This window comes from Eucalyptus grandis, chromosome 6 (assembly GCF_016545825.1).
Source record: "Eucalyptus grandis isolate ANBG69807.140 chromosome 6, ASM1654582v1, whole genome shotgun sequence".
Classification (NCBI taxonomy): Eukaryota; Viridiplantae; Streptophyta; class Magnoliopsida; order Myrtales; family Myrtaceae; genus Eucalyptus; species Eucalyptus grandis.
This window is the reverse complement of record NC_052617.1, coordinates 36,875,513-37,019,205: the sequence shown is the minus strand read 5'-3', so window position 1 is coordinate 37,019,205 and position 143,693 is coordinate 36,875,513. Positions and strand designations below refer to the sequence as shown.

General features: G+C 40.1%; 9 protein-coding genes, 2 long non-coding RNA genes and 4 pseudogenes across 16 annotated transcripts; 4 read left to right on the top strand and 11 right to left on the bottom strand.

The window, feature by feature from the left end:
* The first annotated feature begins 4,924 nt into the window (after positions 1–4,924).
* Positions 4,925–9,447, top strand: LOC104449515 (receptor homology region, transmembrane domain- and RING domain-containing protein 2). The gene is given in 5 exon segments (XM_010063695.3): positions 4,925–5,399; positions 6,368–6,598; positions 7,867–8,271; positions 8,945–9,300; positions 9,303–9,447. Coding segments are annotated over 5 exon segments (1,245 nt in total). The 5' UTR covers positions 4,925–5,257; the 3' UTR covers positions 9,414–9,447.
* Positions 9,448–12,679: 3,232 nt separating this feature from the next.
* Positions 12,680–17,963, top strand: LOC104449514 (receptor homology region, transmembrane domain- and RING domain-containing protein 2). Of its 3 annotated transcripts, none has more exons than XM_010063689.3 (4): positions 12,680–13,046; positions 13,366–13,599; positions 15,927–16,349; positions 16,995–17,963. In XM_010063689.3, exons 1-4 carry the CDS (start codon positions 12,905–12,907, stop codon positions 17,558–17,560), a joined length of 1,365 nt encoding a protein of 454 aa, XP_010061991.1. In that variant the 5' UTR covers positions 12,680–12,904; the 3' UTR covers positions 17,561–17,963. The 3 variants fall into 3 exon arrangements, with proteins under 3 accessions (XP_010061991.1, XP_010061993.1, XP_010061992.1); XM_010063690.3 differs by having other exon boundaries at positions 12,682–13,046; positions 15,945–16,349; XM_010063691.3 differs by lacking the exon at positions 13,366–13,599 and having other exon boundaries at positions 12,681–13,046; positions 15,945–16,349.
* Positions 17,964–19,216: 1,253 nt separating this feature from the next.
* Positions 19,217–29,834, bottom strand: LOC104449512 (tRNA nucleotidyltransferase cca2). Of its 3 annotated transcripts, XM_018875984.2 has the most exons (16): positions 29,606–29,834; positions 29,293–29,510; positions 27,789–27,919; positions 26,465–26,585; positions 25,693–25,745; positions 24,933–24,982; positions 24,728–24,826; positions 23,966–24,075; positions 23,651–23,778; positions 22,602–22,668; positions 21,574–21,657; positions 21,324–21,386; positions 21,081–21,225; positions 20,154–20,321; positions 19,800–19,897; positions 19,217–19,729 (listed from the first exon to the last, which is right to left on the bottom strand). In XM_018875984.2, exons 1-16 carry the CDS (start codon positions 29,607–29,609, stop codon positions 19,625–19,627), a joined length of 1,644 nt encoding a protein of 547 aa, XP_018731529.2. In that variant the 5' UTR covers positions 29,610–29,834; the 3' UTR covers positions 19,217–19,624. The 3 variants fall into 3 exon arrangements, with proteins under 3 accessions (XP_018731529.2, XP_010061989.2, XP_010061990.2); XM_010063687.3 differs by having other exon boundaries at positions 29,293–29,834; XM_010063688.3 differs by lacking the exon at positions 27,789–27,919 and having other exon boundaries at positions 26,465–26,593; positions 29,293–29,834.
* Positions 29,835–44,669: 14,835 nt separating this feature from the next.
* On the bottom strand, positions 44,670–46,886 carry LOC104451944 (putative receptor-like protein kinase At3g47110). Its single transcript, XM_039314535.1, has 2 exons — positions 45,029–46,886; positions 44,670–44,809 (listed from the first exon to the last, which is right to left on the bottom strand). The coding sequence occupies exons 1-2, from the start codon at positions 46,884–46,886 to the stop codon at positions 44,670–44,672; spliced, it is 1,998 nt and encodes a 665-aa protein (XP_039170469.1).
* A 2,261-nt stretch (positions 46,887–49,147) lies between these two features.
* On the bottom strand, positions 49,148–70,660 carry LOC104451943 (annotated as a pseudogene).
* A 49-nt stretch (positions 70,661–70,709) lies between these two features.
* On the bottom strand, positions 70,710–75,969 carry LOC120294796. Its single transcript, XR_005552111.1, has 3 exons — positions 75,118–75,969; positions 72,996–73,047; positions 70,710–70,985 (listed from the first exon to the last, which is right to left on the bottom strand). It is a non-coding gene; the product is annotated as an uncharacterized LOC120294796 (long non-coding RNA).
* A 969-nt stretch (positions 75,970–76,938) lies between these two features.
* LOC104451941 (putative receptor-like protein kinase At3g47110) lies at positions 76,939–80,089 on the bottom strand. The gene is made up of 2 exons (XM_010066489.2): positions 77,386–80,089; positions 76,939–77,285 (listed from the first exon to the last, which is right to left on the bottom strand). The coding sequence occupies exons 1-2, from the start codon at positions 80,087–80,089 to the stop codon at positions 76,939–76,941; spliced, it is 3,051 nt and encodes a 1,016-aa protein (XP_010064791.2).
* A 2,345-nt stretch (positions 80,090–82,434) lies between these two features.
* Positions 82,435–89,366, bottom strand: LOC104451940 (annotated as a pseudogene).
* Positions 89,367–93,360: 3,994 nt separating this feature from the next.
* LOC104451939 (putative receptor-like protein kinase At3g47110) lies at positions 93,361–94,150 on the bottom strand. Its single transcript, XM_010066488.1, has 2 exons — positions 93,808–94,150; positions 93,361–93,707 (listed from the first exon to the last, which is right to left on the bottom strand). Exons 1-2 carry the CDS (start codon positions 94,148–94,150, stop codon positions 93,361–93,363), a joined length of 690 nt encoding a protein of 229 aa, XP_010064790.1.
* Positions 94,151–103,205: 9,055 nt separating this feature from the next.
* On the bottom strand, positions 103,206–108,282 carry LOC104451937 (alpha-(1,4)-fucosyltransferase-like). Of its 2 annotated transcripts, XM_039315204.1 has the most exons (4): positions 108,205–108,264; positions 107,892–108,109; positions 104,077–104,250; positions 103,206–103,975 (listed from the first exon to the last, which is right to left on the bottom strand). In XM_039315204.1, exons 1-4 carry the CDS (start codon positions 108,206–108,208, stop codon positions 103,406–103,408), a joined length of 966 nt encoding a protein of 321 aa, XP_039171138.1. In that variant the 5' UTR covers positions 108,209–108,264; the 3' UTR covers positions 103,206–103,405. The 2 variants fall into 2 exon arrangements, with proteins under 2 accessions (XP_039171138.1, XP_039171137.1); XM_039315203.1 differs by having other exon boundaries at positions 107,892–108,282.
* Positions 108,283–113,245: 4,963 nt separating this feature from the next.
* Positions 113,246–114,544, top strand: LOC120294447 (uncharacterized mitochondrial protein AtMg00810-like). Its single transcript, XM_039314534.1, has one exon. It carries the CDS (start codon positions 113,246–113,248, stop codon positions 114,542–114,544), a length of 1,299 nt encoding a protein of 432 aa, XP_039170468.1.
* A 728-nt stretch (positions 114,545–115,272) lies between these two features.
* On the top strand, positions 115,273–115,900 carry LOC104449511. The gene is made up of 2 exons (XR_726570.3): positions 115,273–115,490; positions 115,586–115,900. It is a non-coding gene; the product is annotated as an uncharacterized LOC104449511 (long non-coding RNA).
* A 550-nt stretch (positions 115,901–116,450) lies between these two features.
* LOC104449510 lies at positions 116,451–119,575 on the bottom strand (annotated as a pseudogene).
* On the bottom strand, positions 119,318–125,944 carry LOC104451936 (receptor kinase-like protein Xa21). The gene is made up of 4 exons (XM_039314533.1): positions 124,492–125,944; positions 124,160–124,256; positions 123,649–124,022; positions 119,318–119,628 (listed from the first exon to the last, which is right to left on the bottom strand). Exons 1-4 carry the CDS (start codon positions 125,942–125,944, stop codon positions 119,318–119,320), a joined length of 2,235 nt encoding a protein of 744 aa, XP_039170467.1.
* Positions 125,945–133,400: 7,456 nt separating this feature from the next.
* Positions 133,401–143,693, bottom strand: part of LOC104451935 — a 10,719-nt pseudogene continuing 426 nt past the window's right edge.

The following is a 143,693-nucleotide window of genomic DNA, read 5'->3' as shown; positions in this document are numbered from 1 at the left end:
AGACAAAAGACTCGTGCTAGGCATCCACCTGTTCTTTCTTGTCTCTTCCCTTCTCTTCTTTTTCTAAAACAAAATCCAATTTTCCATCTATTAATCTGCCAAATCAATAGCTGTTCCCTTTCTTGAGAAGATCTTTCAAGACGGGTTATGCATATAACCTTAGGGTTCACAATTAACCCTTTCTCAAAGAGCAATTCACACCTATAGTGTTGAAAATCGATGGTTTGGGACCCACAAAGTGATAATATGTTAGATGAGAAGTAAACCTTTATTGTAAAATTAATTACACAGAAGCTTTGAGGATCTTACAATTGAGTCAATGTGAAATCATCGAAGACATAAATGAGGAACAATAAAGGACTCTAACGATTTATGTCATTTAGGGTGCGTTTGGGAAGACTTTTTGGGAAAAGTCTTTAGAAAAATCTGCAAAGCACTGAGTTAAATGTGTTTTCCAAAAATCAAACCGTGTTTGGTAAATTGTAATTTAAAAGTTCTGTGAAAGACTTTAAGAAAATGGTGTTTGGGGGACAAAGGACTTTTGTAAAAAAAAAAAAAATTATTAAAAGAAAAATAAAAAATAAAAAAATGAAAACCAGCAAGGGCAGCGGCATCCGGCGGCCGGCGGCGACTCCCGGCGACCTCCGGCGACCCCGGATCTGGGCCGGCGAGGTCGCGCGACGCCGTCGCGACCTCCGGCGACCCCGGATCTGGGTCGCGGGAGGCAGGTCTGGTCGCGCAGAGGTCGCGCGACCTCCGGCGACCAGATCTGGTTGCGCAGAGGTCGCGCGACCTCGCGGGGACCAGTCCGGCGACCAGATCTGGTCGTCGTGAGGTCGCTCGACCTCCGGCAACCAGATCTGGTTGCACAGAGGTCGCGCAGCGAGGTCGCGCGACCTCCGCGCGACCAGATCTGTTCGCCGGAGGTCGCGCGACCTCGCGGCGACCAGTCCGGCGACCAGATCTGGTAGCCGCGAGGTCGCTCGACCTCCGGCAACCAGATCTGGTTGCACAGAGGTCGCGCAGCGAGGTCGCACGACCTCCGCGCGACCAGATCTGTTCGCCGGAGGTCGCGCGACCTCCGGCGACCCAGAGCCGCGAGGACCTGCGACCTCCGGCTGACCTGCGACCTCCGGCGGACCCTCGCTGGAGGTCGTCCGACCCTGAGGCTCGCGGAGTCCTGGAGAAGATGAACAGTGACGTACGAGGGCACGCACCGGAAAAACAAAAAATTCGTGAGGACAAATTTGGAAAAAAAAAAAAATGAACAGTAATCTCCAGCATGCCGAGAATGCTGAAAGCCCAAGGCAGCCTCAAGGCTGCCTTGGGCTTTCAGCCTTCCCAAGTACTTGCTTTCCCATAAGGGACTTGCAAAGCTGGTTCCCAAACACTCATTTTTTGGCCTAAAGGCCTTTAGACCCCTAAAGATCCTTGGCAAAGTGGTTGCCAAACGCAGCCTTAGTCCGAGTGTTGGTACATACATCTACAAGAAGTGCCGGCAACAAAAATCTATTATAATCTGAGAATTGGAATTACAATCACTCAAAATGATTGAGTGTTTCCTATGCCTAAATTAAACCCAAACCCAAGATAATAACAAATAAACAACTCATTTTGGACATGAAAAAATGATAGCACAAATTACACACTTTGCTCGAGACCAAATAGGAGCTCTCTGTCCACGAAGCTAGATTGGACTTCTCTCCGATCGGTTGTTGCCGAACTCGTTTTGTCATTTTCGAGTTAGATCTATCCTTTCGGGTCACTTGGAGCTCATATGATCGAGGATTGGAGAGGAAAGGTGGATGAAAAGGCTTGGGATGGATTTAGGAATCTTCATGCAAGTCGTGTACAGTATGTGGTGAGAGTCGCATGGATGATAAAGAGGGGGGCTTCATGCCCATGCTGAGATGCATTGTGTTCTCCTCAAAGGGTTGTACAATCATATCGTGTGCATTTACTTTTATGGGTTGATGATACAAAACAATTGAGAGGATTTCATATTTTATTGGGCCCATGTTTTCCAATAAGCAGTGATCTTCATTTGGGTTCACAATTGACCTTTCGTCGCAGAGCAATTTATAAGAGACAAAAGACCAGTGGTAGGCATACACCTTTCTTTCTTCGTCTCTTCTCTTCTTTTTCCAAAGCAAAATCTGTCTCTCCTCTTCTTTTTCTAAAGAAAGATCCATCTTTCTCTTCTTTATGTAAAGCAAAGATCCAGTTTGCCATCTGTTAATCCGCTAAATTGATAGCTTCTCCCTTTCCCGAGCAGTTTCTTTGGGTTCACAACTGATCCTTTCTTAAAAAGAAATTCACCTATAACATTGAAAATAGATGGTGTAGGACCCCCAAAGTGAAAATATATCAGATGAGAAGTAAACCTTTGTTGTAAAATTACGAACGCGGAAGCTAATGAGAATCTTACAATTAAGTTAATGCGAAATCACCGAAGAAATAAATAAGGAACAATGAAGGGTCCCAATGAATTACGTAATTCAATTAAAGTGTCCGTTCCTTCATCCACGAAGAGTGTCGACAGCAAAAATATATTATAATCGAAGAATTGGAGTAACAATTTGCTTACCATGTTCAAGTGTTTCCTATGCCTAAATTTATCCCAAATCGAAGGTATTAACACATAAACAACTCAATTTGGATGTAAAAAACTCAGAGCTCTCTTTGAAACGGTCGAAAATCAAGGACATCATTCGTTCTTGATTTCCTTTCTTCACGGCATGGTTTTTTAGTTGCTGTGAATATAAAATTAGACAAGTACATGTTCGCCCCTTTCTTTGGTTTGGCCAATCTACAATACTTTTAAAGTCCAACTCTTGGTCTTGGTCCTTGTTGAACTTGCCTATTTATCCAACCGGGTGAGGTTTCACCATGTAAAAAGGTGTCTTGATCAATGGAAACACATATGCTTTTGGAGGTCTTCATTTCTTATATAGTTCAATTTGGAAGAGACTTTGCTTGTCGCTTGTCTAGACACAAAACCCACTCACAATAGAAAAGCATATGGCTATTATGTTCCTATTTTTCTATGCCCAGCTCCCATTATGCACGAGTCCAACAATGCAAACCAACTAGACAGATCGACTCGCTTTAATCTCCTTCAAACACAACGTGGATGAGGATCTACTTGGAGTCCTAAGCTCGTGGAATGACTCTTTCTCATCATTGTGAGTGGCAAGGTGTTGTATGTAGTGGATGGCACCCTGAAAGGGTTGTGCCCCTTGACTTGGTGTTTAATCAACTCACTGGTGAGATCCCTCTGACAATCTTCAACATCTCTGGCATTTTCTTTTTCAATGCCTATAGCAATCGATTGACGGGGAACATTCCCCCTTCTATCGGTGATGCTCTTCCTTCTCTCACTCATCTTGATTTAAGGAGCAATTTGTTTACTAGCATTATACCTCCGTCCTTATTGAATGCCACAGGCCTTCAGTACATCTACTTTAGCAATAATAGTTTTCACGGACCAATGCCCGCAAATCTTGGAAGGCTAAAGGCTCATATAGTAATGTTTATTAGTAAAAACCAGTTGCGAGATGACTTCAATTTCATTACTTCATTGACTAATTGTTCAAGGTTGGAAGCTATTGCGGTGGTTCTCCATTTTCTTGAAGGATGGTTGCCGAATTTCATTGGCAATCTTTCCAGTAGTGTTAGAGTGATTGCTATGTCACACAACCCAATGTATGGAATCATTCCTCTAGGTATTGGCAATCTCTTCAAACTATCCGTTCTTGATTTAACAAACAATTTGTTCAGTGGCTATATTCCTTCTTCTATTGGAGCACTCCATAACTTGCGACGCCGACCTGGTGGTGGCTCGATGAGGTCGCCGGCCCTTGTCGGCCATGGCCGAGGCCGGCGACCAACCAAAAGAAAGAAAGAAAGAAAATAATAATAAAACTATTGAAAAATTAAAAGAAATAAAAAAATACAAGTTTACCAAACGCATTATATTGGAATATAATTTTTTTGTTTACTAAACGTTCTTATTTTTTTCTAAATAAAAAAATTATACAAGTTTACTAAACGCATTTCTATCATTGGAATATAAATTTTTTGTAGTTACTAAGCACGTTCTTATACTCAGAAATTTTTCTCTGAAATAAAAAAATTATACAAGTTTATACTTTCTATCATTGGAATATAAATTTTTGTTTACTAAGCACGTTCTTAATAGAAAAAAAAAATAAAAAAAAAACTATTTCTATTTAAAAATTGTTCCCTAGAACAGAAATGTCACCAAACGCGCATTATGAATCATATAAAAAGTATAGAAATACAACAAGGGACTTCATTTAAATCTAGATCATATAAACACGATGATGTAATTTCGTATTGTCTCCATATATAATGATGATCATGATAAAATAGCCACTTCTTGGCTATGTGGAAGTGGATAATCATCCACTTGTCAAAGCCTATCAACACGCTCACCCTCTTATGCACAAATCAGTGGCCAAAATTATTAGATTAGTCCCGAAAAATCAGAGTTAAAGCATATACCCCTCGCGATCCCATTATTAATATTGCTACAGCATGAAAGTCCTGTAAACGCCCATTTTCGACTACCATCATTTGAACCGATGATGATCATCTTCCACTTGTAAAAGAACAATCCTCGGAATTTCAATTCACGTATATACAAATATTTGAGCATTATTAAATGGGTCGATCTCGAAATGTATTGAAGATTCGAATATGTAAATGTCAATCTTCTTTATCTAGTAGCTGCACCGTCATTTAATACGCATATTGTCCGTCATAGTCTTTCAATGTAATCCGAGATTAAATTCATCACTCTTTACTATATATATAATTTCATGAACGGATGAGGTCAAAAAGCCAAAAAGCCACCTCCTCATTAGTTACAGCTAAGCACTCTGTAAATGGTTCCGGTTTTTCAAATATTTATGTTTTTCCCCCCATTGAAATTGCATTGTTCATACCCAAAATAGAACAAGAAGATAGACATGAAATTCTTTCCTTTTCCCTCCGGTGCCATGAAATGAAGTTGGCGTTGTCTTCAATCTCGGAAAAAGTTTAATTTTTTTTCCCCGGTTTGAGAGCAGTTCGAGAGAGAAAGATTCAATATTTTTTCCCTTTTCTACCGAACTCGCATGGAAGCTGATGGGATCGCCCCACCCTCCGTCCGCCGCCTGCCTCCTCCCGGAAAATTAGGGTTTTTGCAGCTCCGGGTGTTCTCTTCTTTTGGGGTCTCGATTGATGATAACCCATGGGTATCCCGAATCGCCTCAGCGCGCTGGGCGCGCTCCTGTGGATGGCTTCGTTGGAATTTAGCTGTGCGACGTCGGCGAGCGTAGTTCTGACCGGCAACAACGTCACCCTGTCCTTCGCCGCCGTCGAGGCCAATTTCGGTGAGTTCTTCTCTTGTTTGGCGGGCTTTTGTGTTGGCTACGTCCTTGTTCTGTAGTTGGTTCTTGCGTTTGGTTGCTGAGGAAAAAGGCGAGGAATTCGTAGCAGTGTGAGGCCGTTGTGTGTTAGTTTATGAGGTGCACGATAAAATTTTTACCTTTTTTTTTTTTTTTTTTTTTTGTTTGGGAATTTTTGACTGTTTTGATTTTTCATTTCTGGAATAAAAATTCTATTTGTTTATATTTCCAGAAATAAATTTGGTTAGTAAAAATTAATTTCTCAAGAAATACTTCTTAATTTTTGGTTAGAAATCAATTTTCGTTTTCAGATTTTTTATCATGTGCACTCTTAGTCTTTTGTTTAGCACTAGACTTGATTGTATCTATTTCTTCTCGGCGACTAGACCAGCGGAAAGAGCTTTTCTTCATCCATAATATTGCAAAAAGCTAGTGAGAATAACTGAGATTATATATTTGTATATATCTATTTTGTTTTACTACTTGAGTTAGGTGAGCTTTTCGCATTTCATTTTTTTTTTCTAGATAGCTACGTTATAAATCTATAAACTTAGTCTTAAATTCAAAAAAATGGAATGAAATTTTAAAATTTATCAAGAAATTGTAATCGATTCATAAAATTTTTGAAAAGTATAATTAAGTCTGAAAATTTAAAACAAAAGTATAATCAAATCCTAAAATTTTCAAAAAGTACAATCGATGGAACAACTTGATTGAATTAATTTAACGAATTTTATGATTTATTTGTATTTTTGAAAATTTTAGGACTAAAAACTTGTTAAATTAGTTCAATCAAGTTATTTCATCGATTGTATTTTTTGAGAGTTTTAGGATTCAATTGCATTGATATGAAAATTTTGCACTTTTGTAACAAATTTTAGGATTTTCAATGCATTTTATTCTAATTTTTTGTTTCCTTTTGATTGACGATTTTTCCTTCTTGGTCATCTCAGCTCCGCCGGTTAAAGGTTCTGGGGTTTGTGGCGTGCTGTATCTTGCGGATCCAATTGATGCGTGCTCTCAATTGGTGAATGAGGTCACCCAGTTGCCAAATGCTAGCTCCCCTTTTGCCCTAATTGTTAGGGGAGGATGTGGTTTTGAAGATAAAGTTAGGACAGCTCAAAAGGCCGGATTCAAAGCAGCTATTGTTTATGACAACAAAGCTGATGGTGGCTTGGTGCCAAGTAGTGAGCTTTTCTATGCTGGTTGATTTAATTAACTTGCTACTGGATTAATAAACTCAAGTGGAAAAGCAAAAATATATAGTTGCTGGATGATTCTTAATCATTTATCACTCTGATTTTAAGATGCTTTCTAGAGACCTGTGACTGCAAGTTAGATGCTTAGGATGTCAAGCAGCTTTCACTATGGTTTTGATTTATTATTTCTTGACCGTTGAATGACTCCTCTTTCATACCTTAAATGACAAGAAACCTAGAAATTTTGCTCCTGCATAGATGTCTTTCGGAGACTTAAGGAGTGTACTTGGTCAGGTTTGATCTGGACTTACTGAGAGAAAGATGTGTTCCTGACATGGTTACTTGGTCAGTTGTATGAACTTCCTCTGGCTAGGAAGCCAGAGGTGGCTCACATATGACTCAGCCTAAACCCAATATGGATCCTAAAACGACACAACCTGTCCAGAATCTAGAATAGGAAAGGGGATTTCTCACTCTTTCATTTTGTACCTACTGGTAGCTCCTTGGGCCAACTTTTATTGGTGATGGATGGATGACTACATGATAATCTTAAGATAATTGTATCAAGTCGCTAGGGAGGTGGCATTGCACTATTTTACTATGTATCTAAAGCTGTCAGTCATTTTGTTAAGAGTAAGAAATTCGAGTACATCAGAAATGTACAAGGAAAAGAAAAGTCCAAAGATAAAGGAAAACATCAAAAGACTATGAGAAGTCAAAACAAGATGTCCAAAGCCGAATAAAAGAGTACAAGACATGCAACCAAAGATTCTAAAATCTCAAAATTTTTTTTAGGGATATTGGGTTGTGTTGGTGAATATGGCGCATGTTTCTATGCTAGCACTCCTAGCGAAGTTCACCTAGCCTAGGTGGAAACTTGTTGGATGAAAATGATTGGTTGATTTGTTGGGTTATTCAGTTTGTTATCCTTTCGATAGAGCTGATTTGGGAGATTTAGTGCTTCAATGTGAACCATGCTGGGCATCAAGAGCAACATCAGTTGACTTCTGAAGTCATATGGATAATTTATTTGGATATTAGATATGTTGTCTATTCATGACAATTAATTTGATGCCATTTACACCTTTGCCTGTGAGTGATTCTTGTAGCTCGTGTTTTATGCCCTGTGTTCTATTTTCTCCAATAGTGTGCTTTGATATCATCAAATATTCACATTCCCCTGTTTTTTCTAGTGTTGAATATGGTTCATTGTTGAGGTACATTTCTAATGTAAGTTGGCCTGCTACATGCAGTGGCTGGAAACTCTGCTGGGATAAAAATCCATTCTGTGTTTGTTTCTGAAGTTTCGGGGAAATTACTTCAAAATTATGCTGGTTCAACTAATGTGGAGCTGTGGATAATTCCAAGCTTTGAAGACTCAGCTTCGTCGATCATGGCTATTTCTTTTATTTCCCTGCTTGCCATTTCAGCAGTTCTTGCCACGTGCTTCTTTGTACGTAGGCATCGCATGAGACGAGAAAGGCTTCGAGCTCCTCGTGTTAGGGAGTTCCATGGAATGAGCAGTCGCTTGGTGAAAGCAATGCCAAGTCTCATATTTACTGCTGTTTTAGAGGATAACTGCACATCGAGGACATGTGCGATATGCCTTGAAGACTACAATGTTGGGGAGAAGCTCAGAATTTTGCCATGTCATCACAGTAGGTGTTTCCTTGCCGATACGATAGTCAGTCAAATTTTATGTCAGCTTATCACTGGGAATTATCATAGTTCTCTAGCAAGCATCATGAGCACTATCGATTTCAATCTTGACAGTAGTAAATATTTGGGCATCAGTTGCATGATTTTTGGCTGAAATTTTTTCTTGGTGTAATGCTTAGACTTTTGTAATGGATGGCTAGCTCCAGTTCTGGAACGTGCAGAAAAAGATAGTCCCTGTATCTTCCTCCAGTTTGCTGGTCATGGCAAAGGACTCTGAAAGGTGGTAACTTGGTTAATCCCAGAAAAGAGAGAATGCGAATGATGTGTCTTTTCTTTGGGCTATAGCGTAGGCTCCATTTCTAGAGTGCTTAGGAGTTCTATTGCCTATGTTTCAACAGCAATTTCTTTAATTCACACGAGTGGCATACAAGATTTCTCTCTATGATTCTCATTCTCATTTTCCTGTCTCTGCAAGGTACTGACGGAACTTAGGGAGTTTTTATTTGGTAGTATTGTTATTGTCCTTCAGATGCTGCATTGTTGCTCAATATCTTTATATCAATTTAAGCTGTCTATTTCAGGCTTATCTTTATTTAAATTGAGCTGCTATTGGGTCTATAGTGATATTTTCACTCACACGCAATCTCATAAGGTATCTTCTTCTGTGGACAGAGTTTCATGCATTATGTGTCGACTCTTGGCTTACATGGTGGAGAACTTTCTGCCCAGTTTGCAAGCATGATGCGAGAACTAGCACAGGCAAACCCCCGGCTTCTGAGAGCACGCCACTGGTTTCATCAAGCCCTGCGTCTGTGGCTTCCTCCTCTGCTTTGTCTTCTGCAAGATCATCGGTGGCCTCCTCGTCAGCCATCCAAATAGCCAGAGCATCAAATCCTCCTTCTGCTTCTCGGACTTCATCTCTCTCAAGCACTTCTTTGCAGCAGTCCCATAGGTCCTATGGACAATCTCCTCCTCTGAGCAGTAGCCGTAGTTCAGAATCTTCAGATGATCTCAGGAATGCAGCATCGTCTCCCGGTCTCGAGGATCCTACTTGGTTTCTGCCTTCTTGCTGGGTTATCCCTCTATATCACCCGTCAATTCAACATTTGGGACTGGATCTAAATTTGTAGGTATTTTTTAGATAAAATTAAGCTCAGCACGAGATTAGAACTGGATCTGAAGTTGAGGTGTGTGTGTGTGTGTGTTTTTTTTTTTTAAGACAAAAAAAAAATTTATGATATAAAATAAATCTTGGGATCGGATTGGAATTTGATCTAAAGTTGAGGTTTGCTTTTTAAATAAAAGAAGTTACAGGGCAAATGTGCATTGCTCAACAAGCTCTTTAGACGAATGGGAACTAGACCTAAGATAATGGGTCGGTGGAAAATAGATTGGAATTGGACCTAAAATTATGGGCCGTGTATTTCAATAGCAATGGAAAGCATTATCATAGCCTAGTCATCATGATCTTCTTTGAATGCTAAAAATTAGAAATTAATTAAATAATATAGTCACTTTATCAAGGGTAGGTATGATATTTCTTTGCCGACAATAACAACTGGGAAATAGTACGAGATATCTTATATATTTAGTGGGACCTAATTAAATGATTAGAATATATGTTTACTATGTGAATTATTAAATGCCAAGGACTGCTTGACAGGTATATATAGGATTTGCATAATTTGCGGATTTTTTAAGTCCAAAGGTCGACTGATTGCTTGATTTTATTAGTGAATTAGTGCAAAAAGATCGGAGGGGGTACGTAGGGTAACTACGCAAAGTCAATTAATGTGGGCAAATCCAACTTCATCTCCTTTTGAGGTTACAGCGTATGAAGTGCTTCATTAAGGCATGCACATGGTTGCCTAACCATTCTTTTCTTTTGTCAAAATCAAAAGAAAAAAGATTGTTTCTACTAAAAGGCGAGACAGTGAATATTTGAGTATTGGAACTTCCAATGCTTAACATTATTGTTTTGTTAAAAGAAGCATCTTGTAGTCAATTCTAATTCACACATAATTTAAAGCGTTTTTTTTTTCTCCAGTTGAGTGCATGATTTAATTGATTTTTACCCTTCACCATACTAGAAGTTCGTCGAGAACCACTCCTTAACTAGTCCTTGTTTATCGGCAATTACTCTCTACTCTTGTTGCGCCGAATTCGTTGCAATGAAGGTATCGATTAGCAATCATCAACCTTTGCTCAAGTACAGAGTGATATAGCCTCGTTTAAGTTATCTTTTTTTTTTTTTTTCGATGTAGTACTAATTCTAAAGGACGTCATAGCATTTTTATTGTCCTTTCGAGTCAATTAAACTTTTCCAAGTTTGTCAAGTGACGGCCTTGATAGTACATCCCAAGAAGAAAAAGCCAAAACCAATCATTCGAATTATCACCTAAATATTATACAAGTCCATGTTCATTCATCATTCTGAAATTGCTCCTCTGAGCATTCATTCTTAGAATTCTCCCTTACTTTGCCAATACTCAATACGTTAGTATAAGAGAGACTTGCTATGGATCATATATGGATAAAGACACTATAAATATTATAACTTTTGTATGACGTGGTTATAACTTTTTATTCGATTACTTAATTATCAAATTGATGAAAATTTGTTTACTTTAGGGCCTGTTTTGCGTGGTTTTTTAAATCAAAATTTGATTTGGACGCAACCTTTTAAAACAAAATTGAAGTCCAACATAGCTGACATGGCATGACAAACACACACTCTCTCAACTTCTTCAATCTTCGACCGTGGGGTGTGTCGTGTCATCCATTACTGAACTTTCCATGGTAGTTACTGAAACCCTCAAATCAAACTAACTTCGGCTTTTTTGCAACATACGACAGAACACAAATGCTCGTGCTGCTCCACCTACACTCCGACTTCTTCGCATTTTCCATCGTTTATTCTCGAAACTTATCGCACATCGGAAAAATTAGAGCCGCTGAAATTACGAGCCTTTCGAAAGAAAAAAAAGGCGGTGGTGCGGGTTGGTTTTTATGGGTCACCAGCGCCTGAAGAGGCGATGAACTTCTTCGCGGCCCTTTTGACGACGGTCACAAGCCGTTCGCGGCGGCGAGGAATCCGAAGCCCTCATAATCAAACGAGAGTGCTTCGAGTGGAGAATCCAACACATAGATTGCGGGTTAGTCTCAGTTCGTCAATTCGAAGCAAGAACAAATCGCCAACCATGTCGTTTTTGCATTATTCAGTTCTTCGGGTTTCTCCAGTAGGCCGCATAACTTGATTATGGATAAATTAATGCCACGATGTTGATGGCATTCAAATGAGTATTTTTTTTAGAGACAATTATGGTATGACACTCAAGTAAATATTATAATCATATGTGAAGGGGCCCGATTTTTAATCTGAAGCATATGATGGATACGGCGAGGTCTTGCGTTGTCTTTTCATGTGCCGATTCGTGTGGCGGTTTTGGATGGAAACCGGTGGCCAGTGGATGCAACGCAGGTGGAATCAAATACCAACAGCGATGGACGCTAAATAAAACTAAGAATAATGTCCGATGATGAACCCGCCAATGGTCGGACGCCGAGTGCACCCAATTGGTCTCGTTCTACATCATGAACGAACCACCTCCACCACCCCATTCCAAAATAATCGAATAGCGACTTCTCGCGGCGGGTGGGGGTGGGCGTGTCTCTGGATAAATATCATCCCCACTAATCCATGCTTATCGACACCCCCTCCTTAATGCACTAATTCGTGGCCAACAATTATCGGATTACATTTCCCTAAAAATAACAATAATAATAATTAGATTCGAAGCGACACCATCATCGACGGTCCCGACGTCATCGATGTTTGCCGCCGCATAAAGTTTTTGTATACACTTGTTATTGACGATTGTCTTTTGCTTGTATTTAAACGACCCTTCAAGTATCCTTTCATATCTATGAAAAAGACGTGGGTTGGATTACTCGAAACGTATCGAAAATTCGATTGCGTAAATATTAATCCTTCTTGTCTAGTAATCACAGCGTCACCTTATACTCGTGTTGTCGGTTATGATTTCCGAATTTATCACGAATTACGTTGGTTATCATTATATGCATATACATACATATGTATAATTTTCAGGGAGGCTGGGACGGATGGTACGGATTGGGGAAGAGCCAAAAAAAAAAAAAAAAAGCACCTCCTCATTAATTGCTGCTAAAGCATTCTCTAGATGGTACGAGCTTATCAAAATATTTTTACTTTATCCCCGTAAAGAAACAGCATTGTCATGCCCGAAAAAGTAAGAGATAAAATCCCCATTTCCGCATTTTTTTATTATTTAAAGAAGGCATTATTTCTTTCCCTTTCCGTGCCATGAGAAATGACGCTCCTGTCTTCAATCTCATGAATAAATTAAGAATTTATTTTCCAAATAGGAAGCAATTAGAGAGAGAGAGAGAGAGAGAGAGACAGAAATAGAATCAAAAATTAGATCTAATTATTCCCCCTTTTTTCTCTGCGAGCTCGCAATCCCATGGCAGCTGATGTGATCATCCCACTCCCCATCCGCTCCGCCTGAATCCTCTCCTGGGAAAATTAGGGTTTCTGCAAGCTCCGGATTTTCGCTCCCCTTTTGGGGGTCCTCGATTTGATGATAAGCCATGGATGCCTGGGGTCGTGCTAGTGTGCTGCGCGCGCTCCTGTGGCTCGCCTTGCTCGGGGTTGGCCGCACGGCGTCGGCGAGCGTCGTCCTGATCGGCAGCAACGTCACCCTCTCCTTCGCCGCCGTCGAGGCTGAATTCGGTGAGTTCCCGCTCTTCTCTAGTTCGGCGGGGTTTTGGTCGCCAAGGAAAGGCGAGGAATTCGTAGCGGGGTGCGGGCGTTGCGTTTGGTTTAGTCCTTTGTTTAGCGCTAGAGGACTCTCGGTTGTCTCTGTTTCTTCTCGGCGACTGTCCCGGCGGAAAGAGTCTTTTTTTCATTCGTGATATTGCAAAAAGTATGTGCTTTGTTGTGATACTAACTGTTTTACTACTTGGGTTTAGGTGAGCTTATAAATTTTTGTTTTTTGGTCCCCTTTGATTGACAATTTTGTTTTTTTTTTGGCCCTTCTTGGTCATCTTAGCTCCGCCGATTAAGGGTTCTGGGGTTTGCGGCGTGCTGTATCTTGCGGACCCGATCGATGCGTGCTCTCAATTGGTGAATGAGGCCAACCGGTTGCCGAATGCTAGCTCCCCTTTCGCCCTAATTGTTAGGGGAGGAGGATGTAGTTTCGAAGAGAAAGTTAGGAGAGCTCAAAAGGCTGGATTCAAAGCGGCTATTGTCTATGACAACGAAGCTGATGGCAACTTGGTGCCAAGTAGTGACCTTTTCTATGCTGATTGATTTTATTAGCTTGCTACTGGATTAATACACTTAAGCTGGAAAGAAAAATTATATAGTTGCTGGATAATTCTTAATCGTTTATCACTCTGCTTTTATGATGCTTTCTAGAGACCTGTGACTGCAAGTTAGATACTTAGGGATGTCAAGCAGCTTTCACTATGGTTTTGATTTTTTATTTCTTGACCGTTGAATGACTCCTCTTTCGTACTTTAAATAACAAGAACCCTAGAAATTTTGCTCCTGCATAGATGTCTTTTTTCGGAGACTCAAGTAGTTTGCTTGGTCAGGTTCAATCTCAACTTTCTGAGAGAAAGATGTGTTCCTGACGTGGTTACTTGGTCAGTTGCATGAACTTCCTCCAGCTTCCTAGCCAGAGGTAGTTCATATATGACTGAGCTTGAACCCAATATGGATCCTGAAATAACACAACCTCTTCAGAATCTGGAATAGGAAAGGGGATTTCACACCCTTTCATTTTCTGCCTACTTGTAGCTCCTTGGGCCAACTGTTATTGGTGATCGATGGATGACTAATTGTTAATTTGAAGATAATTGTGCCAAGTTGCTAGGCAGGTAGCATTGCACTATTTTACTATGTATCCCAAGCTGTCAATCATTTTATCATGTAAATGAGAAATATTATCTGTTATAATGAGATCTACATAATAGACTTTCTTTGGTTTTGTAAATTATAACTTTAATACTTGTAAAACCTTTATTACTCCTAGAAGAACATGATAAATGTGGGGCCGGGATAGAGAATAAGATAGCCTTTCCACTAGGCTAAAGTGGTAAGTGATGTACCAGGAGTTGTTTACGCAAGTATGGTTTAGGAGTAACAGACATTCCTTTTACTGAAGTAGAGATGACTCCTGGCCCAAAAAAACTTAAGATGACTTTATCTTAATCTGAGGGTTCCTGCTAGTTGATGTGGCTAGTCACATGCTTGGAGAGAAGTTGTCTTACGCTGATTTGTAGGCAGTGTTGGTGCTTAAGGCTTGTAGTTTAGTTGGAAACTAATTGGACAAAAGAGATTGGCTGAGGTGTTGTTGAGTTCTGTTTATTATACTTTCGGTACTGCTGATTTGGGAAATTTAGTGTTCCAGTGCAAACTGGAATGATGCCAGACATCTAAAGCAACTTGAGTAGGGTTGAAATCATGCGGAATTGGTTCTGGACTTGCTTAGAATGAGTGCAATAAGATTGATCCTAGCCAGAGATTCTATAAGGACTCAGTCTAAACCCAACAGGGTCCTGGGATTAAAAAAAGAAAAAGAAAAGAACTGTTGAAAATTGAGAAGAGGAAGTAGGATTTCATGCCCTTTCATTTTGTCTTCACTTGTAGAGCCATGGGTCAGCTTGATTGAGATGGAGGGATAACTAGTGATAATGGTATAATAATCATGTAAGTGAGAAATATACCTGATCACAACCATCTGAATTTGCCCAAATAGAGTTTGTTTGGTTTAGCTTGATACGCATAGATTTATATTACTCCTACAGGAAACTGATAATTGTAGATATCACAATTTTCTCCCATTAGAAAACTTAAGTTGAGACATCACTCAGGATGCGACTTCTTAACTTCCTGCTGCTTGCTAATGTTGGTGCATCGTATACTTGGAGGAAAGCTGTCTTGCACTGTTTTTTCTTTTTTTGGGTTCTTTGACGGGTGCTAGGGGATGTTATTAGAATAAGAAATATGAGTACATCAGATATGCACAAGGAAAGAAAGAAGGAAAGAAAAGGCAAAAAATAAAGGAAAACATTGAAAGATTATGAGAAGTCAAAGCAAGATGTCCAAGGCTGTATAAAAGAGTACATGACAGATGCAACCAAAGATTCTAAACCCTCAAGCAACTCTTTTAGGTTTTTAGGTTGTGTTGGTGAATATGGCGTGTTGTTTCTATGCTAGGGCACCTAGCAAAGTTCACCTAGCCTGGTTGGAAAATACTTGGATAAAAATGATTGGTTGATGTGTTGGGTTATTTGGCTTGTTATCCTTTCTATAGAGCTGATTTGGGGGATTTAGTACTTCCATGTGAACCATGCCTAGCATCAACAGCAGCGTCAGTCGAGGTCTGAAGTCATGTGGATAATTTATTTGGATATTAAAAATGTTGTTAAATCGTGACAATTAATTTGATGCCATTTGCACCTTTGCCAGAGTGATTCTTGTCTGTGTTGTATGCCTTGTGTTCTATTTTCACCAAAGTTTGCTGTGATGCTATCAAATATTCACGTTCCTTTGTTTTTTCTAGTGTTGAATATGGCTCACTATCGAGGTACATTCTAATGTAAGGTGGCCTGCTACGTGCAGTGGCTGGACATTCAGCTGGGATAAAGATCCATGCTGTGTTCGTTTCTAAAGTTTCGGGGGAATTACTTCAAAATTATGCTGGTTCAACTAATGTGGAGCTGTGGATAATCCCAAGCTTTGAAGACTCAGCTTGGTCAATCATGGCTATTTCTTTTATTTCCCTGCTTGCCATGTCAGCAGTTCTTGCCACATGCTTCTTTGTCCGTAGGCATCGCATAAGACGAGAAAGGCCTCGAGCTCCACGTGTTAGGGAGTTCCATGGAATGAGCAGTCGTTTGGTTAAAGCAATGCCAAGTCTCATATTTACTGCTGTTTTAGAGGATAACTGCACATCAAGGACATGTGCCATATGCCTTGAAGACTACAATGTTGGGGAGAAGCTCAGGATTTTGCCGTGTTGTCACAGTAAGGGTTTCCTTGCCAATACGATAGTCAATCGAGTTTTATGTCAGCTGATCATTGGGAATTATCTTAGTTCTCTAGCAAGCATCAGAAGCACTTTCAATTTCAAGTTTGACATAGTAACTCTTTGGTTGTCAGTCGTGAAAATTTTTGCTGTGTAAAGCTTAGTCATTAGTAATGGATGGCTCTGCCGGAATGTGCAGAAAAAGATATAGCCTGTCTCTTCCTCCAGTGTGCTAGTCATGGCAAAGGACCCTAAAAGGTGGTCAACTTGGTTAATCATAGCAAAGAGAGAATGTGGATGAGGTGTCTTTTCATCGGGCTATAGTGTAGGCTCCATTTCTAGTGTGGTTAGGCTAGTGTGGTTGGGAGTCCGATTGCGTATGTTTCAACAGCAATTTGTTTAAATCACACGAGTGGCATACAAAACTTTTCCTTTGTACGATTCTCATTCTCAGTTTCCCGTCTCTGCACGGTACTCATAGAACTTAGGGAGTTTCTATTTGGTAGTATTCTCATTGTCTGCAGATGGTGCATTGCTGCTCAATAACTTCATATCAATTTAAGCTGTCTTTTTCAGGCCTATCTTTGTTTAGATTGAGCTGCTATTCACTCACAATCTTATATGGTATCTTCAACTGTGGACAGAGTTTCATGCATTATGTGTCGACTCATGGCTTACATCGTGGAGAACTTTCTGCCCAGTTTGCAAGCGTGATGCAAGAACTTGCACAGGTGAACCCCCAGCATCTGAGAGTACACCATTGCTTTCATCGAGCCCTGTGTCTGTGGCTTCCTCCTCTGCTTTGTCTTCTGCTAGATCATCAGTGGCATCATCATCAGCCATCCAAATAGCCAGAGCATCACGTCCTCCATCCGCATCTCGTACTCCATCTTTCTCGAGCACTTACATGCAGCAGTCTTTTAGGTCCTATAGACAATCTCCTCCTCTGAGCATTAGCCGTAGCTCAGCTGACCTCAGGAATGCATCGTCTTACCGGTCTCAAGGATCGTACTTGGTTTCTCCCCACTCGATGGGTTATCCCTCTATATCACCTGTCAATTCAAGATACATCTCACATTACATTCCAAGCCCGAGCAATGCCTCCGCAAATTTCATCAGTTCTAGTCACCAGCATCACCCGTTACACCACAGTGAATCAGCTGCAAGTATTTCACCTTTTGTTTCTGCTCAGTCCCTTCCAGGGTGTTGATTGATATTTGGTTCATGACAGATTGCCTTTGCTGCTTGCTATCCAATCCAGTCTACAAGTCTCTAGCAATAACGCAACGGTATTGCTAAATTTTACTGGATCCAGTTAAAACATCAGGACATGTCTTGATTGGGTTTGAACCTGAATGTCACCAGCTTCCTTCCCATTGTAAATTGTACCATGAGTTTTGAGTTTTTGTTATCTGTTGGAAGTGACTGACATGGTCCACTCGTTGAATTTTGATACGAAGTGTGTGCGTGTGATGGCTGTGCAGATTTAGTTTTCTAGTCTCTTTCTGTATAGAATAACTGCTAATTTCACAGGTCTTATAACCTACTGGAGTCTTCTACTCAGAGAGATGCACTTAATATTAAATCAGCACTGAGCTTTTTTCCGCCCTGATAACCTTCTTTGCTTTGTTCATGAATCTCACTGCCTTTTTTTTGTTGTCTTTTTTTTTTTTTCCTGATTTTGTCTTGTGAAGCAATACTCACAGATCTACGAAATTACCCATCTGGTGCTTCTCTGCTTCTTTCTTCTTCCATTTTTTTTGGTTGCAATACCCGCACTGTGAAAGTCAGGAGAGTCTAATGTTTGGTACCATTCAAGGCGTGCTCAGCCCCCAGAAAACACCGACTTCTTGATGCTATTGAAGCAAGTTTAGTACTTCTAGCAGATTTGAGTATGTTAGCAAATGTTTCTATAGTGATGGCACTACTTTAAGTTGGAATCGTTTGCAATACGGTAGCTGTACTACTTCCTGTACTACATATGACAATTACCCTTCCTGTACTACATATGACAATTACCTGTGAAAATTGACGATGGTAAATGTTTAGTATATTTTTGTAAACTATCGAAGGTGCAGTAAATTCAGTATATTGTTAAATGCATCAGTTGTAGCAGTGTGAACATTTTCTAGAGATCGGCAGATGTTTGAGGACACAAAGCTATAATTGATAAATGTTAGCGTGGATTGGTTGCCGGCTTGTTTCCTGACACTGATAAATCATCTTTCCGGTCAATTGAGGTTGACTTTGGTCAATAGATCACAACCAAACCCAAACCACCCCCCTTAAAAAGTGCCAAAAACCAGCTGCAAGTGTTGACACGAGAAATGGTGGCAATTTCTCATATTGACACAATAACATTACTCAAACACGTACGAAAAGTTAGCATACTTGGAATGAGGTTTACTGTGTTGGTTCAATTTCATCTTGACCTACAAGATACTAATTACACATCATGTTTGTGATAACCCGTGACTTCCAAAATTAGTTTTATATAATCAATTAACCATCAAGTGTTGTTATGACCTATACGCGGTCAAATTAAACACGATTTATAAAATAATTCTCAATATGCCCTTATAATCGATACAAACGCAACCTGCAAACACGTATAGCCGACCTGATCATCAGCACGTAAGGCTGACATCTTGTATCATAGTAGTTCTCAGATCTCCACCATCGGTCTTCAGAAACTACGAATTAGTATGGAGCGAACCACATAAGCTGCACACTGGAGATGTGCATATGCTAGAAAATTTACTTTCCGATATTATTAAGCACAAGGGAATGGATCGTGTAAATTATTTGATCAAAGCAGAAGACCCAGATGGACGGTCGTCAGAATAACAAGAAGCTAAAAGCCATTACGCAATCATTTTGTTCTGCCATTTTCAATTTCACCACTGCTCATACAATGCAGTTATGCATGCATAATTTTTCGTGTTCCACAAAATCCATGCTCGCGCAGGAGGAGACGGTGTGCTCTTTGGTATTAACTAAAGATGATGGGTCTAACCATAACAGACGCACAATCTTTCTCCTGTAAAACCGGATATTGGTAGTCAAAATTTCAATGTAGCCAATTCCACCAACAGCCTTTGAATTTACATCCTAAACCGGCCAGTCATCAACGTAATTTCGAAACTAGTCTTCTGATGTCGTATGCTGTAAAGTTTCCACGCATTTCAGGACAAACCCTGATGAGTTCTAGACCTTGCGAAACATGTTTGAACTACAAAAAAATGCCATAGCTTGCACAGACCTTTCCCTCAATTCACTCCATTTTTATTCGCTTCGAATGAGTTTGCCTCATCCATTCAAGGCACTCATCTGCAGTTCCGGCCGGGTTTGCCAGCTGCCATGCAAGTAGCTTTTGTTGCTGAAAAAGAAATAACAAGTCAGCTTCAATTTCATAGTTCAGTAGATTGGTGCGGAAAAGTATCGCTTACCCATTCTTTAACCAATGGACCTCCATATTTGAGCTGGAGAATATTCATAATGTCCTTTCCAGTGACTAAAGGCTTCACTTCCCATATTTTTTCTAGGCCTGCATATCATGCAAATGGAGTTTATATCGGAACAATGCTCAAAACAAATCCCAAACTACACTTCCAAAAGATTCCACAGAAACTCTTTAAAGTTGAATTCATACAGAAAGTACACATGCAAACTCAAATTCACTGAGTGTCTTTTCTCATAAGTACCAATGTACAGGGAGGAGTCAGAGCATAAATCCTTGAGCAATCCACAACGCATGGATTAACTTTTGTAAGACAAAGGAAGCAAAGGACCTCTAGACATACCTAATTTGAGAATAGCATTCTCAACCGCCTGGAACACCTCTTTTCTCTTGTCTAATTCATTGTGCTTTAACATGGCATCTTCAGAGCAGCCAATAGGAGAGGGATAAGCCAGCACAGAAATCAATAATGCTACTCGCCAGAAATCCTTTACTTCTCGCAGGAGAAATCCTACATAGACGAGAAACCATATTGCATAAGTATTCCATAAAATGATGCTAAAAAATAATGCACAGATTGACAAAATATGACAAACCAAAAAGAAGGTGAACCAAGTAGATACGGTCCTCTTAAACTACTTCAACACCAAAAGTAACATGCTTGACCTTTTCTGTGGACAATCCATGTGGTTCACTCATACTAGGAGGTAACAGTCTAGTAACAATCTTGAGGTTAAAAAGGCAAAGAAAAAAGAAAAAACCGAAAAGGTAAGGAAGCCTAGGTCCAATTGGATGTCATAAGCACAATGGGTTCACAATAGATACAGCGTAACTATTGGTAGAACAGTATAAAGATATTGATATACAAAATACGATTTCAGTTTTGATGTGAATGTGATGATCTCAGCCAAGATTTTACATACAGATGAGGATTCCAATTCCCAAATACCGTTGCACTTCTCATTTCCAAGGACATATCCATGATTCCCCATTACCCTCAACTGGAACTTTCCCCCTTTCATTACAGAATTTCAAATAATACATGATGAAACACTGTGCATATCATCATTTCGATTGGTGATGCCTAGGAAATACTGTATAAGTCAATTAATAACTGCCCTGCATATCTTGTGCTTTCACTTAAAGAAATTTCAGATCAAGAATCCCCATGGCTTTAGTTCATTACTCTTGTTCTTTCATTGAGTGAAAAGATAGCAGACCAAAAAAATTTCAAAGTAACCAGAGAAAAACTGCTCTTACATATTCTTACCTGTTAATACCCGCAGCTTTGACGAAGCAGGTATATCAACAAGTTCAGTGCCCATACCATCTTCATTCAGCTTTCCATCACCATTTGATTCAAGAAAAGGAATCAAGCTAAGCAGTCTCGCCACAGCAGAGTGTACACTGACGACCTTAAAAGGAGAAAGACTTCAACTACTATTTATTCACAGCTGCAAAAAAGATAAACAGCTTATCAAGTACAAAATTCGCCGGGTGTCTATGAACTAACTGTCTCAGCATCGCTAGCCTTTCGCTTGAGAGAGTTCCGAAAAATGTAGTTGACAATTGGAATCTGCAAAAAGACATTAATAACTGTGATTGCAATAGAAAGGGAACAATATCTGAAAACTGGGATAACTTTATGTTCCCAATTTAAGACCAATCCAAAAGCTGAAGCTCTTAGGTAAAAGGAGAAGATCCATTAATCCAATTAAAAGAGATGTGCACATGCAAATTGAAGAAAGGAAAGACGAAGGTACCTTCTTTCCTTTGTTATCTTTGTATGTGATAGTTCTGAATGGGAAAAACAGAGCTGCATACAAGGACAATCTTCTTTGTTCATCCTGAAATAGGTATACATATTGAGTAATCAAAAGCATATTACTCCAAGGAAAGTTCAAGAAGAATATGCAACAATAGGTAGCATAAGCAATGACTACAGAAAGTACACGGTTTCCTTAAGCATAAGACAAGAACTTAACTATATCAACTAGACCATGAAAAAAAGAACAAATCTAGTCAACCAATCACGATGAGAATGCCCATCGCTGGAAAGAAGTAACAGAATCTAAACAAGAGAAATGTGGCCATATATAATAGCGTAATCGTATTATAATACAGGACAGAACTTATAAGATTCAAGCAGCTAGGGCATGCAGAAGGAGATCAGCATGCCTAAAATAATTCTTTGCATGTTTCTACAATTTTCTTTTCTCAAAGAAACATTGATTGCAGTAAACCCACAACATAATGCAATAGTCAATCAAGCGCAGGTTCAGAAAGAAATAAATGAGAACTACAAGGAAGCAAAATAATTGAGCAAATAATAAATTCTGAAAATTTAATTTGGTTCAGACAGGATGAATGGAGCTAATTAAAATTAGTAAACTAATCTCCTGCTAACAAATATAGCCAATTTCGAATCACCACTCCGTAAGTTGCCTATTTTTGCTAAAGTAAAAGATCATTATGATAATCAAGCAAGCAAATGCTTCAAATAGATCCTTATCAAGTCAAAACTTCTAAAGCCATATTATGACATCTTCCATCCAAAATATAATGAAAATCACACAACTCTCCTAAAGATTAAGCATAGAGTGTTTCATGAATAGCTTATTTCATCAGTCACTGGGAAACCAAAAGCAAGCGTCCCATCATGAATCTATAAGCCAAAGAGTAGTTTAAATACCATAAAGTCACTTAACTGCATATAAATTTTTGGATGAAAAACACAAAAATCAAGCATGAACCAACATGAAATAGCATAAATTCAAGGATCATCACGCACAGTAAGAGACGACGATCCAATTAGCTGCTGAAGGCTCCATGCAGCATCCATATAAGCCAAGCAAAGCCTAGAAACATACCAACAGATGCATTCTGTAAGCAACAATGCACTGACACAACAATGAGAATAAAGAAACTACAAATTTCTACAGTCAAAGACAAAAAGCAGTAGAAGCTCAGGGAAATTTGTGCAGAAATGAAATTGCTAACTCAACTTAGAAAAGGGACAGAACAACCTTAATTGAAATTATCATGGAAAGAAACATGAGAAAAGTGGAGAGACTACAATGCCTCCGAACAACTTGAAAGATATTGTCAACTAAACCAAGAAGAGTTCTAGGAGGTGAATAGCACTTTGAACGTTAGCCTTTCTTGATGCTTTTCACATGACCCTTTTGGATTTAATTCATATCGTTTTAGCTTGCTTCCTTATCTCAATGTCATCAATTTGTCTTTCCTTTTAACAGTATATTTAGTTTGCTTCAGTAGCTTGCCTTCTTCTCTTAATAATGTTTCTATACTTACATCAAAAGAGACATTATTGCACTTGAATTGTTCGTCCTATAGAAAATAACAAGGCTCTAGTCTCTAGACCCCGTTGGGTAGATTTTAGGACATAGAAGCTTTTGAAGATGCCACCATAAAAAAATAGGAATTGTGTACACTCACCAGTCTCTTGGGGCCAAAAGAAGGATGAAGATAAAACAGTCATCTTTCACATGGAAAAGCATCAGACCCTCTATAAGTTGCAGTAATATTTATTATTTTTTCTGGTCACAAAAAGTTTCCACTGTTTCTCCTTCTTCCCAAACCAGTTTTGTCAAAATTGTAACATATTCCCCAATACATTCATAAGCACAAATCTCATTTTCTTCTTCCTAATAACTAAAGACTAGATACAATTCACATAAGTGGAATAAATTAGATTGCCACAGCCAATATCCTAGGCTAATGTTGCTGAATGCTCAGTTATTATTAACAGTGCATCAAATATGTAGATATCAATCATGTCTAGCTAGATGATCATAAGAAACAATCCACAAAACCAACCTATCGCACTCTTGTGGCAATGTCAGTTCATGTTCATGAGGTAGACTGAAGACAACCCAAAATAATTGCAACTCATAGATGTAAGCGATAGCTTTAACTGGTTCATTGCCCGATACCATCAGATCAACCTGCCATACCAAAGAAAGGGAAAAACATTGATCCCATCTCATCAATGATAAGTAACAACAAACAGGAGATATAAATCATACAGAGAAGTTGAGAGAAAAGATAAATAACACATGTACAAGAAGAACTCCCACCAAAAAACATTTATTGAGATAAAGCAGCCAATAGAGGAATGTTCTAGACACATACTTCTGTTCCAATGCGCTCTCTACTGATTTTAGCTGCAAGTGCATCTTTGACATCATTGGATGCAGCAGCTCTCTTCAGCTCTTCATTCAATGTAAAACTGAACCTTGCACCTGAAATGAACACAAGACGATGAACATGGAGGCACAAAGATGACTAGACCATAGATAAAGTAGCAGAAAGCTCCTTTTTAATCTTGCAAAACTCTTGTACACAATCGAAGAAATTTAGCATCTGCATTGCATGGCAAAAGAATGAAAAAAAGAAAGCTTCTTTGTAAGATGAGCTGCAAAAAAGCAAGGTTTATGAAGCTCGTCTAAGAATAAGGCATTAAGCTCTCTCAATTCAGGGATTGTGGGGATGCAAGAGGATCCAAGAGACTTTGAAAGAAAAGAATCATAAATAAAGTACAAACGGTAGGCTCATGGTTCTAGCACACTCTATTGTAGATATGTATTTCATGCAGTCATTACTTCCTTGATTAGAACCTTTTCCCTACTTATGCAGTCACATGTTTACACACATAATACATCCATTTATACGTAAAAAAAGGATGTGAATAGAAGGAAGACTGCATTAGGTGTATGCATGTGTACTCAGACAGTGACATGCAGCAGTTAATTTCATGCAACTACTCCAAAGGCAACAAGCTATGGAATTGACAAAGGTCGCATGATAAATAGTCTCAGGCACACTGAATAAGAATATCCAGAACTAAATAAACGCAAGAAACAAAAGCTTAACAATATTTGAATAAAACAGCACCAAAGCGAACAGCACGAAGAACTCGCAGAGGATCATCCAGAAACGTTTCCTTTGGGGCTAGAGGTGTCACGATTTTTCCTGATCTAAGATCGTCAATTCCTGTACAGTGAACAAAAATTCGAAAAGTAGAAGAATTTTTAACATAGTTTAATCCCCCAAAAAGTTCTCATTGAAAAGAAAGCCAAGTAAAAAAATCTAGTCTAACCTCTCCCAGTTAAATCTTCAACTGAGCTGGTGTTGATATTGTAAAACATACTGTCAGATAAAAATTTAGGTCATCAAACAACTGGAACAATATAGAGCGTAATGGTATGAATAAGAGAAGCCATGCTGTTTGAAGTACAGAACCAGAATAAAGTAAACAAACTTCGTTTCTTAAACATATGAAGAAGCAACAACTATCTGGATGTCCAGTCATGTCTAAAACGGAAAGAGGATTATAGTCTTCAGAATCCAATTTCATTAACATACAAATTTCCCAATTTGATGAACGGCAAGTGGTGCTAAACCACTTTATAAGCTATAAAAAGGAGATATCTGAATAAAGATATGAAAGACTGCACATTCCATGACTCTTCCCAGCTGACCAGAAAACCAAAATGACCAGCCATTCCTCTTTAATTGTCATCTAGTTAATTGGCATTAAATGATAAACGGGCAGTAAATTTGGAACTACATATACTTCACCGAAGAGCAGACCATGTCCACTATCTGCTACAATCGACAACCATTTCAATCACCTCAATAACCAGAAATAAGGTTGGATAGAGTAATAGAATGTTTGTTATGTGCCAACTATAGAGTAATAGAATGATGATACGTTCAAAATGGATTTAAACAACAGGTGTTAGATTAAATACCATCTAAAACTAAGCAAAAAAATTGTTTTGCGATAAACAAAATTTGATGCAATTAACATTTTGATCCAAAAGCAATTTATCAGTTACGTAAAGCAGAAGAGACACCTGTTTATAGTTAAATCCCTTCTATAAGCATCCTCTTCTGCAGTGCCAAAATCCTGTAAGAGAAGTCAAATTGAATGACCATTCACAAAAGTAACAACAGAGAAACTAGCATGATTTTCAGGTCAAAAATAGTTGAACAAAAGCGCAATCACATTGGAAGCACCAGTTCATGGAGAGAGAGAGAGAGAGAGGATAAAGCGATAAATAAACAAAAGTTTACTCCAAGCATTGACAATCTAAGAGAAAACACTAAGCTAATGTCAACAATGACTGGCCATCGACACAACATATAAAAGGCCTTGAGCTCATTCCTTTTAGCTTTCATGATGATTCTTAGGCCCTCTTATCTTATGATGATATACTCGACACTTATATGAAACTATTGTCTGTTCAACAAGTCTCTCAAGTGAATTAGCAAAAGAAAGATAAATAATTTAGAAGAAAGTTCCTCGATCAAGACTGTTCAAGAATAGACGTATGATTGTCAGAATTCAAGTCATTTTACTGTTATTATGAGCTACGTACTAGTCATTCGTAGGCTTGCACTCCTTCAGTACAAGTATCACTGTGGAGTGAGCAAGCCCTTGCCCTATTGATAATACCTCCCTAGTTTGCTTGTCTTTCTTTCCTTAAAATCATGAAAGCACTAAAAGCTATTTTTCCTATATACTGGAAATGATACCATTTAGTTAGCCATGACTAAACAAGATAATAAGATACAAGTGGAAAGAAAATATACAAGAGATGAATTAACAGCTGTACTACTGCATACCATCTGGGTGGGAATTCGGCTATTCTCACTGTACTTTTCAGACCTTAAGTTCACAAAATCTATCCATGTATCATAGAGGCGCATCCTTGCTGTTTCCAGATGTTTTGACTGGTCTGGGTTGCTGCAAAACTAAATTTATGTAAAAATGTCTTCAGATACCCAATTAGAATGGAGACAGCATCTGCTGCAATAATATACCACAACCTAATTCAATCAGAAGATATGAGAAAATATTCAGGTAATAAGAAGTTCCAAATTCAACTATGCCAACGAAACCATATTTCATGACTAACATACAAAAACAAATTAAGAGATTATAGGAGACGAAAAATAGAATCCCTTCTACAGAGCTCCTAAGACCATAGACCTTACCAGATAATGAGACCAAAAAATAAAAATCAAGGGGCAAAAAATGTAGCAGAAAAGGGGTATTCTCGAAAGATGTCTTCATCCTGCAAACACTCCTTATTCCACTTAGAGTGAACCATTTGTTCTACACTTAACCATATTTCAAATCCCCAAGTGAAATATTTAAGAGGGCCACTTAATATCAATTTGTAAGTGTAGATTCCCTCCAAGAGTGACTTTATCTCTTGGCAGACTGCTTTACAAATTATGAGGTGATCAACTTCTAATGACAGTCTTTCTTTGGAGAATTTAGAGTTTGTAAGATGCGCACGAGATTGGCAATTGGAACTCTTCTTTGACTTATTTGATTTAATAGTTTTTGGGTTGTGCTTTGAGGTCTGTGAAAAGCAGTGCGACCGCACAGATAGAAATGGATTGTTTCCAGTGAAAATTGATGCAAGGCAAAAGGGTCTTGCACAACCTAAACCACCTGCGTGCCAACCCTAACATATCAAACACTTTCAAGAGATAGAATACACTGTCTATAAAATGTCTAGCACTTCAAATTTCATGAAGTAAAAGAAACAGTTTTATCATGAAGAATCAAGAGTCTTTTATCTTCAAAACAGCAATCTCTAAGCCTTCAAAACACTCTTCTAATCCTCTTCCTTTAAATTTTCAGCTGGCATTGCTTGATCCCAAGGTCTTAGTTATTTGACTAAGTATTGTGGACCTATTTCTCTTTAATTTATACTCTAGTGAACACAACATTTCTTTCCTTTCCAGCGATGAAGAAATCACTCTGTAAGACAGAGTGCACAATGAACAAATACCCACTGCTCACATTACAAACTTCTGGTGCAGAATAAACAATGACCAACACTCACATCAAATTCATGTCAAATCACAGAGTCATACATTAAAATATGAAAAGCTAATATTTAAAGGCAAAAGGCAAGCACAGAGCTCAATGTACCTCGGGATAACAGCCAGACCTTGTGCCTCTTCCCCTGTCGATGCCAAATATTGGGTAACCTTATCAACGAATGTACTACCCAACATGTCATCAAGAGCAATATCGATATCATAACACTCTTTCCCTAGAAGCTGTAAAGATGAGAAAACTTGAGTTTGTTCATCATCTTCTTCAAAGAATAGGTTTAACACAATAAATCCACCAATTTCACAATGTTGTTCACATTGATTCAAGTGCAATAATTGTACCCGTTCTCTACAAATCAATTCCAGCTTTAACATGATAAATGATTCTGAGCAAAAAATTTGCTATAAATGACAAGACAATAAATCATTTAAAACAGTTTGAAAGCATCTTAGGGGCTTTCCAGGAACATATGATCATTCTCTACTCAAATAATTACCCTGGCACCTCGTCGAAGGTTGGGAAAGTTCCTATTTATTGAGGGTTGTAGCAAAGGGGCATCACTGCCCAATAACAGGTTATAATGATGGTATGGGGATGCAAATTTAGTAATCAATAGCGTATATAATGTGAATGTGTGCATATACACAAGAGAGTAACTCATAAATGTGGTGCCAAGGGAATCCTGACACTTCATAGAAGTAATTCACCTGTCTAAATGTCAGTCACTAATATTTCGTGACATGTAAGGGCACCCAACTGGCTCAAGATGGCAGCGGCTGAGAGTAATAAACCACCAAAAGCAGCGAGTAATCATGGAAAATAGGCCATTATAAGACTTGTTAAAAGAGTACATCTTCTTGGTTTTGTTTTGTATTTAGGTAAATTTCACGTGGATTAGGAAAACATCTTACTTCACTGGCTAATAGTGTTGACTGCCGAGGCGATTGCCGGAAAAGCAAGCAGATGCCTATTTTTCCCCAAAACAGCCTTCAAAATTATGAAGTTCACATTACTGTTGTAACTTGTAACACTAAATCTATTAAAAAAAGACTGTCAAATCAACCATTAGCATTCTTAAACTTAAAGATTTGTTACTTGCATCGTCATAGAGTTAAACCCCAACGCCCCCCCTCCCCACAAAGTGGTTTTTGGTCATATTCCATCGGTGGAGAATCAGGTTCCTATCCCACTTGTCACTTTATCTATTTATGATTGGGGCAACAATAACGCCCAATGACTAAATAATCAAAAGAATGCAGTCTCAATCCCAGTACTTTAACAAACAATGGAACCACAGCGATAAAGACCTCGATTAGTTGATGTTCCTACTGATTAGAAACAAAACTTCATAAGTAATAACAAAAGCACGGCATTTTCTACAATTTGCACTCCAAAGAAACAAGAACCCCCAGTCAAACAAAGAAAAAACTGTGTTTTATGGGAAGGGAAAAGTAAGAACTTGAACTAATTATAACTAAACATGTAATTGGGTAAAATATCTCAGAAGAAACACAAAACAACATGCTTTTACACGATTGGTACTGCAAAAGAACTTAAAAGGCACATCGAAGCGAACAGCACTACCAAATGCACCAACCTTATCACGGACCCAGCCACCAGCCACCCGCAGCCGGGTAGAGAGATCGAAATGGCAAACGGTGGCGAGAAGCCTATCGAAGATCATCTTCTCCTTCTCTGTCAAATCGATCTTTTCCTTCACTCGCACCACCGGCGAATTCGTCGACATCGATTTGCAACTCAAGAGCCCTGCCGTTTTAGTCGGGTTTCGCGCCTTAAGAGGACTCCAAACGCTTCCTAAAGCAAGAGAATCGCAACTACGGACGATGCTTCCAAGAAGAAGACATGAACTGTTGCCGTTCAATGAGGACGCTCTCATTTTCCCCACTCACTCATGCTGGAAACGTCCTCGCTTCAGTTCACTCAGTTTTTCCCTTCCGTTGCGAGGAGAATTCGGCACTCAGCATGAATATGGCAGCTGCTTCGGAGACGAAGGCAGGAGTTAAACGGCGACGAGTGGAGGCGACGACGCGACGACAGGCTGAGCAGAAGCGCGACGGCGAGGGCGGGAGGGAGAGACAGACGCTCTCAGAGATGAAGAGAAACTGAAAAGCTCTTCTAGACGGTGGTGCGTGATAAGAAAGCGATAATAAAATTTAAGGTTAAATACCTCGAAAAATTTCAAAATACATTTATGATAAATTATCAAAAACCTTAAATTAATATATTTATCATAAATTTATCTTCCATTAATTTTCATTAAATTAAATTAATATCAACAAAAGTTGCAAACTAATAAACATATGATAAATGGAAAGTAAAATCTTAAATTGGTACAAGTGTCTATTATCACATACCATTCAAATTAACAATTTGATATGGATACTGACGGAGAATAAATTTATATATAATTTGGGGTTTTCAAAGTGAACCACCTTGAGATTTTTCATAATATTAAATTAATTAATAATCTCATTTGTAGTTCTTCAACTTATTTAAATTATACAATTGAATTCTCAGATTTTTAATGTCTATATGCATGATATGAGATTTTATATTGTCAAAATGACCACCTTACCATTGCCACAAAAAAAGAAGAAGAAAAAGCCACCACCTAAAATCAACCTTGGTGAAATTTAATAATCTTATTGACTTTACTCTTGCTTGTCCTATTAATCCACAATGTGAATTATCATTTAAAAATTAATTGGCATTGACATAATTTATTACCTTTTATAAGATAAAGCTTGTACTTTATATTTTTCTACATTTATAAATCTATAATATATATAAATTATGCATCTAAAGATAATTATTAGAGATGGATTTTAAGAGGAAAAATTAGAAATAGAAAATTGATATAAAGAAATTAATGGGATCGTAAGGAGGAGAGGGGAATAGAGATGGAGATAGATTACATACATCGAACTAGTATATGAGTTCGTCTTTGAGTTCGTCTTTGAGCCTAGTGGAAAATAGTTACAACGAAGACAAAGAATAGAACCATTAGGATCTTTCTTGTTCAAAGCAAAATTAATCCTAAGACCAAGTCTAGTTTAAGGCCGTGCATAATAAAATTTATGAAATAGAAATTAATTTCTATTCCTCAAACGAGTTTCTAAGTAAAACGCGTTTGATAACGATTCAAAGTTTTTGTTTTTGGAATAGATCGTTTGATAACATAATAAAATTTCTATTTCTAGGGCGGTGACGGTCGGCATCCGGCGATGGGCGTCCAACGACAAGGGTTCGGCAGTCGGCGTCCGATGTTCGGCAATGAGTGTTCAGCGGTCGGCGGCTGGTGTTTGGTGGCAAGTAGTTGATAACCGGCAGTAGGTGTTTGGTAGCCAACAACTAGTGATGGGTGGCCAAAGTCCGACGTCTAGTGGTGGGTTGTCGGTTGGCGATGTTCGGCGTTCGACGAGTGTCCGATGGTCAGCGGTCAACATGGCTGATGGCGAGTGGCTGATGATTGGTGGCTGGCGGCCGACGATTGGTGGCCGACGACCGTGATGGGTTGCTGAAGTCCAGCGTCCATTGGTGGGTGGCCGGTCGACAATGGGCGGTTGGTGTTCGGCGGCCAGTGGCGGGTCCAACGATCAATGGTAGGCGACGGGCGATGGGCATTTGGCATCTTGTCCGGTGTCTCATGGGCAGCGAATGGGTGATGGGCAATGACGAGTGAACTAGGGGTGAGCAGTTCCCAGTTCCGATTTGGTTCCGTCTAGAACCTGTAACCTACCCTCGGGTACAGGTTCCTCATTTTTTGGAACCTAGAACCTACCCATCAAAACCAAGAATCTGGAACCTACCCTGTCACAGGTTTCAAGGTCGGTTTTAGGTTTCAATAGGTTCTTTTTATTTTTTATTTGGTTTCATTTTCATATTTGAACCGTAACGAAGAAGGATGCCTTTAATAAGTTGAAATAAAAGGATGTTATAGACTCAACTTTAGGATACTAGATTACCTTTCATAGAAGATCTCATACCTGTCCAGCATCACATAAATCTCCAGAAAGGAAAAAATGGCCAAAGAAGAATATATTCAAGCACATCCCATCTTTTATAGTAAGTGGCGGGACCTGTATGAGAAAACTACTTGTGGGAAGAAATGGATGTTGGAGATATGCACAAATCAAGCTGAAGATTGTAATCAATCAATCCAAGATTACAGAAGATTGTGATTATTTAATTATGTCAATCTGTGATTAGATTTGATTTGATGAATATTCTTTTTCTTTAGTTAGACATTTAATGTATTATTAATAGAACATCATACAATGTAAATTACAGAAATACAAGAAAACCTTGAGTCTTCTCTCGTGCTTGGCCTATTCTTCTATTTCTGACATGGTATCAGAGCTATATTTTTCAACCTAGCTTCCGCCAAATTCTCCGAATTGCCTCTGTTCCTTTCTTACAAATCAATTTCTACAAAGAAGCAGAGGAATTCATCATGGCCAAGAATACTCAAGGAGAAATCTCAGTTGAGGAAAGTCCAAACTCACCTCAAAGCAGGAATCCAGTCTTAATCGACCCATCTGAAGATGACCACTCGACGGCTCAACATACTGCCAACCCGACACTTGCTCCAGCCAATGTTTCCGGCCCAACTCAATGGCCATCAGCCCCGTGGTTTCCCTTTCAGGGTCCGTGGGGAATTGGACCAGCTCAGTCGTGGGTTCCATATGGAACATCTGGAGAAGGGTTCTCGAGCACCGGAATAGGCTCGACGGGCACAGGACTGAGACCTGAAGGATCTTCGACGGGTCAGGGAGGGAATCCCTACCCGAATACAGGACCCGGCTACCCGAATGCGGGACACGGATATATGCCGTTCATCTTTCCAGCCAGCGGCGGTCGGCCGGAACCCGGCGACCCGTTCTACACGTCGCCGGGCGACGGACCCGAGCTACGGCTCATTTCCTTGCAGCTTACTGGACCTGAAAACTACACTACCTGGGCTCGAGATCTTCGGCGGGCACTGGTGACCAAGGAGAAAGAAGGCTTCATAGACAGCAGCGTACTCTTCCCGACCGACGAACGCTCACAGCGGCATTGGCGCAGGTGCAATCAACTCGTGCGGACGTGGATCGGCAACCTGTTTGGCTCCCGAGGTGGCCGCCGGGCTTCCACCAACCGAAGACTCGAAGGCGATTTGGGAGGCGATCCGAGATGTACGGCAAGCTTGATCGAGCCAAGCTTTTCTCGCTCACCCAAGCCGTATCCGACCTGAAACAAGGAAATCAGACCATCACAACATGTTTCAATCGGCTCTCTGCCCTCTGGAACGAACTCGAGGCTGCCGAGGAGAGACTCAAGGGACTGGACAAAACCCTAAATCAATATAGGGCTATTCAAGACGAGAAAAAATCGACTCGATTTTTACTGATTTTAAATGAAAGTTACTCACATTTCAGGTCCCAAGTGCTCGCAATGGAGCCGCCACCATCGCTCCGGCGGATCTACCAGTTGGCGGTTCAAGAAGAAAGCCAGAGGATGGCGGCGACTGGACTCGTGCGAACCGGAGAAGGAGCGGCGTTCGCGGCTCTCGGATCTGGCCTGTCGACGGCCGGGAATCTCTCACCGGCGTTCGCCGTTCCCGGATCCGGCCTCACTCCGGCTGGTGGCAGCTCCTCGTACGCCCTCTCTCCGGCGAATCGGTCCTTCGGGTTCCATGGAGAAAGTCTATATCGCACGAATGAGAGAAATAAAGAGGAAGGAAACCCTAATTTTAGGGTGGACGGCTCAGATCAGCTCTTCAGATCTGACGGTCATTATTCAGCCAATGTCCTAGCTGAATCCAACGGCTCCGGTTCCTTTAGGGGATCCTACGGTTCAAGAAATTCCGTACCAAAGGAAAATATTAGAGGAAAAGGCAAATTATATTGCAGCTATTGCAAACGACCTCATCACACGGTGGAAACCTGTTGGAAATTACACGGTAAACCCGGAGATAAAGGAAAGAAGGAATCTTCAGTTAATCAAGTCATTGGGCACAATGTCAACCAGTCAATTACACAAAATCAATATCGGAAATAATGAAGGCCCTAAAACAGCTGGAAATTTCCGAAAAAGAGCAGGCTTCTCGGGTACCTCATTTTGCCTAAGCTCTGTTTCTCATGATGCATGGATCATTGACTCAGGTGCTAGTGACCACATTATTTGTGACGAGAATTTCTTTTCTCATACTCATGCTCATATTTTCCCAGTCATTGTGAAACTTCCAAATGGGAATATTATAAATGTCACAAAAATAGGGACAGTACATCTTAGCCCTTCCATTACCCTTAAAAATGTGCTTTATATTCCTCAGTTTGAATTCAATCTTATCTCAGTGTCAAAAGCCTGTGAGGATAATTCATGTCGAATCCTCTTCAATTCTGACACGTGTCTTTTTCAGGCCCTTTCGACTGGCAAACTGATGGGCTTGGGTAGTCTTTCACAAGGGTTGTATTTTTGGATAAGTTTTCCCAAAAATATTGATTTATCATGTTTTTCTGTAAATAAAGAATCATTGTGTAACGTTGCTACCAATGATAAAGCTATCATTTCTCATCGACGTTTTGGTCACAGTGCTTTCTTTCCACATCCTAAATGTGATATATGTCCTCTCGCAAAACAATCGCGTGCCCCTTTTTCCACAAGCAAGTCCCAAACTACAGAAAATTTCTCTTTAATTCATGTAGACATTTGGGGACCCTATCATACACCACATCGTGATGGGTCTCGTTTTTTTCTCACTATTGTTGACGATCATTCTCGTGCTACATGGGTCTTCCTTATGCAGTCAAAGAGTCAAGCTCTTTCTCATTTGAGAGATTTTTTCACTCTAACCAAAAATCAATTTGGAAAAGCTGTTCAACGCATTCGAACAGATAATGGGAAAGAATTCTCTAGTCATGATTGTCAATCCTTATTTTCCTCGCATGGAATTCTACATGAAAGTACGTGCACTTATACACCTCAACAAAATGGGGTTGTTGAGCGGAAACACCGCCATCTTCTAGAAGTAGCACGTGCACTTAAATTTCAAGCTTTCATTCCCGAAGCTTTTACGGGAGATTGTGTGGTCACAAAGCAGCCTATCGATCAATCGCATGAAAACTAGGGTTCTCAATGGACGTACTCCGTTTGAGATTTTATTTGGAAAAAAGCCTGAAGTAGATCATTTGCGAGTTTTTGGCTGCTTGTGTTATGCTGCTGCTTTGGGTCCTCGTGATAAGATGAGTCCCCGAGCCGACGATGCATTTTTATGGGTTATCCAACCTTTCGGAAGGGATACCGTGTTTTGAGCCATCGACGGGTGATTTCTTCGTAAGTAGAGATGTGGTTTTCCATGAGGATGTGTTCCCTTTCCAGGATGAAGTATCTTCCAATGAATCTTCAAGCTCAAATCAGCAGAACAGAAATTTTCTCTTTGAGGAAGATTTATCACTCAGTCCACACTATATATGTGTTCCGACTTCTTCTCCCGTGATCGAAACAAATGCAGCATCTTTACCTATCTCAGAAAACTCAGCTCTGGACTCTACAGTATCGATTGAAGAGACATCTAACTCAGAAGAATCATCTCCTACACCTGATCATATTCCTCCAAGACGGTCAGGACGAACCACTCGTCCCCCAACTTGGACAAAGGATTATGTTTGTGCGTCACTCAACTCATCAGGTACTCCATATCCTATCTCATCTTATGTCTCGTTTGATTGTCTATCTGCGGAACATATGTGCTGCATTAGTCGTATCTCCGAAGAAATGGAACCGTCATCTTATGATGTGGCCGTTCGTGATCCACGCTGGCAAAAGGCGATGGAAGCTGAGTTACATGCCTTGGAAGAGAATCACACATGGGATATAGTACCAAAACCTGTTGATCGTAAGCCAATTGGCTGCAAATGGGTATACAAGATCAAATATAAGGCTGATGGTTCGGTGGAACGCTATAAGGCTCGCTTAGTGGCAAAGGGCTTTACGCAACGTGAGGGTTTTGATTACCATGAAACATTCTCTCCAGTTGCCAAAGATGTCACTGTTCGTTCCTTTCTTTCTATTGCTGCTTTCCGAGACTGGAAACTACATCAAATGGATGTCCACAATGCTTTTCTTCATGGAGATCTTGTTGAAGAAATATATATGGATCTTCCACCGGGATTACGGCGACAGGGGGTGTCTGGAGTTTGTCGTCTCCGTAAGTCCCTTTATGGACTCAAGCAAGCTTCTTGTCAGTGGTATGCAAAATTCACCTCAGCCCTTACAACCATTGGTTTCAAGCAATCCAAGCATGATTATGCCCTATTCTCTTGGACTAAAGGTACGTCTTCAATCTACCTGATGATATATGTTGATGACATACTTATTATGGGAAATGATGAATTGGGCATCAAGAGACTTAAGGAACATTTGCATTCTATCTTTCGTATTAAAGATTTGGGATCTCCCAAGTATTTCCTTGGCATTGAGATTGCTCGATCAGAGCTAGGAATTGCTCTTAGTCAACGGAAATTTGTATTAGAGATTATATCGAAGGTGCTTATCAGGATGTAAACCGGCTGTCATCCCTATCGATCAGAACATCAAGCTGACTACTGCTGACTATGATGTTGGATCATCGTCTAAGATTGACGATCCTCTGCTTAAAGATCCATCTTGCTATCAAAGGCTTGTAGGGAAACTTATATATCTCACTATGACTAGGCCGGATATATGTTATGCAGTTCAGACACTTAGTCAATTCATGCATAGTCCGAAGGAGTCTCACATGAACGCAGCCTTGAAGGTTATAAAGTATTTGAAGAAATGTCCAGGCCTTGGATTACTCCTCTCACGAGATTGCAATCTCGAAATGGCAGCTTATTGTGACACAGATTATGCCACATGTCCCATGAGTCGAAGATCGGGCCACTGGTTTTTGCATCAAGCTGGGAGAGTCGTTACTTGCATGGAAAACGAAGAAGCAATCCACTTTGTATCTCTTTCATCTGCTGAAGCCGAGTATAGAGCTATGGCTAAGACAGTTTGTGAAATAGTTTGGATACGAGGCTTGCTTTCAGATTTTGGGATACAAGTCAAAGGGCCAACAAATATATATTGCGACAATGACGCAGCACTTAAACTTGCAGCAAATCCCGTTTTTCATGAAAGAACGAAACACATTGAAGTTGACTGTCACTATACTCGAGATAAAATCCAAGAAGGGGTAATCAAGACAAATGGAATTGGAACTACGGAACAGCCTGCTGATATCTTTACCAAACCATTATGTCAAAGACAACATGCATATCTACTGAGCAAGCTCGGCGTCTTGGACATATACCAGCCGTCGGCTTGAGGGGGAGTGTTGGAGATATGCACAAATCAAGCTGAAGATTGTAATCAATCAATCCAAGATTACAGAAGATTGTGATTATTTAATTATGTCAATCTGTGATTAGATTTGATTTGATGAATATTCTTTTTCTTTAGTTAGACATTTAATGTATTATTAATAGAACATCATACAATGTAAATCTGATATACAGAAATACAAGAAAACCTTGAGTCTTCTCTCGTGCTTGGCCTATTCCTCTATTTCTGACAATGGAAAACAAAAATTGCCGAGGGACAAGGGCTTGAGAGCAGCAAAGGGAGACAGAGTGAGTGTTTCTCACCTACTTTTGCAGCAAACTCCATCCAGATGTCAAATGCAGCTTTATGAAATTTCACGCCACCCTTGACAAATCTCTTCGAATACTTTGTGAGCACCCCCACTGGTCTGTATCGTTACAAATGCTGCAAAATTTTTCCATGGAAAAAAGGATATCAAATAACATGAGTGAATTATTAGATTGAGAGTAGCAATGCAGACGATGATTAATATAAAAACAAGTTGATTAAATCATATATAAAAGACACTAATAAATTGGATAAATTGCTTGATAACCATGCAGTACATTTCACACAATTAAGTGCAATAATGGCTTACTACATGATAACTCATTCTCAGGATAAACAGCATGAAAACAGGATAAACAGCACGGAAGTGAACCTGAAGACAATATCGGCTGTGCTGGGTTGCAATGGCAAGTTATTCTTCTTCAAAAGCTTCATAACTTCCTGCATGAGGGCAGCATCTCTACAAGGCCTTCTTACCTACAATTTTGTCAACTGTAAATGAAACAAATGGAAAAATCACTTGACATGGATACAATTCGTCATTACCAATAGATGGGTCAATCCATAGACATTATGCTCCCACAAGGCCTTCTTACCTACAATTTTGTCAACGCTTAGTTTCTATCTTCACGGACTAATTGCAGCAATTTCCTGACATGAGCTACACTATGGAACTAAATTTTGAGTTGATTTATTTTTATTGAAAATTATGAAGAGCTTAATCACTAGAAAGTAGAAACAGCTCGCCTGACAACTACTGAAGCTATCAGTTCATAAAAACATGTCTGCAAAAAGTGAATGCTATTTGCTAAGCTTCAACAATGAATTCAACAACTTGAAGCGGAGGTGTCATTCAAGAAATCAAAGTCTTACAGAGCCAGCAATGTGTGAGAAGACCCATTTACAGAATAAGCGTTTGACGCATATTAAGTTGGATTAAGCGCAATAATATCCAAGTCATGAACGAGTTAACAAGTTTGTACATGTAATATTTATACAGCCTTTAGATTAAAAATTCACCAAGAAAAAGCACGGCAGTGTGGTCACTAAAATTGATCACTCAAGAGAAAATGAAAAAGACTCTTATTCCATCTTTTCTACAATCTTGATGATGCAGCCGTACATTCTAGAAGAAGAAGGTGAAGGAGAAAGACTTAAAATAGAGCCTATCAACCATCAATTACAACTCCTTCTATACTTCAAGGATCCTCATACGGGCCATTGTTTTTGGAATCTAGATTGCCGGTGTGAGAACTGCCAACCCTCCAGAAGACAAAGGACGACAGGCCTTCCAAGAGAAAGAAGTGCAGCTCATCCGAGCATGAAATTTTTCTAAGAGGAAAAGACAGAGACACAACCATTGGACCCCTTGGAGAATATAGTGGTAAGTGCCCGCATCCAGTTTTTTGCTCTGCAACTACCCATTACACATCTCCAAAACCTTCTCCGCCACCATCATCCAAGCAGAAACCCACTCCTCCAAAGACAAAGCCACCTGCTTCTAAACCAGCTTCTCCCTTCTACAAACGTATCTTTAAATGGGTAAAAGTTGACACAAGACTGTGCGTCTATCTTCACAATCCTAATGTTTCTGCCATTCAACCTTTCTCATTCTATATGACTAGTCGGGTCTATCCTCCATTTCCGCATTATCTTTATATGATGCTCTCCTATCATTTTCGGCTAGGTTCTCCATGTCATCGACAGAGAAAAGCATCAACCCATATTACAGAGACTAGCACATGTTAGATTACTCCAGCAACTTCAGAATTTCCCCAAATGAACCAAATTAGAGTACTCCCACCTCTCTTTCAACTGAAATCCAGACTAAGAACACAAAAAATTGATGCCCAATCTGGCAATTTTTTGTAGCCAGCATCGACAAATTTCATTCTTAAACTCGCATTACAAGCAAGGTAAACATCCCATAAAAGACTATTTAAAACAGAATAAGAATGACTGAACAAACAGATAAGCGGAGAAAAATAAATTTACTTTGCCATTCCAACGATTACCACAACTTCTCTACCATCTCGAAGGCTTAATTGCTCTACTCTCACTTAGAGGTGTTAAATGGGTCATTGACCCATTTATGGACCCATTTCTAGTTAAATGGGTCGTTAATGGGTCAAGCTTCATTTTCCAAACACCCATAATGAGTTTTGAAAATAAAGAGACTGAGATATATGGGTCTTAATTGGGTCTGAGAGCAGACCCATTTAAGACCCATTTATCAACCCATTAAAAATGAACCCATTTACAGAGACTCTCTCTTCTCTATTTAACTTTACAAAAACATTTTTTTTTTAATAAAAAATGAAATTATAATTTATTTTTTATTTTAATTTTTTTTCTTTCTTCTTCCTTTGGTCGCCGGCACGGTGATGGTCGGCGACCGGCCGGGCGAGCCTCGAGCCTCGCCGATCCGGCGAGCTCGAGGCTTGCCGGGTGTCGGCGAGGCGGAGGCTCGAGCTCGCTAGATCTAGTGAGGTGGAGGCCTCGCCGACGTTCGGCGAGGAGCAAGCTCGAGCTCGCCCGACGCCGTCACCGGTGAGCCTCGAGCTCGCCGAATCTAGCTAGGCGAGGCCTCGCCGACGTCTAGTGAGGCTCGAGGCTTGCCGATCCGGTGAGACTCGAGTTCACGGGCGTCGGGCGAGCTCGAGGCTCGCCTATGGTCGGCCGCCGGTCGTCGTTGTGGCTGACGGCTAGCCAAAGAAGAAGAAGAACAAAAAGAAAATAAAAAAGAAAAAAAAGAAAATTATATTTAAAAAATAAAAAAATAATTAAAATTTTAATTTTAAAAACAAAAAATAATTAAAATTTGATTTTTAAAATAATTATTTTAAAAATTATAAAAATTGTTCATTAAATTTGTGTTGTGTAAAACTATTTTAGTAATATCATTTTTTTTAAAACATATATATATATATATATATAATATATATAAGAAATACGCTTTTTTAAGTTTAGTCAAATGGGTCGGGTATGGGTTAGAAAATTTACATAAGGCATATATGGGTCATAAATGGGTTGGACCATTAATGACCCGACCTAAACCCGACCCGACTCACCCATTTAACACCTCTACTCTCACTACAGTCTTCATCATCAAAACCAGAAACAGAAAAAAAAAAAAAAAAAATTCACGATATTAGCTGAGTGCCAACTACATCGAACATTTTCCGCAAACGAAACAAAAGCAACACGTGCGGGAAGGGAGGAGAGAGAGAGAGAGAGAGAGAGAGAGAGAGAGAGAGCGCATACTGACTGGTTGAAGAAGTGAGCTCGCATCATAAGCTTGTGGTGAAAGATGACGATACAGAGATTGAATCCTCCTTTGAGATCTGCTCTCCACAACCATCTCTCCCTCGACGGCATGGAGGGAGGCAAGGGCAGGGCGAGTGCGGGCCGACTGGCGTCTAGCGGCAGGATGATCTGTGTCTAGTAGCGGCTAAGCAACGAGGCGAGCAAGGGGTGACGGCATCGAGGGAGGCAAGGGCGAGGTGATTGCAGGGGCGTTCGGCGGTGGCGTCGAGGGTTAGCGGCATTCAACAGTGGCATCAAGGATGAACAACATCGGGCGGTGTCATCGAGGGTGAGTAGCGTCGGCGACGGGCAGAGGCAGAGAATGGGAGAGGCTCAGAGAACCGTGTGAAGTGAAGTGAGGGTAATTGATTTGGGGCTTTTTTTGGAGCCCTAACCAGTTCCCAGAAAAAGGGAACTAGGAACTAGAACCGGTCCCTTTGGAATTGAAAATCGAACCAGACCCTTCGGTACGGTTCTCCGGTTCCCAATTCTACCCGGGAATCATGCTCACCCCTAGAGTGAACGATGAAAAGAGTTCTGATTTTTCTCTTTTATTCTAGAAATTGAAAAGTTAAAAATCCTAGCTTCTAATTTCTATTCCAAATCTTTTACCCAAAAAAAAATAAAAAATTTCTATTCCAAATCTATTTTTAGAATAGAAATTTATTCTAAAAATAGAAAATTGAAATTGCGTTACCAAACAGATTTCTGTTTTAAACCTATTCCGAGGACAGAGAAATAGAAATTTTATCATGCTCGCCTTAAGTGTATGGGAGCTAAACTTGCTTCAATCTTCCATACCTAGCTCAATTCTTATGCAGTTGCTTGAGTGCTTCGGCCATATCCATCCGATCCCTCGATGACTCCATTGAACATGCAACTCCAATCCTTAGGATGGAGGCAATGCAATCTCTTATCCTCTCAATGTCATTCTCTCTTTTTATGTTAAGAATGGCTGAGTCCACGATACCCATCACTCGGTTTGGTATAGCCATCTTGACAAAGTTGTGGAGATTTAATGGTCCTTGAAAGCCTCTTTTGTGGACCTCTTCTTGGTTAACATTTTCAATAAAACAATACCATAGCTGTACACATTGCCTTGTGTGGATACCATGTCCCCCACACCATACTCTAAAATAGTGTACATCAGGCAATGTACAATGAAAATAAATATTTCATCTAAAGGCCAACACAAATAAAACTTAGACAATTAATGAGAAAATTTTCTTACCAGGAGGGACATAGCCTATGGAACCCCTCACCGTCACTGAGTTGTTGTGGTTGTCAATGTCCATGGCCTTTGTTGTCGCGGCAGAGATGATTGTCGCCAACCCAAAATCCCCAACTCATCCCATCATCTCATTGTCCAGAAGGATGTTACCCGGCTTCAAATCTCCATATACAATCTTTGGGCTGCAATCCTCCTAAAGATATTTGATTGCAGAAGCTATGTCAATGACAATGTCTAACATTTGCATTAGTCCCAAATGTCCTGGCTTTCCATGTTCATGTTCATGCTCAACGTCCTCTTTGTTTCCTTGGTGTATCCAATTCTCTAAGCTCCCATTAACCATGTATTCATATAAGAGAGCTTTGAAATTGTTGCTGTGATAGTCCATGCACACGTTCAATATCTTCACGAGATTTCGGTGTCTTATGGCCCCTAATGTGACATCCGCCCTCTTTTGTCCTCTTTCTCTCTCTCTCTCTCTCTCCTCTCCCCCATGTGATTTCTCTTCCCCCTTCTGCCACCCATCCCCTTTCCTCTCTCTATCTCTCTCTCTTTCTTCTCTCTCCTCCCTCACGCTACCCCCTACAGCCCCCATTCTTTTGTCTTTTCTTCTCTCTCTTTCTCCCTCTCTCTTCCTTCCCCCCCCTCTCTCTCGGCCAAACCCCTCTTCTTCTTCTTCTCCTTCCTTCCTCTTGCTGCTTGCTCCTTCATCCACCACCACCACCAGCACCACCCCACGCCCTACTCACCATCACCATCATCCTCTCCACCTCTTGGTCGTTGAACCACCACCACTTACCACTCATCCGACGAGCCATCTCGCCGTCGAGCCCAACAAGCCGTTGTGCCGTTTGTGCCACCACTCACTTGTTGCCGCAAGCCGCCGCCTCACCCGCATCCCTCACGCCATTCATTGTGCCGTCGCTGCCATCTGCAAGTCGCCCGCTCGCTGTCGCGAGCCACCCCCAAGCCAAGCCCTCCCCTCCTTGGCCGTGGGTTTGAGGAGCCACGGCCGCCACCGTCTTCGCTATTTTGTTCGTGCCGCCATTGTGCCGTGAGACTTGTGTCTTCATTGCCGTCGTGCCGCCATTGCCACGAGCTCATCTTCGCCGGAAATCGATGAGTTAACCTCCTAATCGTGGATTAGGGTGTTAATTGCGTTTAGGGGTGGTTATTTTAATATTAATTGTGGTTAATATTAGTTAACCTTGGTTTATTCTTAATTGCGATTAAGGATTGTTTAGATTAGTTTTAATTGCAATTAGTTAAGTAATTACGATTAGATTAATTAATCGTGGTTAGATTAATTAATTGAGTTTACTTTAATTAATCATAACTAGCATAATTAATTGTGATTAGCTTAATTAATCGTGATTAGAGTAGATTAATGACGGATTAGCCATTAAGTAGAATTTTATGCTTGTTCTACTAGATGAATTTACACTTGATTCTGATTGTTTGAGCATGTAATGCCATGATGTCTGATTGCTCATATCATGTATTTTAAATGCTATTTTTCAAAGATGGTTTATTGGTAAGAAAATAGCAAGCTTTGAGATGTCGTTTTGGACGCCATATTTTACGTGATAAAAGGGGCAATGATGTTTTAAAATGAAAGTGTGCAAAGTTTGATGGGTTGATTTTAAATAGATGACCACGTGTGATTATTTTACTGGAATTTTAAATGTAAAGATTTTCCGAGATTTGTTATTTAAGCACGAACTCTTTTACATTGGGCTAATTGACGGAAAATAAAAATTGGTTTGAGTGTTGGCGTGCTTGTGTGGTCATTTAATTGAACTCGTCACCGAACAAGAGTTTGGGGACGATGCCCGATGTTTATCAGATGCCCGGCGGGGGTTTGGATGCCGAGTCACGGTTGAGGTCGAACCGATGCTCCTTTATGGAATGCTATCTAGGTAGGGGTTCTAGACGATGCCGTGCCCAATGGGGCGAGACGATATCCCGGTCATGCCATAAGACCACCAACTCGTGTGTTGGTTGTGGCATGAGGGGTCGTAATAATGAGAACACGTGCAAATGATTGTGAAGCATTGTGCTTGATTATGGGGTAAAACTGTTAGGCATGGTATGGGACGTGCCAAAATGGGTTTTACCTTATAATCGGGACCCATGTGGATGCTTGGTGGATGAGAGTTATGTGTTCTGATTATTGATTATGCTTATTGTATTGATAATGGCATATGTAACGTATTGAGGTAAGATTGTACGCCGTTGTATGTTTAGGCTACATTCAAGACGAATTTACGTCCTAATCGAGGTTTAGGAATTTGACTCGCTGAGATTTTAGCTCACCCCGTTGTTGTTAACCATTTTCAGGGCTGTAGCGTAGAGACCTGCTAAGTGTGGATATGGTGGGCATGTGACGCAACACTTTTTGGCTGGCCTTGCCATTTGTGAAGCTAGAGTTAACCCTGACCTTTTTTGACCCATTTTTGCTCATAGGTCGTGTAGGAGTTGTATTTTATTGTAGGCATGTAAATGTTAAACTCCATGGGTTAACAAGTGGATAAATAAAGGTGTGGCTTTTGGAAATCGTTTATTGTGTTTTACTATCTCTATTATTTGTTTATTGTCTAGGTGTTTATTTAAGTCGCTTCTGCATGCGTTTAGTCGAAAGATAAAAAAGAATGGGTCAGCGACGTGTCCTAGGACGTCGCAATTTAATTGACCGTCGAGGGATGTTCGCGCGCTTGGGCTTTGGGGCGTGAAACCTAAGGTTTGACATTTCAAGATAAAGCTCTTCAAAGCACCTCTATGGCCCAAGTTGAGCACTTTAACCCCAACCAACTGCCTTCCTCTGTATTTCCTTTATAAATAGTACCATATCTTCCTTTACCGATCACATTGTTCTTAGTGAATCCATCTATGGCTCTAGAAAGCTCTACATAAGAGACCCTAAGAAATCGGTATTCAAACAACAATTTAGTTGAAGAGATATTTTATTTCGACTTCTTTCTCCGATACTAAATGATAAATAGGCAAAGACACAGAATGAAGCTTGACAAGATGGTCGTCACTATGGCGATTACTATAACTATTTTGGTTAGTAATGGTTTAGAGGTACCCGATTTGCAAGAAGGAAGGTTTAGTTCTACAATACCTCCACAGAGATTCCTATTCCCAAAGACAAACACTGCACTAGCATTGAGAAATACTCCTTCCTTCGGAACTTCTCCTTCAAGCTTGTTTGAAGATAGATTTAAGTACTTTAGATTTATAAGTTGAGTAAGAAAGCTTGGGATTTCACCAGATAAGTCGTTATGGGAAACATCCAACTCTTGTAAGCCTTGTAATGTGCCTAAAGCCGAAGGTATTTCACCATGAAAGGAATTGACTGCTAAGCTGAGATGCCCCAATAACAAGCACTCGTTGATGGAGCTAGGAATTGGTCCCATCAGCTTATTATAAGACAGATCTAGTTCCAAGAGATCGGTCAAGGACCCAACTTGAGATGAAAGAGATCCACTCAACTGGTTATGTGCCAAGTTGAAGATAATCAAAATGGTAGAAAGACTAAGAACCTCCCTTGAGATTGGACCACTCAGATTATTGTTTGAAAGCTCAAGCTCGATTAGCTGCTTGCAGTTACCAAGGCTTTGCGGTATTTCCCCGTAGAAGTTGTTGAACGATAGGTAAAGGAGACTCAATAATGTCAAATTGCCGATTGACGATGGGATCTCTCCCGTTAGCATGTTAATGCTTAAGTACAAATTGCGCAAGTTATAGAGTGCTCCAATACAAGAAGGAACATGGCCGCTAAGTGAATTGTTTGACAAGCCAAGAAAAGACAAGTTGAAGAGATTGCCAATACTTGGAGGAATGGTTCCATACATTGTGTTGGATGACATAGAAATTAGTCTAACGCTGTTGGAAAGATTGCCGATGGAATCCGGGAAGAGACCATCAAGAAAATTATTGTCTACCCCAATAATTTCCAGCATTGAACAATTAGTCAATGAGGTAATAAAACTAAAGTCATCTCGCAACTGGTTAGACATAAGAAACATTCCTTCAAGAGCTTTTAGCCTTCCAAGATTTGCAGGCATCGGTCCATGAAAACCGTTATGGTCAAAGGAGATGTACTGAAGGTTGGAGGCATTCGATAAGGACAGGGGTATAACGCCAATAAACATATTTCTAGAAAAATCAAGATAACTGAGAGAAGGAAGAGTATCACCGAAATTAGGGGGAATGCTCCCTCTCAATTGATTGTCACTGGCGCAAAAATAGATAATGTTGGACATGTTGAAGATTGCTAGTGGGATCTTGCCAGTGAGTTGGTTAAATGCCAGTTGAACATTCATCAAACCACGAAGCTTGGACAATTTCCTGGGAATCTCTCCTTGTAGCCCATTACGTATGACGGAAAGAGAGAAAAGTTGAGAGAGATTTCCAATAGAATGAGGAATAGATCCTGTAAGATTGTTTTTAGCCAAAAATAAAGCTTGAAGCTTTGACAAAGAACCAAGCTCATCGGGAATTTTACCCACAAGTTGGTTATCAATGAGATTCAAAACCTCAAGGTTTGAGCACTGAGAAAGATTTGTGGGCATTTGTCCGCTGAAAGAGTTGTTACTAAGAACGAGATGGCGCAGGCGAAACAAGTGGCCAATGCTTTGCGGAATTTTGCCATGAAAGCTGTTGTTCTGTAGAACAAGACTTCTAAGGAAAGAGAGGTTTCCGACATGAGGCGATAGAAGACCGCCCAAGCCTTTTGACATCAGGTTGAGGGACGTGACCCTTTTGGGATGCCGTCCACCGCATACAATACCTGGCCACTCACAGTGATGAGAAGAGTCATTCCATGAGCTCAGAACTTCGAGCGAATCCTCATCCACACTGTCTTTGAAGTAGATTAAAGCGAGCCGATCTGTCTGGTTGGTTTGCGTCGCTGAACTCGTCCATAATGTGAGCTGGGCATGGAAAAACAGGAATATAATCGCCATATGCTTTTCCATTGTGAGTGGTTTCTGTGTTCAAAGATGCTGCAAGTGAAGTCTATTCCAGATTGAACTAAATAAGAAATGATGAGCTTGAAAAACATATGCTTTTCCATTGATCAAGACACCTTCTCACACGGCGAAACCCCACCCATTTGGAAAAATATGCAAGTTTAACCAAGACTAAGACCTAGACTAGAGGTGGACTTAATGCAGATTGGCCGAACCAAAGAAAGGGGCATACACATGCTTGTCTAATTTTATATTTGCAGCAATTGGAAAGCCAGGTGTGCCGCAAAGAAAGGAAATCAAGAACATACGAGGTCCTTGATTTTCAGCTGTTTCAAAGAGAGTTGCTATTTGGTCATAGGCAAAGCATGTAATTTATGCTGTGAGTTTTTTACATCCAAAATGAGTTGTTTATTTATTAATACCTTGGGTTTGGGTTTAATTTAGGCATGAGAAACACATGAGCATGCCGAGCGATTGTAACTCTGATTATCTAATTATAGTAAATTTTTCTGTCGGCACTCATCGTGGATATAGGTACCAACACTCATATTGAATTATGTAAATCTTTGGCCCTTATTGTTTCTCATTTATTTCTTCGGTGATTTCAAATTGAGTTAATTGTAATATCTATTAAATTATTGTCTCGAGTTTGAATTCGGATAACAATTTGTTAAATCGAATTTTGTTGAGGAAGATTTTTCAAGCGGATTATAAATCGGATGAAGAAGTCTTTCTTCTTATTGGACTTTCTTTCGGACGTGCAAAACAAGCAAGGAAATAAAAGAAGGAAGTTAACCTATCGCTACAACACAAATGAGGAAATAAAATAAAAGATAAAGTAAGGATTTCTTTCTTCTGCAAAAGCCTTGTTCACGTTAAAGACTAAAGTAGGTGGGCCCAGGTCAAATTGTTGACCTTGGGCACACACACATATAAAAAGCGGAAAAGAAGAGGAGCCGTAGAAGCCCTACGGGAGAAAAAGAAAAGGAGCCGCACGTCCTCACGTCCAGATGTTGCACAAGCCTTGAAGAGGTAGAGAACGTGAAGCTATATGTACGTGGAGAAGAGACAGATGTCCAGTTCTTGTTTTGCCGTATGTAGAGCATTTTACTTTGAGCTTGAATGTGCGGTAATTTTTTTGTCGTGAATTTATGTCAAAGTTAGTTATTTATTTATAAACATTTTGGGTTTGAAATTAAATTTATGTGTGGAAAACACTCGAGCATATGAGCGATTGCAAACTCTATTTCTCTGATTATAATGAATTATTTGTTACTGGCTCTCCCCGTGGACATAGGTACCGATACTCGGACTGAACCACGTAAATTTCTGGTGTCCTTATTATTTCTCATTTATTTCTTTGGTGATTTTGCGTTAATGTAAATTGTAAGATCCTGTCATTTCCATATATTATATTCTAACAAGATCTTCATTAGCTTCCGCATTCATTAATTCTACAATAAAGGTTTACCTCTCGTATGATATATTGTCATTTCATGGGTTCTGAACCATCGGTTTTCAACATTTTAGGTATGAATTGCTCTTTGAGAAATGGTCAGTTGTGAACCCAAAGGAACTACTCGGAAAGCGAAGAGCTATCGATTTGGTGGGTCAATAAATGGCAAATCAAATCTTGCTTTAGAAAAAAGAAGAGAAGACTCCCGAAGAGCTATCGATTTGGTGAGTCAAACAAATGGCAAATCGAATCTTGCTTTAGAAAAAAGAAGAGAAGAGGCGAAGAAAGAATGGGTGGATGCTTACCATGAATTTCTTGTCTCGTGTGAATTGCTCTTTTAGAAAGGGTCAGTCATGCACCCAAAGGAAGACCACTTCTTAGTGGAAAACATGGGCCTAGCGAAAAATGAAATCTTCTCAATCGTTTCACACCATCAACCCATAAAAGTAGGCGTACATGATATGATTGTACAACACTTTGAGGAGAAGATGATGTATCTCAGCATAGACGCGGACCCCCCTCATTACCTTTTGTGCAACTCTCATCACACTCTGCATATAGCTCGCGCAAAAACTCCTAAATTCATCCCAAGCCTTTTCTCCACCTCTCCTCTCCAATCCTCGATCATATGAGTTGCAAGCGACCCAGAAAGACAGTGTAAACTCAAAAATGACAAAACAAGTGCACCAACAACCGATCGGAGAGAAGTCCAGTCTGGTTTCGCTTCACAAAATTGGAGAGAAGTCCAAACACTTTAAGTTCACAATGACTTTGTATTCATTAACATCATGATTCTTTTAGTGGCCTGTTTACATCAATGTCTAATTTACCACCTCCTAATACATCCAACTCTTTCTTTATATACGTCAATGTCCATGGATTAAACTTATAAAAAACCGCGCATCAATCGGATGATCAGGAAACAAAACGGGTGTTAAAAAAGAATCAACTCTTCATAAAGCTCTAGCATTCCTGCCACCTTTTTTGCCAATGAACTCCCATGACCGACACGGCAAGCTGTTGAGGCTTGCCACTCATGAGTTTCCATAATTACCTAATACAACACATCTTCTCCACGCATGGTATTCGGCATACGCCACCGGATCGTTTGCTAGGGACTTCACGAAAGTTGCCAATTCCTCCATGGAGCTAAACTTGTTCCCGTCTATGATCGAACGTGGAGGGACAAAGTCCATGACGTTGGGGGCACCGAAATAGATGGGGAGCGCCCCGGAATCCAGAGCATAAAATAGCTTCTCCGTCACGTAACTTTCTGTCCAGGTGTTCTCGATTGTGAAAACAAACTTATAATGAGACATGGCGCAGTGCAAATTGTCCCACCATTTTGGAGTGACACTGGCATCGTTGGCACACTCGGGATAGAAAGAAAGTGCCTTATCGAGATCGCCGCATTATTTAAGCACTTGCCAAATGAATGGTGAGGCAGCAACTTGAGGAGCTTTTCTGCAAGTTCGTTCCTTTGAGGAAGGCAACGAGAGGAAGACCAATGAACCAGCGTCTCCTGGGGTACAAAAACAAGATTTAATGCATTTAGGGGATCATATATAGAGAGAATCGAGATGAGACTCGAGAAGGATTGACGAGATGATAGCTCACATTGTCCTTATAAAAAGACACGTGTAATTTCCACCATTGTGGAAAAGTCATCCAGCATAGGTTGATTGGACATCTTCTTTTGCATGGTCACTAATGAAGATATCTTCTCGGTCTGATCTCCTTCGTCCAGCATCCAGATCTATGTGTACACGTAGTGGCTCCCTATTGCGCCTCTGACGTTAACATCTCCAGTGAGAGAAGATGCTCTCAATTAAAGCAGCAGCATGTAAAACAAATTTCATGGAAGCCGGCCCAAATTGGGAAAATGGAAAATTCCAAAAAGGGATCCGAAGTACCTTCTTTTTCTTAAATAAGGGCTCGAAATGGACCTTATTTTAAATAAAGATATAAAGTGCCATCACTTTCTCAAATAAAATTTTGAAGTGGATGTTGTTTCAAATGAAGACCTGAAGTGGTTATGTTTGTTTCAAATAAGGGCTCGAAGTGGCTATATTCGTTTCAAGTAAGAACCTAACTTTCCAGCGATCAAGTGTATTTTCGTCATTTGTGATTTTTTTTTTTCTCTATCTCTCTCTCTCTCTCTCTCTCTTTTTCTTTGGTTGTTCTTCCTCTTCACTGGTGGCCGGTTAGCCACCAGCTATGCCCATAAAGGGCTGGGTGAGGTTCGCCTTCATTGGTGAGGGCCATCCACGTCGGCCACAAGTGAGGGACAGCCTTGCTTGGGCTTGGCAACCCTTGCCCAGGGGCAATCTGCTAGGTCGGCCCTCGTCGGCCCCCGGTAAGGCCAACCTTCACCAAAGGCGAGGCCCGGGTGAGGCCAACCCTTGTTAGATCTGGCGAGGGTGGCCTCGCCCGGGGCCGGTGAGGGCTTGCAGGCCCTTGCCTGCCCTTACCAGCGGTTGACGAGGTTGCCTAGCCCTCGTTGGTTGTGGGCAAGGCCACCCTCGCCAGATTTGGCAAGGGTTGACCTCGCGGATGGCCCTTCGGAGAGGTCTTCACACACAAGCGAGACCGTCCCTCACCTGTGGTTGGCGAAGGTGGCCCTCGCCCAACCCTCTGTGGGCATCACCGGTGGCCAGCCCACCACGGTGAAGAGGAAGAAGAAGAACCAACAAGAAAAAAAGAGAAAGGAAAAAAAAAGGAAGAAAAAAAGGAGAAAATGCCAAATGACAAAAATACTCTTGACCGGTCAGAAAATTTAGCCGGCCAGCGATCGGCAAGGTTGGGTCCTTATTTGAAACAACTAAAACCAATTGAGGCCCTTATTTGAAACAAGCAAGACTATTTTAGGGGGATAAGTACACTATTATTGCCAAAAGTTGTGTACGGCGCTCACTTTGATACCAAAAGTTTCAATCCGATCACTTAAGTACCAAATCGGAGGAAAAGTGATCACTTTGGTGCCACCGGCGAGAGATTTTGGCCAAAATGATTACATGGCTTTTATATTTGAAAAAAAAAATCGACATGGCTTGAGAAACGACGTTGTTTTCCGTCCTCCTTAAGAAAATGACGTCATTTTGCCGTCCTAAGTGAATAGCCTCACAAAAACGATGCCACACAACTCATTTTGGGATTTATTTTATTTTATTTGGAGATTGAAATTAGGGTTCTGATCCTCATCGGCCGCCGACCTAGCTCACTCGGCTGCCGTCGCTTGGCCGTCGACCTAGCTCGCTTGGCCACAGTCGCTCGGCGACGTGAGGTTCACACTTGAGTGAGATCACGGCCTTCGACTTGGCCGCCGAGTGGCCATCATCGGGGTCGGGGTCGAGGTTGAAGCCGTGGCTTCCGAGCGCGGGGGCCGTCGAGGATGGCGACTAGCCCATCAACGGTGGAGGCAGAGGCGAGGGATGTGGGCGATTGAAGGGGGAGGAGGGAAAACCATCATAATTTTTAAAACGACACCGGGGAGTGGTTGAGATTATTCGGTAGGTCAAATTGGAACCAGTTGTTGTTAATGAAAATGGCGTCCAGATCGTTGTCAAAGAGCTCCCGCGAGACCGACCCCGTCAAACTTGTTGAACTGGAGGTCCAAGAACTTGAGTGCTGGGAACTCCAAAGACGACCCTTGGGAACTTCCCAGCAAATCGGTTGTTGCTTAGATCCAACTCGAAGAGCTGCTTTAGGTTCTGGAACTTCTATGGCACGCTTCTGCAGAAGCGGTTGGAGTTGAGGTGGAAGAGTGCGAGGTCGGTGAGCAGGCTGAGCTCCTTGGGGAGGTACTTGGTGATGTCGCCGTAGTTGAGGTCGACACCAATGACGGTGCGGATGCTGGGGTCGTCGGGGGCGGGGGGAGCAGAAGACGTTGGAGTAGCCACAGATGTCGGGGTCGACCTAGTTGGCGGTGAAGTTGTTGGGGTCGGAGAGGATGGCTTGCTTCAAGGCCTAGAGGGCGACGTAGGCGTTGCGGAAGCGCGGGTTCTCGAAGGAGGCGGAGGGGTTGATGGTGACTTGCTCGCCGCGGTCGCCGAACTCGTCGAGGTGGTGGAGGAGGTGGCGGTGCTTGGCGGCGGCGGAGAGGACGGCAAGGGAAGAGAGGAGGACGAAGAGGGCGGTGGTATCTAGCAAATTTAGGGTTTTGAATTGGGGGAGAGACACCAAATGACGTCGTTTTGTTGTTTAAATGCCAACTATACTCTCCGGCGAGCCACATTAGCTTCAAAAATTAATAAAAAAGTGCCACGTCGGATTTTCAGCCAACCAGATTGGCATTGGCATCGAAATGATCATTATTCAAAAGTTTTGGCACTTAAATGATCCGATTGAAACTTTTGACACCAAAGTGAGCATTGTACACAAATTTTGGCACTGATAGTGTACTTATCCCCTATTTTAGGTCTTTATTTGAAACAAAATCCACTTCGGGTCTTTATTTGAGAGAATAAGGGTATTTCGGCTACTCTTTTGAAATTTTCTCTCGAGAAAATTATAGAAATCCATTCATGTCTAAGCATTTTAAGTTGATTGTGGGCTGTGCCAGTGAAATAATTTAAGTGGAGTGGTTACTACCAAAAAGCAAAAACGGTCAAGACAAACAGCAAAAAGAAAGGGACATGAAGAATCTATAAATGTAGAAGCATGAACCATCCATCTGACCAAGAATAGAAACAATCCGCCATAGAAATTGATGCGGTTAAACATGAGAATTTCTCCTCGTCTTTTATTGGAGGACCTAAATATGACAACAACATGGCAAGTGATAAAAAAAAAATGTCGAAGATTTAAAGAGAAAAGAGTCGAGAGCAATAGGCAAAAACGATTTGCAATAGCTAGAAACCGCCTAATCTCTGTTTCCAAGGTCACATATCGGCATTTCAATCATATATTTGTGCATGCACGTATAGATGAATGGGACCAAAAAAGAGTTTGGCAGGCACAAAGAGGAGGCTCTATAGTTTTTATGTACAAAAGCAAAGTAAAAAGAGCTAGAACAGCTGCCAAGTTACATGAAAATAGGATTTGAATGAGGATTTCCAAGAAAATTTTTAAGCTGCAATTGTGCAAAATTGGAGCTGAACCGAAAAAACAAGCTTCAAGGGATAGCTTCCACGTGCTTATTTTTCAAGCTTCATAGCGTGCCAGGCTCTAGTAAAAGAGCCTAGCCAATAGCATTCTTATTGGAAAGGGCCAAGTCGATGAAAAAATCTTGGTTCCTGAGTAGGACTCGACCAAAAAAAAGAATAAAAAAAAAACGAAGAATCAACTCAATCGGAAACCGAACCAAAGAATGGCTCACAGCAAATGCAACCTAAACAGCTTGGACCTCTATCCACAAGATTGACCCAAGGTGATTACAAGATCACATACATGGATATTTTAGCTTGACCACAGGCATGTTGCAATCTCAGACCAAGTTCATATGAAATAACTTTGACAAAAGCTGGTATCATAAATCGTTTGGTTGAGAACATTCAAGACTCTATAAGTTCAGTGGGTTGGCTCAAGGGCCTTATGCCCCTGTGCCTTACAATGCCATACAATTCAAGATCGGTCAATGATCCAACCTCTTAAAGCTTTTGGTAAAATAAGAATTTCAGACAGCTTTTCTGCGATATCTAAGATTTTGGAAACATCACCAAAAGAAAGGATGTCTAATATAACGAACAGGTTAGAAGTGGTTGGGACTGAGGACTAGGTAACTGGGCCAACATCTTTTTGCCAATGATGCAATAATTCTTCACAAGAAACCTATAGGGTTATTGCACGACCTAAGATGCAATTTTCTTCACTTCAAGATGAATATCAACCAGAAAATAATCGTGTTAATCTAGAAGATGCGACTTAATGAAGATTCTAACTGAAATTTTGGGTTCGGCACTTGGTGCACTTTCCAATAGTTCTTCGCCGGTAGACAAGACTGCACAAACCGACAAATTTTCTGCTGTTGGGACATGTTTTATATTGGGATGAAATGAATAATGGGCCTTCCTTCGGCGTTGAAGTGATAGGTTTTACCGAAAGGAAAGCATGGGAGAGAGTTTCCCTTTTATCTAAAGGAAGGGAGATTGTACTCTCACAAGCACTCTCCAGAATGTTCCACTTAGGTTCCATTCGTTTCATGAAAAATATCTTCTTGAAAAATATTTTCTAGATTTTCTAACGTTCGTTTTATAGAAAATGAATTAATTAAGGAAAATATTTTCCATAACTTCTTCCACCTCGCTTTCTTTCACCAAAATAATTTTTATTTATTTTTATATTATCCTTTTATTTTTTTTATTTAAAATCAATTTTTAATTTTTTTTTTTCTTTCTTTCATTTTCTTCTTCTTCCTTAGCCTTGGTTGGTTGCTGGTCATGGTGGTGGCTAGCAACCAGCTTGAGGTGAGCTAGAGCCTCACCATAGGCTAGTTAGGCTCGAGCTCACCAAATTCTAAAGAGGTTGAGCCTCACTAGCCTGTGGCGAGGTTGAGCTCGCTTGCCGCCGGCGAGCTCGAGCCCCGCTAGATCGAACCACCTAGGTAGGGCTCGAGCCTCGCCGGAGGTCACCAGACATCAATGAAGAAGAAAAGAAAAGGACAAGAAGAAGAAGAAAAAGAACACAAAAAAATTAAAAAAAGCAATTTAAAAATAATATAATAATAATAAAATTATTAAAAGGGGCTTATGGAAGAAAATTTTTCCTTACTGAATAGTGAAAAATATATTCTAGTTCATTTTTAGGTTTTAGCAAAACAACGGAAAATATAGTTATTTTCCTAGAAATTGGCTTTCTAGAAAACATTTTCCAGAGGCGTCACATTTCATCACATTTTCCATGGAACGAATGGATCCTATAATATACCTATCTTCCAATACAATGCCATTGTGAAATGACTAAAATCCTAAACGGAATTATGAGAAACCACACCGAAGTGCGAAGTATGTGGCCAGCAGCTTGGCGAGTTTTCCAGCTTAAATTACTTCAGCTCGCACGCTTTTCCCCCCACTCAAAAAAAGGGGCATTACCACACCTTCTAGAAATAACACTATGCTTGGAGGATTCACATTTCAGCCATCTAATACTCTCGTAATATATAGCTAACTACCCCATAAGGACATGCTCGTCCCTAGCAATGGATATTTTTCCAGACCTAGAGTTGTGGTGATGATAATCCTTCCCCAAATAGATATGGCACTTTGCTTTAATTATAATTTTGCTCTTCCTAGAGATACTAGATTCGGTTAGAAGAAAACTTGATGCCTTTGTAATATAGATTTGATCTGGAAAATAGTTACATCAAACAGATACAAGATTCCAAATTCCATCGCTCCAAAAACTTCAATGCCATCTTCTCTAATTTTGAAATTCAGATAATTTTGTGGCACGGGCCACTCGAAAGATTGCTAATACGCAGCTAAAATTTGCTCGAGATAAGTTCCCACAGACTACTGCCATGCCCTTGGGTCAAGTCTCCCTCGTCTGTGGATTTGATTATTGAGAACAATCGTTACTCTATTTGACAACGTATTTTCCAAAAAAACTGTAGATCTTGTCCGTGTGCCTTCTGAGGTTCAAACTGTAGATAGTCTTGCAGAGGCTCCTATCTTGCTTAGTTTTCTAGTTTCCAAACTCCAGTTGATTTCCTTAGAACAACCTTGAGTTTGAGGAGAGATACTATGATATTATCATAATATTAGGAGAATTCATCAGATTGACACGATAGTGTATTGTATTAGAACAATATGTGAAGGAAAGGAAGTAATCTAATGAGAAAACCATTTACCTGAGCATATAAGCAAAATTACATAGTCAATTTTAATTTCATCATATCTGACGGACTCTCGAAATAATTTAACAATATTTTGATAATGATGGGATGAGATCATCCGCGTTAGTTGTTAAATAAAACTCTCTCTTTGCGACAAAAGTCACGCAACACTCACATTATCTAATGTTGAAAAACTTAAGATTAATAGGAATTACTTAAAATTGATTAGAGAACTTTCAGAGGGCCATCCGAACGCTGGGTAGAGAGATCAAAATGGCGAACGGTGGCGAGAAGCCTATCAAAGATCATCTTCTCCTTCTCTGTCAAATCGATACTCTCCTTCACTCGCACCACCGGCGAATTCGTCTACATCGATTTGCAACTCAAGAGCCTTGCTGTTTTAATCGGGTTTCGCACCTTGAGAGGACTCCAAACGCCTCCTAAAGCAAGAGAATTGCCACTACGGACGATGCTTCTAAGAAAAAGACCGGAACTATTGCCGTTCAACAGGACCGGAACTCATGCTCGGAATGTCCTCGCTTCAATTTACTAGATATTTCCCTTCCGTTGCTAGGAGAATACGGCGCTCGCGAGGGGAGTGTAAAAAACCGAATTTCTTTTCCCTTCACAATCCAGTATCACAACTCTAATAAGCCGAAACAAAGTTTCAGTTTTTCACGAGTGCCCTGTATGACGCTAAGGATCAATTTTATATAATTAAAGACGAGAAGCCCTCGGAGCATGTCCAAGTAGAAAGAGAGAGAGAGAGAGAGAAGGCGATGAGGAGTATCTGGAGGCGTTGCTTAGCTCGGCTTGGCAGCTGTGAGGTGGCCGGGGCGACGAGTGACCTTAAAAGCATAAATGTGGCGGCTGCTTCGGAGGCAAAGGCAGGAATTAGACAGCGACGAGTGGAGGTGACACCGCGACGATAGGCTGAGCAAAAGCGCAACGGCGAGGGCGAGAGAGACAGGCTGACGCCTAGAGATGAAAACTTCCAGACGATGACGCGTGATAAGAAAGTCATAATAAATTTTGGATAAAATACGAAAAATCTCAAATTGATACCTCTATTATGACATTATTTCAAATTAATTTTTTGATTTATCGAAAATTTCAATGGGGTATACCTATAATATATTTATTTCAAATTAAATTTTTAACTACCAAAAACTCAAAACTGATACACTTGTGACAAATTTATCTTTCTTAATTTCCGTTAAATTGGATTACTATAATGAAAAATTACAAATTGGTACACATGTAATAAATGGATCTTAAAACCACAAACCAGTCAAGTCATCAAATTAAGCAATTTGATAATAAAATTTAACAAAACGAAAGGTAAATTTGTTATAAGTGTATAGTTTGAAGTTTTTTATAGGTAAAAAATCAAGTTGCATAAATTTGTCACACATACACCAATCCGGGTTTTTTTTTTTTTTTTTTTTTTTGTGTAATTGTATTACCTAAGATTTTATATTGTTAAAAAGACCATCTTCCTGTTGCAACAAAAAATACAAAAGTACAAAAAAAGCTGCCATCTAAAATCAATCTTGGCAAAATAAAATAATGCCATTGACTTTACTTTTACTGTCATGTCCTGATCCTCCGAGCACGTGCCCATCCCTTCTTGGTCGATTAATAGCGACGTCCCAGGATGCAACACCGATCCATTCATTTTAATACGCATGTAGAAACAAATAATAGTATCTAGACAACAACGAAATGAGATAGGAAAGTATGACCAATTTTTCACAAAAGACCTTTTTATAAACACACAGGTTTGTACACTGAAGCCGACAAAAAGGAATCGACTTTCATCAAAATAGAATTGTCATATGACTAACTAGTCAGACAAGAACACCGATTCTTTGAGCTTCACCTTCTAAACTTCAGACCTCGGGTCCTCCACCGCTGTCAGCTAGGGACCTAAAAATGGTTATACAATAACCAATGAAACAATGTCTCAACAAGTTAAATCCTCTAAGACCTGACTAGAAAGAAAATACGTTCTGAGGGCTGCCTAAACATAATCATGAGTCAGAGGTCTTACCTTTGCCTCCGTTCCTTCCTATAAGTCAGTATGTCTCATAAATACACAAATCACATCAACCAATCAATTCAATCAATCAAATCGAACTATCGATCAATCGACTCAGTCGATTACATGTCATCACGACTTTCTCTTGGTCGACCCAATTAATACTATCTATAAAGTCTGACCACCTTGCAGACATCTTACTCTAAGCTGAAAATAGATAGTAGCTTGCCTTATGGCTAATAAATAGTATACTGTTCTTTTTCTAAGATGACATATATGTATACTATTCCCTCTCAAGATGACATATAGAGTTATCGAGCTAATATACATATTATTCCTTCTCAAGATGATATATAGAGTCATCGAGCCGATATGAATTATATTCGTTCTCAAGACGACATATAGAGTCATTGAGCTAATATGCATATTATTCTAGTCAACCAGACGACATATAGAGTCAAGATGACATAAAAATACCCATGTGTGAGTACATGGTTGGCCTTAGCCAAAATGCCATAATTTCCTTTCCATAAATCTCACCATTTCGTATGGTCCACCAAAATATTTTTGACGTTGTAAACTGACGCTCGGTTTTAGCCAAAATACCATAATTTCCTTTTCATAAATCCCACCATTTCATATGGTCCACCAAAATATTTTTGGCGTTGTAAACTGATGCTCGGTTATTTTCCAATTAATTACTAAAATTAAATAAATTTAGGAATAAATTTCTAAAATACAAATCACACAAAATCTGCACAAATTAAAGCTCAATTGAATAAACAGATCACACCACTGCAATCAACATAAAATTCCGGTCACTAACTATCCCGATCTAATTTTCAGAAAATAAATAATTATGAAAATTAATTAAATAATGCCCATAATTACCAAAAATGCATACTTAGGCCCGTAAAGCCTAATTATATGTCGGAACGGGCTCGGAAAAATTTCAAGACTCGTTAAATAAATATTAGAGCCTATCTACTTGCTAAATACATAAAACTAACCACCTAACATGCATCGGTAATTAACTAATTCACTAAACCGTTCTAATTATCCACTAAACCAATCTTAGTCTAAACTAATTAACCCTTAAGCATCATTAACCTACTAAGTAAGGATTAATGAGTTAAACTAACTTGATTAATGAACCGCTCAGTTTAAAACAACGGGGATGCGGTGGGGCTCAACTAACTCCAAAGTGGGCCTCGTTTTTGGGGCCGGGAACACCTTCAAAATGGGCCAAAGGTGCTGCTAGAAACCCATTTCTTCAGCTTCTATTTAGGGCTAAATGGAGCGGCTTCAGTGGCTTGAATGGCGAGGTAAGAGCGACAGAGGTGGTAGGGGTACTTAGCGGCCAACGACAAGACCTCCAAGCGGCGGAACGGTGGCCTATGGTGACGGAGGCGAGCTGGATAGCTTTGGCACGGCTTGAGGTAGCAGGGATGGACAACTGGACGTTGGAGTCGCGTGGTGAGGCATGGCGGTGTGCACACGAGGAGTGGTGATGAACGACAGCGGGCGATGGTTCGGCTGGGCTGCTGGCTACTCCAACGGCTCCTCTGACTTACTGGACGTCGAACAACAATGGAGGGAGAGGGAAGAGGGTGTCGACGGTGGCTGAAGAGGGAGAGGGGACAAACTTATGCTGGTGGGACCTCCTTTGGTCTCTTCTTATCTTCATGCTCCCCCCTTGACCGGTCCTCACCCCAGCTGGCTAGCCAGCCAATTTCCAAGACCAAAAACCCCTTTCTAGAAGCTTGAGGAAGTCCAAAATATTGGGTCCAAGGGGTGCCACGAATTTGAAGACTTTAGGTTCAATTTCCATTCAATCTCTCTTTGAATCAACTCAAATTGGCTTCTATAAATTCAACCAACACCTCATCGATCAAATTGATATTTTTCCTTACCAATTGATCGCACCTGCATCCCAATTGTACGATAAAAAACGGTCATTGACATTTTCTGGATAAAAACGGCCCTAGGACGACTTTTTCCCAAAAAGTCTCGGTTTGTAGAAAAATCTTCGGAGACTAAGTCGACGTTCCTAAAATAATTTGTGACATGACAAACTTTCAATTTCTAAAATTGTATTTAAATTCATGGTTAATTTAACTCTAACGCGTTTTTAGCGTGACTTAAGCTACCGAGTAGCTTTCAGAAATTTTTAGTGTAAATGACCAGTGGTCAATTTTCTTTGAGTCACAATGAACCCACTCGACACATTGGCGACTCTCGATTGTCGTGAAAATCTCAAGGATTCAAATACAGATACATGGTACCAGAATGATAGAAAAATTAGTCTAGTGCCAGTTGACGAGATAATGGAGTCACCTACGTTTAGCCACATATCTCAATTGAACCGACCTATCTCTGATCTCTAATCGATTTTTTTAACTATGTTGTAATGACCTCTAAAGATGAGCACGATCGAATGGCTGATTCCTGGTCAAATCTTCAAGTCTATTGCATTAAAATCCCTTAATGACTTCCCTATATAGTCTAGTTATCTCATGAGTGATCAGCTCTGAGAACGGCACTATAGGCTCATCAATGAAAAGCCCAATTGATTTAATTGAAAGTAGGACTAAAAAATTCAAGATGTCACATTTACTTCTCCTATAAAGCCACAATTTGAATTATCATTCAAAAATTAATAGACATTGACATAATTTATAACCTTTTATAAGTTACATCTCTACTTTATATATTTCGACATTTATAAATCTATAAATATATATTAAAATTATGCATCTAAAGAAAATTAATAGGGATGGACTTTAAGGGGGAAAATTAGAAATAGAAAATTCATATAAAGAGAAGTGAGTTCGTAAAGGGGGGAGGGGGAGGGGGAATAGAGATGGAGATAGATTACATGCATTTAACTAGTTTATGAGTTTGGCTTTGGGCCCAGTGGAAAAGAGTTAAAACTAAGATGAATAATAGAATCATCTGAATTTTTGTTGTTTGAAAAGCAAAATTAATCATAAGATAAAGCCTAGTCCAAGTGTCTGGGAGTTGAACTTGCTTCAACCAAGGCTCCACTTGGATCTATACCTAGCTCGGATCTTATGCAATTCCTTGAGGGCTTCGGTCACATCCCGACTCTATCGAACACGCAACTCCAATCCTTAGGATGGAGGTGATGCAATCTCTCATCTTCCCAATATCATTCTCACTTTCTCCGTTAAAAATGACTGAGTCCACAATATCCATCACTCGGTCTAGCAATGCCACATTGACAAAGTTGTGGAGATTTAAATAGTCCTTAAAAGCCTTTTCCGTGGGTCTCCTCCCAGTTAACATTTCCAATAAAACGATACCATAGCTATACACATCGCCTTGTGTGGATACCATGTCCCCCATGCCATACTCTAAAATAATATTTATCAAGCAATATACAATGAAAACAAATATTTCATCTAAAGGCCAATACAAATAAAACTTAGACAATTAATGAGAAAATTTTCTTACCAGGAGGGACATAGCCTATAGAACCCTTCACCGCCACTGAGCTACTATGGTCATCAATGTCCATGGCCTCTATTGTTGCGGCAGAGCTAATCGTTGCCAAGCCAAAATCCCCAACTCATCCCATCATCTCGTTGTCCAAAAGGATGTTACTCGGCTTCAGATCTCCATGTACAATCTTTGGGCTGCAATCCTTGTGAAGATAATTGATTGCGGAAGCTATGTCAATGGCAATGTTTATCCTTTGCATTAGTCCCAAATGTCCTGGCTTTCCATGTTCATGTTCATGCTCAATGTCCTCTTCGTTTCCTTGGTGTATCCAATTCTCTAAGCTCCCATTAGCCATATATGTGTACAATAGAGCTTTGAGATCGTTGCCGTGATAGTCCCGCTTGAGCACACATTCAATATCTTCACGAGATTTCGATGTCTTATGGCCCTTAAGGTTTGACATTCCGAGATGATGCTCTTCAAAGCACCTCTATGGCCCAAGTTAAGCACTTTAACTGCCACCCAGCCACCTTCTTGTGTGGTTGCTTTATAGACGATACCATATCTCCCTTTACCGATCACATTGTTCTTAGAGAATCCGTTTGTGGCTCTAAAGAGCTTTTCATAAGAGACCATCGAAAATTTGTGTTCAAATGGCAATTCAGTTGAAGAGGTATTTTTTTTCGACTTCCTTTTTTGGTACCAAAAGATAAACAGACAAAGACACAAAATGAAATATGACAAGATAGCCGCCACTGTGGCGATTACTCTAACTTTTTTGGTCCGTAATGGTTTAGAGGTATTCGATTTGCAAGAAGAAGGTTTAGTTCTGCAATACCTCCACAAAGATTCCTATTCTCAAAGACGGACACTACACTAGCATTGAGAAATATTCCTTGCTTTGGAACTTCTCCTTCAAGCTTGTTTGAAGATAGATTCAAGTACTTTAGATTAGTAAATTGAGCAAGAAAGCTCGGGATTTCACCAGATAAGTTGTTATGGGAAATATCCAACTCTTGTAAGCCCCGTAATGTACCTAAAGCAGGAGGAATTTCACCATGAAAGGAATTGACTGCTAAGCTGAGCTGCCCCAATAGCAAGCACTTGCTGATGGAGCTAGGAATTGGTCTCGTCAGCTTATTGTAAGACAGATCCAATTCGACAAGATTGGTCAAAGACCCAACTTGAGATGGAAGAGATCCACTCAATTGATTATGTGCCAAGCTGAAGATAATTGAATTTGTAGAAAGACTAAGAACCTCTCTTGGGATTGAACCACTCAGATTATTGTTCGAAAGCTCAAGCTCGATTAGCTGCCTACAGTTACCAAGGCTCTGTGGTATTTCCCTGTAGAAGTTGTTGGATTGCAAGCAAAGGCTACTCAAGAACGTCAAATTGCTAATCGATGACGGGATCTCTCCCGTTAGCATCTTAATGATTAAGTACAAATTAATCAAGTTATGGAGTGCTCCGATAGAAGAAGGAACACAGCCACCAAGCAAATTGTTTGATAAGTCAAGATAGGACAGGTTGAAGAGATTGCCAATACTTGGAGGAATGATTCCGTACATTTTGTTGGATGACATACCAATTCGTCTAATGCTGCTGGAAAGATTGCCAATGGAATCCGGCAATGGACCTTCAAGAAAATTGTGGGCCACCCCAATAATTTTCAGCCTTGAACAATTAGTCAATGAGGTAATGAAACTAAAGTCATCTTGCAACTGGTTTGACGAAATATACATTTCTTCAAGAGCTTTTAGCCTTCCAAGATTTGTAGGCATCGGTCCATGAAAACTATTATAGTCAAACCAGATGATGTGAAGGCCGGAGGCATTTGATAAGGATGGAGGTATAATGCCAGTAAACAAATTACTATGAAAATCAAGATAACTGAGAGATTGAAGAGTATCATCGATATAAGGGGGAATGCTCCCTCTAAATTGATTGTCACCAATGATAAAATAGCCGATGCCAGACATGTTGAAGATTTCTAGAGGGATCACGCCTGTGAGTTGGTTATTCATCAATTGAACAAAACTCAAACCTTGAAGCTTGGACAATGTCTTGGGAATCTCTCCTTGCAACCCATTAAATGCGATGGAAAATTTGTAAAGTTGGGAGAGATTTCCAATAGAACGAGGAATAGATCTTGTAAGATTGTTTTCAACCAAACCTAAAGCTTGAAGCTTTGACAAAGAGCCGAGCTCATCAGGAATTTCGCCCACAAGTTGGTTATCAATGAGATTCAAAATCTCAAGGTTTGAGCACTGAGAAAGATTGGTGGGCATTTGTTTGCTGAAAGAGTTGTTACTAAGAATGAGATTGCGAAGGCGAAACAAGTGGCCAATGCTTTGCGGAATTTCGCCACGAAAGCTGTTGCTCTGTAGATCGAGGGTTCTCAGGAAATAGAGGTTTCCAACATGAGGCGATAGATGACCTCCCAAGTCTTTCAACGTCAAGTAGAGGGACACGACCCTTTCGGGATGCCATCCACCGGATACAACACCTTGCCACTCACAGTGATGAGAAGAGTCATTCCACGAGCTTAGGATTCCGAGTGGATCCTCATCCACACTGTCTCTGAAGTAGATTAAAGCGAGCCGATCTGTTTGATTGGTTTGCCTTGCTGAACTCGTCCATAATGTGAGCTGGGCATAGAAAAACAGGAACATAATGGCCATATTCTTTTCCATTGGGACTGAGTTCTATGTCCTAACAAGCTGCAAGCTAAGTCTCTTCTAGATTGAACTATATAAGAAATGAAGATCTTCAAAAGCATATGCTTTTCAATTCATTGAGACACCTTCTTACACGGCAAAGCCCCACCCAATTGGATAAATATGCAAGTTTAACCCAAACCAAGAGTTGGACTTTAAAAGTACTATAGATTGGCCGAACCAAACAAAGGGGCATCAATATACTTGTCTAATTTTATATTCACGGCAACTGGAAAGCCGTGAATGCTGCCAAGAAAGGAAATCAAGAACGAAAGATGTCCTTGATTTTCGGCTATTTCAAAGAGAGCTCCTATCTGGTCACAGGCAAAGCGTGTAATTTGTGTTTTGAGTTTTTGATATTCAAAATGAGTTGCTTATTTGTTAATACCTTGGGTTTGGGTTTAGTTTATGCATGGGAAACACCTGAGTGTGTTGAGTGCTAGGATATAAGTGTAAGTTATGTTATAGAAATTCCACATGGAAGAATTGATATGATGTTGAACAGTTAATATATCCTAATTAGCCCCTAATTCATTGACTTAAGCTTTTAAGTGAAGGTGGGTCCAATTAAATATGTTAATAGGCTTAGATTTGGGCTCCCTATTGGCAATCTCCCCAAGTGAAGGTATCGGACTTCTGTGACACTTTCTTAACAAATGGTATCGGAGCCAATGGTTGTAGTCAGACAAATGGGCTTTGTGGTGTAGTGACATGGACCTGTGAGGATGAAGTTGGGCTTGAAGGAATTCCTGAATTAAGAGGGAGCAGACCTAACATTGGAACTCACACGTGAAAGGGAGATTGTTAGGATACATATCTCACATTGGAGAATTGATGTGGTGTTAAGCAATTAATATTTTAATTGGCCCATAACTCATTAGCTTAAGCTTTTAAGTAAATGTGGGTCCAACTGGAAATCTGCTTGGATTTAGGTATTGGACTTCTGTTGTATACTCGCAACAAATAGATAAGGACTGTCCCATAATTCAGAGCATAAAATAGCTTCTTTGTCACGTAACTTTCCGTCCAAGTGTTCTCGATTGTGAGAGCAAACTTATAATGAGTCATGGCACAATGCAAACGGTCCCAACCATTTTGGAGTGACAATGGCATCATTGGCACACTCGGGATAGAAAGAAAGTGCCTTGTCGAGACCCCCGACATTATTTAAACACTTGCCAAATGAATGGTGAGGTAGCAAATTGGGGAGCTTTTTTGCGAGTTCGTTCCTTTGAGGAAGGCAACGGGCGGAAGACCAGTAAACCAGCGTCTCCTAGGTTTTGCAAAAGCAAGATTTAACACATTTAAGAGATCATAAGTTAATAGGGAGAGAATCAAGATGAGACTCCAGGGGGACCGACGAGAAGTCCCTCACATTGTGGAGAAGTGATCAAGCATAGGTTGACTGGACATCGTCCTTTGCATGGTAACTGATGAAGATATCTTCTCGGCCTGATCTCCTTCGTCCAGCCTCCAGATCCATGTATACGCGTAGTGGATCCCCATTGCGCCTCTGATATCAATTGGGAAAATTAAAGAAAGCCATCCATGTCTAAGCATTTTAAGCTGATTTTGGGCTGTGCCAGTGAGATAATTTAAGTAGAGTGATTATTACCAAAAAGTAAAAAATAAAATAAAAATCAAGACAAACAGTGACCCGAACGGGACATGAAGAATCTATAAATGTAGAAGCATGAACCATCCATCTGACCTGGAATAAAGACAATCCGCCAAAGTAATTGGTGCTGTTGAATATGGGGATTTCACGAATAACTGTTTCCCATTCCATTAACATGGCAATTTCCTCTCGCCTTTTACCGGGGGACCTAAATTTGACAACAATATGGCAAAGTGATAAAAAATGAAAAGTCGAAGATTTCAAGAGAAAAAGAGAAATAGGGGAAAACAATATGCAATAGCTTGAACCGCCTACTCTCTATTGCCGAGGTCACATACCGGCATTTCAATCCTATATTTGCACATGCGCAAATAGATTGATGGGACCAAGAAAGAGTTTAGCAGGCACAATGAGGAGGCTTTATAGTTTTTATGAACAAAAGCAAAGTAAAAAAGAGCTAGAACGGCCACTGCGTTACATGAAATAGGATATGAATGAAGATTTCCAAGAAAATTGTTAAGCCGCAATTGTGCAAAATTGGAGCTGAACCAAAAAAACAAGCTTCAAGGGACAGCTTCCTTGTGCTTATTTTTCAAGCTTCATTGCAATGTCCATGTGCTACGCTCTAGTAAAAGAGCCGAGCCAATAGCATTCTTATTAGAGAGGACGAATAAAAGGACCAAGTCGATGAAAAAAAATTTACGTTGGACTGCTATGGTTCATGAGCAAGACTCGACCCAAAAACAAAGAAGAAGAAGAAGATTGACCCAAGGTGATTTGAAGATCATGTTGGTTTTAAGAGGTCCCTTGTCCCACACTGAAAAAATGTGAGTGCACATATGGATGAGATTTGACACTGATCAACGACCATTATTTTTTATTTATTAAATTCGGATTTCTAATTATAAAAAATTAACCATAGTGTCTTGAGTTACCGTTATTTTTTATTTAAAAATCGGATATGAATGAGGATTTCGAAGAAAATTGGTAAGCTCCAATTGAGCAAAATTGAAGCTGAACCAAACAGGAACTTTCAATGGACAGATTCCGTTTGCTTATTTTTCAAGCTTCATTGCAGTGTACATGTGTCACACTTTAGTAAAAGAGCCTAGCCAGTAGCATTCTTATTGGAGAGCACCAATAAAAAAAACCAAGTCGATGAAAAAATCTTTATGTTGGATCGCTATGGTTCATGAGTAGCACTCAACCAAAGGGGGAAAAAACCACTCAATTGGAAACTGAACTAAAGAATGGCTCACACTTAAGGCAACCTAAACCACTGGACCTCTATCTACAAGATTCACCAAAGGCGATTTCAAGATCATACACGTGGATATTTTAACTTGACCACAGGCATGTTGCAGTCTCAGACCAAGTCCATATGACATTACTTTGACAAAACTAAAAGCCGGTAGTCGCAAATCCTTTGGTAAAAAATATTCAAGACTCTATAAGTTCAGTGGGGTGGCTCAGGGCCTATGCCACTGTGCCATACAATTCAAGATCATTCAATGATCCAACCTTTTAAAGCTTTTGGTAATATAAGAATTTCAGACAGCTTCTCAGTGATATCTCAGATTTTGGAAACATTACCAAAAGCAAGAATGTCTAGTGTACTCAACAAGTTAGAAGTGGTTGGGACCAAGGAGTAGGTAACTGGTTTGACATCATTTTGCCAATGATGCAATAATTCTTCACAATAAGCATATTGGGTTGTTGGTCAACTTAAGATGCAATCTTCCTCTTTCCAAGATGAATATTAACCAGCAAATAATCATGTTAATTGAGAAGATGCAACTTCATGACGATTCAAACTAGGTTCTGCACTTGGTTTACTTTCCAAAAATTCTTTGCCAGTAGACAAGACAACAAAAACTAACAAATTTTCTGTTGTTAGGACATGTTTGTATTGGACGACATGAACAATGGGCCTTCATTAGATGTTGAAGTGATGGGTTTTACCAAAAGGATAGCATGGGAGAGAGTCTTCCATTTATCTAAAAGAAGGGAGGTTGCACTTTGACAAGCGCTCTCTAGAATGTTCAATTTATAATATACTTATCTTCCAATCCAATACCATTGTCAAATGACAAAAATCCTAAATGGAATTCTGCAAAACCACACCGAAGTGCGAAGTATGTGGCCAGCAGCTTGGCGAGGCTTCCAGCTTAAATTTCTTCAGCTCGCAGACTTTTCCCCCCACTCAAAACAAAGGGGCATTACCACGCCTGCTAGAAATAACACTATGCTTGGAGGATTCACATTTTAGCACGTCTAATACTCTCGTAATATATAGCTAACTGCCCCAGAAGGACATGCTCGTCCCAGGCGATGGATATTTTTCCAGATCTAGAATTGTGGTGATGATAATTCTTCCCCAAAAAGATGCGGCGCTCTGCTTTAATTCTGATTCTACTCTTCCCAGAGCTAACGGATTTGGCGAGAAGAAAACTTGATGCCTCTGTAATTTAGAGTTGATCTGGAAAATAGTTACATTAAACAGATACACGATTATGAATTCCATCACTCCAAAAACTTCAATGCTATCTTCTCTAATTGACAAAAGAATTGAAATGCATATAATTTTGCGGCACAGGCCGCTTGAAAGATTGCTAATATGCACCTAAGATTTGCTCGAGTAAGTTCCCACAAACTACTACCATGCCTTTGGGTCAAGTCTCCCTCGTGTGTGGATTTGAATATTAACAACCGTTACTCTACTTGACAACATGTTTTCCAAGGAACTGTTGATCTCTTCCGTGTCCCTTCTGATGTTCAAACTGCAAATGATCTTACAAAGGCTCCTTTCTTGCTTGGTTTTCTAGTTTCCAAGCTCCAGTTGGTTTCCTTGGTATAACCTTGAGTTTGAGAAGAGATACTATGATATTATCATAATATTCGGAGAATTCATCGCATTGACACAATAATGTATTGCAATTCAGAGGTATTGATGAAGGAAAGGAAGTGATCTAAAGAGAAAACCATTTACCTAAGCATATATGCAAAATTACATGGTCAATTTTAATTTCATCAGATACTATGGAATCTCAAAATAATTTAATAATATTCTGATAATGATAGGATGAGATCATCTGCGTCAATTGTTAAATAAAACTCTCTTTTTGCGACAAAAGGCACGTAGTACTCACATTATCTAATGTTGAAAAACTTAAGATTAATAGGAATTACTCAAAATTTATTAGAGAACTTCCAGGGGAAAAATTAGAAACAGAAAATCCAGATAAAGAAAATAGTAAGAATGTAGAGAAAATTGGATCCGAATGTTTATTGTTCAAAGCTAAATTAATCCCAAGAATAGTCTAGTCCAAGTGTCCATGTGCCGAACTCACTTCAACCAAACCTCTACTCGACTCCATACCTAGCCCTGATCCTATACAGTTCCTTGAGTGCTTTGGCCATGTCCATCCAATTTTGGGGCGACTCAATCAAACATGCAACTCCAATCCCTAAAACAGAGGCAATGCAATCTCTCATCCTCTCAATGTCATTCTCACTTTCTCCATTAAAATGGCCTAGTCCACGATCTCCATCACTCAGTTTGGCAAAATCACGTTTACAAAGGTGTGGAGATTCAAATGGTCGAAAGCCTCTTTCGTGGGTCTCCTACCAATGAAAATTTCCAATAAAAGAATGATGTAATTGTACACATCAGAAGGGACACGGAAACCAGTAGACAAAGAAATGGAGATAGAAAACTTGTATTGAACTATCCGAATTTTTCTTATTCAAAGCAAAATTAATCCTAAGACAAAGTCTAGTCTAAGTGTCCGTAGCTGAACTTGCTTCAACCAAACCTCTACTCGGCTCCATACCTAAATAAGAAATGAAGACCTTCGAAAGCATATGCGTTTCCATTGATCAAAAGTCAACTTTTTACACAGCAAAACCTGACCCGATCAGACAAATATGCAAGTTTAACCCAAATCAAGAGTTGGACTGCAGATTGGCTGAACCAAATAAAGGGGCACACACACATACTGCAAATTGGCCAAACCAAAGAAAGGGGCGCGCACACACTTTACGTCAAAAAACATACTCGTAATCCTTCAGAGTTGTTGCAGCACAGCAAAATGGAGGATTTGACGGATGCGCAGTGACTTCCTAGAAAACCGTGCCGCAAAGAAAGGAAATCAAGGCCGAGGTCCTTGATTTTCGGCCGTTTCAAAGTGAGCTTCTACTTGACCGCAGGCGAAGCGTGTAATTTGTGCTGTGAATTTTTCTATATCCAAAATGACTCATTTATTTGTTAAAACATTGGGTTTGAGTTTCCTTTAAACATGAAAAATACTCGAGTGTGTTGAGCGATTATAATTCTAATTTTCTGATTACAGTAGATTTTTGCTACTAACTCACCTCGAGGATGAATCACATAAACCTTTGGATTCTTTATTGTTCCTCATATATTTCTTTTAGTAATTTCACAATGACCTAATTACAAAATCCTGATTAACTTCCGCGTCCGCTATTTTTACAACAAGGTTTACCTCTCACCTGATATAGTCATTTTGTGGGTCATAAACCATCGGTTTTCAACATTATACTCTTTCAGAATGGTCAGTTGAGAACACAATCCAACAAACCAAGCTACCGCACTCTTCTGGTAATGTCGATTCATGTTCATGAAGTAGACTGAAGACAACCCAAAACAATTGCAACTCAGATGTAAGCAATAGCTTTAACTGCTTCATTGCCTGATATCATCAGATCAACCTGCCATACTGAACAAGGGGGAAAACATTGATCCCATCTCATCAATGAGAAGTAACATTCAAACGAAAGATTCAAATCATATATAAACGTTAAGAGAAAAGACAAAGCCCACATATACAAGACTATCACCAAAAAACATTTATATGAGATAAAGCAGCCAAAAGAGGAATGTTATAGGCACATGCTTCTGTTTCGATGTGCTCTCTACAGATTTTAGCTGCAAGTGCATCTTTGACATCATTGAATGCAGCAGCTCTCGTCAGCTCTTCATCCAACATCCAACGTAAAATGTGAACAGTGCGCCTGAAATGAACACGAGATTATGAACATGGAGGCACAAAAATGACCAGACAATAGATAAAATAGCAGAAAGCTCCTTCTTGATCTCTCAAAACTCTTGTACAAATTAAATAAAAATGAGCATCCACATTACAAGGCAAGAGATTTTGAAAAAAGAAAGCTTCTTTGTAGGATGAGCTGCGAAAACGCAAGGTTTACAAAGCTCATCTAAGAATATAATCATTAAGCATTCCCAATTCAGGGATTGTGAGGATGCAAGAGCATCCAAGAGTCTTCGAAAGAAAAGAATCATACATAAAGTACAAAGGTAGGCTCATGGTTCTAGCTCACTCTATTGTAAGTATGTCTTTCATGCTATCATTACTTTCTTGATTAAAACCTTTTACCTACCTATGCAGTCACGCATTTACCCACATAATACATCCATTTGTACAGAAAAAGGATGCGAATAGAAGGAGGACAGCATTTGGTGCATGCATGTGTATTTAGACTGTCACGTGCAACTCTTAACACAATTTCATGCAACTAGTCCAAAGGCAACAAGCTATGGCAATGATGAGAATGGAAGGAAGACAGTATTTGGTGCATGCATGTGTATTCAAACTGTCACACGCAACTCTTAACACAATTTCATGCAACTAGTCCCAAGGCAATAAGCAATGGCATTGATGGATTGATGGAGATACAATAAAACTTCCCATGTTTACATACATAACACATCCATTTATTCTACTAACAAACGAATAGCAATGGGTCGCATTATAGATGATCTCAGGCACACTGAATAAGAATATCCAGAACTAAAGATACATAAGAAACAAAAGCTCAGCAAAAAATCCAATAAAACAGCACCAAAGCAAACAGCACAAAGAGCACGAACAGGATCATCCCAAAACATTTCCTTTGGGGCTAAAGGTGTCACAATTTTTTTTTCTGATTTAAGATCATCAATCCCTGTACAGTGAGCAAAATTCAAAAAGCAGAAGATTTTTTTTTTTTTTTTGGTAACCGAGGATCCGCCGGGCCTGCTTTTCACTTACGCTAATCGGCAACCCACGGCCCTTACAGTGCATGGTGCACCTCAGACCAAGCGTCAATACCCTGGGGGAGGCTAGCCTAGGACCCCAACACCAGGACCCCCTGCTTAAGACACTTTAGCAACAAGAGGGTTCGAACCCTGACCTCTGCAGTGGAAAGGAGAACACACACCAACTGTGCTACCCGTGGTTGGGTCAAAAAGCAGAAGAATTAATATAGTGTAATTCCCCAAAAAGTCTCACGAAAAGAAAATCAAGTCAAAAGATCTATTCTAACCTCTCTCAGTTAAATCTTCAACTAAGTTGGTGTTGATATTGTAAAACATGCTTTCGGATAAAAATTTAGGTCATCAAACAACTGGACCAATGTAGGGAGGAACGATACGAATAAGAGTAGCAAGCTGTTTGAAGTAACAGACTGAAGTAAACAAACTTCATATTTTAAACATATAAAGAAGCAACTGTTATGTGGATTTCCAGTCATGTCTAAAATAGAGAGTGGACTATAGTCTTCAGAATCCTACCTCGATTAACATACAAATTTCACAAATTAATGAAAGTCATGTGGTGCTAAACCACTTCATTAGCTGAGAGAGAGAGAGAGAGAGAGCAATATCCAAATAAAGATTTGTAAGACTATACATTCCATGACTTCTTGCCAGCTGACCGAAAATCAAAACAACCACCAATTCCTCTTTAATTGTCATCTAGTTAATTGGCATTAAATGATCAACAGGCAGTAAGTTTCGAGCTACATATGCTTCGTAGAAGAGCAGACTATGTCCACTGTTAGTAACTGGAAATAAGGTTAGATAAGGCAACAGAATAATTTGTTATGTATCAATTATAGAGTAATAGAATGATTTGATTCATTCAAAATATATTTAACTAATGGGTGTTAGATCAAATACCACCCAAAACAAAGCAATGAATTGTTTGAGAACAATTTATCAGATACATAAGGCAGAACAGATACCTGTTTATAGTTAAATCCCTTTGTAAGCATCCTCTTCTGTAGTGCCAAAATCCTATAAGAGAAGTCAAATTGGACGACCATTCACAAAAGTAACTACCAAAAAAATAGCAAGATTTTTGGGTGATAGATAGTTGAACAACAGCGCAATCACATTGGACGCACCAGTGCATGGAGAGAGAGGACAAAGCAATAAATAAACAAAAATTTGCTCCAAGCATTAACAATCTAGGAGAAAATACTGTGTTAATGTTGCAAATGAATGGCCATGGACATAAAATGTAAAAGGCTTTGAGCTCATTGCATTTAGCTCTCATGATGATTCTTAGGCCCTCTTATCTATGATGATATACTTGACACTTATAAGAAAATAATGTCCGTTCAACAAGTCTCTCAATTAGCAAAAGAAAGAAAAATAGTTTAGAAGAAAGTCCCTGGACCAAGGCTGTTCAAGAAGAGACATGTGATTATCAGAATTCAAGTCACTTTACTGTTGATTGTGAGCTACATAATTGTCATTTGTACACTTGCATTCCTTAAGTACAAGGACCACCACAGAGCATGCAAGCGGCCGCCCCATTGATACCACCTAACTAATTTGCTTGTCTTTCTTTCCCTAGAAAAGAAAGTTCACGAAAGAGCTAAAAACTATTTTTGCTATTTACTGGAAATGATACTGTCTAGTAAGCCCCACCTAAACAAGATAATAAGATACAGGTGGAAAGAAAACATATGACAGATCAATTAACAGCTGTACTACTGCATACCATCTGCGTGGGAATGTGGCTATTGTCACTGTACTTTTCACAACTTGAGTTCACAAAATCTATTCATATATCATAGAGACGCGTCCTCGCCGTTTCCAGATGTTTTGACTGGTCTGGGTTGCAGCAAAACTAAATTTATGTAAAAATGTCTTCAAATACCCAATCAGAATGGAGACAGCATCTGCCACAATAACGTACCACAACCTAATTCAATCAGAAAATATGGGCAAATGTTCATGCAATAAGAAGTTCCAAATTCAACTATGCCGACAAGACCATATTTCATGACTAATGTACAAAAACAAGTTAAGAGAGAATTGCAGGAGAAGAAAAAGAAAAGCCCTTCTACAGAGCTCATGACGACAATAGACCTACCAGATAATAAGACCCAAGAAAGAAAAATCAAGGGGCAAAAGATGGAGCAGAAAAGGGGTATTCTCAAAAGTACATACTTACCCTGCACACACTCCTTATTCCACTTAAAAGTGAACCATTTGTTCTTCACTTAATCATATTTCAAAGCCCTTGGAGAAATAAACGTAAGAGGGCTAATTAATCTCAGTATGAAAAAGATTTTGCTAGTGTCGATTCCCTCCAGAGTGGCTTTATCTCTTGGGAGGCCGCTTAGATAATCATGAGATGATGAATTTCTGATGACAGTTTTTCTTTGGAGGGATGTAGAGATCGTAAGATATGGACGGGATATGCAATTGGAACCCATCTTTAACTTATTTGATTTACTTCATAGTTTTTGGGTTGTGCTTTGAGGTCAGTGAAAAGCAGTGTGACCACAGGGATAGAAATGGATTGTTTCCAGTGAAACTTTCTAAAAGCTACAAGGGTCTGGCACAACCCAAACCACATGCATGCCACCCTAACACATAGATCACATTCAAGATATAGAATCCACTGTCTATTAAATGTCTAGCACTTCAAAATTTGTGAAGTAAAAGAAACAGTTAATCATGAAGAATCAAGAGTCTTGCATCTTCAAAACAGCAATCTCCATATCTTAAAAACACTCTTTTAATCCTCTTCCATTGCACTAAGCTAGCATTGATTGATCCCGAGGTCTTACTTATTTGACTAGGTACTGTGGACCTATTCCCTTTTATATTATACTCTAGTGAACACTCCTTTCCAGTCTTTCTTCTTTTTATCAGTGACAAGGGAATCACAATCCACGAAATGGAGTGCACAATAAACAAATAACCACTGCTCACATTATAAACTTCCGGTGCAGAATAAACAAATGACCAACACTCGCACATAAACTTCAAGTCAAATCATACATTCACACATTAAAATATGGAAAGCCAATATTTGAAGGCAAAAGGTCAGTACAAAACTCAATGCACCTTGGGATTACAGCTAGACCTCGCGCCTCTTCCCCAGTTGATGCCAAATATTGGGTAACCCTATCCACGAATGTACTACCCAACATGTCATCAAGTGCAATATCAATATCATAATACTCTTTCCCTAGAAGCTGTAAAGATGAGATAACGGGAGCTTGTTCAGCAACTTCTTCAAAGAATAGGTTTAACGCAATAAATCCACCATTGTTCACAATGTCATTCACAACGATTCAAGTATAACAATCGTATCGTTTCTCTTCAAAACTTTCCAGCTTGAATGTGATAAACGATTCTGGGTAGGGACATCGAAATGCTTTTACACGATGGGTACTGCAAAAGAACTTAAAAGGCACATCGAAGCGAACCCAGCAACCAGCCACCCGCAGCTGGGTAGGGAGATCGAAATGGCGAACGGTGGCGAGAACTTCTCAGAGATCATCTTCTCCTTCTCTGTCAAATCGATCTGTTTTTTTTCACTCGCATAACCGGCGAATTCGTCGACATCGATTTGCAACTCAAGAGCCCTGCCGTTTTAGTCAGGTCTCGCGCCTTAAGAGGACTCCAAACGCTTCCTAAAGCAAGAGAATTGCAACTACGGACGATGCTTCTAAGAAAAAGCCCTTAACTGTTGACTTTCAATAAGGACGCTCTCATTTTCCCCCCTTACTCATGCTGCGAAAGTCCTTGCTTCAATTCACTCAGTTTTTCCCTTCCGTTGTGAGGAGAATTCGGCACTCAGACACGGTTAGACAGTGACGAGCGTAGGCGACACGGAGACGACAGGCCGAGCAGAAGCGCAACGGCGAGAGCGGGAGAGATGGACAGACGCTCTCAGAGATGAAGAGAAACTGCAAAGCTGGGTTAAATACCACGAAAAATTTCGAAGTATATTTATGATAAATTATCAAAAATCTTAAATTAGTATATTTATGACAAATTTATCTTTGACTAATTTTCGTTAAATTAAAATAATATCATCAAAAGTTACAAACTGGTACATATGTTATAAATAAAAAGTAAAATCCAAAATTAATACAAATGTCTATTGTTACATGTCATTCAAATCAATAATACGATACTAATACAAATGAAAAATAAATTTAATATATGTATAATTTGGGGTTCTTAGTGATCAAAAATTGGTTTGGATTATATCATCATAAGTAAATTAATTTGAGATTTTTCGTGATATTAAATTAATTAATAATCTCATTTGTAGTTCTTCAACTTATATAAAATTGGAATTCTCAAATTTTTAACATCTATGAGATTTTATATGACTTAAGATTTTATATTGTTAAAATGACCATCTTCCCATTACCCAAAAAAAAGAAAAAAAGATGCCGCCACCTAAAATCAACCTTGGTGAAATTTAATAATCTATTGACTTTACTTTTACTTCTCCTATTAATCCTCAATATCAATTATCATTTAAAAAATTAATTGGCATTGACATTATTTATTGCCTTTTATAAGATACACCTTCACTCTATATTCTTCTACTTTTATAAATCTATGAATATATATTAGAATTATGCATCTAAAGAAAATTATTAGAGATGGACATTAAGAGGAAAAATTAGAAACAGAAAATTCATATAAAGAGAATAGTGAGTTCATAAAGAGGGGACGGGGAATAGAGATGGAGATAGATTAAATACATTAACTAGTATATGAGTTTGGCTTTAGGCCTAATGGAAAAGAGTTAAAACCAAGACGAAGAGTAGAATCCTCCGAATTTTCTTGTTCAAAAGGCAATATTAATCCTAAGACAAAGTCTAGTGCAGGCGTTTGGGAGCTAAACTTGCTTCAACCAAGCCTCTACTTGAATCCATACCTAGCCTGGGTCTCACGCAGTTCTTTGAGGGCATCCACCACATCCATCCGATCCCGCGGCAACTCCATCGAACACGCAACTCCAATCCTTAAGATGGAGGCGACACAATGTCTCAACCTCTCAATATCATTCTCACTTTCTCCATTAAAAATGGCCGAGTCCACGATCTCCATCACTCGATTTGGCAGAGCCGCCTTGACAAAGTTGTGGAGATTTAAATGGTCCTTGAAAGCCTCTTCCGTGGGTCTCCTCCTAGTTAACATTTCCAATAAAACAATACCGTAGCTGTACATATCACCTTGTGTGGATACCGTATCCCCCATGCCATACTCTAAAATAGTGTACATCAAGCAATAAACGATGAAAATAAATATCTCATCTAAAGGCCAACACAAATAAACTTAAATAAAATAATGAGAAAATTTTCTTACCAGGAGGGACATAACCTATTGAACCCCTCACCGCCACTGAGCTACTGCGGTTGTCAATGTCCATGGCCTTTGTTGTCGCGGCAAAGCAAATCGTCGCCATCCCAAAATCCCCAACTCGTCCCACCATCTCGTTGTCCAAAAGGATGTTACTCGGCTTCAGATCTCCGTGTACAATCTTTGGGCTGCAATTATTGTGAAGATATTCGATTGCATAAGCTATGTCAATGGCAATGTCTAACCTCCGCATTAATCCCAAGTGTCTTGGCTTTCCATGTCCATGTTCATGCGCAACGTCCTCTTCGTTTCGTTGGTGTATCCAATTTTCTAAGCTCCCATTACCCATGTATTCATACAATAGAGCTTTGAAATCGTTGTTGTGATAGTCCACACTTGAGCACACGTCCAATATCTTCACGAGATTTCGGTGTCTTATGGCCCCTAAGGTTCGACATTCCGAGATGAAGCTCTTCGAAGCACCTCTATGGCCCAAGTTGAGCACTTTAACCGCCACCCAGCCGCCTTCCTGTGTAGTTGCTCTATAGATGGTACCATATCTCCCTTTACCTATCACATTGATCTCAGAGAATCCATCTGAGGCTTTAAAGAGCTCCTCATAAGAGACCATCGAAAATTTGTGTTCAAATGGCAATTCAGTCGAAGATGGCAATTCAGTCGAAGATGTAATCTTTTTTGACTTCTTTCTCAGGTACCAAAAAATAAATAGGCAAAGACACAAAATGAAATATGACATGATGGCCGCCACTGTGGCGATTACTCTAACTTTTTTGGTTCGTAATGATTTAGAGGTATTCAATTTGCAAGAAGGAAGGTTTAGTTCTGCAATACCTCCACAAAGATTCCTATTCTCAAAGACGAACACTGCACTAGCATTGAGAAATACTCCTTGCTTCGGAACTTCTCCTTCAAGCTTGTTTGAAGATAGATTCAAGTACTTTAGATCCGTAAGTTGAGCGAGAAAGCTCGGGATTTCACCAAATAAGTCATTATGGGAAACATCCAACTCTTGTAAGCCTCGTAATGTTCCTAAAGCCAAAGGTATTTCACCATGAAAGGAATTGACTGCTAAGTTGAGCCGTCCCAATAGCAAGCACTTGTTAATGGAGCTAGGAATTGGTCCCGTCAGCTTATTGTAAGATAGATCTAGTTCCACGAGATTGGTCAAGGACCCAACTTGAGATGGAAGAGATCCACTCAATTGGTTATGTGCCAAGTTGAAGATAATCGAAATGGTGGAAAGACTAAGAACCTCCCTCGAGATTGGACCACTTAGATTATTGTTTGAAAGCTCAAGCTCGATTAGCTGCTTGCAATTACCAAGGTTTTGCGGTATTTCCCCGTAGAAGTTGTTGAACGATAGGTAAAGGAGACTCAATAACGTCAAATTGCCGATCGACGATGGGATCTCTCCTGTTAGCATGTTAATGCTTAAGTACAAATTGCGCAAGTTATAGAGTGCTCCAATACAAGAAGGAACATGGCCGCTAAGTGAATTGTTTGACAAGCCAAGAAAAGACAAGTTGAAGAGATTGCCAATACTTGGAGGAATGGTTCCATACATTGCGTTGGATGACATAGCAATTAGTCTAACGCTGTTGGAAAGATTGCCGATGGAATCCGGCAAGAGACCCTCGAGAAAATTATGGTCTACCCCAATAATTTCCAGCATTGAACAATTAGTCAATGAGGTAATAAAACTGAAGTCATCTCGCAACTGGTTAGACATAAGAAACATTCCTTCAAGAGCTTTTAGCCTTCCAAGATTTGCAGGCATTGGTCCATGAAAACTGTTATGGTTAAAGTAGATGTATTGAAGGTTGGAGGCATTCGATAAGGACGGAGGTATAACGCCAGTAAACAAATTTCTAGGAAAATCAAGATAACTGAGAGAAGGAAGAGTATCGCCGATATTAGGGGGAATGCTCCCTCTCAATTGGTTGTCACCGGCACTAAAATAGATAATGCTGGACATGTTGAAGATTGCTGGTGGGATCTTGCCTGTGAGTTGGTTAAATGCTAGTTGAACATTCCTTAAACCACGAAGCTTGGACAATGTCTTGGGAATCTCTCCTTGCAACCCATTACGTCCAACGGAAAGAGACAAAAGTTGGGAGAGATTTCCAATAGAATGAGGAATAGATCCTGTAAGACTATTTTTAGCCAAAAATAAATCTCGAAGCTTTGACAAAGAGCCAAGCTCATGAGGAATTTTACCCACAAGTTGGTTATCAATGAGATTCAAAACCTCAAGATTTGAGCATTGAGAAAGATTTGTGGGCATTTGTCCATCGAAAGAGTTGTTACTAAGAATGAGACGTTGCAAGCGAAACAAGTGGCCAATGCTTTGCGGAATTTTGCCACGAAAGTTGTTGTTCTGTAGAACAAGGCTTCTAAGGAAAGAGAGGTTTCCGACATGAGGCGATAGAAGACCGCCCAAGCCTTTCGACATCAGGTTGAGGGACACGACCCTTTCGGGATGCCGTCGACCGCATACAATACCTGGCCACTTACAGTGATGAGAAGAGTCATTCCATGAGCTCAAGACTCTAAGCAAATCCTTATCCACACTGTCTTTGAAGTAGATTAAAGCAAGCCGATCAGTCTGGTTAGTTTGCATTGCTGAACTCGTCCATAATATGAGCTGGGCATGGAAAAACAGGAATATAATCGCCTTATGCTTTTCCATTGGAGTGGTTTCTGTGTTCTAAGATGCTGCAAGTGAAGTCTCTTCCAGATTGAACTAAATAATAAATGATGACGTTGAAAAGCATATGCTTTTCCATTGATCAGACACCTTCTCAAACAGCGAAACCCCACCCATTTGGAAAAATATGCAAGTTTAACCAAGACCAAGACCTAGACTGAGAGTTGGACTTAAAAAGTAATGCAGATTGGCCGAACCAAAGAAAGGGGCATACACATGCTTGTCTAATTTTATATTTGCAGCAATTGGAAAGCCACATGTGCTGCAAAGAAAGGAAATCAAGAACAAGCGAGGTCCTTGATTTTCGGCCGTTTCAAAGAGACCTGTTATTTGGTCACAGGCAAAGCATGTAATTTGTGCTGTGAGTTTTTGCATTTAAAATGAGTTATTTATTTATTAATACCTTGGGTTTGGGTTTAATTTAGGCATAGGAAACATTCGACCATGCTAAGCAATTGTAACTCTGATTATCTAATTATAGTAAATTTTTGCTGTCGACACTCCTCGTGGATGTAGGTACCAACACTCGTATTGAATTACGTAAATCTTTGGCCCTTATTGTTAATAATTTATTTCTTCGATGATTTCAAATTGAGTTAATTGTAAGATCTGTTAAATTATTGTCTCGAATTTGAATTCGGATAACGATTTGTTAAATCAAATTTTGTTAAGAAAGATTTTTCAAGCGGATTACAAATGGGATGAAGAAGTCTTTCTTCTTATTGGACTTTCTTTCGAACGTGCAAAATAAGCAAGAAAACAAAAGAATGAAGTTAACCTATCACTACAAGACAAACGAGAAAATAAAATAAAAGATAAAGCAAGGATTTCTTTCTTCTCCAAAAGCCTTGTTCACATTGAAGACTAAAGTAGGTGGGCCCAAGTCAAATTGTTGACCTTGGGCTCACAAGCAAATAAAAAAGCGGAACAGAAGAGGAACCATAGAAGCCCTACGAGAGAGAAAAAGAAAAAAAGGAGCCGCACGTCCACACGTCCAGACGCCGCACAACCGTTGAAGAGGTAGAGAACGCGAAGCTATACGTATGTGGAGAAGAGACAGACGTCCAGTTCTTGTTTTGGCATATATAAAGCGTTTTACTTTGAGCTTGAATGCATGGTAATTTTGTGCCGTGATTTATTTATAAATAGTTTGAATTTGAGATTAAATTTAGGTGTGGAAAACACTCGAGCGTGTGAGCGATTATAAATTTTGATTCTCTGATTATAGTAAATTATTTGCTACTGGCTCTCTCCGTAAACGTAAGTACCGATACTCGGACCAAACCACGTAAATTTCTGGTATCCTTATTAATTCTCGTTTATTTCTCTAGTGATTTTGCATTGACGTAAATTGCAAGATCTTGTCATTTTCACGTATTATATTCTAACAAGATCTTCATTAGCTTCCGCGTTCATTAATTCTACAACAAAGGTTTACCTCTCGTATGATATATTGTCATTTCAGAGGTCCAAACCATTGGTTTTCAACATTTTAGTTATGAATTGCTCTTTGAGAAAGGGTCAGTTGTGAACCCAAAGGAACTACTCGGGAAGGCCAAGAGCTATCGATTTGATGGAACAAATGGCAAATCGAATCTTGCTTTACAAAAAAGAAGAAAAGACTCCCGAAGAGCTATCGATTTGGTGGGTCAACAAATGGCAAATCGAATCTTGCTTTAAAAAATAATAATAATAAGAGAAGAGACGAAGAAAGAATGGGTGGATGCTTACCATGAATTTCTTGTCTCGTGTGAATTGCTCTTTTAGAAAGGGTCAGTCGTGCACCCAAAGGAAGACCACTTCTTAGTGGAAAACATGGGCCTAGCGAAAAATGAAATCTTCTCAATTGTTTCACACCATCAACCCATAAAAGAAGGCATACATGCGGACCCCCCTCGTTACCTTTTGTGCAACTCTCTTCACACACTACACAGCTCGCGCAAAAAACTCCTAAATTCATCCCAAGCCTTTTCTTCCACCTCTCCTCTCCAATCCTCCATCGTATGAATTGGAAGCGACCCAGAAAGACAGTGTGAACTAAAAAATGACAAAACAAGTGCACCAACAACCGATCGGAGAGAAGTCCAGTCTGATTTCGCTTCACAAAATCGGAGAGAAGTCCAAACACTTTAAGTTCATAATGACTTTGTATTCATTAACATGATGATTTTTTTAGTGGCCTGTTTACATCAATGTCTATTTACCATCTCCTAGTATATCTAACTCTTTCTTTATATACGTCAATGTCCATGGATTAAACTTATAAAAAACCGCGCATCAATCGGATGATCAGGAAACAAAACAAGTGTTAAAAAAGAATCAACTCTTCATAAAGCTCTAGCATTCCTGCCACCTTTTTTGCTAATGAACTCCCATGACTGACACGGCAAGCTGTCGAGGCTTGCCACTCATGAGTTTTCATAATTACCTAATACACCACATCTTCTCCACGCATGGTATTCGGCATACGCGACCGGATCGTTTGCTAGGGACTTCACGAAAGTTACCGATTCCTTTATGGAGCTAAACTTGTTCCCGTCTATGATCGAACGTGGAGGGACAAAGTCCATGACGTTGAGGGCACTGAAATAGATGGAGACCGCCCCGGAATTCAGAGCATAAAATAGCTTCTCTGTCACGTAATTTTCTGTTAAGGTGTTCTCGATTGCAAGAACAAACTTATAATGAGACATGGCACAGTGCAAATTGTCCCTGAAAGAAGATTGAGATCTGCAGATGGTGAGGACTGAAGAAGGAAGAGTTTTCTTTCTATTCTCTTCAATAATGAATCTGTACAATTCTAGTTGTAAATATAATACAAGTTGTGCAAAAATAAAGGAAATAAATGATTCTACGAATCAATCTATGCCTAGATCTAATCTTAATTGATTATGTACATAATTCTAATCTTCTAATCAAATCAATAATCAAATCGGATCCTTGATTGTGTAATCCGGGATTCCGCATATCTTCCAACGCTCCCCCTCAAGCTGGTGGTTTGTATATGTCTAAAACACCTAGCTTGCTCAATAGATATGCGTGCTATCTTTGACATAGAGGCTTGGTAAAGATATCTGCTGGCTGCTCCATTGTCCCAATTCCTCTTGTCTCAATCACGCCTTCTTGTATCTTTTCTCAAGTGAAATGACAATCGACTTCAATGTGCTTGGTTCTCTCATGTACTATAGGATTCGCTGCAAGTTTTAGAGCTGCATCGTTATCACAATAAAGCCTGGTTGGTCCTTGCACTTCTATCCCGAGATCCTTAAGTAAACCTTGCATCCACACTATTTGACATGTGGTTTTAGCCATAGCTCGATACTCTGCCTCAGCTGAAGATAAAGACACAATGGGTTGCTTCTTGTTCTTCCATGAAAGGAGTGATTCCCCAAATTTAATGCAATATCCTGTGACTGATCTTCGACTTATAGGACATGTTGCATAAACTGCATCACAGTATGCCGTCATCTTCATGTCACATTTCTTTGACAGAAGTATCCCAAGTCCTGGACATTTCTTTAAATATTTCACAATCTTCAAAGCTGCATCAAAATGAGATTGTTTTGGGCTATGCATGAACTGGCTCAATGTCTGCATTGCATAAGAGATGTTCAACCTCGTCATTGTCAGATATATAAGTTTCCTAACAAGCCTTTGATATCCAGATGGATTTGAGTATGGGGTCGTCATCTTTGGATATACCTTCATCATAAGCTGCAGAGGTCAATTTAGTGTTCTGCTCGATGGGAATTGCTGCTGGTTTACATCCTGATAACCTTGCTTCTGATATAATCTCCAATATAAACTTTCATTGACTGAGGGAGATTCCTAAATCGGATCGAGCAATTTCGATTCCAAGGAAATATTTAGGTGCTCCTAAGTCTTTAATATGAAAGGTATCATGCAAGTATTCCTTGAATCTTTCTATGGCAGCCTTATCATTTCCCATAAGAAGAATATCATTGACATATATCATCAAAAAGATAGATGACATACCTCTGTTTCTTGTGAACAATGCATAGTCATGCTTTGATTGTTGGAAGCCTGCTGTTGTAAGAGCATTTGCAAATTTTGCATACCTTTGTCTGGATGCTTGCTTCAACCCATAAAGGGATTTGCGGAGACGACACACTTTATTCTCCCCCTGTCTCCATAAACCCTGAGGAACATCCATGTATATCTCTTCATCTAAATCACCATGGAGGAAGGCATTATGCACGTCCATTTGATGTAGACTCCAATCATTGATGGCTGCGACAGTAAAAAAAGAGCGGACTGTGACATCCTTGGCAATTGGGGAAAATGTCTCGTGGTAGTCAAAACCTTCTAATTGAGTAAATTCCTTGGCTACCAAGCGTGCCTTGTAACGTTCAATTGATCCATCTGCACGATATTTAATCTTGTAGACCCATTTACACCCAATTGGTTTCCGATTAGGTGGCAATGAGACAAGATCCTATGTGTGGTTGTCATTCAATGCCTTTAACTCCGTTGCCATGGCTTGCTGCCATCTAGGATCAACAGCTACTTATCATAACTAGATGGTTCCTGTTCTTCTGATAGGCGACTAATGCAACATCTATGTTCCTCTGATAGTCTATGAAAGGAAACATAAGAAGAGACAGGATATTGGATACCTGGAGAGTTGTGAGTGGCACATATATAGTCTTTGGTCCACGTCGGAGGTCGAGTGGCCCGACGAGAGCGTCTTGGATGATCTTCAGCAGAAGTGGGAATTGTTTCATTGGGGATGAGTGGCGAGACATCATGGCTGACTTCTTCCTCAGTATTATTGGCATCTTCAGCTTCTTCTTCTGTTAGGTTTGCTGATGATTCTGGATTCTCCACTGGAGATGGTATTCCCCCTGGAATAATTGCAGGAGTGTAGGATGGATTCCTTGATTGAACCAGTGGTATGTAACCATGGTCTGGAGAGAGTGCGTCGTCATATGAGAGACAATGAATATTAGAACTGATGTCGGGATTCTCATTTGGTGACCCCATGTTGGAGAAAGGAAATATGTCTTCATGGAAAGATACATCACGGCTTATGAGAAATTCCTTTGTTGATACATCAAGAACTCGATAGCCATTCTGCAGATTAAGATAACCCATGAAAATGCACTTTCGAGCACATGGGCTCAACTTGTCTCAAGAGCCCAATGTTGTAGCATAGCAAAGACAACCGAAGATCTTGAGATGTTGTAAATCTGGTTTTCTTCCATAGAGTAGCTCAAATGGTGTTCGTCCATTGAGTATCTTGGTGGGCATACGGTTGATCAAATAAGCTGTTGTGATGACGCAATTTCCCCCCAATAATCATATGGTATTGAAGCTTGAAACTTCAAGGCATGTGCGACTTCCAAAAGGTGCCGATGCTTGCGCTCAACCACTCCATTCTGTTGTGGTGTATAAGTGCATGAACTCTCATGCTGGATGCTGTGAGATGAGAAAAGTATGGAGCAATTGTGACTGAAAAATTCTGCTCCATTATCAGTTCGAATTCGCTGGATTGATTTCCCAAACTGATTTTTGGATAAGGTGATAAATGTCTTTAAATAAGAGTAAGCTTGATCCTTTGATTGCATCAAGAAAATTGATGTCACACGAGAATAATCGTCTACTATTGTGAGGAAATAATGTGATCCATCATAATTAACCTTATGATAAGGTCTCCATATATCAACATGTATCAAGGAAAATTTTTTGCTAGCACGAGAATTACTAGATGGAAAAGGAGAACGAGACTGCTTTGCTAGTGGACAAATGAGACATTTAGGACAAGGAAAGGTAGCACTGTGGCCTAATCTCATATGCATAAGAGAATTTTTGTCATTCAAGCTCAAATTACACAAGGAGGATTTATTCAATGGAAAGCTGGATAAATCAAAATTACTTAGGAGTCTTGACTAAAAAAATATTCCTTTTGAAATACTACCCCATCCCATCAATCTGCCAGTCGAAAGGGCCTGAAATAAACAGGCATCAGCATTGAATATTACTCGACATGAATTTTCTTGGCAAACTTTCGACACGGAAATGAGATTGAACTAGAATTCTGGGACATAGAGGACATTTTTAAGAATAATTTGAGGACTGAGATTAACCGTTCCTGTCACATTAATATGGCTAATATTTCCATTAGGCAATTGTACGGAAATGGGAAAATTCAGCTCCTCATTTATTCTTGAGAAAAGACTCTTGTCACATATAATATGATCACTTGCTCTTGAATCAATAATCCATGCTTTCCTTGATATAGAGTTAATCAAGCTATGTGTGATACCTAAAAAAACTGCCTCCCTTGTCAGAAACATCCAATTTCTGCAGAGCTTGCATCAGTTATTGGTACCATCCATAGGTAATGGGGTGATCAGAATTTGGGCCGGTGGATCCATTCAATTGGTATGCCGCCGAAATCCTTTTTCCTTTTTTTGTTGGTTTCCCATTAAGCTTCCAACAATTGTCAATTGAGTGATTAGAGTGCTTGCAATACTCACAAAATAATTTACCCTTTCCTTTAAAATTTTGCCCGAAATTTCTGGATGACGTGGCAAAAATCTGTCCATCGGATCCTTTTGTCGCAAGTTCATCTGGGCCGTCCGATCCTTTTAAAAGATCGATCTCCTGTGAGTCGTCGGATGTGCACGCTCGATCAGAGCCGTTCATCCCTTCTGTTTTAAAGGGTCGCGACCGTTCTCCGCAGAACCCTAGCATGCCGCGTCTCTTTTCTGCTAGGGTTTTGCTTGGTCCGTCTCTTCACTCCCCGCGGACTGTAAGAGTGATACTCTCGCCGCTCTTCACACTCTCCGGTGATGCGAATCGCTGGCTTTCCTCTTGTACTGCCAGTTGATAAATTCGCTCGATTGATGGCATGGGATCCATAGCCAAGATTTGCAAGCGAAAGGTAAGGAAGTTGTCGTTTAAAATGAGCAAAAATCGTGTTGCTTTCTCCCTTTCTTTGATGGATTTGTATTGTCGGAGTGTGGATTCGGGGCCCTCGAGTTTTTCTTCTGCTACTTCGAGGCTGTTCCATAATGACGATAGCTTGTTGAAACAAGCCGTGACCATCGAATTCCCCTGTTTTAAGTCACTGAGTTCCTGCATGAGGGTGAATATTTTTGCTTGATCCAACCTCCCGTACATCTCCTTGATGTTATCCCACATGCCTTTGGCGTCTTCTGTTGGTGGGAATCTGGCTGCGACCTCTGTGGAGAGACAATTGCCGAACCAAGTTCGGACCAGGCAGTTGCTCTTCCTCCAGAGTCGGGCTAGATGCTTGTTGAGGGGAATCGGGATGGTTCCGTCGAGAAATCCATCATTGTCCTTTGTTGCTAGGGCACGCCGGAATTCTTGCGACCACTTGGGGTAACTCTCTGGCCCAGTCAGTTGTTGATTGATTAGTCGCAGCTCTGGCCCGTCAGCTGTGGAAACGAACAAGGGGTCGTCAGGTTCTAGCTGTCCGGCGAAGGCCGCTGCTGGAAACGGCAAAAAGCCGGGCATATGATTCGGGTAGGGGTTTGTCTCTTGACCCGATTCATTCAACCCGAATGAAAAATCCGCATTAAAAAATCCCGGGTAGGGATTCGCACCCATACCTAGTTCACTCGATCCATGCATCCGCTCCATTCCGTTGGTCGGGTTTGCCCCTTCTGTGGTTGGCGGACCCCCGTCGGATTGGACGTGGCTTTGGTGGCCCACGTACCCAGGTGATGAAGAGTTTGGGCTTGGCCCAACATAAATTGAATATGGAATCCATTGGAAAGGCTGGCCCGTCATGGGCTGCCCCATAGTGAACTGAGCCTGTGTGGGCCGCCATTGCACGGGTTGAGTTGGAAATAACACCTGTTCTGTTGTTTGAGTTGTAACAGGTGAAGTCGATATCTGAGGCATGACTCCAACAACGGGAATGATCTCTTCAGCAGATTGGTTCCTGGTGATAGATGCTTCATCTTGTAGATTCGCCATGGTAAATAAAAAAAAATTCTGAGTGTGACACTATGCCTGAAAAAGCCCTTTGTAGGTCAGAACTTCAGGGTCAGAAAGTCACAAGAAGGAGAGGAATATTTAGCGGAAGCGGAAGCTAGGTTCAGAGACTCGGCTGCTCTGATACCATGAAAGAAGATGGAGATCTGCAGATGGCGAGGACTGAAGAAGGAAGAGTTCTCTTTTATTCTCTTCAATAATGAATCTCTACAATTCTAGTTGTAAATATAATACAAGTTGTGTAAAAATAAAGGAAATAAATGATTCTACGAATCAATCTATGCCTAGATCTAATCTTAATTGATTATGTACACAATTTTAATCTTCTAATCAAATCAATAATCAAATCGGATCCTTGATTGTGTAATCCGGGATTCCGCATATCTTCCAACAGTCCCACCATTTTGGAGTGCCACTGGCACCGTTGGAACACTCGGGATAGAAAGAAAGTGCCTTATCGAGACCGCCGATGACCCAGCGTCTCCTGGGGTGCAAACACAAGATTTAATGCATTTAGGGGAACATAAGTTAATAGGGAGAGAATCGAGATGAGACTCGAGAAGGATTGACGAGATGATAGCTCACATTGTCCTTACAAGAAGACACGTGGTAATTTCAACCATTGTGGAAAAGTGATCCAGCATAGGTTCACTGGATATCTTCTTTTGCATGGTAACTGATGAAGGTATCTTCTCGGTCTGATCTCCTTCGTCCAGCATCCAGATCCATGTGTACACGTAGTGGATCCCCATTGCGCCTCTGATGTTAGCATGTCCAGCGAGAGAAGATGCTCTCAATTAAAGCAGCAGCATGTAAAACAAATTTCGTGGAAGCCGGCACCAATCAGGAAAAGGGAAAATCCCAAAAGGGACCTGAAGTGTCATCTTTTTATCAAATAAGGGCTCAAAGTGAACTTTATTTCAAATAAAAACATAAAGTGACATCACTTTATCAAATAAAGATCTAAAGTGACATCACTTTATCAAATAAAGATCTAAAGTGGATGTTGTTTCAAATGAAGACCTGAAATAACTATGTCCATTTCAAATAAGGACCTAAAGTAACTATGTCTATTTTAAATAAGGACCTGACTTTCCGACAATCATAAGTATTTTCATCATTTGTCATTTTCCCCCTTTTTCTTTCTTTTTTCTTTTTTTCTTTCTGTTTTTTTTTCCTAGATCTTCTTCCTCTTCACCTGTGGCCGGCTGGCCGGCCACCGGTGATGCCCACAAAGGGCTAGGCAAAGGTCGCCCTTGCCGGTGAGGGCCATCCACGCTGGCCACAGGCGAGGGACGGCCTTGCCTGGGCTTAGCGACCCTCGCCTACAGACCATTTGCAAGGTCTACCCTCATTAGCCTTAAGGGAGGCCGACCCTTGCCAGATCTAGTGAGGGTGGCCTCGCCGGCGGCCAATGAGGGCTTGCAGGCCCTCACCCACCCTTACCAACAGGCGGCGAGGTCGCCCATCCTTTGTTTGAACTTCTGACGACAGTCTTTCTTTGAAGGGATATAGAGTTCGTAAGATATGCATGAGTTAGGCAATTGGGACCCTTCTTTGACTTATTTGATTTACTTAATAGTTTTTGGATTGGGTTTTGAGGTCCGTCAAAAGCCAATGTGACCACACATATAGAAATGGATAGTGAAACTTACTAAAAGCTACAAGGGTTTGGCACGACCTAAAACACATGCGTGCCAACCCTAACACATAGATCACATTCAAGATGTAGAACCATTGTATATAAATGTCTAGTACGTCAAATTTCATCAAGTAAAAGAAACAGTTAATCATGAAGAATCAAGAGTCTTGCATCTTCATAACAGCAATGTCCATGCCTTCAAAACACTCTTTTAATCCTCTTCCTTCGCACTTAGCTAGCATTGCCTGATCCCGAGGTCTTAGTTATTTGTCTAGGTATTGTGGACCTGTTCCTCTTTATTTTATACTCTAGTGAACACTCCTTTCCAGCTTTTCCTTTTTTCAGTGACGAAGAAGTGCACAATAAACAAATAACCACTGCTCACATTTTAAACTTCCGGTGCAGAATAAACAAATGACCGACACTCCCACATAAACTTCAAGTCAAATCGTACATTCACACATTAAAATATGGAAAGCTAATATTTGAAGGCAAAATGCAAGTACAAACTTTGAGGTTGGGACACGTGGAGTGCCATAACTTGGCACGGAAGGACACTTAAGTGCCATAACTTTAAAATGATACACTTGAGTGCCAATATCGGAGTAAATGGGATACTTAAGTGCCACTCCGGCGAAAATTCGGCCAAATGGCTGACGTGGCCATTTTCCGGCGAGTTTGGTTCAAAACGGCGTCGTTTTGCACGCTGACGTAGAGGAGAAAATGCAAAAATGACGCCGTTTCGTGTCTACGTGTAAATAATAATATAAAAATTAATTAAATTAGATTTAAAATTAATTTTATTTCAAATATTCAAAAATTTTAAAAATTAAGAAAAATTAAGAAAAATTTTAAAATTTTAAAAAATTTTAAAATTTTTTAAAAAAGGGAGGGGGACGTCGAAGGGGCGGCCGAGGGCTGAGCCCTCGCGCCGCCGCCTCCCCCTGTCACCGGGGAAGGGCCGGCGATGGAGGGGGAGGGTCGGCCGGGGTCGCCGACCCCGGCCGACCGACAAGGAGGGCTGTGAGTCCTCGCCGGATCGCAGCGAGGGCCGCGACCCTCGCCCCAGATCTGGGCGAGGGCTTGCGGGCCCTCGCCGCCGGCCAACCCTCCCCACTCCGTCTCCGACCCTTCCCGGCGGCGGTGAGGGCCCGCGAGTCCTCGCCCGGATCCGGGCGAGGGTCACAGCCCTCGCCGCGATCTGGCGAGGGCTCGCAGCCCTTGCCGTCGGTCGGCCGGGGCCGGTGACCCCGGCCGACCCTCCCCCTCCGTCGCCGGTCCTTCCCGGCGACGGCAGGAGGCGGCGGCGGCAAGGGCTCAGCCCTCAGCCGCCCCTTCGACCTCCCCCTCTTTTTTTATTTAATTTTTCTTAATTTTTAAATTTTTAAAATTTCTTGAATATTTTAAATAAAAGTAATTTTAAATCTAATTTAATTAATTTTTATATTATTATTTACACGTAGACACGAAACGACGTCGTTTTTGCATTTTCTCCGCCACGTCAGCGTGCAAAACGACGTCGTTTTGGACCAAACTCGCCGGAAAGTCGCCACGTCAGCCGTTTGACCGGATTTTCGCCGGAGTGGCACTTAAGTGTCCCATTTAACTTTAAAACTGGCACTTAAGTGTCCATCCGTGCCAAGTTATGGCACTTGAGCTGTACTTCTGCCTACAAACCTTAATGAACCTTGGGATATCAACCAGCCCTCGTGCCTCTTCCCCTGTTAATGCCAAATATTGGGTATAACCCTATCCATTGAATGTACGGCCCAACATGTCATCAAGTGCAATATCAATATCATAACACTCTTTCCCTTAAAGCTGTGAAGAAGAGATAACTTGAGTTTGTTCATCATCTTTTTCAAAGAATAGGTTTAACATAATAAATCCACCATTTTTCACAATGTCATTTACTTTGATTCAAGTACAATAATTGTATTGTTTCTCTTCAAATCATTTAGCTTGAATGCGATAAATGATTCTAAGCAAAAATTTTTGCTTAAAATGACAGACATTAAATCATTTATAACAGTTTGAAAGCATCCTGGGGCCTTTCTAGTAAAACATAATCATTCTCTACTCAAATAATCACCCCGGCACCCTGTCGAAGGTCGGGAAAGGTCCTATTTATTGAGGGTTGTGGCAAAGGGGCGTCACCACGCAATAATAGGCTATAGCGATGATATGGGGATGCAAATTTAGTAATCAGTAGCATATATAAGATGAATGTGTGCAAATGCATAAGAGAGTAACTCGTAAATGTGGTGCCAAGGCAATCCTAACTCTTCATAGAAGTAAATTCACCAGTCTAAATGGCCATCACAATTATTACGTGACACCTAGGCACCCGGCTGGCTAGAAATGGCAGAGGCTGAGAGTAATAAACCTCTTAAAATGGCAAGTACTCATGGAAAATAGGCTATTGTAGACTTTCTAATAGAGAACAGCGACGAGTGGAGGCGACACGGCGACGATGAGCTGAGCAGAAGCGCAACGGCGAGGGCGGGAGAGACAACCGACGCCCAGAGAGGAAGACTTCCAGACGATGACGCGTGATAAGAAAGCCACAATAAAATTTCGGATTAACAACACCAAAAATCTCAAATCGTTAACAGTAATACAAATGAATTTTTTGATTCATTAAATCAAAAAATTCAGTTTAGTATACCTATAATAAATTTATTTCAAGTTAATTTTTTATCTACCAAAAACTCCAAACCATATACTTGTGACGAATTTATCTTTCATTAATTTTCGTTAAATTTGATTAATATCATCAAAAATTACAAATCGGCATACATGTAATAAATGGATGCTAAAAACCCAAATTAGTCAAATCATCCAATTAAGCAATTTGACAATAAAATTTAACAAAACAAAAGGTAAATTTGTCATAAGTATACGATTTGAAGTTCTTTATAGTCAATAAATCAAGTTGGGTAAATTTATCACATATATATTAATTCGGGATTTTTCATGCCATTAATCCTAAAATTAATAATGATGTTATTGTTAGTTTTTTTAACTTATTTAAATTGTACAATTGAATTCTCAAATTTTTAACATCTAAGTGTATCACCTAAGATTTTATATTGTAAAAAAGATCATCTTCCCATTACAACAAAAATACAAAAGTACAAAAAAAAGCCGCCACCTAAAATCAACCTTGGCGAAATAAAATAATCTCATTGACTTTACTTTTACTTCTCCTATTAATCCACAATATGAATTATCATTTACAAATTAATAGGCATTGACATAATTTAATACCTTTTATAAGATACATCTGTACTTTATATTTCTCTACATCTATAAATCTATAAATATATATTAAAATAATGCATCTAAAGACAATTATTAGGGATGGACTTTAAGGGGAAAATTTGGAAACAGAAAATTCATATAAAGAGAAATGAGTTCGTAAAGAAGGGAGGGGGAATAGAGATGGAGATAGATTGCATAAATTTAACTAGCATATGAGTTTGGCTTTCGGCCAAGTGGAAAAGAGTTAAAACCAAGATCAAGAATAGTACCATCCAAATTTTTCTTATTCAAAAAGCAAAATTAATCTTAAGATAAAGATTAGTCCAAGTGTCGGGGAGTTGAACTTGCTTCAACCAAGCCTCTACTTGGATCCATACCTAGCCCGAATCTTATGCAATTCCTTGAGGGCTTCGGCCACGTCCATCCGATCTAGCGGTGACTCTATCGAACACGCAACTCCAATCCTTAAGACAGAGGCAACACAATCTCTCATCCTCTCAACATCATTCTCACTTTCTCCATTAAAAATGGCCGAGTCCACAATCTCCATTACTCGATCTGGCAAAGCCACCTTGACAAAGTTGTGGAGATTTAAATGGTCCTTGAAAGCCTCTTCTGTGGGTCTCCTCCTAATTAACATTTCCAATAAAACAATACCATAGCTATACACATCGCCTTGTGTGGATACCATGCCCCCCATGCCATACTCTAAAATAGTGTGCATCAAGCAATATACAATGAAAATAAATATTTCATCTAAAGGCCAACATAAATAAAACTTAGACAATTAATGAGAAAATTTGCTTACCTAGAGGGACATAGCCTACGGAACCCCTCACTGCCACTGAGCTGCTATGGTCGTCAATGTCCATGGCCTCTGTTGTCATGACAAAGCTAATCGTTGCTAGGCCGAAATCCCCAACTCGTCCCATCATCTCATTGTTTAGAAGGACGTTACTCGGCTTCAGATCTCCGTGTACAATCTTCAGGCTGCAATCCCTATGAAGATATTTGATTGCGGAAGCTGTGTCAATGGCAATGTCTATCCTTTGCATCAATCCCAAATGTATTGGCTTTCCATGTTCATGTTTATGATCAACGTTCTCTTCGTTTCCTTGTTGTATCAAATTCTCTAAGCTCCCATTAGCCATGTATTCGTACAATAGAGCTTTGAAATCATTGCCGTGATAGTCCACGCTTGAGCACATGTTCAACATCTTCACGAGATTTCAGTGTCTTATGGCCCCTAAGGTTCGACATTCCGAGATGATGCTCTTCAAAGCACCTCTATGGCCCAAGTTAAGCACTTTAGCCGCCACCCAGCCACCTTCTTGTGTGGTTGCTTTATAGACAATACCATATCTCCCTTTACTAATCACATTGTTTTTAGAGAATCCATCTGTGGCTCTGAAGAGGTCCTCATAAGAGACCATTGAAAAGTTGTGTTCAAATGGCAATTCAGTCGAAGAGGTATTTTTTTTTTCGAATTCTTTCTCCGGTACCAAAAGATAAATAGGCAAAGACACAGAATGAAATATGACAAGACAGCCACCACTGTTGCAATTACTCTAACCTTTTCAGTCTGTAATGGTTTGGAGGTATTCGATTTGCAAGAAGGAAGGTTTAGTTCTGCAATACCTCCACAAAGATTCTTATTCTAAAAAAAAGACACTACACTAGCATTGAGAAATATTCCTTGCTTCGGAACTTCTCCTTCAAGCTTGTTTGAAGATAGATTCAAGTACTTTAGATCAATAAGTTGAGCAAGAAAGCTCGGGATTTCACCAGATAAGTCGTTATGGGAAATATCCAACTCTTGTAAGCCCTTTAATGTACCTAAAGCTGGAGGAATTTCACCATGAAAGGAATTGACTGCTAACCTAAGCTGCTCCAATAGCAAGCACTTGCTCATGGAGCTAGGAATTGGTCCCGTGAGCTTATTGTAAGATAGATCTAGTTCGACAAGATTGGTCAAGGACCCAACTTGAGACGGAAGAGATCCACTCAACTGGTTATGCACTAAGCTAATCATAATCGATATGGTAGAAAGGCCAAGAACCTCCCATGGGATTGAACCACTTAGATTATTATTGGAAAGCTCAAGCTCGATTAGCTGCCTATAGTTACCAAGGCTCTGCGACATTTCCCCATAGAAGTTGTTCAACAGCAAGTGAAGGCGATTCAATAACGTCAAATTGCCGATCGATGACATAATCTCTCTTGTTAGCACGTTTCTACTTAAGTACAATTCATGCAAGTTATGAAGTGCTCCAATACAAGAGGGACCACGACCACCTAAAGAATTGTTTGATAAGTCAAGATAGGACAGGTTGAAGAGATTGCCAATAGCTGGAGGAATGGTTCCATACATTGTGTTGGACGACGTAGCAATTACTCTAATGCTATTGGAAAGATTGCCAATGGATCCGACAATTGACCTTCAAGAAAATTGTGGTCCACCACAAAATTTACCAGCCTTGAACAATTAGTCAATGAGGTAATGAAACTGAAGTCATCTTGCAACTAGTTAAAATCAAGTAACATTGCTTCGAGAGCTTTTAGCTTTCCAAGATTTGTGGGCATCGGTCCATGAAAACTATTATCGTCAAAGTAGATGTACCGAAGGCTGGAGGCATTCGATAAGGACAAAGGAATAATGCCAGTAAACAGATTATTATGAAAATCAAGATAACCGAGAGAAGGAAGAGTATCGCCGATACAAGGGGGAATGCTGCCTCTCAATTGATTGTCACCAGCACCAAAATAGATAATGCTAGATATGTTGAAGATTGCTGGAGGGATCTCACCGGTGAGTTGGTTAAACGCCAATTGAACAAACCTCAAACCACAAAGCTTGGACAATGTCTTGGGAATCTCTCCTTGCAACCCATTCGCCCCAACGGAAAGATCAAAAAGTTGGGAGAGATTTCCAATAGAATGAGGAATAGATCCTGTAAGACTATTTTTAGACAAATAGAAATACCGAAGCTTTGACAGAGAGCCAAGCTCATCAGGAATTTTGCCCACAAGTTGGTTATCGATGAGATTCAAAATCTCAAGGCTTGAGCACTGAGAAAGATTAGTAGGCATTGGTCCGTCAAATGAGTTGTTACTAAGAATGAGATGGCGAAGGCGAAACGAGTGGCCAATGCTTTGTGGAATTTCGCCATGAAAGCTATTGTTTAGTAGAACTAGGCGTCTCAAGAAAGAGAGGTTTCCGACATGAGGTGATAGAAGACCACCCAAGCCTTTTGATGTCAGGTTAAGGGACACGACCCTTTTAGGATGTTGTCTACCGCATACAACACCTTGCCACTCACAATGATGAGAAGAAGCATTCCACGAGCTTAGGATTCCAAGTAGATCCTCATCAACACTGTCTCTGAAGTAGATTAAAGTGAGTCGATCCGTATGGTTAGTTTCCATCACTGGGCTCGTCCATAATGGGAGATGGGCGCAGAAAAATAGGATCATAATTGCCATATGCTTTTCCATTGTGATTGGGTTATGTGTCCTAGAAGTTGCAAGCAAAGTCTCTTTCAGATTGAACTAAATAAGAAATGAAGACCTTCAAAAGCATATGTATTTCCATTGACCAAAATGAACCTTTTTATACGGCGAAACCCGACCCAATACGCAAGTTTAACCGAAACCAAGAGTTGGACTTTAAAAGTACTGCCGATTCGCCAAACCAAAGAAAGGTACATCAAAATGGAGGATTTGACAGCTGTGCAGTGACATGCGGGAAAGCCGTGCCGCGAAGAAAGGAAATCAAGAACGGATGTAGTCCTTGATTTTTGGCCATTTAAGAGAGACCTCCTATTTTTTTTTTTTTTTTTGTCGGTCCTACTCTAATCCTACTCCAACACTCACTCTCAAAGAGACCTCCTACTTGGTCGCGGGCAAAGCGTGCAATTCGTGCTGTGAATTTTTCACATCCAAAATGAATTATTTATTTGATAATACCTTGGTTTAGTTTAATTTTAGGCATAAGAAACACTTGAGCGTGTTGAGCAATTATAACTCCGTTTCTTCGATTATAGCAAATTTATGCCACTGGCTTTCCCTGTAGATGTAAATGCCGACAGTCGGATTGAATCACATAAACCTTTGGGTCTTTTCTTACTCATTTATTTTTTCAGTAATTTCACATTGATTTAATTACAAAATCCTCTTTTTACAAGAAGGTTTACTTCTCACCTGATATATTGTCACTCCGTGAGGCCAAAACCATCGGTTTTTAACATTATAGGCGTGAATTCCTCTTTGAGAAATGGTCAGTTGTGAACCCAATCAACAAACCAACCCATCGACTCTTCTGGGAATGTAGGTTCATGTTCATGAGGTAGACTGGAGACAGCCCAAAACACTTGTAACTCATAGATGTAAGCGATAGCTTTAATCGGTTCATTGCGTGAAATCATCAGATCAACCTGCCTTACCGAAGACGGAGAAAAACATTGATCCCTTCTCATCAATGAGAAGTAACGTCAAAACGGAAAATACAAATCTTATACAAATGTTGAAAGAAAAAATAAAGACCACACGCACAAGAACTTCCTCCATAAAACATTTATATGAGATAAAGCAGCCAATAAAGGAATGTTATAGACACATGCTTCTGTTCCAATGCGCTCTCGACTGATTTTAGCTGCAAGTGCATCTTTGACATCATTGGATGCGGCAGCTCTCTTCAGCTCTTCATCCAACGTAAATGTGAACCTTGCGCCTGAAATAAACACATGATTATGAACATGGAGGCACAAAGACGACCGGACAATCGATAATAAAACAGAAAGCTCCTTTTTGATCTCGCAAAACTCTAGTGCAAGTTAAAGAAAAATGAGCATCCACATCACATGGCAGAAGATTGAAAAGAAAAAAAAAGCTTCTTTGTAGGATGAGTTGCGAAAATGCAAGTTTCACAAAGCGAATCTAATGATGAAATCATTAAGCATTCCCAAATTCAGGGATTGGGAGGATGCAAGAGGATCCAAGAGTCTTTGAAAGAAAAGAATCATACATAAAGTACAAACAGTAGGCTCATGGTTCTAGCACACTCTATTGTATGTATATCTTTCATGCGATTGTTACTTTCTTGATTAAATCTTTACTTACCTATGCAGTCACATGTTTACCCTCGTAATACATCCATTTGTACAGAAAAAAGGAAGTGAATAGAAGGAGGACGGCATTTGTTTTATGCATGTGTACTAGACTGTCACATGCAACTCTTAACACGATTTCATGCAACTAGTCCAAAGGCAACAAGCTATGGCATTGACGAAGATACAATAGAACTTCCCATGTCTATATACATTATACATCCGTTTGTTCTACTAACAAACAAATAGCAATGGGTCGCATCATAAATGGTCTCGGGCACACTGAATAAGAATATCCAGAACTAAATAAACACAACAAACAGAAGCTCAACAAAATTTAAATAAAACAGCACCAAAGCGAACAGCACGAAGAACACGCAGGGGATCATCCAGAAACGTTTCCTTTGGGCCTAGAGGTGTCACAATTTTTCATGATTTAGGATCATCAATCCCTGTACAGTGATTTTTTAAAAAAAAAGTCAAAGATTTCATGAGAAAAGAGTCGAAAGCAATAGAGAAAAAAATTGCAATAGCTAGAACCGCCTACTCTCTTTGTCTAGGGTCACATATCGGCATTTCAATCATATATGCACATAAGGATGGGATCAAAAAAGAGTTTAGCAGGCACAAATATGAGGCCCGATTATTCTTATGGACCAAAGCAAAGTAATAAGAGCTAGAACGGCCACCGCATTACATGAAAATAGGATATGATTGAGTATTTCCAAGAAAATCGTTACACTCCAATTGTGCAAAATCGGTGCTGAACCGAACGAAAACAAGCTTCAAGGGACGGCTTCCATGTGCTTATTTGGCTTATTTCAAGCTTCATTGCAATGTCCATGTGTCACACCTTAGTGAAAGAGCCTAGCCATTAGCATTCTTATTGGAAAGCACCAATAATAATAATGATTAAAAAAAAAAAAAAACAAGCTGATGAAAAAGTCTTCACGCTGGACTGCTATGGTTCACGAGTAGCACTCGACAAATATATATATATATAAATCTTTATTTTGAACCCGTCCATACTAGGAGTTGGGCATAGAAAAACAGGAACATATTCACCATATGCTTTTCCAATTGTGGCTGGATTCTGTGTCCTAACAAGTGGAAAGCAAAGTCTCTTCCAAATTGCATTGAATAAGAAATGAAGACCTTTAAAAGTATATGCGTTTCCACTAATCAAAAGACACCTTACACGGCAAAACCCAACTCGATTGGATAACTTTGCAAGTTTAACCAAGACCAAGACCAAGACTAAGATTTGGACTCTAAAAGACACCTTCTTTACGCTGGATTGCTATGGTTCACAAGAAGCACTCGACCAAAAAAAAAAAGATAAATCTTTATTTTGAACTCATCCATACTGGGAGTTGGGCATAGAAAAATAGGAACATAATCACCATATGCTTTTCCAGTCATGACTGGGTTCTATGTCCTAACAAGTTGCAAGCTAAGGGCATGTTTATTTTTACTCCAAATAGTATCTGATTATATTATTTTGTTCCCTAGAACAAAAAAAAAAAAATGCATTTGGTAAATTTCCCGGGAACAAAAAAATAGTTTTTTTGTTCCCGAAAGTAAATTTGGAACAGATCAAGAAGTAGAAAAATTTGCTTCTTGTTCCCGAAAATAATTTCTAGAATCAGTTTCTATTTTTTTCTTTTCTTCTATTTTTTTTCTCTTCTCTTCCCTTTGACCAGTTGTCGGCCAGACAAGAGCTGGTGACCTCGCCAGAGCATCACCGGCCCTCGGCCCGAGCCTCGCCGTGGCTGGGCTAGGCACGACCTCGCCTTGGCTGGGTTGGGCTAGGCGAGGCCGACCTCGCTCGACTCGCCTTGACCAGGCTCGCCTTCAGCGAACTCGCCAGACCTCGCCCTAACTTGGTGAGGCTCGACAAGCTCGCTGAACTCGCCCGCCAAGTCACCGGTCACCGGCCACGGCGGTGGCCGGCGACCGGCTACAAAGAAGGAGGAGGAAGAAGAGAAAAAGAGAAAAATATATATAATAAAAGTATTTAAAAATTAAGAATTTTACCAAACGCATTTTTATATTGTAAGTAGAAATTTCGGACAGTTATTAAATGCGTTTTTTTACTCATAAATTATTCCCAGGAGCAAAATCAGAAAAAATCATTTCTGATCAAAAATTGTTCCCCGAAGCAAAATGGTTACCAAACGTGGCCTAAGTCTCTTCCAGATTGAATTGAATAAGAAATGAAGACCTTCAAAAGCATATGCATTTCCATTGATCAAAAGACACCCTCTTACACGGCGAAACCCAACCCGATTGTATAAATTTGCAAGTTTGACCAAGACCAAGACCAACAGTCGGACTCAAAAAGTACTGCAAATTGGCCAAACCAAAGAAAGGGGCATTCACATACTTGTCTAATTTTATATTCGCAACAACTGGAAAGCCCTGCCGAGAAGAAAGGAAATCAAGAGCAAATGAGGTCCTTGATTTTCGGCCGCTTCAAAGAGAGCTCCTATTTGGTCGCGATCAAAGCGTGTAATTTGTGCTTTGAGTTATTTACATCTAAAATGTGTTGTTTATTTGTTAATACCCTGGGTTTGGGTCTAATTTAGACATGCAAAACGCTCGAACAAGTTAAGTAATTGTAACTCCAATTCTCCGATTATAGTAAATTTTTGCTACTAGTTCTCCTCGTGAATGTAGCTACGGACACAGAATGAATCGAGTAAATTTTTGGGGTCCTTTATTGTTCCTCATTTATTTCTTTGTTGATTTCACATTCAATCCATGTAAATCTTTGGGGTCCTTTATTGTTCCTCATTTATTTCTTCGTTGATTTCGCATTCAATTCACGTAAATTTTTGGAGTCCTTTATTGTTCCTCATTTATTTCTTCGTTGATTTCGCATTCAAATTATTCAATCCACGTAAATCTTTGGGGTCCTTTATTATGCCTCGTATATTTCTCCGGTGATTGCGCAATGACTTAACAGCAAGATCTTGATTAGCTTCCACGTTCATTAATTTTACGACAAGGTTTACTTCTCATATGATATATAGTCACTTCATGGGTCCTAAACAATCGCTTTTCAACATTATAGGTGTGAATTGCTTTTTGAGAAAGGGTCAATTTTGAACCCAAAGGAATTGCTCAGGAAAAGAAAGAGCTATAGATATGGGGGATTACAGATGGCAAATCATAACTTGCTTTAGAAAAGAAGAGAAGAGACGAAGAAAGAACGGGCGGATGCCTACCGTTGGTCTTTTGACTCATGTCAATTGCGCTTCAAGAAATGGTCAGTTGTGAACCCGAAGGAAGACCATTGCTTAGCTTTCAATTCCCTATTACCATCAAATGAAATGTGAATTACCCATCTTGAAAGGTCTTCTGCTCAAGAAAGGGAAGAGCTATCAATTTAGTGGATTAATAGATGGCGAATCAGATCTTGCTTTAGAAAAACGAGAGAAAAGACGAAGAAATAACATGCGGATGCCTATTGCACGTCTTTTGTCGTGTGAATTGCTCTTTGAAAAAGGGTCAGTTGTGAACCCAAAGGAAGACCACTACTTAACTTTCAATTCCCTCTTACCATCACATGAAATGTGAATAACCTGTCTTGAAAGATGTTCTGCTTAAGAAAGGGAAGAGCTATCGATTTGGCTGATTAACATATGGCAAATCGAAGCTTGCTTAGCAAAAGAAGAGAAGAGACAAAAAAAAAAAAAAAAAAAAAAAGGAACAGGCAAATGCCTACCGAGTCATTTCATCTCGTTCCCAAAAAAAAGGGATGATCTCTCGTGATAATAACCATCTAAAGTGTAATAAGAATTTCACGATATTCATAAAGGAAAATGACACAAACGTCGTTAAACTTTTGGTCTAATGCACAATTTTATAATTTATTTAATATGATCCCAAAACTTTAATCTAATGTGTAATGTCATCATTGATCTTTTAATTTATTTAACGTGGTTTCTACACCACGGTCTAATGTTCAATATGGTCTTTGAATCTTTCGACATTTTCATGTAGTCTAAAAAATACATTTAAACATTTACTAATAGTTCAAGAACCACATTAAATAAATTAAAAGTTTAGAACAACATCGTATATTAAATCAAAATTCAGAGACCATATTGCACAAATTAAAAATTCATTGACAACATTACATATTTGACCAAAGTTAAGAGTCCATTTGTACTATTATCTTGTATTAATAACAATTAGATGTATGCAGATATATGCAAGTGTTGTCTACCGACAAGGCAACAACTTCTCAAGAGGATAGAGTAAAAGTCCTAAAACCCTAAAAAAGTTGTTTTTACTAGTTCTCAACAACTTTCAATGAGGTTCGATAATAATTCTTGGAGTAGCATATATTAAGCATCTAATTGTTACTGTAGATCCTACTCCAATCAATGAGAGCCACAAGAAAGATCTCGCATAAGGGCGTGTCTGAATAGGTAAGTAAACGTGTTTTAAATGTTTTTATCTCCAAACATCTAAAACTCTCACAACAAGTAATATATTATCACCTAGATTCACACACAATTTGTTTCATTTTTTTTTTAAAAGAATGGGATAATATTTTAAATTTAATGGAAATATTAAAAAAAAAAAGTATTTATTACTCTTTACTTGATCCTAAACAAATAAGGCCTAAGTCAACAAGAAAGAAATAGCAATAAGCTTCGGTAGTGTAATATAAACTACGTTCCTCTTTGAACCTTTTAATTTCTAGGTAAACTTTAAAAACTTAAGTGTACTAAAAATGCACTAAATGTTCTCAAAATAGTTATTAATATCTGTTTAGTGGAAAAATGGGCCCAGTAAAAGATGGAATTCTCTCAATTGTTTCGCACCATCAACCCATAAAAGTAGGTGTACATGATATGAATGTACAACCCATCGAAAGGACAGAATACATCTCCACATAAACGTGAACTCCCCTCATTACCGTCCGTGCAACTCTCACCGCATACGGCTAGAACCCCCCTCAGTGCGACTGTCACTACATACGGCTCAAACCCCTCTTATTACCATCCGTGCGACTCTCACCACATACGGGTCACATGAAGACTCCTAAATCCATCCTAAGCCCTTTCACAGGATTGGAGAGAAGTCCAAACACAAAGATCATGACGACTTTGTATTCATTAATATGACTTTGTTAGTGGCCTGTTTACATCAATGTCTAATCTACCGTCTCCTCATATATCCATCTCTCTTTATATATGTCGATGACCATGGACTAAACTTATAAAACACCGCACATCATTGGGATGATAAGGGAAAAAAAACGGGTGTTAAAAAAGAATCAGCTCTTCATAAAGCTCTCGCGTTCCTGCCACCTTTTTTGCTAATGAACTCACATAACCGGCACGGCAAGGTGTTGAGGCTTGCCGCACGTGTGTTTCCATAATTACCTAATACACCACATCTTCTCCATGCATGGTATTCGGCGTACGGCACCAGATCATTCGCGAGGGACTTCACGAAAGTTGCCAATTCCTCCATGGAGCTAAACTTGTTCCCGTCTATGATCGAATGCGGAGGAACAAAGTCCATGACGTTGGGGGCACCGAAATAGATGGGGACTGCCCCGGCATCCAGAGCATAAAATAGTTTCTCTGTCACGTAACTTTCCGTCCAAGTGTTCTCGATTGCGAGAACAAACTTATAATGAGACATGGCGCAGTGCAAATGGTCCCACCATTTTGGAGTGACACTGACATCGTTGGCACACTCAAGATAGAAAGAAAGTGTCTTGTCGAGACCGCCGACATTGTTTAAGCACTTGCCAAATGAATGGTGAGGCAGCAACTTGAGGAGATTTTTTGCAAGTCCGTTCCTTTGAGGAAGGCAGCGAGAGGAAGACCAATAAACCAGCGTCTCCTGGGGTGCAAAAACAAAATCTAATAAATTTAAGGGATCATAAGTTAATAAACAGAGAATCAAGATAAGACTCAAGAGAGACTAACGAGATGATCGCTCACATGGTCCTTATAAGAAGACACGTGGTAATTTCGACCATTGTGGAAAAGTGATCCAGCATAGGTTGACTGGACATCGTCTTTTGCATGGTAACTGATGAAGATATCTTCTCGGCCAGATCTCCTTCGTCCAGCCTCCAGATCCATGTATACACGTAGTGGATCTCCATTGCGCCTCTGATATTAGCATGTTCAGTGAGAGAAGATGCTCTCAATTAAAGCAGCGGCAGCGGCGGCAGCAGCAGCATGTAAAACAAATTTCACGGAAGCAGATATCAACTGGGAAAATTATAGAAATCCATTCAGTCTAAGCATATAAGCTGATTTTGGGCTGTGCCCGTGAAATAATTTAAGTAGAGTGATTATTACCAAAAAGCAAAAACGATCAAGACAAACAGCAACAAGAAAGAGACATGAGAATCTGTAAGTGTAGAAGCATGAACCACCCATCTGACTAGGAAAAAAAACCATCCGCCACAGAAATTGATGCAGTATAACATGAGGATTTCACGAATAACTGTTTCCTATTCCATAACAAATGTCTACACAGCAGGGCAATTTCTTCTCGCCTTTTATTGGGGGACCTAAATATGACAACAACATGGCAAAGTGGGGGGGAATAAAAAGGTCGAAGATTTCATGAGAAAAGAGTCGAGAACAATAGGAAAAAACAATTTGCAATAGCTAGAACCACCTAGTCTCTATTTCCAGGGTCACATATCAGCATTTAAATCGTATATTTGCACATGCACATATAGATGGATGGGACCCAAAAAGAGTTTTAGCAGGCACAAAGAGGAGGCTCGATAGTTTTTATGGACAAAAGCAAAGGAAAAAGAGCTATGAAAGGCACCGTGTTACATAAAAATAGGATAAGAATGAGGATTTCCAAGAAAATTGGTAAGCTCCAATTGTGCAAATTTGGAGCTGAACCAAACAAGAACAAGCTTCAATGGACAGCTTCCATTTGCTTATTTTTCAAGCTTCATTGCAATGTCCATGTGTCACACTTTAGTAAAAGAGCCTAGCCAGTAGCATCCTTATGGGAGAGCACCAATAAAAGAAAAACAAGTCGATGAAAAAATCTTTATGTTGGACTGCTCTAGTTCACAAGTAGCACTCGGCCAAAGGAAAAAAAAAATCAACTCAATTGGAAACTGAACCAAAGAATAGCTCACAACAAAGGCAGCCTAAACCACTAGGACCTCTATCTACAAGATTGACCAAAGGTGATTTCAAGATCACATACGTGGCTATTTTAACTTGACCACAGGCACGTTGCAATCTCAGACCAAGACCAAGTTCATATGACATTATTTTGACAAAACTAAAAGCCAGTAGTACAAATCCCTTGGTCTGAATTATTCAAGACTTTATAAGTTCAGTGGGTTGGCTCAAGGGCCTTGTGCTACTGTGCCATACAATTCAAGACCATTCAACGATCCAACCTTTTAAAGCTTTTGGTAGTACTAAACTAGTTAGAAGTGGTTGGGACCAAGGACTAGGCAACTGGTTCAGCATCATTTTGCCCATGACGCAATAATTCTTCACAAGAAGCATACAGGGTTGTTGCTCAACCTAAGATGCAATCTTCTTCACTTCAAGATGAATATTAACCAGCAAATAATCATGTTAATTGAGAAGATGCAACTTCATGATGATTCAAACTGGGTTTCGCACTTGGTTCACTTTCCAAAAATTCTTTGCCAGTAGACAAGACAAAAAAAACTAACAAATTCCCTGTTGTTAGGACATGTTTTGAATTGGATGACATGAATAATGGGCCTTCCTTAAATGCTGAAATGATAGGTTTTACCAAAAGGATAGCATGGGAGAGAGTCTTCTATTTATCTAAAGGAAGGGAGGTTGCACTTTGACAAGCGCTCTCCACAATGTTCAATTTATTATATACTTATCTTCTAATCCAATACCATTGTCAAATGACTAAAATCCCAGATGGAATTCTGCGAAATCACACCAAAGTGTGAAGTATGTGGCCAGCAGCCTGGCGAGGTTTCCAGGTTAAAATTACTTCAGCTCGTAGACTTTGTCCCCCCACTCAAAACAAAGCGGGATTACCATGCCTGCTAGAAATGACACTGTGCTTGCAGGATTCACATTTCAGCCATCTAATACTCTTGTAATACATTGCTAACTGTCCTGGAAGGACATGTTCGTGCCCAGCAATGGACATTTTTTCAGATGTAGAATGATGATAATCCTTCCCCAAAAAGATATGGCACTCTGATTTGATTCTAATTCTCCAGAACTTACAGATTTGGTTAGAACAAAACATGATGCCTTCGTAATTTAGACTTGATCTGGAATATGGATACATTAAACAAATACAAGATAATGAATCCCAATACAAATATTGGGTAACCTTATCAATGAATGTTCTACCCAACATGTCATCAAGAGCAATATCGATATCATAACATTTTCCCTAGAAGCTGTAAAGATGAGAAAACGTGAGTTTGTTCATCATCTTCTTCAAAGAATAGGTTTAACACGATAAATCCACCAATTTCACAATGTCATTCACATTGATTCAAGTGCAATAATTGTACCCATTCTCTACAAATCACTTCCAGCTTTAACATGATAAATGATTCTGAGCAAAAATTTTGCTATAAATGACAGATAATAAATCATTTATAACAGTTTGAAAGCATCTAGGGGGCTTTCCAGGAACATATGATCATTCTCTACTCAAATAATTACCCCGGCACCTCGTTGAAGCTTGGGAAAGGTCCTATTTATTGAGGGTTGTAGTAAAGGGGCATCACCGCCCAATAACAGGTCATAATGATGGTATGGGGATGCAAATTTAGTAATCAATAGCATATATAATGTGAATGTGTGCATATCAACAAGAGAGTAACTCATAAATGTGGTGCCAAGGGAATCCTGACTCTTCATAGAAGTAATTCACCTGTCTAAATGTCACTCACTAATATTACGTGACATGTAAGGGCACCCAACTGGCTCAAGATGGCAGCAGCTGAGAGTAATAAACCACCAAAAGCAGCGAGTAATCATAGAAAATAGGCTATTATAGACTTGTTGAAAGAGTACATCTTCTTGGTTTTGTTTTGTATTTAGGTAAATTTCACGTGGATTAGGAAAACATCTTACTTCACTGGCTATTAGTGTTGACTGTCGAGGCAATTGCCAGAAAAACTAGCAGATGCCTATTTTTCCCCAAAACAGCCTTCGAAATTATGAAGTTCACATTACTGTTGTAACTTGTAACACTAAATCTATTAAAAAAAAGACTATCAAATCAACCATTAGCATTCTTAAACTTAAAGATTTGTTACTTGCATCGCCATAAAGTTAAACCCCCCCCCCAAGTGGTTTTTGGTCATATTCCATCGGTGGAGAATCAATCAGGTTCCTATCCCACTCGTCCCTTTATCTATTTATGATTGGGGCAACAATAACGCCCAATGACTAAATAATCAAAAGAATGCAGTCTCAATCCCAGTACTTTAACAAACAAGGGAACCACAACGATAAAGACCTCGATTAGTTGATGTTCCTACTGATTGTAGAAACAAAACTTCATAAGTAATAACAAAAGCAAGGCATTTTCTACAATTTGCACTACAAAGAAACAAGAACCCCCAGTCAAACAAAGAAAAAACTGTGTTTTATGGGAAGGGAAAAGTAAGAACTTGAACTAATTATAACTAAACATGTAATTGGGTAAAATATCTCAGAAGAAACACAAAACAACATGCTTTTACACGATTGGTACTGCAAAAGAACTTAAAAGGCGCATCGAAGCGAACAGCACTACCAAATACACCAACCTTATCACGGACCCAGCCACCAGCCACCCGCAGCCGGGTAGAGAGATCGAAATGGCCAACGGTGGCGAGAAGCCTATCGAAGATCATCTTCTCCTTCTCTGTCAAATCGATCTTTTCCTTCACTCGCACCACCGGCGAATTCGTCGACATCGATTTGCAACTCAAGAGCCCTGCTGTTTTAGCCGGGTTTCGCGCCTTAAGAGGACTCCAAACGCTTCCTAAAGCAAGAGAATCGCAACTACGGACGATGCTTCCAAGAAAAAGACATGAACTGTTGCCGTTCAATGAGGACGCTCTCATTTTCCCCACTCACTCATGCTGGAAACGTCCTCGCTTCAGTTCACTCAGTTTTTCCCTTCCGTTGCGAGGAGAATTCGGCGCTCAGCATGAATATGGCGAGAAAATATTCAGTGGTTCATTCGCGCCACGTCATCTGCTGACGTGGCGCGCACATACCACCCAGCTTTTGACACCTGTCCTGGGGGACCCGCTGGAAAATGAAAAGACTCGCTCAGCTCGGCTCGTTTCGGCTCGGCGTGGGACCCACAATCTGGTCAGACTGAGGAGAAAATCAGGCGCCATTTTAAAAAAATTTCGGACTTGAGCGAGGTTTTCTCCTTCTTCTCTTTCTTCGCACCTCTCACTCTGCCCTCCCTCTCTCTCTCCGACGAACAGGACGCGACCTCCCAGTCGCTCTGTGCCCTCCCTCTTTCCGACCGGCGAACCACCGCCAGCAACCGACGAACCACCGCACCGGACCGGCGAGAGGACCGCGAGATCTAGCTCCCTCCCTTTGCCCTCCCTCTTTCCGACCGGCGAACCACCGCACGGGACCGGCGAGAGGACCGCGACCTCCCTCTCTCTCTACATTCCCTCTTTCCGACCGACGAACCACCGCACGGGCAAGAGGACCGCGAGCAAATAAGATGTTTTTGTAGAGATCTCCCATCGTCGCCTTCATCTTCTTCCTCCTTTTTTTTGTTTTGTTGTTTTTTTTTTTCCCTAGTGTTCTAATGGTGGATCTGGAGTTGCATATGAAGGATGACGTGATGTCTCACATCAACCTCGACGACTTCTTCAGCGACCTCCTTGAGACCGGCGACTTCATCGGCGCTTACTCCTCGACGATCGCGTCGTCGTCGTCTCCAGACTCGGGGCTCTCGTGGTTCGACGAGATCGAGAACATCCTGATGAAGGACGACGATGTCCACGTGCTTGCTGAGCCGGGGGCTGAGCGTGTTAAAGCATATAAGCCAAAGTCGAAAACAAATGCTGGAGATCAAGAGCCGAGCTTGAATGGAAACAAGGAAGATGAAGTAAAGAAGTTCAAATTAAAGTCAAAGATAGATACCGATGTACGGGAGTTAAGTTACGTGCAAACGGGAAGTAAGACAAGGCGGACTCACTGGCTTGGGAAGTGCAAGAACAAATGCTGGTGCTAATGATTCGATCAAGGATGGAAACGATAAACTCAACTCTACTTGCGAGGATAAAGAAAAGAAGAACAAAGAAAGCATGAGTTACATCAACAACACGTGCTCATTGAATAATAGATATTCAGTTTTAAGTCAAAACTGAATATTTTCCGTGTTCTGTTATTTTCCCTCCTTCTGTTTTCATTTCTGTTAAAACAGTTGTACAAGTTTTGTTTCTCGCATATAAATACGGAATGTACAAAGAACGAATACAAGAAGCACTTTATAAAAAGTTTACTCTCTCTCTCTCTCTCTCTTTTTCTGAAGAGCAAGAGAACCAAATACAGAAGCTCAAGATCATTTCCTTTTCTTTTGAGTCTTCATCTTTGTCAAGCTTGTTTCTTCATCTTCTCTGTTTCTCCTTCCTGTTCGTGTATTCTTCACATGGTATCAGAGCAGTATATCCTGGAGAAATCACCTCGATGCTGCATCGGTATGATTGAATCTACAGCAACTTGAAGTCGGGATTCAAAGCTTCATAGATCTCGTGAGTAAATGATTCTGATTCTCATCCGGATCTACATCATAAATAGGTGTACTACAACGATACTCCTAAACTAGCAAAAGTCTGAGTTTATAAACAGAACTTTTTGAAGATCTGGAAACAAAGAATGGCAGCAAGAAGCTTGAAATATCCATTCCCTATTCATGTCAATATCTCGAATTTCGTTACCATCAAGCTAACTGAGGAAAATTTCCTTCTATGGCAAGATCAGTTTCATAGATTCTTAAGGAGTCAAGACTTGTTTGGGTTTGTTAATGGAGAAGTTCTATCACCTGCTAAAACACTACAGGTCGAAGAAGGAAATCAAACAATTGAGATCCCTAATCTTGATTATAATGATTGGATCAAGACAGATCAGTTAGTGTCCTCCTGGATTAGTGGTGCTGTCTCCGAAAACATACTCAGTCTAATAATTGGCCTAAACACAGCATATGAACTATGGCAGACCTTGCTCAATCGATTTACTCAAAAATCTGTGGCAAAGGAGTTTGAGTTAAGGGGAAAATTACAAGCCTGTCAGAAACGTGATAGATCTTTATCAACATATCTCAGAGAGTTTAAGTCTGTATGTGATCAGTTGAATGCAATAGGGAAACCAGTGGATGAGCTAACAAAACTGTTCGGTATTTTGGAAGGTCTAGGGTTTGAGTATGAGAGCTTTAAAACAACAATCTATTGTTTAAAGCAACAACCTGAATATGATGAAGTAATTTCACATTTGGAAAGATTTGAAACAAGGCTACAAAACTACTCCTCGAGTCGAGTCAATCCAAATTTAGCATACTATGGCCAAAGGAAGAATGAAGCTATACACAAAGAGGAGGTTAACAGAGATTTTGTACAGCAAAATAGTAGTCTTGGAAGTACAAGAGGATATAGTCGAGGAGGAAGAAGTTTTGGAAGAGGAAGGTCATTCAATAACAGATATAGAAACTATGGTTATCCTGGAAGAAGTATGAATTACAGAAACAATACTTCGAACTATGAACAAGGCAGTCAACAGTTTAACCAGCTTAATACCTCCTCTGCTTTGGGGTCTGGTCAGGGTTTTAGACCATATAATGGCTCAACTCAAAGGTATACAGATACCAAGACCTATCCTTCCTCAAACTTCACTCTCCATAAAAATGCTCAGATGGAGAAACCAAAAGAAAACACTCGACTGGAGTGTCAAATCTGCAGAAGACCAGGTCATGATGCACTTCACTGCTGGTATCGTTTCGATAATTCATACCAAGCAGAGGAAGTTCCAACAGCCTTAGCAGCCCTACACATCGAAGATTCAAGTGGAAATGAGTGGTATCCAGACACGGGTGCAACAACTCATATTACAGCCAACTCTGGTATTCTTCATAATCCTTCTAGATACCATGGAACTGATACAGTGATGATTGGAAACGGATCATGCTTGCCTATCATTTATATTGGTGATACATTGTTGCATACTAAAGTGGATTCATTACCTCTGAATGATGTGTTAATTGTTCCTGATATAAAGAAGAATCTTCTATCTGTATCGAAACTAACGGATGATTATCCATGTTCCTTCGTTTTTGATAAAATTGGTGTATACATTAAGGACAATTACACCAACACAACTCTGCTGCTTGGAAGGAAGGTTAAAGGATTGTACCGAGTTGATTCTCACACCACGAAGCATTTCTAACTCGAGACACGAGCTCTAGGAGAAGATCTATGGCATCGCGTTTGGCACACACCAATCTGAAAACACTGCAATACCTGCAAAAACAACAACACATTTACTGTAACACTAGAATACAAAATGTATGTCGAAGTTGTCAAGTTGCAAAACATACTGCTCTACCATTTCCATTGTCTGAATCTGTAACATCTACACCTTTAGAAAAGGTGCACTGCGATATCTGGGGACCTTCACCAGTCATTTCATTTCAAAACTTCAAGTATTATGTCATCCTTGTAGATGATTTTTCTCGATTCAGCTGGATTTACCCGATGAGAGCAAAAGCAGACTTCTATGACATCTTTATTCTGTTTCAGAAACAGGTCGAAAATCAACTTGACTGCAAAATCAAGACCTTCCAATGTGATGGTGGAGGTGAATTTGTTAGTCACAAGTTTCAGAACACATTTACATAGCCATGGCATTAAACAACAAGTGTCCTATCCTCATACACCGAACGAATGGTGTTTCGAAAGAAAGCATCGCCATGTTGTTGAGTTAGGTCTAGCTATGCTCTATCATGCTGAAGTTCCTTTAAAATATTGGGTTGATGCTTTCCTAACAGCCATTTATATCATCAATATGCTTCCTACACCAAAGCTACAGATGCAATCACCATATAGTAGACTCTATCAGAAAGAACCAAGCTATGATCATCTCAGAGTCTTCGGCTGTGCTTGTTTTCCTTGTCTCAGACCCTATGCTCAACACAAGCTAGATCCACGGTCTCTTACCTGTATATTCATTGGGTATAGCGAACGTCACAAAGGATACAGATGTCTTGTTCCTACTACTGGTCGAATATACATCAGTAGGCATGTTATCTTTGATGAAAGGTTCTTTCCTTTCAATAAGACCCGTGTGACAAAGAACACATCCTATACAACACTATATCAACTATGGACAGAAGAGGTAAAGTTTATGGATCCAGTAGGCCGAAATGATATCTCTTCATCAACACAAGATTCTATACAACAACTGCATAATAATGGCATCAATCATTCTACTTCATCCTATTTGCCTCCTGAAGAACAGGACAACCTTACTTCCCTTACAACAACACAGGCTGAAGTTCCTACTCATCAGGATCATTGCTGTTCACAAGATCAGGAAATATCTAGCACTATAACTCATCCTGCAGTTGTTCACTTCAGTGGAAACAATAGCAACCATGCTCCTACTACTTCTACTTCACACGGTACACCTACATCTCACCATATGCAGACTCGGTCAAAATCTGGAATTATCAAAACTAATCCTAAATATGCTTGTCTTGCTGAATACAAAGTCCCTGCTGAACCTAGATCGGTTAAGTCGCTTTAGCTAATCAAGGATGGTACACGGCTATGAAAGAAGAGATGGATGCTTTACATCATAATCATACCTGGATTTTAATTCCTCGAACAACTGACATGAATGTGATAGGCTGCAAATGGGTGTTTAAAACCAAATTGGCATCTGATGGAAGTCTTGATAGGTTAAAAGCTCGTCTTGTAGCTAAAGGGTTTCACCAAGAAGAAGGTGTAGATTTTACTGAAACTTTCAGCCCAGTTGTCAAACATGCTACAATTCGGTTAGTTCTATCTCGTAGCCATGATGAATCAATGGCCTATTCATCAACTTGATGTCAAGAACGCATTCCTACATGGCACATTGATCAAACTTGATTTACATGGAGCAGCCCCACAGTTTCATACGATCACAAACACCTAATCATGTGTGCCTCCTCAAGAAATCTCTTTATGGTCTTCGACAAGCTCCTCGTGCATGGTTTGATAAGTTTAGTACCTTCTTACTTGAAAATGGTTTTGTCTGCAGCTCCACTGATCCCTCTCTGTTTATTCTTCGTAATGGACAAGACACTGTACTTCTCTTACTGTATGTGGATGATATTGTCTTAACTGGGAGCTCACCCTCATTACTTTCGAGTTTAATTCATTCTCTAAGCCTTCAATTTCACATGAAAGATCCAGGATATCTTCACTACTTCCTTGGCATTGAAGCTAAACGCAACTCTACTGATCTGTTTCTCTGTCAAACCAAATATGCAATCGATCTTCTTACTCGAGCTCAAATGATTGATTGTAAACCAATCTCTACTCCACTATCTCAGAGACCATATATCCTGCAATCTGATTCCATTCCCTTATCTAATCCTCTTGAATATCGAAGTCTTGTTGGTGGTCTTCAATATCTAACATTGACTCATCCTGATATTGCCTATGCTACAAACATGTTATGCCAGAAAATGCAGCAACCAACTATTGCAGACTTTAATAACTTAAAGAGGGTTCTGCGTTATGTTAAAGGAACTATCAGCTGTGGTATTTTTCTCCACTCTCGAAGTTCCAAACAACTCTATGGTTTTTCAGATGCAGACTGGGCTGGTTGCACAGAGACTAGAAGATCCACAACTGGCTTCTGTACATTTCTCGGCTCTAATCTCATTTCTTGGACAGCAAAGAAACAACCTACTGTAAGTCGATCTTCTACTGAAGCAGAATATCGTGCCCTTGCCTCTGCAACTGCTGAGCTGACATGGGTCAGCTTTGTTCTTCGTGATATTGGTCTGTCACTTTCTTCACCAACTCGTTTATTCTGTGATAATCAGTCTGCTATTGCTCTTACTGCTAATCCCATTTTACATGCCCGCACCAAACACATCGAAGTTGACTTTCATTTTGTACGAGAGAAGGTTGCTTCGGCTCTCTCAATGTGTGTTATATTCCAAGCGCTCACCAGCTTGCTGATATTTTTACAAAACCTATCTCACGGTTCGCTCATTTTGACATTCGTACCAAATTGGGAATTGGTACTTTACCCCTTCCCAATTTGCGGGGATGTTAAAGCATATAAGCCAAAGTCAAAAACAAATGCTGGAGATCAAGAGCCGAGCTTGAATGGAAACAAGGAAGATGAAGTAAAGAAGTTCAAATTAAAGTCAAAGATAGATACGATGTACGGGAGTTAAGTTCTGGTGCAAACGGGAAGTAAGACAAGGCAGACTGCTGGCTTGGGAAGTGCAATAACAAATGCTGGTGCTAATGATTCGATCAAGGATGGAAACGATAAACTCAACTCTACTTGCGAGGATAAAGAAAAGAAGAACAAAGAAAGCATGAGTTACATCAACAACACGTGCTCATTGAATAATAGATATTCAGTTTTAAGTCAAAACTGAATATTTTCCGTGTTCTGTTATTTTCCCTCCTTCTGTTTTCATTTCTGTTAAAACAGTTGTACAAGTTTTGTTTCTCGCATATAAATACGGAATGTACAAAGAACGAATACAAGAAGCACTTTATAAAACGTTTACTCTCTCTCTCTCCCTCTTTCTGAAGAGCAAGAGAACCAAATACAGAAGCTCAAGATCATTTCCTTTTCTTTTGAGTCTTCATCTTTGTCAAGCTTGTTTCTTCATCTTCTCTGTTTCTCCTTCCTGTTCGTGTATTCTTCACAGAGCGGGCCGTGCCGGAGGGACTCGAGCTTCCCGTGGACCTTCGCTTCCCCGGCCCCTCGCCGCCGGCTTCTCCCCGCCTCCTGCAAGATGCGGCAGCGCGGCCTCAGGTGCTCCGCTAGCTGGCTGATTTCCTCGGTTTCCATGGCGCGTGTTAAACCAAAAAATTCCAAAATGACGGGTAATATGAGAATTTGCTCACATCATTATCTTGCCATTAAGACTTGGTTTCTACGCAACTGCAGGAACCAAAGAAATGTGACAGAAGCTCGTTCACTTGTCAGAGGCTCTACTACTTGCATTAAAAATGGAGTATTGGCAATTGCAGCCAACACACGGACACAAAATAGAGTATTGGCAATTGCAGCCAACACACGGACACTTAGGAGACAATCACTAACAGGTGCTGGTTCAGACCAGTCTCGCCGGTCTTCTCTGGGTGGCAAGTCCACTAATTCCAGTAAGCAGAATCAGCATAATTAAATTTAATTCACAGTATATATTTCATCTCATTATGTCCATCATCTGATTATTTGTTTTTGTTTCTTCAATAAGATGTAAAAGACACAAGGAATGCCAAGACGCCTCCTCCAGTCCACCCATCATCTACGATAGCAAAGCGTTGGCTGTAGCTATAGATGGCGAAATTTAGTGTTCAATGACCAGCGAAGTGATGCTTTGACTCGAAGCTGACTGAAGTTTTGACATGATAGATGAGACACGGAGAATTGACGAGGGAAAGACTGAAGAGTTACCCGACAAACGCAATAGCAATTTTTTGGTTTAACACACTGCTTATGTACATATTGACACAAGTTCTTCAAATAATGCCCGAAATTTCTATGGCAATGTTTTCAAACTGCTCTTGCCCATTGTTCTCTGAATCTCTGACTTAAGTCATCAAAGCTATCGGCATCTTTTAACAGAAATGGAGGAAATGACAGGTGCCTCTGCTAATAAACCGGCTGCTCTTCTATTGTATAGCTAGCTAAAAATCAAAGATTATAGCACGACATTCATATAACGTGACGCCAATGTGGTACTATAGAATCAAGTGTTCTTGTTTTTAGTATAGTTGATTATAATAGCTTCACAGGCCCTGAAACCGAGATCCCTCAGTTTATCCAGCGATACCTTGCGTGGTATGGATCATACATAGTTTACTTATTCAGTTATAAACCTCGAATGTAACTGAGGGGCTAGTCAGTTAAAAAAACACACACACAACTATAGCAACAACTTCCATGTTTCATTTTCCGAAACAGGATCCCATGCCCATCTTTGAAGTTCAGCTTAATTTAGTTGAAGATGCAAACCAGCAGATGGCCATTGCCTTAGATTTACCCAAAAGTGCTACTGTCAGGAAAACAGACGTGAAGGTTAAGAGGAGCATCATTAACAAGTCATCCAGTTCACCAAATTGTTAAAAATGCCTTCTTTACAAGTTTATGATGAACCTGAAAAACTGATTCACAGATGAGTGTACTTTATTCAAGTTTCAACCATTCAGTCAATGGAAAGAAATATCGACAATTATTCAAGGAAGGTGAAGAGAAGGAAGTAGTTAGCAAAGCTTAAACAAGTCGGTTGTTTGATTGTAGCTAATTTGCCTGTTTATTTTCTTGAAGGAATAGTCATAGGCTTGAAGCAGCCGCTTGTGGAATCTCCTCATGTCCAAGCTCACATTCTGTCTGTCGAGATAGATCTCCTTAGTGTATTGCCAACCCTTTGGATTCGTAAGGACTGGATCATCTTGATCGTATTCATTATACAGTGAGCTCTCTCTAGGCGAAATCTTGTAGCCAATATACTTGAGACCAAGCTCTCTAGCAGGTTTACCAAAGCATGTCTCAGCTGGTGAATCCGTCCCTAAAGGAATGACTTGGATGAGCACAGAACCAGGCTTCAGGAAAAGGAAGTGGGTCAAAGCAGCCCCGTGTACACCAACCATAACCTCGCTCTTATTAAGCAAGCGATACATCTTCGCCAGTTCAGTCGTTACTCTGAACCCCATATCCTCTGCCATTTTAACCAAGCAGTCTTCGTTAACTAACGCCCTGGACCCACTGCACGATAATATCACTAGCTTCGGTTTCTTCACCTGGTGTTTCTGGTCGTCTTTATTAATTTTCATCGATCACCCCAAAGTTGGCACTGAAGCCGATTGATTCAGTTTCAGCTGTACCCCTTGCTCCTTGTCTGGTATTGAACCTTTTATCCGCGGCTGGTAAGCATGGTCAAGGAAGTGTCTGAAATCGAGGATGCTCTTATTCCCCTTCATCAGTGAAGGATCCACAGTAAGGTCATCATGGATTTTCAGACCAACAATGGCATCCGGGAAGCAATGGGTTCTTTTATCTCCAGCAAAGTCGATGAGCGGATAGTTCGAGAGGCGAGAAAGGATGTTCTCATACTTCATAATCAACCAATTGTACAAATTTCATCACTTATAAGAATTCCTGTGGGATCGGCTGTCCCCATTAGATAGTAAAAATCTGGAATAGGAATCCTTCCTCCTTTCAAACTCTTCTTTTCATCATTCATCAGGATGGACAGATGATTTTGTAGGTATGTTTCGTCCAGAGGAATCCCAGATAAGATCATTCTGGCCGCAGTGAAACCATCCTTCTCACCATGATTCACCAAAACTGTTCATACGGTAAAAGAACAAAAGGAAAACACAAAGGAAAATGTTTACACATCAAATGGCAATTGAAGGAAATACGCACCCAAGGGAAAAAAAACCAGCAAAGATGAATAGAGATGCATTTTTTTACTTATGCATATTTCGAATCAAGAAAAATAAAAGAAGCACATCCAAGTATAGAAAAAAAAAATTGGAGAAAAATCTCTTTTTGGACTGTTTTAAGAATAGACAATATTTCAACAGTCCAAAAGTTCAGAAGAATACTACCTCTTAGAGCTGCTCGTTTACTAGAGAATACGCTATTTGCATCTCCCAGAGCATTCTCCACCATGTCCAAAAGAAATTCATTAGGGACCCGCCATAGCTTAAAAGTGCAATCAAAATCTTTGAAAGATATGCAAGCTTTGGTTTATTACTACATCAATGAGGATCAAGGTCTAATGAGTCCTTCCAAAAAGGTAAAATTTGATGGCAGAAAAAGCTCCAAACAAAAAGCAATGGGATTTAGTAATTCACAAGAAAAACATGTCCCATGTTCAAATTAAACTGCTGAAAGAACAAGAAAGCCGCTAACTTTTCAGTCTGTTTATGTAAGGGTCTTTTAACCAGCTAACTCCAAAGGAAAATCTTAACACAATGATCAACAAATCAATAGTATAGCCAGGCAACAAACCCACAGATAACGCTGTGATCGCAGTACTAGGCGTCAGAGGTACCATAAGAACCTCAAGAGAATTAATTAAAACAATGATAGCCTGCTGGCAAAATATGAACAAGAAGAGTGCAGAGGCCTCAGATTACAAATTCTCCACGGTGATAATAGCTACTTAATTGCGAGCAGAAAGATATTCAGGTAACCATATGTACTAAGAACTAATTTCTAGCTTCTATAATCAAGTGATAGTTGACCAATGAGCCGTTTAATTTTTTTCTTTTCAGAGTACATAATAGAAAGAGAATGCGATACTCATTCCACTAAGGACAACAACCCACACCTGATCGTGCCAATTGACCAAAAAGTCATCATAAAACATCAACTAATGTGATAACAAGAGCATATTAAGGGAACATAATATATATAAATTTCTTGCACAAATTATCTCATGCCAATGGACAACACTATATGACTAAGGCAGGAAAAAGGATATCGGTAATCGCAACTTAACTGCAGGGGAGTAAGTTCACAAAGATGACATACCTTGGATCCTCGAGTGGACAAATCCTCCAGGGGTGAGGATGTTGAAAGCAACCTGCCTCTTTCTTTTAGTAAATCTCCAAAGACTAAATCCAGCTGAAATTGGATGTTGAAACAATTCATGTCCTCCAATGCCCATGATCTGCAAAAAGGGGTACAGATAAGGGGGTGTACTGACGGTAAAGTATTATCTGCAAAAAGGGCCATCGGAATCATCGTCCTCAGAATCATCAGCCACAATTTCCCAATCAGCGCTACGCACGCTCTCCGCCAAAGCAGCGTCCTCTTCGCCCTCTCCATTAACCACAATCGACGGTAGCCTATCCAGCGAAGCCTTCTTGACTTGCGGCCTCCTGCTCCCAGAACTAGTAGTCATCCACACACGAAACAAAAACAAAAATGAGAATCCCGAACACGCGCCATGGAAACCGAGGAAATCAGCCAGCTAGCGGAGCACCTGAGGCCGCGCTGCCGCATCTTGCAGGAGGCGGGGAGAAGCCGGCGGCGAGGGGCCGGGGAAGCGAAGGTCCGCGGGAAGCTCGAGTCCCTCCGGCACGGCCCGCTCAGCCCCCGGCTCAGCAAGCACGTGGACATCCTCGTCCTTCATCAGGATGTTCTCGATCTCGTCGAACCACGAGAGCCCCGAGTCCGGAGACGACGACGACGCGATCGTCGAGGAGTAAGCGCCGATGACGTCGCCGGTCTCGGGAGGTCGCCGAAGAAGCCGTCGAGGTTGATGTGAGACATCACGTCGTCCTTCATATGCAACTCCGATCCACCATTAGAACACTAGGGAAAAAAAAAACAACAACAAAACAAAAAAAAAGGAGGAAGAAGATGAAGGCGACGATGGGAGATCTCTACAAAAACATCTTATTTGCTCGCGGTCTTCTTGCCCGTGCGGTGGTTCGTCGGTCGGAAAGAGGGAATGTAGAGAGAGAGGGAGGTCGCGGTCCTCTCGCCGGTCCCTTGCGGTGGTTCGCCGGTCGGAAAGAGGGAGGGCAAAGGGAGGGAGCTAGATCTCGTGGTCCTCTCGCCGGTCCGGTGCGGTGGTTCGTCGGTTGCTGGCGGTGGTTCGCCGGTCGGAAAGAGGGAGGGCATAGAGCGACTGGGAGGTCGCGTCCTGTTCGTCGGAGAGAGAGAGGGAGGGCGAGTGAGAGGCGCGAAGAAAGAGAAGAAGGAGAAAACCTCGCTCAAGTCCGAAATTTTTTTAAAATGGCGCCTGATTTTCTCCTCGGTCGACCAGATTGGGGTCCCACGCCGAGCCGAAACGAGCCGAGCCGAGCGAGTCTTTTCATTTTCCAGCGGGTCCCCCAGGACAGGTGTCGAAAGCTGGGTGGTATGTGCGCACCACGTCAGCGGATGACGTGGCGCGAACGAACCACTGAATATTTTCTCGAATATGGCAGCTGTTTCAGAGGCGAAGGCACGAGTTAGACGGCGACGAGCGGAGGTGACGAGGCGACGGTGGGCTGAGCAGAAGCGCAACGGCGAGGGCGGGAGGGAGAGACGGACGCTCTCAGAGATGAAGAGAAACTAAAAAGTTCTTCTAGACCGTGGTGCGTGATAAGAAAGCGATAATAAAATTTAAGGATAAATACCAGGAAAAATTTCAAAATACATTTATGATAAATTATCAAAAATCTTAAATTAGTATATTTATCATAAATTTATCTTCCGTTAATTTTTATTAAATTAAATTAATATTAACAAAAGTTACAAACTGATAAATATGTGTTAAATGAAGAGTAAAATCTCAAATTGGTACAAGTGTCTATTGTTACATGTCATTTAAATAAGTAATTTGATAAAGATACTGATAGAGAATAAATTTATTCAAATATATAACTTGGGGTTTTCAAGTGAACCAAATTGAGATTTTTCATAATATTAAATTAATTAATAATCTCATTTGTAGTTCCTCAACTTATTTAAATTATACAATTGAATTCTTAGATTTTTAACATCTACGTGCATGATCTAAGATTTTATATTGTTAAAATGACCGCCTTCCCGTTACCAAAAAAAAAGCCACCACCTAAAATCAACCTTGGCGAAATTTAATAATCTTATTGACTTTACTTTTGCTTCTCTTATTAATCCACAATATGAATTATCATTTAAAAATTAATCAGCATTGGCATAATTTATTACCTTTTTTAAGATACGCCTGTACTTTATATTTCTCTACATTTATAAATCTATAAATATATATATAAACTATGCATCTAAAGACAATTGTTAGAGATGGACTTTAAGAGGAAAAACTAGAAACAGAAAATTGATATAAAGAAAATAATGAGATCGAATTGTTAGAGATGGACTTTAAGAGGAAAAACTAGAAACAGAAAATTGATATAAAGAAAATAATGAGATCGTAAGCAGGGGAAGGAGAATAGAGATGGAGATAGATTACATACATTGAACTAGTATATGAGTTCGTCTTTGAGCCTAGTGGAAAATAGTTACAACCAAGACAAAGAATAGAACCATTAGGATCTTTCTTGTTCAAAGCAAAATTAATCCTAAGACAAAGTCTAGTTTAAGGGCGTGCATGATAAAAATTCTGGAACAAAAACTAAATTCTACTCCTCGGATAAGTTTCTAAGTAAAGAAATGTGTTTGATAACGATTCAAAATTTTTGTTTTTGGAATAGAAATTCGTTTGATAAAATAATAAAATTTCTATTTCTAGTGGTGGCGACGGCCGGTGTTCGGCGACGGGCGTTCGACAACGAGGGTTCGGCGATCGGCGTCTGGTGTTCGGCGGCGAGTGTCCAACAGTCGACGGCCGGCATTTGGTGGCGAGTGGCTGATAACCGGCGGCAGGCATCCATCGTCCGACAACCAACAACCGGCGATGGGCGGCCAAAGTCCAACGTCTGGCGATGGGCGGTTGATCGGCGATGTTTGGCGTCCGACAGCAAGTGTCTAATGGTTAGCGGCTGGCATTTGGTGGTGAGTGGCCGATGATCGGCGGTTGGCGGCCGGCGATTGGTGGCCAATGACCCGCGATGGGTGGTCGAAGTTCGGCGTCTATTGGTGGGTGGCCGGTCGGCAATGGGTGGCTGGCGTTTAGCGGCTAGTGGCGGGTCCAATGACCGATGGCAAGTGATGGGCGATGGGCGTCTAGCATCCCATGGGCGGCGAATGGGCAACGGGCAATGACGAGAGTGAACGATGAAAAATGTTTTAATTTCTCACTTTTATTCTAGAAATTGAAAAGTTAAAAATTTTAACTTCTAATTTCCACTCCAAATCTATTTCTGATATAGAAATCCGTTCTAAAAATAGAAAATTGAAATTGCGTTACCATGGATTTTTGTTCCAAACTTGTTTCGGGGGATAGAGAAATAAAAAAATAGAGAAATAAAAATTTTATCATGCGCGTCCTAAGTGTATGGGAGCTAAACTTGCTTCAACCTAGCCTATACTTGGATTCATACCTAGCTCGAATCTTATGTAGTTCCTTGAGTGCTTCGGCCATATCCATCCGATCCTGCGATGACTCCATTGAACATGCAACTCTAATCCTTAGGACGAAGGCGATGCAATCTCTTATCCTCTCAATGTCATTCTCTCTTTCTATGTTAAAAATGGCCAAGTCCACGATCTCCATCACTCAGTTTGGTAGAGCCATCCTGACAAAGTTGTGGAGATTTAAATGGTCCTTGATCCCGGTTAGCATTTCCAATAAAACAATACCATAGCTGTACACGTCACCTTGTGTGGATACCATTGTTGGAGAAATCTTTCCAGAATATTTTGAAGCTGACAAAACGTTTCTATCAGTCTAGTCTGGATAAATACAGACCTTTTGTTTAGAGTCTGAAGACTTTCAGATCACCGACTCGGACTCAAGACTCAAGACTCAAGACTATTCTCATTGACAGTTTTTTTTCTAATCCAATGACGAAGGCAATCCAGAGTTGAAGTATTTGGTTGAGGATTTAGTCCTATCCTCTGGAGAAGATCTCTTGGCTAGATAAAAATAATGGATTCTTTTATTCGTAATCAAGATTGTTTGAAGATCCGATGGTCGACGAAATATTCTTGGAAGGTTCTATTCTTGGAAACCAAGATCCTGATTGTATGGGCGAACAGGATTGATGGGCTATCGTCAAGTTCCTTTAATAGCTCGAATGATCTTCTTGATTGATTCCGTCCAATGGGTAGATTGGAGGAATTCCTTTGGTAAGTGCCAACGGGTATGATGGCATAAAGGAGTACAAAATGAAGACATTCTAGTTGCTTTAGTGCATGGCAGATAGAGAAATTCCAGAGTCTGAAGCACCTTGATTATTAGTCAATACATTTTGAGCGAAATTGTATACACAAAGAGTGTCTATACTTAATGATATCTTGAGCGAGTGTGGTAGATCATCTACACCGAGAAATCAAGGGAGAACATTGCTGTAACATCTCTTTGATCATAGTGGAATCTAGCCAATAGGCTGTCAGTGCAGAAGAGTGGACGTAGGCTTGAAATAAGCCGAACCACTATAAACCGCGTGTTCAATTTTCTCTTCTCTCAGTCTTACTTTGACTATTGTTTGTCTCAAATCTATCAACTGTCTGTCATTGTGCAATTATCGAGAAAAATCATTTATATACCTATTCACCCCCCCTCTAGGCACGTATACTAGCTATATCAACCATGTCCCCCATGCCATACTCTAAAATAGTGTACATCAAGCAATATGCAATGAAAATAAATATTTCATCTAAAGGCCAACACAAATAAAACTTAGACAATTAATGAGAAAATTTTCTTACCGGGAGGGACATAGCCTACGAAACCCCTCACTGCCATTGATCTGCTACGGTCGTCAATGTCCATGACCTCTGTTGTCGCAGCGGAGATGATTGTCGTCAACCCAAAATCCCCAACTCGTCCCATCATCTCATTGTCCAGAAGGACGTTACTTGGCTTCAGATCTCCATGTACAATCTTTGGGCTGCAATCCTCATGAAGATATTTGATTGCGGAAGCTATGTCAATGGCAATGTCTAACCTTTGCATTAGTCCCAAATGTCCTGGCTTTCCATGTTCATGTTCATGCTCAACGTCTTCTTCGTTTCCCTTGTGTATCCAATTCTCTAAGCTCCCATTAACCATGTATTCGTATAAGAGAACTTTGAAATCGTTGCTGTGATAGTCCATGCTTAAGCACACGGTCAATATCTTCACGAGATTTTAGTGTCTTATGGCCCTTAAGGTTTGACATTCTGAGATAAAGCTCTTCAAAGCACCTCTATGGCCCAAGTTGAGCACTTTAACCACTACCAGCTGTGTTCCTCTGTATTTCCTTTATAGACAGTACCATATCTTCCTTTACCGATCACATTGTTCTCAGAGAATCCATCTATGGCTCTAGAGAGCTCTGCATAAGAGACCTCAAGAAATTGGTATTCAAACGGCAATTTAGTTGAAGAGATATTTTCTTTCTGACTTCTTTCTCTGATACTAAATGATAAACAGGCAAATACACAGAATGAAGCTTGACAAGATGGTCATCACTATGGCGATTACTATAACTATTTTAGTTAGTAATGGTTTGGTTAGTAATGGTTTAGAGGTATTGGATTTGCAAGAAGGAAGGTTTAGTTCTGCAATACCTCCACAAAGATTCCTATTCTCAAAGACGGACACTGCACTAGCATTGAGAAATACTCCTTGCTTCGGAACTTTTCCTTCAAGCTTGTTTGAAGATAGATTCAAGTACTTTAGATTCGTAAGTTGAGTGAGAAAGCTCGGGATTTCCCCAGATAAGTCATTATGGGAAACATCCAACTCTTGTAAGCCTCGTAATGTGCCTAAAGCCGGAGGTATTTCACCATGAAAGGAATTGACTGCTAAGTTGAGCCGCCCCAACAGCAAGCACTTGTTGATGGAGCTAGGAATTGGTCCCGTCAACTTATTGTAAGACAGATCTAGTTCCACGAGATTGGTCAAGGACCCAACTTGGGATGGAAGAGATCCACTCAATTGGTTATGTGCCAAGTTGAAGATAATCGAAATGGTGGAAAGACTAAGAACCTCCCTCGGGATTGGACCACTCAGATTATTGTTTGAAAGCTCAAGCTCGATTAGCTGCCTGCAGTTACCAAGGCTTTGCGGTATTTCCCCGTAGAAGTTGTTGAATGGTAGGTAAAGGAGACTCAATAACGTCAAATTGCCGATCGACGATGGGATCTCTCCTGTTAGCATGTTAATGCTTAAGTACAAATTGCGCAAGTTATAGAGTGCTCCAATACAAGAAGGAACATGGCCGCTAAGTGAATTGTTTGACAAGCCAAGAAAAGACAAGTTGAAGAGATTGCCAATACTTGGAGGAATGGTTCCATACATTGCGTTGGATGACATAGCAATTAGTCTAACGCTGTTGGAAAGATTGCCGATGGAATCCGGCAAGAGACCCTCAAGAAAATTATGGTCTACCCCAATAATTTCCAGCATTGAACAATTAGTCAATGAGGTAATAAAACTGAAGTCATCTCGCAACTGGTTAGACATAAGAAACATTCCTTCAAGAGCTTTTAGCCTTCCAAGATTTGCAGGCATTGGTCCATGAAAACTGTTATGGTTAAAGTAGATGTACTGAAGGTTGGAGGCATTCGATAAGGACGGAGGTATAATGCCAGTAAACAAATTTCTAGGAAAATCAAGATAACTAAGAGAAGGAAGAGTATCGCCGATATTAGGGGGAATGCTCCCTCTCAATTGATTGTCACCAGCGCTAAAATAGATAATGCTGGACATGTTGAAGATTGCTGGTGGGATCTTGCCAGTGAGTTGGTTAAATGCTAGTTGAACATTCCTCAAACCACGAAGCTTGGACAATGTCTTGGGAATCTCTCCTTGCAACCCATTACGTCCAACGGAAAGAGACAAAAGTTGGGAGAGATTTCCAATAGAATGAGGAATAGATCCTGTAAGACTATTTTTAGCCAAAAATAAATCTCGAAGCTTTGACAAAGAGCCAAGCTCATGAGATATTTTTCCCACAAGTTGGTTATCAATGAGATTCAAAACCTCAAGGTTTGAGCACTGAGAAAGATTTGTGGGCATTTGTCCATCGAAAGAGTTGTTACTAAGAATGAGACGTTGCAAGCGAAACAAGTGGCCAATGCTTTGCAGAATTTTGCCACGAAAGTTGTTGTTCTGTAGAACAAGGCTTCTAAGGAAAGAGAGGTTTCCGACATGAGGCGATAGAAGACCGCCCAAGCCTTTCGACATCAGGTTGAGGGACACGACCCTTTCGGGATGCCGTCAACCGCATACAATATCTGGCCACTTACAGTGATGAGAAGAGTCATTCCATGAGCTCAAGACTCTAAGCAAATCCTTATCCACACTGTCTTTGAAGTAGATTAAAGCAAGCCGATCAGTCTGGTTAGTTTGCATTGCTGAACTCATCCATAATATGAGCTGGGCATGGAAAAACAGGAATATAATCACCTTATGCTTTTCCATTGTGAGTGGTTTCTGTGTTCTAAGATGCTGCAAGTGAAGTTTCTTCCAGATTGAACTAAATAAGAGATGATGACTTTGAAAAGCATATGCTTTTCCGTTGATCAAGACACCTTCTCACACGGCGAAACCCCACCCATTTGGAAAAAATATGCAAGTTTAACCAAGACTAAGACCTAGACTGAGAGTTGGACTTTAAAAGTAATACAGACTGGCCGAACCAAAGAAAGGGGCATACACATGCTTGTCTAATTTTATATGTGCAGCAATTGGAAAGCCATGTGTGCTGCAAAGAAAGGAAATCAAGCACAAACGAGGTCCTTGATTTTCGGCCGTTTCAAAGAGAGCTGCTATTTGGTCATGGGCAAAGCATGTAATTTGTGCTATGAGTTTTTTACATCCAAAATGAGTTGTTTATTTATTAATATATTGGGTTTGGATTTAATTTATGCATGGGAAACACTCGACCATGCTGAGCGATTGTAACTCTGATTATCTAATTATAGTAAATTTTTGTTGTCGACACTCCTCATGAATATAGGTATCAACACTCGTATTGAATTATGTAAATCTTTGGCCCTTATTGTTCCTCGTTTATTTTTTCGGTGATCTCAAATTGAGTTAATTGTAAGATCTTCATTTGCTTCCGCGTTCATTAATTCTACAACAAAGATTTACCTCTCGTATGATATATTGTCATTTCATGGGTCCTGAACCATCGGTTTCAACATTTTAGGTATGAATTGCTCTTTGAGAAAGGGTTAGTTGTGAACCCAAAGGAACTACTCGGGAAAGCGAAGAGCTATCGATTTGGTGGATCAACAGATGGCAAATCAAATCTTGCTTTAGAAAAAAAGAAGAGGGGACGGATCTAACTTTAGAAATAGAAGAGAAGAGACAAAGAAAGAATGGGTGGATGCTTACCATGAATTTCGTGCCTTGTGTGAATTGCTCTTTTAGACAGGGTCAGTCGTGCACCCAAAGGAAGACCACTTCTTCGTGGAAAACATGGGCCTAGCGAAAAATGAAATCTTCTCACTTGTTTCGCACCATCAACCCATAAAAGTAGGCATACATGATATGATTGTACAATCCTTTGAGGAGAAGACTGTTGGAATATAATATGCGGAAACGATAAGATCTTGCAATTTACGTCAACGCAAAATCGCCAAAGAAATAAACGAGAAATAATAAGGATACTAGAAATTTACGTTGTTTGGTTCGAATATCGGTACCTACGTCCACGAGGAGGGCCGGCAACAAATAATTCACTATAATTGGAGAATCAAAGTTTACAATCTTTTACACGCTCGAGTATTTCCCACATCTAGATTTAACTCCAAACCCAAAGTGTTTATAAGTAACAATTCACTTGGATATAAACTCACGGTACAAAATTACCGCGCGTTTCAAGTCGTACACCAAAAAGAAAATAAAAACTCTTGTGTCTTTTTTTCTTTCTTTTGTGCAACTCCTCTCTCGGCAGACGTGTGGCTTCTCGCGGCTTCTTCTATATAGGGCTTAGGCGGCTTCGTAGAGTTTCGTTTTACCTTTCATATGCATATGCCCAAAAGTCAAAGTCTTGACTTTTGGGCCCACCTCCTTCTGATTCACGTGTAGAAGCTTCCTCCAATTTCCATCGGTGAAACAAGGAAATCCAGGCGTGAAAGTTGTGTGTGCGCACGCCCAAAAGTCAAGAACTTGGGCCCCACCTGCATAACAACTTTCGGCCAGCTTCCGCAGGTAAGGAAAAAATTCGTATCTTCATTTTCTCTTTTTGTAATCCTTCGTGGAGACCGATGAAATTTCTTCTATTTGAAAAATCCTTATCAATAAAATACGGTTTAACAAATCGTTATCCGAATTCAAATTCGAGACATTAATTTAACAATTCTCTACCTTGACTCGATGTTTGAAACCAAGTTATAATGCTCATTATCCATGCTACTCTCACAACGCTCCGATTGACGCTCACTCTCCACAGACGCCAATAGAGCACAAGCAAAGCTTGAGTTTCACCAAAGGAACAAACTTAATCATCATGTCTGCCGGGTTATCTACTGAAACAATCTTTTTTACAATAATATTACTCTTAACTAAGACATCTCAGATGAAGTGATATCTAATGTTAATATACTTCATTTGCTTGTGATAAACTGGATTATACGCCAAATATATCGCACCTTGATTATCACAGTGTATATAGTGTATATTCACACTTTTCTATTCTAAATCAAAGTCTAAGAGTAAACTTTATAACCATATCACCTCCTTCGCTACAAAAGTTAGTGCCATGTACTCTGCCTCAATCGAAAACAATGCAATGTGATCTTGTAAGGACGCTTTCCAACTAATTGCACCACCCGCTAGCGTAAATACATACCATGCTAAACATTTGCAATCATCCAAGTCACCGGCGTGATCCGAATCCACAAAATCAGTGGTCTTACTACCATTGTTGTCCCTCCGGTACATTATACCCACATCCGTTGTCCCCTTCAAATATCTGAGGATTCATTTCACAGCTTCCTAATAAGCTTTACCAAGATGCTTCATATAGCGACTAACCACGCTTACAGCTTGTGAAATATCAGCCCTAGTGCACACCATAGCATACATAATACTACTCATGACATTAGAATAAGGATGCTTCTCCTCCTTCTTAGTCTGTAGTGATAATTTATTTGAAAGTTTAAAGTGCTTCGCTAAAGGTGTACTTACAGATTTTGCTGACTGCATATTAAAACGTGTCACGATCTTCTCAATATATTTCTTTTGAGATAGATGTAAAACTCTTATAGTCTTGTCATGCGAAACCTCCATACCCAATATTTTCTTTGCAGCACCTAAATCTTTCATCTCAAATTCAACATTTAATTGCCTTTTCAACACATCAATATCAGATATATTCTTAACTTCTATCAGCATATCATCAACATATAAGAGTAGATAAATCAAAGAACCATTCTCCAATCTCCTATAATAAACATAGCTATCTATATGACTTTTTGAATAGTTTTGACTAGCCATGAAAGCATCAAAACATTTATATCATTGCCTAGGAGACTGTTTCAACCCATACAAAGATTTCTTTAACAAGCAAACATGATATTTCTTACGCGGAATAGTAAATCCCTCTGGTTGCCTCATGTAAATCTACTCCTCCAACTCACCATAAAGAAACGTAGTTTTCACATCTAGTTACTTTAACTCGAGATCCTGCGAAACAACTAAGGCAAGTAAAACATAAATATAAGTATGTATTACCACAGGAAAGAACACCTCATTATAGTCAATGCCCTCACGTTGTGTATATCCCTTCACCACAAGTCTCGCCTTATACCTCGCTTCCTCGACATCGGGAATGCCCTCTTTCCGTTTAAAGAACCATTTACTTCCGACAATCTTTTGGCTCTTGGGTACTTTGACCAACTCCTATGTCTGATTTTGATGAAGTGATTCCTTCTCTTCGCTCATAGCCCCTAACCACTGCGACGACTCCGAACTAGCCATCGTTTCAGAGTAAAATGAAAGCTCATCTATCTCCACCTCATCACCTATAATCAATGCATAAGCAATATTTGTATAACCAATTTTCCTTCTGTGTTTATCTACGGCTATAGTGTGCTGCGGCTTTACTGGTTGTTCACTATCACTAACTTTAGAAATTGCGGCTTCAACTGCAGTCTCAACTTTTGTTACCTTCGAGTTCTCCGAAGTCTCCACTTGAAGCTCCACCTCACTAATGATACCATAATTTGTCTTCTTTGTTGGTTGTGTTTTAGAACTCCTATTTTGAAGCATTACAGTCTCGTCGAAGATCACATCTCTACTGATTAGAAAACCAGGTGTTATGGGATCGGTGCACCACAGCCGGTAACCTTTCACCCTATGTGCATAACCTAAAAATATGCACTTATTCGCCCTCGGCTCAAGCTTACCATCACTCGCATGAGCATACGAAAGACATTTGAATATACGTAATTTGGCCCAAAATTCCTTGCCAAGTCTTGCATGCGAAAGCATGCATCGAGCTCGTTCAAGCAAAGGTCTGTTCTTTCGTTCTGCCACGCCATTATGCTGTAGTATCCCAGGTATTGTGCGATATCTCACAATACCTTCTTTCTCGCAGAACTCGGTAAAATCTTTACCACATAACTCCATGCCATTATCGGTTCTCAGGCACTTGATTTGTTTATCTGACCACTTCTCAATCAATGCCTTAAATTTCTTGAACCGATCAAACACTTCATATTTATGCTTCAGAAAGTATACCCATATCTTTATCGAATAATCGTCGATAAATGTTAGCATATATCGGACACCTCCTTTTGAAGGAACCGAAGACGGGTCCCAGATGTCTTAATGAATATATTCAACTGGTCGTTTAGTCGAATGAATAGCTATAATAAACTTAACTCGTCACTACTTCCCAAAGATGTAGTGCTCACATAAGTTCAGCTTCCCTATCTTTTGACCCTTTAACAACCCCCTTTTGCTCAGTATCGTCATACCTATCTCACTCATGTGCCCCAAATGCATATGCCATAATTAAGTCAAGTTAGAGTTTGACGCACCTAATGAAACTGCAGCAGTTCCGATCACAATCTCTCTCAGTAGATGATAGAGTATTCACTTTCTTCCATTTTCATCATTATCATGGCACCTCGAGAGATCTTCAATACTCCACCTTCAGCGGTGTACCTACACCCAATGTCATCGAGTGTCCCTAGAAAAATAAGGTTTTTCTTGAGCTCAGTACTTGCCTCACATCTGTCAATGTGTGCACCACCCCATCGTGCATCCGGATCCGAATTGTCCCTATCCCCACAGCCTTACAAACTACTTTATTCCTCAAAAGAACTCTACTATCATCTGCAACCTGGTAAGTAATAAACCAATTCTTATGAGATTTCACGTGATAAGAACACCTTGAATCTAGCATCCATTCGTCTCCTGACGAAATGGTAGTCACACATAAAAAAGCTTCTACATCACTAGCGCTGCCTTCGGCAACATTTGCCACACTGCTTATAGCATTTTGCCTATCAACTTTATTCCTCCGCTTTAGACAATCTCTCATGATGTGCCCCTCTTTGTGACACTCAAAGCACTTCACGCATCCCTTGGACTTTCTATGGCGTGATTTTGATTTACTTTTACCTCTGTTGCTAATAGGCCCTTGATGTTGTTCTCTACCTCGAATCGTTAGTGCCTGCTCTACTCCTTGCACTAGACCTTCATCTCGCAACTTTATCCGCCACTCTTTAGAGAATAAGGCGGACTTTACCTCTTCTGAGGTAATTGTAGTACATCCCTGCAACAATGAATCAGCAAAGTACTCTCATGATTTTGATAAAGAGGCTAACAACATTATGCCCTACTCTTCATCATCAAGTATTTTAGCGATGTTATTTAGATTTATTATGAGTTTATTAAATTCATCTAGGTGGGTTCTGATAGACGTACCTTCAATATATCTAAATTGAAACATCATCTTCAACATGTACAAGCGATTGTTCAAACATTTTTTTTCACATAAAGTACTTGAAGTTTTGCCTATAATGTTGCGGCATCCTTCTCTTCAGCAACCTCTATTAAGACCTCATCCGATAAATTTAACAGAATTGTACTTTTTGCTCTTTCCATTAGCTCTACCATCTCCGAAGCTTTCAATATAATTGGCAACTCATCTTCACCGTTCAGTGCTTTGGCCAAACCTTGAGTTATTAATAAAGCTCGCATCTTGATGCTCCATAATACAAAGTTATTGCTCTCATTAAGTTTCTCAATTTCAGATTTCCTCTCAAATATAATTACAATAACAAAATTTTCAAATAATAATCAAACAAGCAAAAACTCCAAATCGCAATCAAAACATCCAACTCTAAGCTCTGATACAAATTGTTGGAATATAATATGTGAAAACGACAGGATTTTACAATTTATGTCAATGTGAAATCGTCAGAAAAATAAACGAGAAATAATAAGGATATTAGAAATTTACGTGGTTCGGTCCGAGTATCGATACCTATGTTCACGAGAAGAGCCAATAATAAATAATCCATTATAATCGGAGACTCAGAGTTTACATTGGCTCACACGCTTGAGTGTTTCCCACATCTAGATTTAATCCTAAATCCAAAGTATTTATAAATAAACAATTTACTTAAACATAAATTCACGGCACAAAATTACCGCGTGTTCAAGTCGTATACCAAAAAGAAAATAAAAACTCCCGCGTATTTTTTCTTTCTTTTGTGCAGTTCCTCTCTTGGCGAACGTGCAGCTTCTTGCGGCTTCTTCTACATAGGGCTTAGGCGGCGGATTCGTTTTCCCTTTTATATGCGTGTGCCCAAAAGTCAAAGTCTTGACTTTGACTTTTGGGGCCACCTCCTTCTGATTCACGTGTAGAATTCCTTCAATTTCCATCGGCGAAACAAGGAAATCTAGGCGTGAAAGTTGTGTGTGCGCAACAACTTTCGGCCAGCCTCCGCGGGTAAGGAAAAAATTCGTATTTTCCTTTTATTTCCTGTTTTTGTGATCCTTCACGAAGATTGGTGAAATTTCTTTTACTTGAAAAATCTTTATCAATAAAATTCGATTTAACAAATTATTATCCGAATTCAAACTTGGGATATTAATTTAACAAAAGCAATGTATCTCTGCATAGATGCGGACCCCCCTCGTTACCTTTTGTGCAACTCTCACCACACACTGCACACAGCTCACGCAAAAACTCGTAAATTCATCACAAGCCTTTTCTTCCACCTCTCCTCTCCAATCCTTGATCATATGAGTTGCAAGCAACCCAGAAAGACAGTGTGAACTCAAAAAATGACAAAACAAGTACGCCAACAACCGATCGGAGAGAAGTCCAGGCCGGTTTCGCTTCACAAAATCGGAGAGAAGTCTAAACACTTTAAGTTCATAATGACTTTGTATTCATTACCATGATGATTTTTTTAGTGGCCTGTTTACATCAATGTCTAATCTACCATCTCCTAATCGGATGATCAGGAAACAAAACGGGTGTTCAAAAAGAATCAACTCTTCATAAAGCTCTAGCATTCCTGCCACCTTTTTGGCTAATGAACTCCCATGACCGACACGGCAAGCTGTCGAGGCTTGCCACTCGTGAGTTTCCATAATTACCTAATACACCACATCTTCTCCGCGAATGGTATTCGGTGTACGCCACTAGATCGTTCGCTAGGGACTTCACGAAAGTTGCCAATTCCTCCATGGAGCTAAACTTGTTCCCGTCTATGATCGAACGTGGAGGGACAAAGTCCATGACGTTGGGGGCACCGAAATAGATGGGGACCGCCCCGGAGTCCAGAGCATAAAATAGCTTCTCCGTCACGTAACTTTCTGTCCAGGTGTTCTCGATTGTGAAAACAAACTTATAATGAGAAACGGCGCAGTGCAAATTGTCTCACCATTTTGGAGTGGCACTGGCATCGTTGGCACACTCGGGATAGAAAGAAAGTGCCTTATCGAGACCGCCGCATTATTTAAGCACTTGCCAAATGAATGGTGAGGCAGCAACTTGAGGAGCTTTTCTGCAAGTTCGTTCCTTTGAGGAAGGCAACGAGAGGAAGACCAATGACCCAGCGTCTCCTGGGGTGCAAAAACAAGATTTAATGCATTTAGGGGATCATGAGTTAATAGGGAGAGAATCGAGATGAGACTCGAGAAGGATTGACGAGATGACAGCTCACATTGTCCTTATAAAAAGACACGTGGTAATTTCAACCATTGTGGAAAAGTGATCCAGCATAGGTTGATTGGACATCTTCTTTTGCATGGTCACTAATGAAGATATCTTCTCGGTCTGATCTCCTTCGTCCAGCATCCAGATCCATGTGTACACGTAGTGGATCCCTATTGCGCCTCCGACGTTAACATCTCCAGTGAGAGAAGATGCTCTCAATTAAAGCAGCAGCATGTAAAACAAATTTCATGGAAGCCGGCCCAAATTGAGAAAAGGGAAAATTTAAAAAAGAGACCCGAAGTATCTTCTTTTTCTTAAATAAAAGTTCGAAGTTGATCTTATTTCAAATAAAGATATAAAATACAATCACTTTCTCAGATAAAGTTATGAAGTAGATATTGTTTCAAATAAAAACCTAAAATGGTTATATTTGTTTTAAATAAGGACTTGAAGTTGTTATGTTCATTTCAAATAAGGACCTAATTTTCCAGCGATCAAAGATATTTTCGTCATTTGTCATTTTTCTCTCTCTCGCTTTTTTTTTTTTTTTCCTTTGGTTCTTCTTCCTCTTCGCTGGTGGCTAGTCGACCACTAGCTATGCCCATAAAGGGCTGGGTGAGGGTCACCCTTGTTGGTGAGGGCCATTCACGTCGGCCACAAGTGAGGGACGGCCTTGTCTGGGCTGGGCAACCCTCGCCCAGGGGCCATCTGCTAGGTCAATCCTCGTTGGCCCCTAGTAAGGCCAACCTTCGCCAAAGGTGATGCTTGGGTGAGGCCGACCCTTGTCAGATTTGGCAAGGGTGGTCTCGCCCAAGGCGATGAGGGCTTACAGGCCCTCGCTTGCCCTTACCAACGGTTGATGAGGTCGCCCAGCCCTCGTTGGCCATGGGCAAGGCCTCATTTGCCAGATTTGGCAAGGGCTGACCTTGTGGATGGCCCCTTGGCGAGGGTCGCCACGCACAGGTGAGATCGTCCCTCGCCTATGGTTGGTGTGGGTGGCTCTCGCCTAGCCCTCTATGGGCATCACCGGTGGCCGGCCGATTATTGGTGAAGAGGAAGAAGAAGAACCAAAAAGGAAAAAAAAAAAAAAAGAGAAAGGAAAGAAAAAGAAAAAGGAGAAAATGCCAAATGACAAAAATACTCTTAACCGGTTGGAAAATTTAGCCAGCCAGCGACCGGCGAGGTTGGATCCTTATTTGAAACAACTAAAGCCACTTGAGGCCCTTATTTGAAATAACCAAGACTATTTTAGGTCTTTATTTGAAACAAAATTCACTTCGGATCTTTATTTGAGAGAATAAGGGTATTTCGGGTACTTTTTTGAAATTTTCTCTCGAGAAAATTATAGAAATCCATTCATGTCTAAGCATTTTAAGGTGATTGTGGGCTGTGCCAGTGAAATAATTTAAGTGGAATGATTATTACCAAAAAGCAAAATCGGTCAAGACAAACAGCAAAAAGAAAGGGACATGAAGAATCTATAAATGTAAAAGCATGAATCATCCATCTGACCAAGAATAGAAACAATCCGCCATAGAAATTGATGCGGTTAAACATGAGAATTTCTCCTCGTCTTTTATTGAAGGACCTAAATATGACAACAACATGGCAAGTGATAAAAAAATGTCGAAGATTTCAAGAGAAAAGAGTCGAGAGCAATAGGCAAAAGCAAAGATTTGCAATAGCTAGAAACCGCCTAATCTCTGTTTCCAAGGTCACATATCGGCATTTCAATCATATATTTGCGCATGCACGTATAGATGGATGGGACCAAAAAAGAGTTTGGCAGGCACAAAGAGGAGGCTCTATAGTTTTTATGTACAAAAGCAAAGTAAAAAGAGCTTGAACAGCTGCCAAGTTACCTGAAAATAGGATTTGAATGAGGATTTCCAAGAAAATTTTTAAGCTGCAATTGTGCAAAATTGGAGCTGAACCGAAAAAACAAGCTTCAAGGGATAGCTTCCATGTGCTTATTTTTCAAGCTTCATAGCGTGCCAGGCTCTAGTAAAAGAGCCTAGCCAGTAGCATTCTTATTGGAAAGGACCAAGTCGATGAAAATATCTTTACGTCGGACTACTATGGTTCCTGAGTAGGACTCGACCAAAAAAAGGAATTAAAAAAAAAAGAAAAAAAAACAACGAAGAATCAACTCAATTGGAAGCCGAACCAAAGAATGGCTCACAGCAAAGGCAACCTAAACAGCTTGGACCTCTATCCACAAGATTGACCCAAGGTGATTACAAGATCAGATACATGGATATTTTAGCTTGACCACAGGCATGTTGCAATCTCAGACCAAGTTTATATGAAATAACTTTGACAAAAGCTGGTATCATAAATCGTTTGGTTGTGAACATTCAAGACTCTATGAGTTCAGTGGGTTGGCTCAAGGGCCTTGTTGCGACCCAATTTTTCGGGTGTACCACCTAAAACTAGGTTAATGGACTACTAAGTCTTTAAGCTTAGCTCGGGCTCTCCTAAGCCCATATCAATTCGCGACTTAAGGTTAAAATATGCAAATGATTATTTTCTACGAGTCGCCACTAATCAGTTTTCGGTAGGTCGATTAGACACCTAAGTAAAATAAATAGAGCTTTATTTTACTCCTACGAACCAGAGATTAAGGGTACATGGACTTGATTACACTAGACTATCCTAGTGCCCTTTCGGTACCATTTCTTTATTTAGTTTTAAAAAAAAATGTTTTTGCAAGCAGCTTAAATTGATTTTTAATTCACTTTCCTAAGATGTGAGATGATCATACATGTGCGCATACCATCAATTTAACACTCAAGAAAGCAATTAAATAATGCAAAACATACTTCGAAGCAACGAAAGCATCTGCATTATTAAATCATAATTCACATCAACCATCCTAGATATGATTTCTAATTAACACGCAATTTTAATTTTTGTTTTCGCTTTTCTTAATGAAAATCATGCGATGCATGTTAATAATCTAATATGACATGGCAACACGACCTAAACTATATGACATGAAGAAATGCAATAATTAAATGCAATCTAAATGACCTAATTTTAATGACATGCAATGCGATGCAATGACATACAAAATTATTTAAACTAAGATGACATGCAGCATACAATTTAGTACACGAGTTATATGACATGCGACATTTATTAAGTGACTTAGTCTAATGACGAGAAAGTTCTAATTAAATGAACCTAGTAAAAACTAAATGACGTGCATTTGATATTTCTATTTTTAAAAATGCAAAAATGATCTAGCTAGATTAAAATTCTATCTAATTTAAATTAAGGATTAAGTCACATTAAATCTTAATTTAAACCAGGATATTATCTTAATCTAACATGCAATCTATCTAATATGCAATGACGTGCGGGGCATGCCCTAATTCTACATGACATATGCATGATATTTTTTATTTTTTATTTTTTATTAAAAAAAGTCGAAATTACCACGTAATTAAACATGCAACTAAAATCCTAAATTAATGCATTTTTTATATTTTTCGAACTGAAATCCCTATTCTAGATATGCAAGATACCAAGAAATATTCCAAAACAAACTAAATCCTTATTCAAATTTTTTTGGATTTTTTTAGTGGTATTTCAAAACAAGCGATTATCAACTAAACCTTAAATCTAAACAAACAAGATATTCAACAAATAAAGGATTAAAATAAACGAAAAAATAACATGTTATCTCACAGATCAAATTAACGATTACTTTTAACCCAGAACATCACGACAAGAAATCAAAATAATTAAAAATCTGATCCGAAATCTTACGGATCAAATTAATAATTATATTGATTCAACAATTAATATGCTATCAACAAACCCCAAGAATTAATATAATTAGAAAAATGACCCGACATCTTACGGGTCAAATTAATAATTACAATCATTTTAGGGATAACTCCTGCCGATAATGCCTAATATCCATAACCCAAAAGTCACCTCACAATATTCAAACTTAAGCAATAATAATAGCAAGACCAACTAAAAATAAAATAAAGTAAATAAACATAAAATAAGAAAAATAAAAATAAAAGAAAAAAATGGGCAACCTAAGGAATATTGGGGTAGCAAATTCGTCGGTGAGCAAAGGGTTGTTGTCGGTCGGAGCTCCGGCGAAAGGCAGCAACGGATGGAACGGCTTGGCGGGGGCGGATTGGGCGGCGAAACACGTCGAGGCGAAGCGGCTTCACGGGTTGCTGCAAGGGCGTCGGCTCGGCGTCCGGTGGGGCGAGGCGGCGCGAGGCGGTCGCGAGTGAGGTTGATCGGCGATGGTGCATGCGCGGCAAGAGGGAGGCGCGGTGGTGCGGATCCGGCGCGACGGCAGCACTAGTGTGGCGCGACGCGAAGGCTCTGCAGGTGGAGCTTCGGATTGGAGTCGGGTTAGAGCAGAGGGCACAAAGCGGCTTCACGGGGCAACGCCTCTCGATTGCGGATTGCAGGTCGTCGAGTGGAGCGATGAGGGTGGCGACGCGACGCGGCACGTCGTCGAGCAAACAGGGATAGGGGCAACGAGAGACGAGCGGCGCGGCGGAGAGGCAGGCGCGGGTGAGTGGGGCTTCGGCGCAGTGGCGCGGGTCGTCGAGGCTCGCGGACGGAGACCGGTGGCCACGTCGGCACGGGGAAGGAGGCTCGGCTGTGGCACGGCTCGGGCCTACTCGCGGAGGGTGGAGCGTCGAGCTTTGGGTCGCCGGGGCAGGGGCGCCGGAATCGTGCGGCAGCAGCTCGGACCACCGGCGAAGGGCGTCGCGGGACGAGAAACTTCAGGTCCAGGCGTAGATCGGAAGCGGGGCCATCTGGTGTGGTGGCGCGGTGAGGCGGCGCGCCGGCCGTCGCAAGGAGGGCGGATCGAATCGGATCCGGCAGGGGAGGCGAAGCGGAAACAAGAGAAGGAAGGGGTGATGAACAGTAAATGTCCAATCACCTTTACCCCTTTTACTTTTTCCTTCACTTTTTTCCTTTCTTCCCTTTTTGTGCTTCTCTCCTTTTCTCTCGAGGACTCCACGGACGGATCCCTAAAGCACCAAAATTCTTTTCCCTTTTTAAAATTTTTTTTTTCCGAAGAAGCTCCCCCTATTTATAGAGTGAAAACCCAGTCTATTCTACCTACGAAGATTTGCATAACAACCCAATCGTTGAGGATTACCCTTCAAAAAAAACGAGATGTGCTCAACCAAAAAGAGGTTCCAAAATCTAAAATCATCTATTAAAATCTTCCAAGCTGACTCACTCGATCATTGAAGATTTTATATACTGACTCAGCGATTGAAGATAATCTGAAATTTTTTTGTGAAAATTTTCCAGATAATTTACTCAAGATAAAACTCCATTATCCAACTCTAAAATCTTTCGAGATCTCTATCCACAACAAAATATTTTAGATTATTCCTTATCCTCCTTAATATTTTCTACTGATTTTTAAAGATAAGATCATAACCTCGATTTTCTTAAATTCCGAAAAATCCTCATTTCAAATCTCAATTTCAAAAAATGGGTTTGGGCCAATTTGTACTCTTCATGGGCTTACTCCGACTTGTTAATTTAAAACTCAAAAACACCAATTCGACCCATCCGCCACCGGTCCAGTAAATAAAATGCAAAATATGCAAACTAAATGTAGCTATGCAATTAATATTTTTTTTAAGGATAAAATTAACCCCTAATTTTTATGCAATAAATGACTAAATGGATCGCCAAAATTTAGGTGTCAATAGCTGCCCCTCTTTGAAGGTGAGCTCAAAGAGGTTGCCTTCAAAGACAAATTGAGATCTAAATTTTGACCATGCAAATGCACTGAATGATTTTTTTTTCGAAAATGAATTCCATCTTTTAATGCAATTTATATGATGCGTGGAAATGCTAATGCAAATGCATGATGTCAAAGGAAAGTACGTACCTACAATTACTTCCCAATTAGTGCGGTAAAGCATCTTGAGGTACATGATAAATCCCTATTTACTCCACAAGTACCCAACTCTCTCACTTAGGTTCCTTGAAAAGTGTAACATGCAATAGATTGAGACATCCAAATCCAGACTGAGATGTCAAGATCTTTTTAAAAACTCAAAATACCTAGATCCAAACTAAGGTATAATGAGAAGGATTGACAAACATTCACATCCAGAGTGAAATGTTTGAATGAAAATAATCAAGACATCCAGGTCCAGACTGAGATGTCAAGATTTTTGTACTCGAGATACCTAGATCCAGACTAAGTATAACGAGAAAGATCGAAAAAACATTCACATCCAGAGTGAAATATTTAACGAAGAGAATTGAGACATTCAGATCCAAACTGAGATGTCAAAATTTTGGAATGCAATTTGTATGCAAATGGTAAAGGAACCTACCTGGAATATCTTACCTTTAAGGAGGGTAGAGTGATTCAAGATAGTTGGTGTTACATGTTCAGGACCCGTACCTTTATACGGTCGCTTAAAATAGTAACAAAAAGACCACTTTCCTAGGACCCGTACCTTTCTACGGTCGCCTAGTAGGGCAGTGTTTGGTTGTGTCTAGGACCCGTACCTTTCTACGGTCGCCTAAACGGGGGTTTACCTTCTAGGGACCTAGGACCCGTACCATTCTACGGTCGCCTAAACGGGGATTTACCTTCCAAGACCCGTACCATTCTACGGTCGCCTAAATAGGGAAATAGGTTTTGTCTAGGACCCGTACCATTCTACGGTCGCCTGAATAGGGAAATAGGTTTTGTCTAGGACCCGTACCATTCTACGGTCGCCTAAACGAGGTTTTGCTTGGCTAGGACTCGAACCATTCTTCGGTCGTCCAACCTTGCAACAGAGATCAACTGACCAGGACCCAAACCGTTCTTTGGTCGCCTTAATCAGATTGAGTCTAGAGGAAAAACTTTGGGGGACAACTCAGTCGAGTGTCGATTAAAAGGGACTCTGGGCTACAAAAGCACGCCAGGTCGATAAACTGGACAGCTTGACCAAGTCAAGTGTCGATACACTTAAGAGAGAATACCTGCACAATGACAAGTATTTTAGAATATGGTAGAGATATACTTACATGGTGATATCTCTAATTCTTGGGGATATTTAGATATCCTGTGGAGGTCTTTCACCTCCTGATGGAGGTTTCTCATCTTCTAATATCATGAAACATTCTGAAAGGAACTTGAATTACCTGTTAGACATGACTCAGAGCAAAAACTTATATGCATTCATCAAAGAGATAGACAATCTAAGCTACTCTAGAATGCACATTTCAAAATTCAGTGAGGTTTTCATCAGCTCAATCAGGGTTTATGCATAATGTCCTTTGCATCACCCAAATTTCCACTGGAGAGAATTATCATTTAAGACAATCTTCACTCATGACATGGATTTCTTAAGAATACTAAATGAGAGACTTTCGGTTAGAAAGGACTTTCACTCACTCTCATTTAGAATGACTATTTTATGAGAATCACTCAATTTTATCATATCGACATGGGTCCGAGTATTCTCACAAGCGGTACGATCTTACCAATCTGAGAGGTCTTTAACAAGGACCATAATGTGGCTTGGTCAACGGCTTAACAAAATGACTCTTTGAGTCAAAGCTATTGAATGAACTGTCTTGTAATCATCTCCGGGTTTACAAGTCAAGAACCCTGCAAAATGAAAAAGAAATAATATTGCTCGCACTTCTTCGAGTAATGCTTATAAACATATGAACTCTTACGTTAATTCAAATGCCCCCTAATCTGAAGAGACTTTGTAAGGGACGCAACGTAGGTTGGGTTCATGGGTTGAGAAATGAAAGGATCATTAGGCTCAAAATGTGTGTAAAAGGTGTGAGTTGATGATCATCTTGGCATTGCCACCAGTTTTCTTTTTCACCATTGGGGATTGCCTTTATGAAGTCCCTCATTGATTGTAGAAACTCGGCATTTGAGTTCTTTGACTATTGCTCCATTGGGATTCAATTCTTGTAATTGACAGTCACCTATCTTGACTCTTTTTTCTCATCTATGGGCATTGACTTTGCTTTTACCAGGCACACTGCTTTTTATGCCCCCTAGTTTTCATTCACTTTTCTTCACTTCTTTTCATGGGCATTGGCCTTGCTTTTACCAGGCACACTACTTTTTCATGCCCCTTAGTTCTATTTTGAATTCAATTCTTGCGCATAATGCATGCGTCAAGCAAACTACACTTTGAATGACACTTGAACTTTTCAAGAGTCTTCATTTGCCTTTTGTCTTGCCCCAGTGTGGGGGATGATCACCAACTGGGTTTAAAGAAATGAAATTGCAGGCTCAAGTGGGCTATGCAAAGGATATAAGTGTATAGGATAGAGAAAGAAATGCTCTTCCTAAGGCACTTAACTTAACACATGAATTCAATGTAATAGCATGACTTGAAGATTGATGCAAGTGAGAGCAAGAAAATTTCAATTCATCTTTCTCACCTCATGATGCCATTTGATCTCTTAGTTGCCCCGATGTGGGGTGATTCTTGACAGGGGTGATTTGAAAAGAATATCCATAAGTGTATGGGCTCAAAAGGGTTAAGCAACGGATCACCTGTAGTGTTTGGGATAGAGATATGAATTGCCTCTCATCATTTTGGTTGCCGTACCTTTTGCGAGAGAACTCTTTACCTTATGGATATGAACCTTCCTACACTCATCTCACAAGTGTATGAATATGGAACTGTGTATATGATAAGGTTTGCCTTTCATCATCCCGACTCGTCTCATTTAGTAGGCTCAATCAATTTCACATCATTCATTAAATTAGTCTATCTTGATATTCTTTAGTGGAATTGATGGATAAAACATGTAAGAGTCATCATGCAAAAAAGAATTCAACAACTTTAAGCATGTCAACTTCAAACAATTTTCTCTATTGCAAAATGGTTTTAAGCATTCATTCAAGGATTCCTCTACAATGGGAATTGCCTTAGCAGTTGATGTCTTTGGATTGTTCCTATCATTCAAGATTGAAAATCCACTTTTGCCCCTGCACAAGAGAACGTGCTATGCAACATTAAAGTAAATTTGAACTGCACATCCATTTTGGCTCGGGTCGAGACTTTATCCCAGTTGGATCACTACCAAAATCTGTTATGTCCAAATTGGTCATCTCTTCCACCAGGGAATGATGGTCCTCTTTTACTTGCCCCAAATCTTTTTCATTACAAGTGCGCTCTAAACCTGTTGATCACAAGTAAAGTTTATGATCATTGAGACTTGATACGGCATTCTCAGATGTCCCTTGTCATAAAGTTATAGAATCATGTTCGAGACAAAAGCAAATGAGTCGACAAACAAACAAGTTTAATATGCTACAAGTTTTGGGAAAATGTTTTTTTTGTTTTTTTTTAAATTTTTTACAATGAAATGCTTTTTTTTTTTTTTTTTTTTTTTTTTTTTTTTCAGGTTTTGGGAGGAAACATGAAAAAGTCCAGCCCTCAGGATTTTCCGTGGATGATATTTTTCTTTTTCATGGTTGGATATCGTCATTGGACTGGTTTTGTATACCCCATCATGTCCTCAAAATTGGAAATAAAATTGTAATTTCATCAAATGAATTACATTATTGGAATGGAAATTGTGATTCCTAAACCCCCTAAAAGAGAAAAAATCGAAAACGATTCCTAAAAAGCGAAAACT

Excerpts from the sequence above, each read along its gene's own strand:
- LOC104449514 (XM_010063689.3), top strand. The coding sequence starts at position 12,905 with ATGGATGCCTGGGGTCGTGCTAGTGTGCTGCGCGCGCTCCTGTGGCTC. Across the intron at positions 13,047-13,365 it reads CGCCGTCGAGGCTGAATTCG|CTCCGCCGATTAAGGGTTCT; the intron begins GTGAGTTCCCGC and ends TGGTCATCTTAG. Across the intron at positions 13,600-15,926 it reads TGATGGCAACTTGGTGCCAA|GTGGCCTGCTACGTGCAGTG; the intron begins GTAGTGACCTTT and ends TTCTAATGTAAG.
- LOC104449512 (XM_010063687.3), bottom strand. The coding sequence starts at position 29,592 with ATGAGAGCGTCCTCATTGAACGGCAACAGTTCATGTCTTCTTCTTGGA. Across the intron at positions 24,827-24,932 it reads TGAAGATTTAACTGGGAGAG|GAATTGACGATCTTAGATCA; the intron begins GTTAGACTAGAT and ends TTCACTGTACAG. Across the intron at positions 21,658-22,601 it reads TTGGATCGTCGTCTCTTACT|GATGAACAAAGAAGATTGTC; the intron begins GTGCGTGATGAT and ends TACCTATTTCAG.
- LOC104451944 (XM_039314535.1), bottom strand. The coding sequence starts at position 46,886 with ATGGAAAAGCATATGGCGATTATATTCCTGTTTTTCCATGCCCAGCTC. Across the intron at positions 44,810-45,028 it reads GAATAGGAATCTCTGTGGAG|AGCTTTCTAGAGCCATAGAT; the intron begins GTATTGTAGAAC and ends TCTCTTATGTAG.
- LOC104451941 (XM_010066489.2), bottom strand. The coding sequence starts at position 80,089 with ATGGAAAAGCATAAGGCGATTATATTCCTGTTTTTCCATGCCCAGCTC. Across the intron at positions 77,286-77,385 it reads AATAGGTTATGTCCCTCCTG|AGTATGGCATGGGGGATACG; the intron begins GTAAGAAAATTT and ends ACACTATTTTAG.
- LOC104451939 (XM_010066488.1), bottom strand. The coding sequence starts at position 94,150 with ATGGCTAATGGGAGCTTAGAGAATTTGATACAACAAGGAAACGAAGAG. Across the intron at positions 93,708-93,807 it reads CGTAGGCTATGTCCCTCTAG|AGTATGGCATGGGGGGCATG; the intron begins GTAAGCAAATTT and ends ACACTATTTTAG.
- LOC104451937 (XM_039315203.1), bottom strand. The coding sequence starts at position 108,191 with ATGAGAGCGTCCTCATTGAACGGCAACAGTTCATGTCTTTTTCTTGGA. Across the intron at positions 104,251-107,891 it reads GTGGCTGGGTCCGTGATAAG|AGGCGCAATGGAGATCCACT; the intron begins GTTGGTGTATTT and ends TGCTAATATCAG. Across the intron at positions 103,976-104,076 it reads TGTCTTCTTATAAGGACCAT|GAGACGCTGGTTTATTGGTC; the intron begins GTGAGCGATCAT and ends TTTGCACCCCAG.
- LOC120294447 (XM_039314534.1), top strand. The coding sequence starts at position 113,246 with ATGGAGCAGCCCCACAGTTTCATACGATCACAAACACCTAATCATGTG.
- LOC104451936 (XM_039314533.1), bottom strand. The coding sequence starts at position 125,944 with ATGCCCACAAATCTTTCTCAGTGCTCAAACCTTGAGGTTTTGAATCTC. Across the intron at positions 124,023-124,159 it reads AATACAGAGGAACACAGCTG|CAACGATTTCAAAGTTCTCT; the intron begins GTAGTGGTTAAA and ends GGACTATCACAG. Across the intron at positions 119,629-123,648 it reads CGTAGGCTATGTCCCTCCCG|GACGACGTGATGTCTCACAT; the intron begins GTAAGAAAATTT and ends TTGCATATGAAG.